Source organism: Xenopus laevis, chromosome 5L (assembly GCF_017654675.1).
Source record: "Xenopus laevis strain J_2021 chromosome 5L, Xenopus_laevis_v10.1, whole genome shotgun sequence".
Taxonomy (NCBI): domain Eukaryota; kingdom Metazoa; phylum Chordata; class Amphibia; order Anura; family Pipidae; genus Xenopus; species Xenopus laevis.
In genome coordinates, this window is record NC_054379.1 from 45476357 (window position 1) to 45605870 (window position 129514).

The following is a 129514-nucleotide window of genomic DNA, read 5'->3' on the forward strand; positions in this document are numbered from 1 at the left end:
AGAGGACATCATTTTAGCAACTGTATATTCCTACTTTGCTGCATTAACTTTGCCCTGGGCATATTTTTTTTAATTCTTTACTTTCCTTTTATTTAGTTTCTAAGTTAATATGTTATCATGCTGGTGCTGCTGCTGTGGGAATAATCTCTGCTGTCAGATGTGTATAAAGAAATCCTGACAAGGGAGAGGGGGAAAGATGTGGGAGGGTGTGGACATTTAAAAGGGGACTGCCTTATTCAGGAGCCAAATCAAAGTGAAGACCTGTGAGTTAGGGCAGTGTGCCTTGCACTGTGTGAAGAGATCAATGGGAATGTTTGACTGAGCAGAGGAACGTTACAGGGCTGGGATTTCCAGGTTATTTGGACATTATCAGGAGTTACACACTCTGGACAACAACGTGATTGTAGTGCAGTGTAACTGAAGCAGGCAAATCCATTCCACAGCGTGACCCTTAAAGGTAAGAGTTTGCATTCTACCCCGTGAATTCTTCCCTAAATCACTCTATGTTGTATATTTGCAAAATCTGTTCTACCTGATGATTGTTTACAGGGTAATAGAGCTGCACTCAATACTCAATAAAAAACAACTTTCTATAAGTGGTTTTGCTTCTAAGCAACAATGTCTGGAGCTGACACTTCTAGCAGTTCTCTGATTCTTTACATTTCAAAATCTGAGTAATCAAACCTGTTACAGGTATGGGACCTATTATTCAGAATGCTCCGGACCTAGGGTTTTCCATATAAGGGATCTTTATGTAATTTGGATCTTTATACCTTAAGTCTACTAGAAAATCATGTAAATATTAAATAAACCCAAAAACCTGGTTTTGCTTCCAATAATTATTGATTATTTATATCTCAGTTGGAATAAAGTACAAGGTACTTTTTTATTATTACAGAGAAAAGTGAGATCATTTTGAAAGATTTGAATTATTTGAATATAATGGAGTCTATAAGAGATAAACCTTCTGTAGTTCAGAGCTTTCTGGATTATGGGTTTCTGGATAATGGATCCCATACCTGTACTAAAAGGGATGCCATTAAAGTTATCAGTAGGATATCCTTTCCTGGAATTTTTTTCTGAGAATATTGAAGTGGTTTTGCTAGATTGCATACAGAAATGCATCAACAAGCACATTGACAACTCCAATTTGTATGTATAAATGAAAATATAACTAGAAGGGATGTAGTCTATACAAAGTTATCAGTGCAATATGAACACTTTATTTCAAGCAATAAAACAGGGGGATTATTTTCTGTGACTTCCCAATTACAGAGGCAGAAAAGTTACATTCTGCAGAACGGTACTTGTTATAGACTGTGCCTGGACTGTTTATCAGCGTATGGAAACTTTGACATATTGTACATATTTGTGAATCCTTCACTAAGTGCAACTTTGTGTTTTAGAATTAGTGTCCATTTTAAATGAAACCATAACATAATAAATAAGACATCAAATATTTATGTTCCATGAGACTGGATGCCTTATTTGTATACATTTATTTATTAAAAGTTCATGCTACCATATGTGTGTGTGTTTGCATGTGTGTATGAATGTGTGTATCTTTATAAGCATGCATATACGTTCTAACTTGTTATTGAACTACAACGTCATACATTCCCTGACAGTCATGAGAAACAAACTGAGTGCCCGATGAGCATAGCATTTTGGAATCTTCTTTGAATTGAAGTTTGAATCATTTTGATTGAAAGCCCAGAAGCCATTTAGTATAACAATGCCACTAAACATAACATATCGAGGCACACTCCAGATGTGGCAGATTATATAAAGACACCCTCCAGAAATTCACATTTCTGACTCAGACGGGAATGCAAGACTAGGAAATAATGAATCTTCCACAGCTGCTCATCTCTGTGCTATCACATTGGATTTATGGAAGATTTTTAAAATGTGAGATCTATGGGACTAGTAAGAACATGACCAAAGTGCCTGGAGCAAGCATTTGGAAGAGCAGATCTGGACTCGGCTGCTAGCACTATGTACGCTGAGAAAAGATTTAAAATGGCAGGGCCTGACTTTTAGCAACACATTGTTAAATGATGCTTAAAAATAGTTATTGGGATTGTCAAAATAATCTGGCCAGTGATTATTCTTGAGACATGTACATTATATTAATAAATGGTTTGAGAGGTTAGGTCTCACCAAATTGGATTGCATTTTTTTCATATGACTTAAGAATTGTTGTGACTATCTGTTGCCTAGATGATCTATTAGCCTTTCATGTAACTCATGCCTATTAGGGTTTGTATACATGTGGTTAAGTCACGGGATGGTTGGTTGGCTTTAAAGGGGTTGTAAACCCAGCCATAACCAGTTATATTTCCATTATATTATGCATATAGAGTCCCTATTTACAGCCCTCTTCTCCATTTTTGAAAACTCCAAACCTGGCCAGTCGTTCTTCATAAGTAAGATATGGCATACCCTTCATTAGCTTCATTGCTCTTCTCTGGATGCTTTATGTCCCACTAAGTCATTGATTCACAACCAGTGGCTTGCGAGCACCAATCCTTTCTATGCTGCTCTCAGTGGCCTTAAAAAAGGTAAGTATTTTTAAATTCCTCTTTTGGTGCACGTTTTGGTTACATTAAAACCAGGTGTACTTCCAAATAGAGCTCTCTGTAGACTGCCAGTCCACATAGTTGCTGCAAAATATCAGAGAGATGAGAGCCCTTATTTACAGTAATGCATGCATTGCTTTCAATGCCTTTGTCATTCTTATACAGATTTGATCAAAATGAATAGCACACTTGACTGCCAACCATCATGTCAGTCTAGCCTAAACAGAACCAGCACAGAGGAACAGCTCACATTAAAGTATTCAAAAGCTTTAGATTCAAAGATGTAGAGATAGGAAGACTGTCATAGCTTGAGAGAATGGGACAAGACAAAAAAAGAGAAAACCTGAAAATTAAATCAAATTCTTCTTTACTTTTACAAAGTGGAGCAGAATGGGCTAGAGAACAGTTTAGTTATAAAGCTGAAAATTATAATGATCCTACAACAAAAATACAGATGGCTTAATGTTTACTTCTCCATGACAATTAATGTTTGTTGTTAGGATTCTTTGTCCATGTAATAAAGTTATTGGCAGGTAATGAGTGAAATACTAATTCCGTCTGTGTTGGCATTTAACATGTTTATTATTTTTAAAAGTGAGTAAGACCTAATACACACTGAGGGATTTTCATCACACGAAAATGGACAAAAAGAGGAAAAAGTGTCGTTCCCTTATGTATATTTTTTGTATGTATATTTTTATTTGTAAAGCGCTCCTTGAGGGCAAAGCACTGTACAAAAAAACAATAAATTAGTAGTAACAAACAAGGGGTCATTGGAATAAAAAGTAACAATAAGTGCATTATTAGAATACAATTCACATAAATATAAAATATAATTACAATCAGTGTCAAGGAAACAAAAGGCTAGAGGACCCTACCCCGTAGGACTTACAGTCTAAATGGGAGGGTAACATACAGACACAATTCAGAGGGGTATTAAAGTGCTGGGGGTTACAGTTTGTTATACTGTTATATAAGTGCCTTATCCAAGAGAATAGGAAATACTGGCACTCAAGGTGAACAAATTGCTGGGTTAACCCTTGCTGTTTATTAGTGCGGACGTGCAATGTTTAGGGGCAAGCCCCTTTATCAAGCATACCAAACTTACTTTATAAACTTTATAAACTTACATACCATACTTTAGTGCAGACAATAAATGTAGTGATCACTTGAAATAATTTGCATAAACAACTGTCAAGAACCTGCCCACCTAGGTGTCCATGGTGTAGTCCAATAAGAAAAAACAATGAAAAAAAGCAAAAAAGTCCCATGATATATAGTCCAAATATAAAAGGTAGTCCTTGAAACAAATCATCAAAAAATTCAGTTAATTGACGGAGTGGTGGCTTGTAATTGCGTATTGTGCCTTTGTGTTCATTCAGTCTAATCTTTATAGGTCGCGTTGTTTGACCAACATATGCGAGGCCGTACGGGCAATTGATGCAATACATCACATCACTGCTGTCGCATGTAAAGGATCCCTTGATGTTGTGTTTGGAGCCCTGTTGTGGGTGTGTTACCTTGTTACCCACTATAATGCCACTACAGTCCCCACAATTCCTGCATGGGAAAGTGCCAATGGAATATACATTAGAGGGTCTAAATTTCCCTTATCTAAGTCCATGTATTCTAACCTAGCATAGCAAACTTGGGCAACTCAAGTTGGTGGACAGTATTTACCTGTCCTACTTATACTGAACTACATTGAAGAATAGGAAGGAAGGGTGTGAGCCACAGTTAATGCATGTTTATATTGTCTTGGGCCACCCCAAACCAAAACAGTTTCACTTGATATTTTGTACAAAGGTTGTGTAGATACAGTTCTATCCATCCCGGAGTTAATACTACCCTGTACAGTGCTCACATGAGGGAAGATTTATAAACATTTTGGTGCTCAATCTTTTCCTTAGTACTCAAAGAATTACTCAGATATCAGGAAGAAACATGGGACAACTCTAGTCCCAGGGGGAAGACCTGAGGGGCTCAAGGTTCCCAAATTCTAAGAAATTTGTCATGAATGCCTAAAAGGATACATGATAGTTTTTCGTTGATCATTACGTTAAATGGGAATTTGTGAGAAAGAGAGTAAGCCAAGGTTTGGCAATACCTTGTTTGACTGCCATGAAAATATTCAGTTTGTGAGAATTTTTATTAATATTAGGCAGCTATAAGTTGATCTTACAAATATAAGGGTCTTACAAAGATCTTTCCTCAAATGTTCTAAGTGATTGATTCAATAAGGCCAAAAACTCTTTACCAAAGCATTAGACTAAGGGACAGTGCCACCATATGTGGTTCATATATGGCTCATTCCGCAATACCTATTAGAAGAGGGGGGGGAAGCTATGCTATGCTAAAACAGGGCCAGCTTCCATTTTTGGCATTAAGCAGTCATTGGGGCTCATTTATCAACACTGGGCAAATTTGCACATGGGCAGTTACCGATGGCAACCAATCAGTGATTAGCTTTTTGAAACCAGCTGCAAGTAGAACAATGAATGCAGAAATCTGATTGGTTGCCATGGGTTACTGCCCATGGGCAAATTTGCCCAGTGTTGACAAATGACCCCAAATGAGAGGATTGGGCAAAAAACATTCTAAGCAAACATGCAGGAACAAGATACCAATGGATTAATAATTTGCACGAGTTTTCTAGTTGGCCCAAGCTGATTAAACATTTATTGGTTCCATCCCAAATGCTTTTCCAGGCTTTTTTTTATCAAGTGTTTGACCCAGTTTCTGTTCACACAATTTTACATAAGACGGAGGTGGATTGTTTCCATTAATGTCCGATACAGCAATAATATCTTGTCCATGAGTTTTCATGTGATAAACTTTTTTCTCACTGAATTAAATCTGGCCCATAGTTTCAAACCAAAGCAAGTAGTTATTGCTTCATGTAGCATTTAATGTAGTGCTGCAGTTGGTAAAAATAAAATCTAATTTTGGAAGAAGGATGGTGTTTTACTCGAAAAATTCCCAAGTAATCTTACCAGTGTAAGTACATAAGTCTCTAACATAGTTAATATGATTGCCAAGCCACCTTTTAAAGAAGACAGCATCTAATTTAGAAGGAATCCCGGGTTGCCCCAAGGTGGAGAAGCCAGTTTGTGAGATGGACATTTGTACAATAGGGGTCAATACCTCAATAAATTGCGAAATGCTAAGCCTTTGTAAAGTGTTGCTGTAGATATTCTAGAATAGCCAAAGTGCCAAATAAGGGATTTCTGAAAGTTCCTTTTCTAGGAACATAAATTTGCACAGAAAACAATAGCTTAGGTAATATAACAATCTTAACATAAATCCATTTAAGCAAAGATATCTTGTGTTTACTTCTATGCGCAAATAATATGTTTTGTCACATTGGAGGGTATTTCCATTTAGAAGAGTAGGGGAGTAATGCATATTGAATATTAAAGGTGGGAGCTTTTCCAGATGAATTAAAAGTTAAATCGGATAATTTAAGCATCATGCACAGGTAAATTAAGGTTCAACACTGCAGATTTAGAGTTGTTAAAACAAAGACCTGAAACATGGGCAAATTGCTCTAACAAGTCCGTTAAGTGTGGCAAAGAGGTAAGAGATTTAGTCAGTATAAGAATAAGGTCGTCATCAATAAAGCAAGCGTTGTATTGTTTGGTTAGGAGAAACTCTCCATGTATTTGTGGGTGTAGATTGATAAATATGGCTAATCTGGCCTATCCTATTCACAAGAGCAAATAGGATAGGAGACAAGGTTGCCTCCTATTGAGAAGTACAACAGGAGAGGAACAGGGGCAGCATTTATAAATGCAGATGAAATTTAGTGACAAGTATGTCCCCAAAAATAGCAATAACAATTTGGGCTACCAGAAATTCAAGTGGTTCCCTTGTAAAATATAGTTAATATGTCAGAAATGTTTTTGTAGTATAGGCTGGAAAATCCACCTGGACCAGAAGATGTGTTAGATTTAAGAGCTTTAATGATTTGACTTACTTTGTTAATCCTAAAAGGACTGTCCATTAGATCTCAATATTTGGCAGTTACGGATGACAAAGGGACTTGTTTAATCAAGTTTTCTGTTGTTTGAAAGGAACAGGGAATAGTCTTTGATAAAGGTCTGCACTGTATAAAATGTATGAAATTCCATGTTCTATTGTGAAAGGACGAGTGCTTTTCAAGATTAAAACAAGTTTGGTTTACAGAATTGCTACTAATAGAAAGAAATAGTTTCTTTGCCATAAAATGGCAAACAGTTGGCATTAGTAGTAATTCCAATAAGCTCATTGAAGACAACATATTGGTATTATCAATAACAAATATCTGCGCTGCATTTGTTAATATAGACATGAATCTGCAAGACTACAGTTTGTGATATCTCTTCCTTTTTGTATCAAGCAGGAATCATATTATGCACTAAGAAAAGGCTTGGCTTACCAGAGTCTAGAACATTTCATTGCATCAAACCAGCCTGCAATAAACACACATAAACTATCTATTTATACGGCAGCAAAAATACATTCAAATAAAACCGAAAGAGTTACCGACAAGTTGGGCAGCTGCCATTTGGGAACCACCTAGACCAATTAAGGAATTTCATTCCACAGCCCTCACCTAATTCACAGGTCCTTCCTTCTAGCAATGAACCAGTCAGCTCAGATTGCTAGCTCTTTCTGTTCTATAGCAAATTCTGCCTTCACTTATTGTCCCTCTACCTGTCCCATTTTCAGTTTGACAGCTACTGGAATATATCAAATTCCAAGCTCCTGACACATTTTACCACCACTTTAAAGGGAGAACTGTACCATAGTGAAACTCCTACCCAGATTGTTATACCAGTGAGGGTCACCTGACCTCCCAGTACCAATTTGACCCCAACTTCTCTTACAAGGGGTCTTCTAAATTAGCTCACATTGATTAAGTTCCACTCATTTGGCAAGGTTGCCCATCTTGATGGGTGGGTGATATTGGAATGACCCAATTTTTTGGCCCTCACCTAATGCTTGGATCTTTAAATGGCAAAAATGCAAGTCATCTGTGAGAGAACTGCGTCAATGTGCTTATGTGGTCCTCACCCCAACCAGAAAATCAAACTTGCTCGATGGATATCAGCACGATTTTCAGGCAGATATTGGTCAGGCAGGCCTGTATGCTGTCCTCATACAAGGGCCAATAAGCAGCCAATATCGGAAGGACCAAATCAGCAACTTTTAACAACCTGACAATAGGGACAGACTTGAACAGTTAGCTGGGCTATGATTTAACTGCTCCTCAAGGAGTTCAAATACACTATTCAAATATTTTTTTCCACCACAAGTTAAGCACAACCTATAAAGAAGCAGATGATAGTCATTAGTCTAAAGCAATTTTTGTCACATCCATTTTTTTTGCTGTCATGGGGCATTATCTTGTAGTACTGAAAAAAACTTTGTTATTCTTGGATAAGCCATCCTAGATGGACAAACACTGAAAAAGGAACTGGCAACCCAATCAAGTATTGCTGGTGACAAACTATACTAATGTTGTTGAAGGAAAGAGGACAAATAACATGCAATTTGTAAAACAAATTGAAATGAGCTCTCATATATTATCGCTGATGTGTAAATAAGTACCAGGTTCAGAGCTCCGCACAATCCAAACTGGCAGGGTCATTTTAATCTAACTGAAGGTTGAGGCAATCAGTGTTCCAATAAACAAAGTCTACTGTATGTCCTCTCAAAGGTTAAAGGAAGCTTATATTGTACCTTCCCAGTCTGCTGAAAAATACTGTTGCTATTTTATAGTCTACTAGAATGCTTGAGTTGCAAGAAATATAGATGTGAAGTTTGTTGGGTTGGAGAATTCAATGATAAATTGCAAACACATTTTTTCCAAATGGACATCTCACGGACAGCATAAATATTTCCTTTATGATATGCAATCAAAGATGGAAGAACTGTGTTCCAAAAGTAACACTTCTGTTCAGAACATGAACCTGTGGTTCCAAAGAGGAAATCTAAATTATACTAAATCAAGGTTAACGTTAATAGAAATATGGACAAACTGAAAAGCCATGTTAAGGGGAGTGTTTCAAGGCTATATATTGTTTTCTTGCTTCTTTATCTTATATGCAGTGTATTGTATGTTGCAAAATGTTAAAGACGGAACATAAAAGTTAAAACTTCCAAGAAAAAAAATCATTGTTTCTTTAAATATGCTGACAATACCAACTCTCTTGCTGAATACTGATGGTCCATGATGGTCACCCAAAAGGTGCACCAGTGCATTTTCTTACTACAATTGCAGAATGAGGCTACTCACAATGCTTTCCATTGATGTCAGCTTGAAACATCTCTTGGTGACCCCTGCTATTTTGATAATGAAAAGGTCTTGTGTGCCATACATCTAAATGTGAAAAAGGAATTCTTTGTTGAAGGTGAAAGTAAGTCTGAAAGCTGGTCTTGTTGTATTTAATAAAAATATGTTTATGTCAACTAGATATGCTAATCAAAGGCAAACATATGTTGGAGAGTTTGAAGATTTTATCTTCATGGACTTAAATGGGCAGAGTTAAGCTTTTAAACTGGTTCTGAGTCCAGGAATAGGTCAATATTAAATAACTCAAGAATGCTCACTGTAGCCAGTATAATGAAGTTAAATCAGAAACACAAGCATTATATAACACATAAATAGAATTTTACCTAACAAACGAAAATATAATTCTAAGCGGCTTTCCAATATGTGTTCATTAAAACGTCTAATTGTTTATTTGTAAATATCATTGTTATTGAAAGAGGTATTTGCCTGTCCTTTGCTGTTCTTTACATCACTGATTCTGACTATTAGAATGCTGCAATGGAAGCAAACTAATTAACGGACCTGAAAATGGCATTTTGAGAAATGTGTTGTTATTTAAAAGCACTTTCATCTGTGGTGTTAACCACTGAAAATCTGAAGTCACAAAAAGAGCTGAACTGCCGAAGACCTGAAGCCATGAAAAGAGCCAAAGTCACGAAAAGAGCCGAAGTCACTAAAAGGGCTGAAGTCACGAAAAGAGCCAAACTAGAAGTCCTTAAGCCACTGAAAGACCTGAAGCCCCGAAAAGAGCCGAACTTAAAGTCCTGAAGCCGTGGAAAGACCCGAAGTCATGAAAAGAGCCAAACTTGAAGTCCTGAAGCCATGGAAAGACTCAAAGTCACAAAAAGAGCCGAACTTAAGGTCCTGAAGCCGCAAAAAGAATGGGAGTCACAAAAAGTGCCAAACTTAGTGTCCTGAAGCCACGAGTGTGTTTTTTTTATTTTTTTTTAAAGCCCTAGCCACCAATGTATTAATTTAATACTTTACAGGCCCCTGCCACCAATGTTCTTTTTTTAAATAATCTCTGGGGCCTCAATAAACCTGTAAGGGGGGCCCAGTCACCAAAATCTTTTTTAACTTATGGGGGGCTCTGACCACCAATGATTTTTAAAAAACTTTTATGGGGGTCCCTGGCGCCAATGTTTTTTTAAAAAAATTGTTTTTAAACTTTTAATGGGGAGCCCTTGTGCCACAGTTTTTTTTAACTTTTATGGGGGCCCCGACCATCAATGGCTTTTTATAACTTGTGTGGGGGGGTTTACTGTTTTTAGCGCTGATGTCTGTGTAGTCTTATAACTGTGGTGTGGAGTGGGCGGGATCTGGTGTGGGGGGGCTAGGGCCCATCAAATTTCGTTGTACAGGGCCCTGTGATTTCTAATGGTGGCCCTGGGTGTGGCTGGATATAGTGCCAAAAGGACTGGACACAGGGCAGCCCTTCCCTTACAATCTACCCTATGGCTTACAATTGCTGCCTCTCCTTAACTTGCATGTCTGAATGAAATAGGGGGTGGGAGGAGGGACACCTACGCGTCTCCCTTCACCAGCCCCTCATTAACTCAGTACTGCCAAACGCAGGCAGTTCCCTACATATGGGGAGGGGGCACATGTTCCTGCATTTTAGAGAAACCTGTTGAAATTCAGTGTAGCAATGGCTTAGTATATAACCCCTATAGAATTTTGGCAGGAGGAGAGCTGTATTCTGATTCAAAAGTCAGGAAAAGTCAAAAAGAAAAGGAACAGATATTAGTAAATTAAATTTACTAATAATTTAAAAATCCGTGGAAATGTGCTCTCATTATGAAAAGTTTTATTTTTAGGTATCAAAAAGGAAAGGTGCTGACATTTGAGTGGTGCAGAAGCAGGTGTAGCCCCTAAAAGCGATGACTTACAATTTGAAATGACCATGACTATGCACAATGAATTTATTATTATCAAAGGTGACTGCCCTAATCTCCAAACATCAAACAAAAAAATTCAGCTAAATTTTTGGCAGATTTTTTAAAGATTTACAGGAACAAAAAAAAGCACGTGTGCCATTTTTCCTGCAGTAAATACTGTTTTGTCATATATTCTTCTTGCTGTCATAGCTTCTGATATACTCCACTATTATCGACACAGGCATGCAGGAAGCAGTATTGTATTGTTTTAATTATGTGAATAAATGGCTTTGTTTGACTTTGTATTTTAACTCTGGTCAATCATCTGAGAAGGCCCACCCACCAAGAAGTTTAAAATAATGCTATTTGCATGTAGACCAATAGAAACCAAAGAGAAAATATAAATACATATAACTTTATAATAAACAATAAGATGAAAAATTATAGAATTATAAGAAGAAGAATCATCAAATGTATGATAAAATAAATCCCGTTCTTTGACCTGCCCTTGTTGGAGATAAGCATAGAATTTCAACTCATGCCGTTCCAAGCATAGATCAGAGAATTGCAATTCATATGGAAGCAGCTGTAAAAGCATGCAGTCTGGTCATCTAATATTTAAGTAGTCTTGATACATCTAGCCCTCTCTTTGGTGTTACATTGGTTGTTATTAATTGTGACATGCAACACATTTGTTTCTCATTGATGTCAAACAAGTTTTCATCACAGAAAATAGGCAAAAGATTTCAGTATACTGCAGGTGGTGGTCCTATAGGAAGCACTGGACTAACATTCCTGCATTCATGCAATAGCACCCTTTCTCGAAGATAAAACAAAAAATGGCCATAACATAGCACTTGATGAGCAAAAAAGAGATTTTAGACCTGTGTGTGGAATTCGTATTCTTCTTCATAAAGCCACTTTGCGTAGGTATTTAATGAATTGAAATCTAGGGGGTTATTTATCAAAGGTCTAGTGTTAGAGTTTTTTATATCTTAAATGAACTTGAATGAACTTTAAACTTGAATGGTATCTTATTTAGGAAAAAACTTGAATGAGAAAAACTGATTCTGCGAGTTCAAGTCCCGAAATACAAATTAAAAAAACTCAGATTGCTTTAATCATTCAAATTTTCGGGCAAAACCCTCTTAAAAAAACTCACACATCATGCAGGCTGTTAAAATGATTCAAGGGACCGCTGCCAGTAACTCCTACATGACCTCAACAGGTTTCATATGTTGTTTTTTCAGATTTAAGTTATTTCCAGGGTCGGAGTATAATAAATCTCGAAAAATTCAAGTTTTATTTTTAAACCCAAAAATGTGAGTTTTGACCAAAAAATAAAACTCAAAAACTCGAATTTTCGAGGCAAACACAACTCGAACCTTAATAAATCTGCCCCTAGTTAATGTTTAGGTCAATGGCTTTTCCACCCCATGTGTACATTGACAGGAGGTTGCCATTAAAATTAACTGCAGTCTGTACTGCAGTTGATAATACCAGCTGCCATGTTTTTGCAATAAAGACTTTCCACCATTCTCTTGTGTGGTGGTGACTTCTTCCTGGGTTATACTGGACTTCCCATATATTAGCAAGCTGAGTGGGACTTAGAAACCCTAAAACAAAGGCCTATAAAAAATGTAACAAGTGATAAATTGACTTATAAATTCTACCATCCCCACATGTGCACACCGATTGCACTTTTTAAATTTGTATGTGTCCTTGGACTACATTTTCCATTTTTATACACTTCTATAAGGATCTATATAATCAGCCTGTAGGCTTGCTACCCATTTGTCATCAACCAGCACTTAAGGTGCCCATAGATGCACCGATAATATAGTACGAAACAAATTTCCATATGCTATTTGTTTTGTGAATAGTAGGAGACAAGCCAACCAATATTGGCAGATGACTTGGATATCGGTCGGCTTGTTGATCGGGATGGCCTGAAGATTTTGATTGGGCATCTTTGAAAGCACCTGAACATCGGGCATTGTTAGTGCTGAATCGTCAGATACAGGTAGAATTCTAGTGTTTCTACCTGTATTTATGACGATTCAACTCTATACATGTGTATTGAAATGAACTTTTCCAGGAAATTTCCAATTGTAACATCTATGGCCACCTTAAGTCCAGTTAATTGGATGGTATAAGACAGGGGTCCCCAACCTTTTTTACTCGTGAGCCACATTTAAATGTAAAAAGAGTTGGAGAGCAACTCAAGCATGAGAAAGTCCATGGGGATGTCAAATAATGGCTGTGATTGGCTGTTTGGTACCCCCTATGTGAACTGGTAGCCTACAGGAGGCTCTGTTTGGCTGTACACCTGGTTTTTATACAACCAAAACTTGCCTCCAAGCCTGGAATTCAAAAATAAGCTCCTGCTTTGAGGCCACTGGGAGCAACATCTAAGGGGTTGGAGAGCAACATGTTGCTCGCGAGCTACAGGTTGGGGACCACTGGTATAAGATATGCTCCAATTCAGATTGTGCCTGGTAAGCATAATAGATAATAATAATAGCTGGGCTTATGCATAAGCAACAAGAGAACAGCACTGTGTTGAGCAAAGTTTCTTTATCAACTTAACACAATGTATTTGTGCTACAATTCTTCATCAGTTGTGACTATCATGCAATTTTAAGATACCGTAATTGTGTGCCATAACCATGATATATAAAGTTTTTTTTTCCCATTATTTTCAAATGTATAGATATATATTTCCAAGTCTTGTGGGATGACATGCCTATATCTATTTTTATTGGTATAGCCAATAGCAACCTACCTGGACTTCTGGTAGGAACTTTGCATTCATTGGTGGAAGTACTTCCACTTTTCTCAATGAAAACAGCACTCCAACTTCCACGTCTACTAAAGAAAGTTGGGATAAGGATTTTGGGAGGATGTATAGCCAAAAAGGAATTTGAAGGGAAAAAGTACCATACACAGAACAGTTGGTCCAGAGCATGACAGGGATACCTGCAGCTTAGATGTGTTAGAGAAAACATTTTAAAAAATTGACAATACACAAATGACTACTCAGTACTCTGATATATTACAAAATGGCTCCTTAGTGTAGGAGTATTTTAGGTTGTATTTATCAGTACAGATAAGGTCCAAGGAACTTGCCAGCCAACCTAAAGTTCAACCTCACTTATGACTGTAATGAGAAGGAATTAGACAGTTTTTCTTGTCAATGATCCATAGAAAAACATTGTGATTCTGTATGGGAACACAAACACATCTGTCAAAACAAGTTTGAAGATACCAAAATTAGATCACAATTTCTGATTTTTCTTTGCAAAGTTAATGTTTGTACAAGTTAGTGGGAAGCTGAAAGAACTTCATAATATGAATGTATTGTCAGTGAACTCCCACTAAGGGTTTTGAAGTGAACTGATGGGCCGTAGAACCTTTTACTACACAGTCTACAAAGCACTAAAATTCTGAAAAGCATCAGTGATAATCTACAACATTGAATTATTCCCTATAAGAAACATAATGGCTGGATTTTATCACTACTTTTTGGGCAGCTCCATAGCAGCTTAATAAAATATTTGTTTGCTGTTAAGTTAATTTGAGTATTATAGGAGAACTTGATGTCAAAGTCAGTTTATTGAATTCATACAGAAATGTTTTTTAGGAACATCTGTTTTTTGTCCTGATCATCATGGTTAGTGGATATTTAATATTGTTGCAGGTATAAAACAATGCAGCTAGCAATAAAGGTTTTCATCCGTTTTGCTCCACTGACACCCTACAATTAACTAGATAGTACTGGGCCCCACAGGGAATTAATTTAAGGGCCCTCAACATATACAAAGGTTGTCATGTTTTATCAATAACTTCCTCTGTAATTACGCCCCTGCTACAAGCAGATAAAAAGGAGTTCCTTGTTGCAGTATAGCTGGGGTCATGAAAATCATGAACAAAATACATCATTTATAGCTACATATTTTTAACATTAGAAGCAGCTCATATGACTGATGAGGAAAAGCATAATATGTTACCATGTCAGGTAGGAATTTGCAGTAAAAAGTCACACTGAAAAAATGCCTTAGACTCCAATGTATTTTGTGCAAAAAAAAAAAAAGTAAAATATTCATATATTTCAATGCATTTTGCACAGAAAACGTTGCTGCGAAAAAAATGCCAAGTGACTGATGTGTTTCTGCGAATATTTGTTTTTTTGATTACCACTAATGAATAGTAATATAGAGGTGTTTGCCTTTATTCTTATATTATTATTCTCAGCTCTATACAGATAGGGAAATGGGTACCTGTATTACTGCAGCGAGTGATTACTATATCAGATGTCTGATCACTAATATCACAGCATTTACAGTACTTGAAACAATTTCTTACACTTAAGCTATGATTAATTCACAGGTAATTACAGCGTTGGACTGAGGGGACTGGAGCCCATCGGGGCTGCTATCTCAGGGGCACACACACACACACACACACCCCAGTTGCCATGATATCAAGCAGGGAGTGTGTCTGGGCCTGCAGGGCCACCAGGATCTGGGTCCACTGGGTTTTTTCCCAGTTTACCCCCCTGTCTGACCCTGGGTAATTATAATAATTTCTGGAGCAAGCAGATTTATACTAATACACTACAAAATGTTCAAATTTCAAAATGTTGCAGGTTTCTACAGTAATATATTCAGCAATATGTGGTTGTGTGTACTTAAACACTAATGTAATCTGTAATATCTATCTATATGTATCAGAGAACCAGTAAGGCTATTGATTTGCTTCTTTCTAAAGGGAAGCCTGGGTTAAACAGGGGACAATTTTCTGCTGTGTGTTCCAACCTGTGTTTGGAGCTAGAAGCCAAAGAATGCCGGAAGAAACACATGGGCTGCAATCCAGTTCATGTATTTGCACTGTTTTTCCTCAGGAAATAGTTTACACCTGGGGAAACACATCAAGGCAAGGTGCTATATCCCTACCAGTCACATAAGCCTAGGGAAAACCATTCCTCTTGGAAGCCAAATACTAGGATAGAAGGAGGGCTGGAGTACAACCATTAATCTTCCTGGAAACAGCCATTTTTTTAGTTACATTAGGGGTTTGGATAACACACTGAGAAATATGCATAGGTGTGTGTTTTAAAAGTTCAGTGGTTTTGCTCTCCTTGTACAATTAAAAACAGCTATCTAATGCCAGATTGATGATGTATTAATTATGTATTTGTGCAATGAAGGAAGTAGAGACAGCCAAATATGTGTCAAGACATGCATCCAACATGACTTATTACCATTATTCCTTTTAATAATTAATGCCAACACTAAATATGTTAGTATTTGATGTACATTTTTTTGGTGTAGTGGTTTCCCTTACATGAAATTCTACATATGAAAGGGTAAAATTATAATAAAACATGGATGCAAAAAAGTCAGTGTAGGCTGGGGAGGAATAAAAGCCATGGGAGGCCTCCAAATGGACAACACATAGGGGCAAATTCACTAAAGGGCGAATTTCCACCTGCGAAGGCTTCGCCACACTTCTCTCCACTTCGTCAGATGTTAAATCACAGTATATATGCTAATTCATCAAAATGCGAAGTGTCTCACCAGCCGAACGATGGCGAAGTTTCGCTAGCATAAATTCGTCAGAGCGAGCATTTCACAACGTACTTTCGCTAATGATCATTCCTGCCAATTAGGTCAATTTGAATAGGGCAGGTTCATATAGGTCGTTTATTAGAGATGTTGGTGCAAATGCTTGAAGTGGCCAATTATTATTGGCCACTTCAATCATTTGCACCAACATCTCTAATAAAGACATTTATACGACCTATATGAACCTGCCCTATTCAAATTGACCTAATTTGTATTATTACAAATGACCAAGGAAGCAAATTAAAGACAAAAGAGATCCTCTAATGCCCTAGACACGAGCCCACCCTAAAACCAAATGTGGCATGCCCCTCGAATGGTTAAAAAAATATTAAAACAAAACAGTTACAACTTTTAAATACAATCCTACTTTAAAATATGGAAAAACGTCAGCGCTTTTTTTTTTTTTAGTTTTTATAACTTTTCAGCACACAGGATATGATGTCGCTAACATAAGATTGAGGAGGATGTAGCTTCATCTTATCAGTTTGCCAGGTATAAAAGGGGTAACGTAATGTAAAATTTTCACTTTATTGACTTTGCGGAGTAACGATCGTTCGCCTGAGCGAAAATTCACCTAGCGAAAGGGCGCAAAACTTTGTTAGTGATGTAGTCTTTCTCTAGCGAATTGTCCTCTACGCCTGTAGATTGGCGATGTCCCTGCGGATTGAATTTCTGGCGAATTTTCAATGTGATGGCCACTTTGTCCTTTAGTGAATTTGCCCCAAGGAGTCTTTTAGTAAACTCATAGAACTCTGCACAAGACACATATACCATCAGTTGATTCTAGATCTGTTTCAGGATCACATGAAGAAGTTTAACTTAGTTATGTTTCTGTAAATAGCATGTGCATAAATCATAAATACGACACTGCATACAGTATGTCAGCTTCCTCAGGCTACAAAGAGAGCATCGCGAACATTTCCGTATGAGTTACAGACCTTCGAAATACAAGACTTTTGACTTTACCATGATTTTTTTATACTTTCTTGTGCACTGATTACCGGTACTCGTGTCCCCACAGCAAGCTCATGCTCCAAAAGAAAACATACACACTGAATATGGGTGCCATGGTGATATGGTGAAAGAAAATTGTGAAACCCTAATAATGATTTAGAAGTAGTTCATTACAACCAGCATTATAGTGATGCGCCAAAGCCAGTGCCAATATAGGGAACCTTCCGCCTTTGTACCTAATCTCTCCAGTACAGGTATGGGACTTGTTACACAGAATGCTCGGGACCTGGGATAAGGGATCTATCCATAATTTGGATCTTTATACTTTAGTGTACTAGAAATCATTATAAATAGACTGGTTTTGCTTCCAATGAGGATAAATTGTACCTTAATTGGGATCAAGTACAAGGTACTGTTTTATTATCACAGAGAAATTGTTTTCAAAAATATGGATTATTCAGATAAAATGGAGTCTATGTGAGACAACCCTTCCATAAGTTATTCTTTATACCAATTTATTTTTCTCTTTAGTGATAAGTGACCCAGTCCCTGTGGATCCTTAAAATGTGATATTAAGGGGCTAACTTCGAGTGAAGGATTCAAAGTAAAAAAACTTCGAATTTCGAAGTGTTTTTTGGGCTACTTTGACCATCGAATGGGCTACTTCGACCTTCGACCTTCGACCACGACTTCGACTTCGAATCGAAGGATTCGAACTAAAAACCGTTCGACTATTCGACCATTCGATAATCGAAGTACTGTCTCTTTAAAAAAAACTTCGACCCCCCTAGTTCGCCAACTAAAACCTACCGAACTCAATGTTAGCCTATGGGGAAGGTCCCCATAGGCTTTCCTACGTTTTTTGATCTAAGGATATTCCTTCGATCGTTGGATTAAAATCCTTCGAATCGAACGATTCGAAGGATTTAATCGTTCGATCGAAGGAATAATCCTTCGATCGTTCGATCGTACTATCTACGCTAAATCCTTCGACTTTGATATTCGAAGTCGAAGGATTTTAATTCCCAGTCGAATATCGAGGATTAATTAACCTCGATATTCGACCCTTGGTGAATCGGCCCCAAATACTGGCATGAAATACAAAACTCGTTTCTTGAACAATGTCATCTGGTACATTTGTGCGGTTCTCTCTCGTGTCTACAGCTGTTTGACTGAAGGTAAACTACTGGAGGCTAGAGTTTGTTTTATTGTTTCATGGGCATTCTTTCTGATCTCTGATGTCTATCTATGTAACAATAAAAGTTTATTATTTCATTTTTATTCAATTGTAATTTTTTAGCACTCCAAGGGGCAAATTTACTAAAGGGCGAAGTGAAAATTCGCCAGCGTGACGTCACTACTTTGCCGATTTACTAGCAGTCGCTGGCGTAACTTCGCTAGGGAAGGAGATAGACTCTAGCTGTGCTTTGCACTCTGTTGAATGGACGTAACTATGCAAATTCACTAAGATGTGGATTTTACCGAACATTACCTCTTGCGCCAGACTTGCCTTCACTACCTCAGACCAGTGCAATAGAGTAGATAGGAGTTCCTCAAAAAATTGTTGAAAATCTACGCTAGCGTCTTTTCCTTTTTTCAGGGTGATAGGCTGCAAAAGAGCGTAAATTTTTTTTGGGGTAACCGGCTTCCCCCTACATTTCCTAACATATGGCACATAAACTATACACTGGGCTCATGTGTAGGGCAATATAACAACTTTTTTCTATTTTATTAAGGTTTCCCGGGCTTGAGTAGTGTAAAGTATTTGCTGCAACATATATATCCATTGAACTTTAACTTCCCGCTATATGCAAATTAGGCAGCGCTAGCGCAACTTCGCTTCACTTGGCGAAGTAACACTAGCGCAACTTCGCCAGCGCCCTGGATGCAACTTCAGATTTTAGTGAATTAGCGTTGTCCTGGCAAATCTACGCCTGGCGAAGTGTTGCGCTGTGAGCGAAGCCGTCGCTGGCGAATTTTGGGAGGTTAGAAAATTTGCCCCCTAGGTTCTTTTGAAATAACTGTAGATAAATCCTCTAATCTGTGCCTTAACTTTGTTGAATGCTCTTTGGTATTCAGGGTTTCAACTTTACCTAACAGAGACCGCCCCCACAATACCTATAGTTATACAGAATACATTCAATATTGTTCATGTTTTTTTGTATTAGATGTATAATAATATTGTGCAATACTAGTTGTGAGACATTAAGTTGGAAAAATGCATTTACAATCCATGTTAACAGACAAAAACAGATGCATCATTTGCAAAAAGGTCTGTAGGAATTACTTGTATATGATAACCCAGCGAGGTGCTTGCTACAAGGGGTGATTAAAATATTTCAGTGTCCCACTGATACTAAGGGCAGATTTATCAAGGATGGAACTGAAAATTAGAATTCGAATTTAAAAAATTAGATTTTTGTCATTCGACTAGGGAATAGTCCAAATTCGATACAAGTTTTTTTTTAAAAAAAATCGAAATTTATCATGTACTGTCCCTTTAAAGGACAAGGAAAGTTAAACTAAAGAAGTAGGCTAGAAATGTTATACATTATGTTTTGGGCTTCTGTACCAGCCCCAGGCAACCAAAGACAGGGAATATGGTGGGCCAGTCTGACACTGGTTCCAAGTATCTTGAAATCTTGGTCTACTGTAGTCTGATGGCATACACTTATATGTTAATGTATAGTGATGGGTGAATTTATTCGCCAGACGCGAATTCGCTGCGAATTTGCGCGATTCACCACCGGCAAAACGGGCGCGAAAATTGGTTGGCGTCAAAAAAAAGATGGCCGCCGGCATCAAAATAACGGACACATTTTTTGCCGTTTTGCAAATTTTCTGGCGAATCGAAATGGCGCAAATTCACCCATCACTATTAATGTGATTATTTCTTTGATAAAATGGTTATGCAGCACTAAAGCCATATCTTATTTGTTTTTTTGTAGAATGTTAAAATTCTATTTGAAGTTATGTGTAGACATGTACTTTGCACCCTGGGGTAATGCTCAGTGTCTGTGCAGAACAGGAGACTCAGACATAAATTTTTTTCCCCCACTCATAACACAAAGTATCTGCAGGCTGTCTGAGTACTAAACTTTCTTACACCTCATTGCCATGCAGGAAAAGCAAACACAAAACCGTGTCTTGACTGGCTCTTTATAACAGTAATTAAAGAGGATGGAAGGGGGGCTTACAGATTTCAGGTGAGGGAATATAGACATTTTCCTCGTAATTTTCTACTGATTTGAACAGAATGTACAATTTTTTGTTACCATAAAAAAAGCATAGCAGCTAAGGCGGAATAAATTACAAGCAGAATATTCTACTATTTGCTGCTAAATCTGCAACAAAATCAACTTGGAATATATTTAGTGGAACAAAGATTTTAACCACAGTATTCTGTCTAGGTGTTAATTACTATTTGTCTTTGTATATCTTTAAACACAGTCTCTTGGCATTTTGACACCTGCAGTTTCATATATGTCTCAATTTTTAAGTTAGTTTTACTTTCAGCTAGTAATTCAAAAGGCCCATAAAAGTGTCAGAATTTCTTGTTTAAATAGCATCAAATCTAAAAAAAAGTTAGACAATCTAGTGATATATTAGCAGTGCCTTATGCAGAGGAGTATTTCTTTCTGCTAAGATGCTTGGCTCGCTGCCTCTGTGGCACACTGGGTGTGTTTTAGTTGGTAGGGAAACTTCCAAAACCCCCACATTCTGTAGAGATGTTCTCTTTAAATTTGACCCTGTTTATAACCAGCTTATGTATTACTTTAGAGCACAACTACATGGTCTGTTTTAGTAAGATTTTCCATTTGTAAATGATGGATAACAAAAGGAAAGGCATTGGCATTCATTTTTTTGTAGGACTGAATAAACAGAAACATTCAAGTCTAAATAAATGGGCCTCTAAGTATCATCAACAAAAAATCAGAGACAGTGTTAACAAAATATAAGTAGAATAAATCTACTGCCACACACATTTCAATGTTTTTGCTCTCTCCTCATTGAAGACACCTATGACTTAGCACCGGAGGGTATGAGACGCATAAGGTGGATTTTCTGAGGGTCGGTGTATACCATCTTTTATTATGCTAACTTAATAAAAAAAATGTTCTTTTAAAATTAGTAGTTTACGGAATATTTTCTCATGTTTTTGAAAGTGCCTTGGGAACTGGGGCAAAATTCCTATTGCCCTGTGTGGACTGGCAAATCAGACTCCCCCTACATCAAGGTACTTTTTCCTGTTTATTTCCCCTCCTCATTAAAGGCATTTAAATTTGTCAAGACCTATTGCATGTAAATCCCATGCTGGCATTAAATCATAAGGGCTCATTTCTGCATGGAAATTGCCCCAGGTCTCTGTGCTTCATTTCAGAGCACAGAGGCCTTCGGCTACAACCATGAATAAAGAACTGTCTGCACTGCACTCATAAGGTGTAGAGGTAGCACGTACTACCTGCCCTATGGAAGAATGCACATCTTGTATGTCTGCCTAGGGGAATAGTAAATGGCCTCTATAGTAACGTGAATTGAAATATATTCCATTATCTTATTCATTATTACATCCTCCAGTACCTTTCTCAACTGATTTCAAACTAACAGGCTTATAGCTTTAGACTGATAAAAGGTTTGCCTTTTTGAAAAATGGCACCACGTTATAATATGGCAGACGACTTGATAGTTTAGACAGAAAATACATAAATAAGCATAAGGATTTATATAAATTACTTACAGTATGGTGTTGAAAATGTGGTATAACTTTATATGCATTTATAATTTCTTTTCCAGTGATAGTGTTTTGTCTTTGCCATTCCTGTAAGTCTACACGTTTGATAGTAACCATTCTATTCATTAGCCTTTGATGAGGCTTTAAACTATTCCTACTATGAAGATTTATATGAAAGAAGGACATTTCAAAGAGATCTACTTTTAAGATAGGCAAAACAGATATCGTAAATTTACAAGCATTAAGGCTTTATCCTTAAAGCCTTAATGCTTAAAATTCCCCTTTACAGGTTAGTACAGGTATATCATCCATTATCCAGAAACCCGTTATCCAGAAAGCTCTGAATTACAGAAAGGCTGTCTCCCATTTTATACAAAATAATCCAAATTTTATAAAATGATTTCCTTTCTCTCTGTAATAATAAAACATTGATTATTAGAAGCAAAACCAGCATATTGGGTTTATGTAATGTTTATATGATTCACTAGTAGACTTAGGGGCAGATTTATTGAGGTTTTTCCATCAAAATTTTGAGTTCAAAATCAATTTTTTTCCTGTAAAAAGTAAAAAAATAATTACCGTGACCCTGGATATAGCTCGAATCTGAAAATATTCAGCAGGGCAAGAGGTGGAGTGGGCGGGGCAAGCAGACTGAGCCGGGCACCAGGCAGAGGTCAGGAGCGAAGGGGGAGGAGGTCACGCTATGTGGACTGGGTCTGGGCCGACGTGGCCCACAGTGTTTTTTCCCTGCGTCCCGTTGGCCCAGTCTGATGCTGGTTATTGAGATGAACATCATAAAGAAAGCAATATTTTTGTTGTCATGTACTCCTGATTTCCCACGGAAAATGCCTCTACTTATGTGTTTGTTTTTTTTTGTTTTTTTAATCCAAGCAATGTGGATCCAATTTTCTTTATAGTAATCACTTCTTGCACAAAGTTGCCAAAATAGATTACAGCCTCCTGCCCAGGAAGGGAGCAGTTCAAAGTAAACTTGCTTCCTCCATACTAAAACCAGCACATAAATTAGAGGTTCCATTAAAATATATATATGGAAATATTACAGTGTGTTCTTTCATAATAGAGTAGCTTGTATCCTAGTTCCTTTAAAACCAAATTATACAGTATTCTTTAAAGTTACAATAAAGGGAGACTTGCTTCTGCATTTTTTAACTTCATTTTCATACTATAAATCACAAAGCCAAATCTTAAAACACATTTAAATACAAATATATAACATCAGTGGGATTCTACTGTTTTTCAAATGAAAATATTGGTAGTTTCCTGCTCAAGTGAAAGTAACATCTGTCTGACCCAAATGAAAGTTATGACTTACCACCTCTCATTAAGAGGGTTCTGTTGGGGTATTTCAGAGGTTTAAATTCATAGTTAATAACTTGCCACAGAAAATATGGGCTCGTGGTGAGCTGAAGCCTTCCTTGTGTTGTTTCAATTAATGATGCTGAAAGTCATGGAAGGAATAAGGAATATGCCCCTTGCCTTCCCATTTAGTCAAAGAAAGGATTATATTAAATGAACACCATCTACTGTATAAGGAGAATTAATTATGTGACCAAAGGAAGTTAGGTGCCCAAGTACCTCACACCTCCAGAGAGAAATCATTCAGTGACTAGTAGACATTGCTAAGTATAAATGCAGAGCAGCAGAAGATCAACATAAAATATGCCCATTTGGGGAGCAAGAGAAGTTTTGAATAAAAAGACCTACAATACAAGGTTGATAAAAAAAAAGACTGGAGCATAAGTTACCAAATTATAGGGTGAAGTGGCCGTTGTTAGTGACAATTTGCCAGAAATATCATCCACAGGGACATTGCTAAGTCACAAACAGGCGTAAAGGACAATTCTCTACCAAAAGAGAGCACCGCCAGCAAAGTTTCATGCCCTTTTCGCCAGACGCATTTTCGCTCAGACAATCGATCGTTAATCCGCAAATTCACTAAAGTGCGAATTTTCCATTATGTTACACCTTTCACAAGAGTTTCCTTCGCTAGATAAGACCTGGTGAACTGATAAGATGAAGCTACATTCTCCTCAATCTTATGTCAGTGACATCATATCCTGTGTGCCGAAAAGTTATAAAAAAAAATGAAAAACAAAAACAGCCATTTTTTTCATATTTTAAAATGGGATTGTCTTTCAAAATTGTAAATTTTGTTTTAACATTTTTTATTAACCATTTGAGGGTCATGCCACATTTGTTTTAGGGTGGGCTCATGTCTAGGACATTAGAGGATCTCTTTTGTCTTTATTTTGCTTCCTTGGACATGTGTAATAACAAGTGGCCACTTCAAGCATTTGCACCAACATCTCTAATAAAGACATTTATATATGAATTATCTACCCACCCTATTCAAATTGACCTAAGCATAAGTGTATTAATTCTGTTTTGCTAGGCAGAAATGAATGTTAGCGAAAGTTCGCTATGAAATCCTTACGTTGACGAATTTACGCTAGCGAAAGTTCGCCAGCATTCGGGCTGCCGAGATACAACTTCGTAATTAGTGTAGTGGTAGTGAATTATTTCCTGATGAAGTTATGCGAAGTGTGGCGAATCCTTCCAAGGATAAATTCGCCCTTCAGTGGATTTTCCCCTGTGTTTCTATAGGTTTGCAGACAACTCTAATACAACAAATATGAGGCATATGTGGCATAATTCACTTTCTTCAGTAATACTTAGACAATAGCTACTACTGAAATCAGAGGGTTTAAGCATGCAAAAGCCTTTCATAATGATGTACCATGTTTGCTCATTTTGATTGGTTGCTCCAAAACTTTTTCTATCTAGCATGTTTTGGCTCATGAAATGGTCTCAGTTCTCATTTGTGTATGGGTAGAATATATCCTTATTATCGTTGATATTTTCCAAGGAAAACTGAATCCTATTACTTTTTAAACTGAATACAAAATGCCTAGACTAACCAAATCCAACCAACTCTGATTTGATTCAAGACAACATTTTTTCTTGATTATTATTTTAGATGATGCCATTTTGTTATTTTTCTTATATCTGAATATGCAAATTAGAGTTGGAAAGTTACCAGTGGGTTGAACTTTAGATTAATTCCAGTAGCAGAATATGTTCAAAGCACAGAAAAAAAAAAGTCTTAGCGTTTACGCTTGTTTTTTAATTACAGGTATAGGATCTGTTATCCAGAAACCCATTATCCAGAAATCTCAGAATTACGGAAAGGCCGTCTCCCATTGGCTCCAAATAAAAACTAATTTTTAAAAATGATTTCCTTTTTCTCTGTAATAATTAAACAGTACCTGGTACTTGATCCCAACTAATATACAATTAATTCTAATTGGAAGCAAAACCAGCCTATTGGGTTTATTTAATGTTTACCTGATTTTCTAGTAGACTTAAGTTATGAAGATCCAAATTACGGAAAGATCCGTTATCCGGTAAACCCCAGGTCCCGAGCAATCTGGGTAACAGGTCCCATACCTGTACAAGCTAAGTACATGCAGCTATTTTGCTTCTTCATCCAATAAACAGAGGCTCAACACACTCACCTATCTAGCCAGCTAGAATACTAATATAATATAATTACTAGTTATCGTTTGAATGACCAGATAACATTTATACAGCCAAATATATTGTCCAAAGTGCCTCATCAAAATCTGCAAAATTCAACTGTATTGGGAAATTGGATGTTTTGGAAGCGAACGCAACAATTGGCACATTTAACAGGAGAGACAAAAAGACAAAAAAGGTGATTTATTTTAATAATTGCTACATACCTATTCATTATCTTGCTATACAGCTAATCTGAGAATGGTCGTCTTCAACTATATTAAATATATTATTTTCTTATAAAAATGAAACCACTTGGATTTGTTGCTTTTAGTTTTGTTATGTTTATGTAAAAAACGATTTTTTTAATTTGTGCAGTTATGCTTGCTATTCTTTTTATTTTACATTACTGAACTTTCTAATTGATACCCTATTCTATATAACGATCCTTTGAAATCGATTTATAGCGTAAAACTCTGTGCAGACTGTAAGGCATCTCCTAACCTTCAGGGTATCCTATGGGGCTGAATGATGTTTGTCAATATATAGAAATATGTAAAGACCTTGTTCAAACAGATGTTGCTTTCCCGTTGCCTTATGACAAGTTGCTATAAACTTTACATTTTTAGTTGCATTCTCTCCAAACCAATTGGAAGTTCAAGAGTGTTTTCACTGATTGCTTTCCAATGCATCACTTGTTCTTCCTAGAGAGGTGGCTCATTAAAAGGACTGACAGTTGAGAATCTATACTTCCTTCAGTCTGCAATCATAAGTGTAGGATGGATCCTTAAGACAACAGCAGTAAATGGTGTTATATTTTCTCTTACAGATAATTACAGTATGTGCATCCTTCTACCTGTATAACCTGAGGGAAATATGGGGGGTTGACAATTATTTCATTCTGCAGGTGTGGTCTTGTCAATACATGTATTTAGGCAAAAAATGAACTACAATGGAAGTACAATGGAAGTGCTACTGATTTATCCCATTAATCAATGCACATTCCTTGGTCCCCTGTCTCATAAGTAATTCAGTATCTATGCAAGTGCATGTGTTTACAAAAAAAGGGTTTTTAGTTACAAAGTTATGATCATAAAGTTGATAAGCCACCATACCAAGTCAAGTTAAACCCTGTACGGTGGTCCCTAACTTGTTTACCTCCAGTCATAGAATAAAAAGGCTTGTACCTCTCTCTCCATAGTAGCATTACTTGGAATTAGTGTCTCCTGAACCTTGGCATTGGTTTCAGTCTGAGGGCTAGATCCTCCCCACCACTAGCTTTTATGGCTTTTAAGAGAAAGAGAGACTGCCCAACCCAACGCCCATTTTTTAAAAGCATAGGACCATTGTTTGTTTAAATGGGCGGTTGTAGGGGTGCTACAAACCACATGAAGCTTAGCCTGTAGCTTCTGGCTACAATTGAAAAATGCAAAAAAGGGGGGTGGTGGGTGCACTCCTAGGCTAAGTTGATGACTTATGATGAGCTGCCAGCTTGGCCTGAAGAGGCTGAATCTGCAGCTAAAGCTTCCCTTTTATGACAAGTTTAAGCATCTCTAAATCTCCATTATTCTCCATGTAGAAAGAAAAGGCACCAGAGCCCATAAAAACAGACAAGCAAAATCTAGCAATTTACCTGCCTTTTGCACAAATTCTGCATGTAGAGAGACAGAATTTCTGGTGATTTTAAAGTGGACCTGTCACCTACACATAAAAAACTGCATAATGAAAGTCCTTTCCAAATTAAATATGGAACCCCAAAATTTTCATTAAAACATCCATACCTGTTATAAAGGTGTTTAAATATCTAAACTGTCAATCAAATTTTACCTGCCCCGCCTCTATGCCCGTGGCATAGAGGAGGGGCAGTCAATTACTTTCACTTTCCATTCAGCACTTTCTAGATGTCACTGCTCTCCTCACATTCCCCCTTCCCTCCTCAGGCTCTATAATTGTGTACAGCACTGCACATGGACATTAGGCCCCTCATTCTGGTTCATACACAAGATTTTGGGGTGATACACAATTTCCCTTAATAACCGTGTCCACAAAATGCCAGCTGCCTGCTTGCTGTGATTGCATAATTCCAAAACAGAAGGAAACAAAATTTAAAAAATAAATACAGTATAAGTAAAGTTTATTTTGCTCAACTAACATGATAGAAAAGAATTTGAAATTATTTCTTAGGGTGACAGGTCCCCTTTAATAGTGAGCTCTAATACATCTAGGCAAAAGGTGCCCCCCTATAAGATATATAGGACCATTCATCTGACACCCAACTGCTGCATGAAGACAGAATGAGGAGAAACAGATTCTGAGAGAGGGTTAGTGAAGATAAACATGATTATTTCAGAAACGATTCTTATTTCAATATGCTGAAGCTAATATTACATTTTCATTTTCGCAATAGTTCCCCTTTAAGTTCACTTTTAGTATGTTATATAATAAAGTTATATAATAAGTTATATATAATAAAATAAAAGTTCTAAGCAACTTTTCAAATGGTATATGCAGGTCCTCTCCTATTCATAATCCAGTCTCTCATTCAATTAAATGCATGGTTGCTAGGGCAAAGCAGCTGCAAATAGTCTCAGAATATCCCTCTCTACATCATACTAAAAGTTAACTGAAAAGCATCAGAATGTATTCATTCCTACATATAGTGAATAAAGTACCCCCTCTTGTAAAATATAAGGATATTATAAGTTACCGAGGAGTTTCATGACCATATAAAAACACGAGGCCGAAGGCCGAGTGTTTTTATACAGGTCATGGAACTCCGAGGTAACTTATAATATCCTCATATTTTACAAGTGGGGGTACTTTATTAATTATAATACACAAATTTTAGTGAGTCATGTGACAGAAATTACATCACTACTCACCATTTATAACTGATGACATCACTACTCACCGTTTATAAGGATATAATTTACAAGATATTCATGGTTTTTGTGTATTATAAAGATTTATACAACAAACAATTTATACGTAGCTCAGAAGTGTATGAAGCTTATTTGAATATAAACAGTTAATAATAGCATAAATACTGAATAGAAGCAGTTAATAATAGTATAAATACTGCCTTTAGCAGGATATTACCATTTGCATTAATCATAACATTAATCATGAAACACTTTAAAGTTTATAGCCCTAAAGCAGAAATATTGTACATTTCATTTTTTTTTTTGCTGCATCAATTTACTATAGTAGCCTGGATTGGATCCCGAAATCGTAACATAATCCCTTAGGTAGTAAACCAGGAAAAGTGCAAAGGTTACATCAATACAGGCAGTCGGAAGTGACTGCCTTGTAACAAAAGTCTTTATGTGGCTGTGAGTGTGAAGCTTGGAGCAGTTGGCATGTCACTCGCAGCGGGAACTTTTAGCCTGTCTAAAGTATTGCAAATATTAGGTATCAGATACAGATAGATTTATCCAAAGTGCAATTCATGTTTTCTATATTATTCTTAATATACCCTTGAACTGCACTTAAAAAAAAGGCTGCATTTTTATATTATCTGAAATTGAAATTATATCTGTATTGTTTACATGTTATATTATATTTTAATATATTATATTTTAATATATTATCCGGAAACCCTTTATCCAGAAAGCTCCAAATTATGGAAAGACCGCCTCCCATAGACTCAATTTAATACACATTTATTAATATTATTTCCCTTTTACCTGTAATAATAAAACAGTACCTTGTACTTGATCCAAACTAAGATTAATTAATCCTTTACTGGAAGCAGAACCAGTCTATTGGGTTTATTTAATGTTTGAATGATTTTCTAGTAGACTTAAGGTATGAAACTACGGAAAGATCCACTATCTGAACATTTTGGATAACAGGTCCCATACCTATATAGGGTTAAGTTATGGATAAACAAAAACAAAACATCCTCCTTGAGGCTTTCTCATGCCTAAAATCCAAAGAAAAGGTAAATATACTGTATTAAACTGAGTGTGCATGCTTCTTGTCAGCAGATAAATGTCTGTAAGTAGCAGTTTATGAAAACAACAGCTATAGCTGCCATAATGTGAGAAAAAGCCATGTGTATAACCCTGGAAACTGAGCAGACAGAATTGACATATTTAAAACATATCTTAAAAATACCTTAAATATCTTAAAAATAATATTACCAAACAACATTAAACAGTTGTGACATGGTGACATTATGGTGCCATGGAAAACTAAAAATACATAATGAGCAAAACTGCCATTTGTTCAAGGCCTGTGTTGATGTTGAGTCAGGCTGTGTTGGTTCTTTTAAATTGCAAATCATTGTATTATTGCGATAAATCATATTCTTTGTACTGGGGAGACACTAAACCACATGCAAACCTCCAAATGGGTTGGCTCATTATTTATTTAGGGTTTGATCTCTTTGCATTCACTAGGTGGCCAGGTGTCTCATTGTTATTTCTAGCAACTGGATTTTCAAATATACTGCCCTATAATTTACATTCCACATAACCATATTAAATTGTTTCAGGCATTATTGACCTCATTTTTTAGGGGGAAAAGATGGGGGTGAGTGGGATGTTTAAAGGGGTTGTTCACCTTCAAACACCTAGTTGGTTTCAGATAGTTCACCAGAAATAACATCATCAATTACATTCTATTTTTTTATGTGTGACCGTTTTTTTCTAATATTGAAATGTAAATGGTTATATTTCACCTTCTAAAGGCTCTGGGAAGGGGGGGTCGTCGACCCTGTAAATTGATACATTTAGTAGATACATTTCTTATCTTTGTCCCTGCTGAGGAGAATCCATTGGGTTTCATTAAAGGTAGCTGTTAGAATTGATACAATAGTTGCTAAGGGTAGGACTCCACGAGCGATTTTGTCGCGATGCAACAAAACGCATGCGAGTTTTCACATGCGACATACATAAGGTAAGAGATAGAATTGTTGCATGGTGTCGCAGCGTTGATCCGATGCAACGCGACTGTCGGAGTCCTACCCTAATACGCCAGAGATGCTGCTGAGAAATTTATCAACCTAGGGGCGGATTTATAAAGGGTTGAATTTCGAAGTTAAAAATACTTCGAAATTCGACCATCGAATTGAAATACTTCAACTTCGAATATCAAAGTCGAAGTTTTTTTCATTGAATTTGGGTATCCTGCAGTCGAAGTAAAATCGTACGATTAAATCCTTCGAATCGAATGATTCGAAGGATTTCAGCAATCGATCAAACGATTTTACTTTGACTTCCGAAAACTTAGCACTTCGGCAGGTTTAATTTGGCGAAGTATTGAAGTCGAAGTTTTTTTAAAGAGACAGTACTTCGATTATCGAATGGTCGAATATTCGAACGATTTTACTTCGAATCGAAGTCGTAGTATCCTATTTGATGGTCAAAGTATGCAAAAAATTACTTTGAATTTTCGAAAATTCCCTCGAATTCACTTCGACCCTTGATAAATCTGCCCCTAAATGTATCAACTATATGTTGCAAAATTGTAACAGTTAAGAGTCTGCACCTAAATTACTGAGCTGCCTGACTGAAACATCAGAGACAGGGGTATTATTTTAAACTTAGATTTTGAAAAAACAGTAAAAAAAAAATGGAAAGTAATTGAAAAAAGTCTTTTTTTCGAGTGAATAATCTGAAAACAATTGTACTGGAAAAAAGTGGAAGGTGAACAACCCCTTTAAAAGGTTGTTTGCCTCAGGATCACAGTGACCTAAATAAGTCCTGCCTATTCTACTTATATATTAACATGGTGCAACGTTTGCCCCATTTAAAACCAATCAGCTAATGTATTATCTTACACAGTGCCCTAGGCCAGCTGCCCTGAGTCCCAATGATCTGTCTGTATACAGTAGGTATCCTGCCCTGGATCACAACTGTAGGCAGACAGAAGTTGTATGTGCCTAGCAACCCGCCTACCATTGTGCCCTAGCAGTGCTAGCCAAGCGACATGGCCCAGGCTGTTGGGTTCCAAAGGATAAGACCAATGAGTAATCACGTTACTGATCTGTATGCAATAGAATGTCTGAATTTGGTTCCAGGCCCGGATTTGCGGCAAGGCCGCATAGGCCCGGGCCTAGGACGGCAAAAAAATAGGGGTGGCATGCCGCCCAGCCACACTATGGGGACGCGTGCGTCCCCATTCAATTACAGCAGCTGCGCCGGCGAAAAAACGCTGGCGCGCTGGGAAGGGGAGGTGAGGTGGGCGCTAGGACCGCGCGGTCCGACCAGGCGGCCTAGGGGCGCCGCACATTGAAATCCGGCGCTGTTTGGTTCTACTATGTAAATGTTTTTACAGTGGTGTAAGTACAGGGGGTGCAAAGGGTGTGTCCGAACCTGGGCCAACACTGCCTTGGGGCCTGCTGGAGCCATGATAAGCATATTGTAGACTGTGCACATCCTGCTCCCTGGCCCGACTGCGGCTAGTTACACCACTGAATTTGTAAATCAGTATATTGCTAATACAATATTCCCTGATCACAAATAATATAAATGTATTGGAGTGTAGGAAACACAAATGAGAAGACTTCCCTGTGCTACCCCAGGCTACATAGGTTGCAATGAGGCTATTCAGACGTCATCTGAAAAAAATCCCAATTTTTCTTCTCCAGTTATCAGTTCCAGCAGTCACAGCCACAGTCATTTTGCGCTTATTAAAAACAGAAATAGTGTGTGTGCGTGTACAACAGTGGGCATCTTATTCTCAGTGCAATGCTTCTGTTCAAGTATTTGCAATTCATGCCCTAAATTATGTTTCCAAATGAGTCCAGGATAAAGGAATTCTATGTAGTGAATTGGTTGAAATCCATTTCCAGACCTGGAAATTAGAAGCAGTGTAGGTTTCCTAGAATATACTTGAAAACGGTTTATAACAAACAGTCCAGCATCTAGATTTCAGGAGGCAGGATGTAATGAATGGTTTGCAGGGCATATAAATAAACTGAAGGTTAGCTGACATTTTTGAGGACAAGACTTTACCAGTTTACAGTGTATAATTATAATTAACACTGAAAAAAAAGATAATTTGTGCATTAAATAAGTATGTATGTTCAATATGATATGTTCCAGTCATAAAAGCCATGTAAAACCAGAAGAGAAACCAGATCAAAATAAGATAATAATTCTTTACATCTGGAATTCCTCTGCCAACCTCTTAATTAGATCTTTCAGTGCCACAGAACCCAGCAAATAGATATTATAAATAGGTATGTTTGAAAAATGCCGAAGCACAAAAAACATGGTTAAATTTAACCAATACAATTATAGTATGTCCTGCAATTTGCAGTTGGTCTTCGTTTTGTATTATTAATGGGATCCCTGACCCCAGCACACAAAAAACACAAATATATTATTATTCCCTTTTATTATTATTACTTTTCTTTCTATTTAGGTCCTCTACATTTCTTCATTCATCTACCTTACTGGTGCCAGTGAAGCCAATAAATATACCATATAGCCAATACAATTCTAAAACATATAAGTGCAGGAATGGGATCCATTATCTGCAAACCTGTTAACCATAAGGCTCCAAATTACAGAAAGGCTGTCTCCAATAGTCTCCATTTTAATCAAATAATTCACATTTTTAAAAATGATTAACTTTTTCTCTGTTGTAATAAAACAGTACTTGATCCCAACTAAGATATAATGAATCCTTATTGGATGCAAAATGGTCCTATTGGGTTTATTTAAATCTAGATTATTTTTTAGACGATTTAAAGGATAGAGATCCAAATTATGACCCCTTATTCTTAAAAGCTTATGTCCCGAGCATTCTGGAAAACCAGTCACATACCTACAATTCAAAAACCACAAAATAATTTTAAAAAATAAACACCAGTCACAAGTTGTTTCACAATACCAATGTGTACATTACAATAAAAATGTATTTTAATATTTGTCGATCTAGAGCAATCTGTGTCTTGTCCTTTCTGAAGTGGTCATTATTGAACAGTCTTTGCACAAAACAGAATTCAATGAAATGATTGCATACCATTCAAGAAAATCAATACAGACAAGTTAATTTATATAAAAATTGCACATATTTAACCAGAATCAATAGATATCTCACCTTCACAATCTCATTTTATCCAAATAATCCAATTTTTTTTAAATTACCCTTTTCTTTGTAATAATAACACAGCACCTTGTACTTGATCCAAACTAAAGCTGGCCATAGATGTTGAGATTTTTAAAAGGTTAGATCCTGATTGTGAGACCACGATTTTCTCGGAACGATCGTACGAATTTACCATCAACTAAAAAGACCAATTTGCCAGGAAAACAAAGGGGAGCTGCCTGCTTGGCCCTGCAAACATAGATAGATTGCACTGGGACCGATAAAGATTTTTTGACCTGGCCGATCAATTTCCTGACAGATGTCGGCCGAAAAATCGTAAGATGTACGATCGTTCGAATCCCACTAACCGCACAATAATTTCGAAGGATTGTCGGACTTCCCTAAAATCGGTCGTTCAGCAAGAAGAATCGTGGCGTCTATGGGGAGCTTAAGATATAATTAATCCTTATTAGAAACAAAACCAGCCTATTCGGATTATTTGGGGGCAGATTCACTAAGCTCGAGTGAAGGATTCGAATGAAAAATACTTCGAATTTCGAAGTATTTTTTGGGTACTTGGACCATCGAATTGGTTAAATTAGTTCGAATTCGATCGAAATCGAACGAAATCGAACGATTCGAAGTAAAAATCGTTCGACTATTCGACCATTCGATAGTCAAAGTACTTGCCCTTTAAAAAAAACTTCGACCCCCTACTTCGGCAGCTAAAAGCTACCAAAGTCAATGTTAGCCTATGGGGAAGGTCCCCATAGGCTTGCTAACCTTTTTTTGATCGAAGGATTTTCGTTCGATCGTTGGATTAAAATCCTTCGATCGCAGGATTAGCGCTAAATCCTTCGACTTCGATATTCGAAGTCGAAGGATTTCAATTCGAGGGTCGAATTTCGAAGTATTTTTTACTTCGAAATTCGACCCTTAGTGAATCTGCCCCTTAATGTTGATATTATTTTCTAGTAGAGTTAAGGAATGAAGATCCAAATTACAGAAAGATCTGAAAAATCCCAGGTCCGAGCATTCTGGTGCAGTGTTTCCGGGTCCAGTATTTAACTCTTATCACAGGCAGTACTGCAAGTATAAGTCACAGATAATGCTCTCAGTTATTCAGTTTTGTTGGACAAACATAAGGGGTTATTTACGTCAGGGAATTCAGTGCAAAAAAAATGGGTTCAAACGCAAATTTTTTGATTTACATGCACTGTCTTCCATGTTGCTTAAATTTCAATTGCACTTGCATTTCCTGTGCATATGTAGCACAATAATCACATCTATAAAATACCTCGAACTATTAAACTTTCTTTTATATAATTTATATAATACTGTATATCTACAATGTGCTGAGAAATGGTGTAATCGCATTGCTCAAATGGGCAGGTGTGTGATTTTGGGGTGAATGGATTGCAGATTTAAGGGTTGATGATGTTTTGTGAGGCAAAGAGGACAGTCCCTGAAAAGCTGTGCTGCATCTCATGTCCAGTTAAATGAAATGTTATAACATGAAAAAAAGCACTGCAGACGGGGGTCCCAGAATGATGCCATTGCATATGACAAAGTCTCCCTGTATATATCAGATTTTATATGTATGCTTTAAACAATGGATTCTAAAGACTGTCCTAGTGACCAGCAATTATCATAAAAGCACAGGTACAGTAGTTAGTGCACTGATACCGAGAAAACTGACTGTATCCATGTACTTTCTGCCTTACCCATAATATACTACTGACAAAAAATCCAGAAAAACACAAGGACAACTCTGACAGCCAGTGCTTTAGACCATGTCCAACTGATGAGACGTGCTAAAATAGTTTCCAGCTTAATATGGCCTTCCCGAAGATGAGGAACTCTATATTACATTATTAATTTGTTCACTCGTACTGTTAAAGGGTGGTTCATCTTAAAGTTAACATTTAGTATGTTATAGATTTGCCAAGTCTAAGCAACTTTTCATTTGGTCTTCATTATTTCTGACTCTTTCCAGATTCCAAATGGGGGTTAATGACCCTATCTAAAAAACAAATGTTCTGTAAGGCTAAAAATGTATCGTTCTATTCAGCCTCCTACTATTCGTATTCCAGTCTCTTATTTAAATCAGTTCATGGTTGAAACCTGCTATGGTAATTTTAGACCCTAATAACCAGGTTACTAGGGTCATTTGGTAGGGAATATCGCTCTCTACATCATACTAAAAGTTAACTCGAAGATAAACAATGCCTTTTAGCCTAGCTATACATATGCTAACATTCCACAAATTGGTTTTTTTTTTTTCAGCGTTTATGAAAATAAACATTTTGTTTGTACTAAGATGAAGGAAAAGTTGTTTGCAGTCCTACTGGGTAAGTGTTATTATTAATATAAGAATGTATATGAAATGGAGACAATTAGAATGAATGCCTATTGAGGAACCAAAACTTGTGTGGCTTGGGGAGTTGCAGCCCGAAGGCCAGTTAGTGTAACATTTGAAGTTGCCTGTTTGCTCTCCTAGTAGCCCAGCTTTAACACTTATTTGGTGTCCAATATATCTGTAACTTTGTTATGAGCTAAGGGGGGGGGGGGCTGACCTCAAAGTTGGACCTCAAAGGGAGGCTTGAATGAAATAAGTCAGTAAACCACTGCTCTGCAGAATAATGGAGGTGTTATTTCAAGTGTTTTTAAAGTAACAGACAGCTCTTCAAGTTAATACAGCCATTATTAAAGAAAATACCCTAAACTACTGCTTGTGTGCATTCGATACATGTCTGGATTTTGATACGTCTGGATGAAACTGAAACTCTACGTGCTGCTAAGAAGGCCTGTCTATTCTGCATAGTTTTGACAAGGAATAGCACTACCAATGATTAAGGAAAAAAAGAAAATCTAATCAATCACTTTAATTACAAGCTAATCGCTGTCACACTAGGCACATAGCTGCATGGTTCATTATTAAAAACGTCGATCGTATATAGTGTGAAAGAAGACTCATGAGCTACAACTGTTAGGTGCAGAGCACAACTGAAAAATGGGGGAAGAATTGTGGACACTAGAACCCCTCTGCATGCCTAGTGTTCAGTGTTGATTTTGTTTCTGTTTTGATGCATACAATATAGCACAAGCTCAAGCACACTCAACCCAAGGTAACACTGTACTTTTCACTAGCCTTGAACAATTGTTAAGTCTAGGAACTCTCAGTTGCACAAGTTGAATTATGCTCTAATAGAATTTGTACATGTCCTGTATGTCCAAAGTGTTCTAAATAATGCTAAATGCTTAGAGACCCTCCCCATTGGGGAGCTGGGAGTTGCAGCCTCAGGTCAGTGATGGTGAGATTTAGAGGAAACACTTATTTGGCGTCCAATATATCTGTAATCATGTTATGTGCTAAGGGGGCCTCTGAGCTGCTGTTGGACCTCAAAGGCAGGTTTGACTGAAATAAGTCAGTAAGTCACTGCTCTATATGGTGTTATGTCTGAAATAGTCACTGACACCAATGCATCTTGCTTCAGAAATCAGATTAATACATAAGGGGCAAGTAGCAATAGACACAAATGATACTGGATTGCATGAAGAGAATGGTGTATTGTGGGTAAAAAGAATGGCAAATTGCACCCATTTATTGCACTTATATGAGAACTTAAGGTTCATTTTTAAATGCAGTGCATAGTGCAAAGTGCATTTTTAGGATGCAAATCTCCATGTTTTTTCCCCATAGTGCACCATTCTTTCCTAGAATTCCAGCATTAGTTTGCAACCAAGATATACGGAGTGGGAATATAGCACGAGGTCAAGCATACTTAGACGCAAGGTAGCACTGTACTTTCCACTAGCCTTTAATACTATACTAACAATTGGTAAGTACAGGTATGGGACCTGTTATCCAGAATGCTTGGGACCTGGGGTTTTCCAGATAACGTATCTTTACGTAATTTGGATCAACGCCACAAAAACATAACTTAAGCTTTTTGAAAAATAAATATAATTTCTAGCAACTTTGCAATATACATCAATTAAAAAATATCCATTAGGGCTCATGGGGCCACTATAGCTCCTTTTTTGTAACATTAAGCTGGCCATAGATGCAAAGATCTGATCATTTGAATGCTCAAACGATCGGACTTCCCCATCTCCCGACCTGCCACTAACCATTCCGATCAAATAAAGTAGAAAAGAACAGATCAGCCGATGTTCTGCCCCTGACAGCAATCGTACGAAAGCTATGTCCGTCAAAAACTAGTGACAGTCTCGTACTGTACGATCGGCAATACATACAGAGATATTATAGGCAGCCAACAGAAATCTTTTTCCTGGCCAATTGACAAACGACCGATCTCAGTGGGACGAAAAATGTCGGGACTCTCAACACACGGTCTGAAAATCGTACGAATCCTCAATTCATACGATTGGATATTTGCGTCTATGGCCAGATTTAGTGTTTTAGTCACTTCTTTCCTGCCAGGATTTCAAATGATGCAGAAAGAGAAGAACTGTTAACCAGCTGGATTTCAACATAGAAAATTGCATTTATTCATACTTTTTGAAGAAACAGCAACTGTGTTATGTGGGCCTCTTTATCAAATTTTGGTTTGGAAGCCGGAGTTCCCCTTTAAATCTACTAGAAAATCTTGTAAATATTATTTAAACCCAATGGTCTGGCTTTGCTTCCTTTAAAGATTAATCATAAAAAGGCATGCCATAATTGTACAGCCACTCCCTGAATTACACTCTAATAGCATTTTAACATCATTTATATAGCACCAACAAGTTACACAGTGCTTTACATTAGCTTGATGTCCTTATATAAGCTCTGTGTACTGTGCATATTTATTGTAGTAATTATGTAACTTGTCTTCTGTGTGTACTTTTATATAATGTACCTTTATGCATTTACGGCACTGCAGCTCCTTGACAGCTCTATACATACATAAATACATGCATGTGTGCGTATTTAATATATGCAAAAAGCTGTAAATGCTAGCTCAGCCAGTTCTTTCATAGCTTGGGGAAATAAAGAAAAATAAAAATGAATATGCATTCAATTTTAAATAAGGATAGGTGTCCTATCCATAAAAGGATACTGTCATGGGGAAAAAAAATTTTTTCAAAATGAATCAGTTAATAGTGCTGCTCCAGCAGAATTCTGCACTGAAATACATTTCTCAAAAGAGCAAACAGATTTTTTTATATTCAATTTTGAAATCTGACATGGGGCTAGACATATTGTCAATTTCCCAGCTGCCCCAAGTCATTTGACTTGTGCTCTGATAAACTTCAATCACTCTTTACTGCTGTACTGCAAGTTGGACTGATATCACCCCCCTCCCTTTTCCCCCCCAGCAGCCAAACAAAAGAACAATGGGAAGGTAACCAGATAGCAGCTCCCTAACACAAGATAACTGCTGCCTGGTAGATCTAAGAACAACACTCAATAGTAAAAACCCATGTCTCACTGAGACACATTCAGTTACATTGAGAAGGAAAAACAGCAGCCTGCCAGAAAGCATTTCTCTCCTAAAGTGCAGGCACAAGTCACATGACCAGGGGCAGCTGGGAAATTGACAAAATGTCTAGCCCCATGTCAGATTTCAAAATTGAATATAAAAAAATCTGTTTGCTCTTTTGAGAAATGGATTTCAGTGCAGAATTCTGCTGGAGTAGCACTATTAACTGATGCGTTTTGAAAAAAAACATGTTTTCCGATGACAGGATCCCTTTAATTAAAGGTATTTTGCTCAAAGTAGGGTTCATTATGTACAGATAACTGGCACATCTGCTAGGTGCAAATGATAAAAGCAAGCCAAATGCGCTGGCCTCTAGTCCAGGGTGAAGGGAACTAATTGGTATTGCCACATTTTTATGCAACAAAGCCCACACTACACCATTAGCAAGATATATATACTGAACATTTAACATCAAACTGGAAGTAATCATGTCTCAGGTGTTTAAGAAAATTAGTTCATTAGCAAAGATCTTTGTTAAACAGTTTTTTTTATTCTTTCACTGCAGTTTTGCTTTTGGTTTGTACGTTTGCATCATCAAAAAAGAACAGAAAGAACAAACAGCGTAAGTAACAAGAGAGAAATAACTCTGCTTCTGTTTGCTGCACTTGCTATTGCAGGTTGAGTAAAATTGATTCCAGCATCCATAGTGCCATCTAGTGGAGATCATGGTTCATTTCTCAACTCTGTGACATATTGAGGTTTTAAAAATAAGGAACATCTAGTTACATTGATGAATGGTTAGGGAATCATGCTGAAAAGGCATAGGCATTAATCCCATAGCAAATAAATATTGTTGCAAAGTTTTCACTTTGCTAATTTGCAGGAATTAAAATTTGTGCTGATGAAGCAGAACAAACCAATAAATTATTATTATCATTATATCATTATTATCAAAAAATTATTATCATCAATAAAATGAATAATACACATTTGTGGGTATAATGGTTCTCTTCAATACTGATCTATTAATAATGTCACTGTGGCTACACTGTCTTTAAATATGAGAAGGGGTGTAGCAGAAATCAGTGCTGGTTCCCATTGTGCGATATTAATGCTTTGCAACTGCCCCTAGTGGGTCAGGATACTGTGTGTGTGAGGCTCCATTAATCCATTAATGACATAAATATATATATATTTTGTTTGCCTACACAGATGTGCCTCACATTGACTGTGATATCAAAGCAGGGAAAATAGTTAACCCAGAATTCCTTGCAAAGTGCCCAGCTGGATGCCAGGAGGGGAAGCATCGTGTATATGGCACTGATATTTATGCATCGTTCTCCAGCATATGCACAGCTGCTATACACAGGTTAGAAGACATAAAAGGGTGTATGACTCTCCTTGCCAGAAGGTCAACCCATGAACCTGTTGCACATTCCCAGAATCCTCTCTAAGGTCTAAACAGATATTGCATAGTCTGCTTTGTTGTATTTGGTAAGACAAGAAGAGTCACCTCGCACATCCTGCCCGTCCGAATTTTGCGAAACCTGGTGCTCGATGAAGGAGGTATTGGCAGCCTCCACGACAGACAGAGAAGTAGAAAATCACCGGCACAACAGGATATTTCTAGCAGGGAAACCCTTGCTCGTTTATTTGCGGATGCAATGTCTGTCATGCTTGACAAAGGGGTACACCCCAAAACGTTGCATCTGCAAAAAAACGAGCAAGGGTTTCCCTGCTAGAAATATCCTGTTGTGCCGGTGATTTTCTACTTCTTTGTTGTATTTGGTGACATGCTGCTAATACTTATTGTCTCTTTTTTCATCCATAGTATAATCCATAGTATAAGTACACTCAGTGTATCTCTGTACAGTTATTTTTTTGTGTGTGGTTAAATACACTACAATGGTAACTTCTCAGCCATTTCCTTGGTCCATGAACTTGAGTCTTAGGGTGGTAGAACGTCTGCCCTGATTGGAAACACTGGGGATGCGCAGGAGATACGATTGTTTTTATATTTCCCATGTGCCAATCCCCATTGCTCCTGTCTTGATGAAAATTTGAGCAAAAAAAAGGGAAGGGGATTGGGTTTATGATGACAGTGGGCCTAGGGGCGCCCATTATGTAAATCCGGCCCTGTTCATGATGTTCATTTCAATAAAAGTCTTTTTCTGGCGCTTAGATGCTGCAGTTCTTTGACATGCCTAAAATACTCATTACTCATTAATAGTTTATCATCTTCCTAGCTATTTAGCAGTTAATGAGCTCAAGTTCAACCTTTTGCTAGTTGATCCAGAGGAATGCAAATGAAACCATCTGAAACAGTCTTTAGAAGAGCAATAAAATCCTGACTTCCAGCAATGAGACCAGCACTTGGATCAACTTTTAACTGAGTTGTATTATCAGTTCACTTATATTTCTGTACTTGCAAAGAGGCATTGAGCTAGATTAACCATTTCAAGCCAAGAATCTCACAACCTACCTGTAGTTCTCACTATAACAACACTTAGAATGGAAACTATTTTCTTCTATCCTCAAGGAATAGTCTCAGTCCTCTGGAAAGATCCACTGGTGAGTCAGGCACCAGAGTGTTTATCCTAGATGAACTTGCCAGTGTTCTAAATAAAAAAAAGGTTAAAATGTTAGTTATACCTTATTCTAGCTCAGAGCTAGTAACCATAAACACAAAGTATTATGGGAGGTAAAGAAGTTTGCAAAACTAGGGTGGTATTGTTCCTGGGACAAATCATGATATTCTTCAGTTTTTCTATATTTTCCTAATATAATAAATATTTCCTTTTCCATGGACAGTGGTTTAATTGACAATAATGGAGGCAAAATCTTTATTCGGAAGGTTGCTGGCCAGTCTGGTTACAAGGGAAGCTACTCAAATGGGATACGATCCTTGTCATTGCCCCGATGGAAAGAGTCTTTTGTTATTGCAGGTAATACCAGTCTGTAGATTGGTGAGCTGAAATAAAATATAGAAATGTCACGATTACTTCTAAAAAAACAAAACACCTTTTTTTTACAGAATAACTGTATTATTTTTCTTTTGCTAAAGGTAAAGGAAAAAAAGGAGTGACTTACCCTTCAGTCCTTGAATATGTTGAGGTCAGAGTAGGTAAGTTTTGTTTCTCAGAAAAGCAAAATATGAATCATGTATTTATATACTGGGGTGGGAATATAAATACACTGGAACAGGAGTATTAATAAACATAAAACCTGCTTATAAAGAGGGTATATCTTCCCTTTAGTCTCTCTTTGTCTCAGGCACTAAATGTAAATATTAGCTCTGTGGACAGGAACATTTTTCTTTACTTAATAATTAAATGTACAGTATCTGGTATAAATGTATAAAACAGCTAAGTAATAATGATAAATATAATATAAATATATTATTTTTCAGAAACAGTGCACAGAGTTATCCCAGCTCCCTCTGTAACCACAACTACCACCACAACTCCAGAGCCTACAACTACCAGCACCACACCAGAGCCTACCACTACCACTCCAAAACCAACAACTACCCCTTTCATAACAACCAGCTTAACAACTACCACAGACGCAAAAGTGAGACCTCCACTGGTTCGCACAAGGGATACAGGTAAGTGCAGTATATGGCATGAATGACACTGATATAATAAAATAATCTTTATCTCAAAGCAAGTATACTTTGCATGTCTCTGATAACTGTTAGGGGCAGATTTACTAAGGGTTGATGTGAATTTTCCAAGTTAAAAAGATCGAATTTCAAACAATTTTTGGGGTACTTAGACCATTGAATAGGCCTAAATTCGACTTCGTTTCGAAGTGAAAATGCTTCGACTATTTGACCATTCGAAGTACTGTCTCTTTAAAAAACTTCGACTTCGACACTTCACCACCTTAAACCTGCCGAATTGCTATGTTAGCCTATGGGGACCTCCTAGAACATATAGCCAACATTTGGCTAAGTTTTTAGAAGTCGAAGTATAATCATACGATTAAAGGGGTGGTTCACCTTCAAACAACTAGTTGTTTTCAGATAGATCACCAGAAATAATGACTTTTTCCAATGACTTTCTATTTTCTATATGTGACCGTTTTTCTAATATTGAAGTGTAAAGTTTCATTTTTCACCTTCTAAAGCAGCTCTGGGAGGCGGGGTCGCCGATCCTGTAAACTGTTCTAAATTGATACATTTAGGGGCACATTTACTTAGTTCGAGTGAATGAATAGAGGAAAAAATACTTTGAATTTCGAACGTTTTTTTTGGCTACTTCGACCTTCGACTACAACTTCGACTTCGAATCAAACGATTCAAACTAAAAATCGTTCGACTATTCGACCATTCGATAGTCGAAGTACTGTCTCTTTAAAACAAACTTCAACCCCCTACTTCGCCAACTAAAACCTACCGAACATCAAAGTTAGCCTATGGGGAAGGTCCCCATAGGCTTTCTAACAATTTTCTGATCGAAGGATAATCGTTCGATCGATGGATTAAAATCCTTCAAATCTTTCGATTCGAAGGATTTAATCATTCGATCGAACGATTTTTCCTTCGATCATTCGATCGTAGGACATGCGGTAAATCCTTCGACGGTCGAATATCGAGGGTTAATTAACCCTCAATATTCGACCATTAGTAAATGTGCCCCTTAGTTGATACATTTCTTATCTTTGTCCCTGCTCAGCAGAATCTTTGGGTTTCATTACAGGCAGCTGTTAGAATTGATACAATAGTTGCTAATACTCTAGAGATGCTGCTGAAAAATTTATCAACTGAATGTTGCAAAATAGTTACCTGAATTACTGAGCTGCCAGACTCAAACACCAGAGAGACAGGAACATTCAAATTTAAACATAGATTTTGGAAAAACAGTAAAAAATAAATAATGGAAAGTAATTGGAAGAAGTCTTTATTTCTGGCGAACAATCTGAAAACAACTGAATTGAAAAAAAGTGTTTGGAGGGTGAACAACCCCTTTAAATCATTCAAATTGTTCGATTCGAAGTACGATCATACGATGTTAAAAATCCTTCGAATTCTACTTCGAAAGTATGCAATTCGATGGTCGAATTTCGAAGTTATTTCCACTTCGAAACTCGACCCTTGATAAATCTGCCCCTATATTTAAACTGTATATAATTATTTCAAGTGAATGTCTGGACACCTACATGTAATGAATACATCTTATATAAAGCACAACTACTGGGGGATTTATGCAATTTCTCTCTCTCTCAATCAGTCTATATGTACTGGTATATATATACAGTAGATTATAATGTACAATAAGGCATCAGGAAAAAAAGTACTATATTTCTGTACTGCAATTTTAAACAATGGGAGGATTAAATATTTCCTGTATATTCAGGTTCAAGTCACATCCATCCTGCATACAGATCCATAGTTGCTGCAGCATCCAGTAAGTGCATTTTATATCTTATATTAAAAAAAAGTAGCAGCTGCATTTGACTTTTTTTATTTCCAGCACTTTCTAGCTCCCCTGGCATTTCTGAAGCCCAATCAGCATAATTGTTATAGGTAAATAAAGAAACATAATTGGGCATTTATAATAAAAGGGGAAACAATTGCTCAGGTATATTATCCCACAGCAACCAATCACATGGTAGCTTTCATCATTTAGGGGCAGATATATTAGGGGCAGAATTATTAAGGGTCGAATAGTAAATTCCAATTAGTATTTCTGAATTTGTTTTGTGGGTCAAAACTCACAAATTCGAATGTTAAAGCACCAACTCAAATGTAAATTTGAATGTGAGATTTATCACACCTCAACCATGGAAACAGTTCTAATTTGAATATTTGGCACCTATAACTTAACGAATTCAGTTAAAAGTGAACACTTTTGTATATTTTCTGGTACTGCAATCTACTCGGCCCCTACTGGGAATTGATCCTGGATGCTTGCTTGCAGATACTAGGTCGGGAGGTGGTACGCACTCCAGCCCATTTCTTACTGAACTTGGCAATAGACCATTCTTATATGCCACCTGATTCTACCTTAGAAAGATTTCTGCTTAACGCAGCTAAAATTCCTATACCAAGTAAATGGAAGACGACCATCTCACCTTCTTTCTCGGAATGGCTGGGTACGGTAAATGAACTGGCAAAGTTTGAGGAATTCTCAGCGAGAACTGAAAGGCAAAACCAATCTTTCAGAGACACGTGGCTACGGTGGTTCCTATGTAGAGATTCAGACACATACAAACAACATAGCTAGGGCTTAAGCTGAAGTACTTAACACCCACTGACCATGCATCGTACCCAAATACTTAGCCCAGAGATCAATGCACCATATATTGAGATGCCGATTCAGTTAGATGTACAAAAGCAATATTTTGGAGTAGCTGCTGTAAGGGAATTTAGGCAATAAGGTAGTCTGTATATTCTATGACTTACTGATAAAAAGGCTTACTGCGGTGAGAAATTTTATAGTAACATTGTGAGGAACTGAAATGTGATAGCTCGATAAGTGAATGCAGATATTCATACGTAACTAATGTGTGGCAACCCCCCCCATTTTTTTTTTTTTACTCTATATCCTATCCCCTTCTCTTCTTTCTGTACCCCCTCCCCATTTGTTGGAAATAATAACAATAAAGAGAGATCCTTTTACCCATTTGAAGATGTTAATAGCCTTCCTGACATTTGAGTTTTTTTCAGAGAAAAAAAACGAATCGAGTTTCATTAAAATTAGATTTGAATTCGATTCAAATTTTCGGGTCAGTAAAATTTGTTCGAATTTAAGACTTTTCAGTTTTTTCTTAAATAAGATAACATTCGAGTTTTGAATAAATTCGAATTTATTAGAGTACTTTTTACTCTAATAAATTCGAAATTCGACCTTTGATAAATCTGCCCCTAAAACTGCACTACTTGCTGGCTGGTTGCTATGTGTTCAAACGTAGGCAAACACTGATACTGTATTTCCCCATAGTTCACGAAAAATCTAATTTCTTGGTTTAGTGAACTATTGTATTTGTGATGTAAGCCATATAGGTCTGAATGCTTAACTTTGCCTTCTTGTTGCCCATTTCCATTATTGTCTTTGTGTAACTTGAGAATATAATAATAACAGATATCTAATTAAGCTGAAAATGGTGCACAGTTCAGCACTGCCAATTGCTTAGGTTTTTTCTTTTATTTCAATTTATTTCTCTTATTTTCTCAGCAGTAGTTGGAGTGGGCCAGGTAGTACTGTTGTTCATTGAGTGAGAGGGTATGGATGCCAATCAGCTGCGATCCTTGCCTTTTCGCCGCCGCCGCTATTGCTTTGGTGGAGCGCCCCTGATGCCAATGTATTTCAGGCTGAATGAGATTAAGTAGTACAGTGCACTAACTGCTACTTGTAGCCCCATTACCTTGCATGTAGGAAATAAAAAAATGTATCTGCCAATAGCAAATAAAAGGACAGACCTCCAAATCTCCATAAAAGAACATATATCTACAAACTATTAAATCCGTTTACTCACTTTGAACTATTTAAGCTGATGTATAGATGGTACTGGACCTCACGGTGTATCCTAATTCTCCAAGTGGCAACTACTATTGCATGGAGTTTAAGAATATTGTCAATATTAGTACTGCAAGTGTGTGTATGTGTGTGTGTGTTAGGAGATTGCCCGTTGAATAAAGATGTTTTTCCGTTGAGTGCACGCTGCAAGGAAATTGTGTTCACTATAATAAAACAGTACCTTGTACATGACCCAAACTAAGATATAATTAATCCTTATTGGAAGCAAAACCAGCCTATTGGGTTTATTTAATGGTTACATGATTTTCTAGTAGACTTAAGGTATAAAGAGAAACCCCAGGTCCCAGGCATTCTGGATAACAGGTCCCATACCTGTACTCTGTATATATAGCTTGCTCATTCATTTCTACTGTAAATCATTTTTGTTTACCTTTTGTTTTACCTTTAATTAGGATAATTTGTTTAAATAGAGATAATGAGCTCAGTACAAACAAGCCTCTACCTTCTCCCAGCTGCAGCTGGTGGGTGAAAATGTAGCTTGGTTAACTACATTCTCCTCATCCCACAGTTGCTCACCCAGCTGGAAAGTGGAAGAGTTTTTAGTTTAAATAACCTGATATATATAGATATACTGTATGTTAAATAAATTATATCCAAAAAGTAAGTTCAGCACAAATGCTGCCCCATCTATGGTTATGAGCATGCAGTTATCAACATGACAACAAAGGTGCAGAATGGTAATACCTCTTCCAAAATATATCAAACAATATATCCTCAGACTCAGTCTGGAGTCATCCACAAAATTAATGCAAACTATGTTTAATTTCAGGGCAAATGCAAGCAGCTCAAGGATCAGGACAGAATCAAGGTTTGTTATATTGGCTGCCACCCTGAACTGCATGTGTTTACTAAACCAAATTCTGATAATTCTTGCTTCTGAAAAAAAAAATGTGCAAGCCTAAATAACTGGTCTATGCCATTTTTGCATTTGGAAAATCCAGTTTTCATATCACTAATACTAAAAACAAATTATTTTCTTTTTTTACAAGTTGTAAGGTCTCCTTCAACTTACTCAAGCAACCAAAACGCTCCACGCGTCAATGCAGGCAAGTAATGGTCCTCAGATGCTGGGATTTTGTGGTCAGTGAACTGAAATATGAACAGAATTTCTCTTAATGTTTATAGAACAAATTTATTTTGATGTTTTGCTGAATACAATTAATCTCATAAATATTAGCCATTTATTTCCAAAGTCTCAGCAGATATCCAACTGTAATGACAAAGAAAGGGGCATCTCTGAATTGGTAATCAATGTGTCGTCACTCACCATAAACCAAGATATTGCAGTCATTACAATAGCAAATATGGGCAGATAATGTCCCTATAGGCAGCTAATTTCTCATTTGCTTTTGCTATTTGAGAATTTCAACAGCCTTTTTGGACGAGACGCAACCTTATCAGAAACTACTCCAGAGAGTTGTTTTCTTGTCTATGACAAAGGGTGTAATTTATCATTGCGAAGACCCACCCAATGCACAGATGGCCCCTGAATTTTCTCTATTGTTGTAATTCACTGACAAATGACATCACATGTTGACACACCAAGTCTACCATTGTACAAACTGTCCCTTGTGTACCAAGCTCAGTTTGAACTGAAAGAACTAGGCACACAAACTATCAATATCCTTGATTTGTTCATTCATGACTGCTAATTGTTTCTGGGTTCTGTGTATATATTCGAACAGATACTATACAAATACATCTGGAATCATTGATAAATGGCTCTTCATCTTTGTCACTGGCTTGAAATGTGACGTTGCCCCTTTATAAGAACAGGGATATGAAAACCAAAAACAATACAAGGACAGAGGCAAAACTCTAAATGCACTTAATTTCTGCAAACTCATAATATGAAGATGATTCACATTTTATGATTCTTTAGTACAAAAAACATGAAATAAAACCGCAACCAATCGATTTGTTTTGTAATTGTGAACCATTCCAGCCTGCACTGCAGTTTCCAGATCCTACCTAAATTGACCTTACAGTCATTTCTCTACAGCAAATGTAGACACAACAGAGAGAAAAATGTCAGAGCCAGAAAAATATAATATAATATAAGATAATTGCAGCATTTGCAACATAGTAATTATATAGTGAATAAAGTCCCCCCTATTGTAAAATATAAGGATATTATAAGTTACTGAGGAGTTCCATGACCATATAAGTCATGGAACTGCAAGGTCACTTCTAATATCTTCATATTTTGCAACATGAATATAATACATAGTAAATAATATATATATATATATATATATATATATATATATATATATATATATATATATATATATATATATATATATATATATATATATATATATTGTAGAAAGGATCAGCACACACTGTATGTCAGGTGAAAAATCTTTTCATTTATTGTGAAAATATCAACATAATCCGACGTTTCGGTCCCACCTGGGGACCTTTTTCAAGGATATGGTGTGTTTTTAGTGAGTTCCTTAAATACCCACCCCCCAACAAAGTGTTTAGGCGCCAAATGACGTCATCAGTCCAATCAGAAGTGTTGATTTAAAAGTTTTTTTCTTTGTTTTCTTTTGCCTTTGAAATCGTGATGTGCATTTCCTTGGTTTCTCCACCAGGTGTCAGTGTTAGCACTATATGACGTTCCGTGTGTATAAAAAGAAAACAGTGTATCAAGTCAGAGTCATTGTATCCAAAAACTGTCTAAAATTACTTCCTTTTGCATACAGAACAGAAAAAAGGTTACATTTACTTACAGAGCTGAATAAAGGTATTCATAAGGCTGCGATTCTGCAAAATGGAAAGATATGGTTAGAACCTTGAGTTTGTACTCCAGAGGTAGACATTACTTATGGAATCCTGTTAAGCTATGTCAAAAAACAATTGAGTTGTAAGAGCCCATTAAGTCCTTTGGGGGTCACACAATCCAGCTCGTAAATCCAAAAGGCTTCGCGTTTCAGCAATATTTTCTCTACATCACCACCCCTGGGTGGGTTAGGTATGTGGTCAATGGGCATGCACCTGAACTGTGAGGGGTTATGTTTAGCCTCACGCCAATGTTTAGCTACCGGTTGCTGGGCGATGTCCTGTTTGTTGGATTCAACTTTCCTATCAGGATTTAATGCCGCTCTGATGGTGGCCCTATGCATGTTAATCCTATCTTTAAGTGGTCTCACTGTTTTGCCACAGTAGATGAGACCGCAAGGACATTTAATTACATATATTACCATTGGGGTGGTGCACGACATCCTATGTTTAATACTGTACTTCTTGCCTGTTCTGGGGTGTCTGAACTCTGAACCCAGGACAAGAGTGTTACACATCACACATCCAGTGCATTTGTATACCCCAGGTCGTGGTGTTAAAAAGTGTGCTGTAGGTGACTGCGTGTACTTGGCTACTGGGTCAGAGGGGCTGAGATGTTCCTTTAAGTTGGTGTTTCTTGAATAGCTGAATTTGGGCCTGGCTGGGATAATGTTTCCAAGGGTATCATCATTGACCATTATCTCCCAATGTTTGAGCACTGATTTCTTAATATTGTCACTGTGTGGATTAAACTTGCTCACATAATACATGTCTCTTACATTATCATTCTGAGTTGCTTTGTCCTTCTGTTTTAGTAATTGTTCACGATCCAAGGACCTAGTGAAGTCAATACTTTCTTGGATCAATGTGTGTGGGTAGCCTCTATCTAGGAATTTTTAACCCATTTTTAATAGATCCTCCTCTTTTTGTGTTGGATCGCTGTCAATGCGGGCCACCCTTATCATCTGGGATTTGGGGAGCGAGTTCAAAAGGTGTCTAGGATGATTGCTTGTGTAGTGAAGCAAGGTGTTCCTATCCGTTGCTTTGGTGTATATCCGTGTGTGTAAGTCACCATTTACTTTATACACTTGTACATCCAGAAAGCTTATCTGCTGGGGACTATAGTTCAGGGTAAGCTTGATGGGTGAATCAAGCTTGTTGAGGCTTTCAACATACATTTCCAATTGCTGGGGCGTCCCTGCCCAGAAAAAGAAGATATCGTCTATGTAGCGCCTGTAGAAACTGCCATACTTCTTGAATTGATCATGGGCATAAATATGCCGCAATTCGAAATCATACATAAAGGCATTGGCGTATACAGGCGCTACCCTAGATCCCATCGCGGTCCCAGTTCGCTGTAGATAAAAGTGCTTCTCAAATTTAAAGTAACTTTTCTGTAATATAAAATCTAGCAGTTGCAAGATATATTGAGTGGGAGGACCAGCATAGTTGGAATTGTCTGTAACGAGATGCCTCACTGCCTCTATGCCCTCCCTATGGGGTATGCAGGTGTAAAGACTCTGAACATCAAGTGTAACCAGCAATAATGGATCAACATTACAATCAACACTTTGAATGACATTTAGAAAATCAGTGGTATCTTTGAGATAGCTACTGATGGAAGTGATACAGGGTTGCAGCAGGATGTCCAAATATTGAGATATTTTTTCATTTAGTGACCCTGTACAGGCTATAATTGGCCTTCCTGGGGGTCTATGCAAATCCTTGTGGATTTTTGGTAGCGTATAGATAACAGGGAGAACAGGGTGTTCTGGGACTAAGTATTCCCCCATCTCGCTTGATAGCCAACCTTGCGCTATGCCATATTTGACTAAGGTTTTTATTTCCCCTTTAAATTTATCCGTGGGGTGAAAGGTGAGCCTTCTATAATTGGCCGTGTTGGACAGTTGGGAAAGTAGCTCCGTTGTATGTTGAAAGCCTCAACAAGCTTGATTCACCCATCAAGCTTACCCTGAACTATAGTCCCCAGCAGATAAGCTTTCTGGATGTACAAGTGTATAAAGTAAATGGTGACTTACACACACGGATATACACCAAAGCAACGGATAGGAACACCTTGCTTCACTACACAAGCAATCATCCTAGACACCTTTTGAACTCTCTCCCCAAATCCCAGATGATAAGGGTGGCCCGCATTGACAGCGATCCAACACAAAAAGAGGAGGATCTATTAAAAATGGGTAAAAAATTCCTAGATAGAGGCTACCCACACACATTGATCCAAGAAAGTATTGACTTCACTAGGTCCTTGGATCGTGAACAATTACTAAAACAGAAGGACAAAGCAACTCAGAATGATAATGTAAGAGACATGTATTATGTGAGCAAGTTTAATCCACACAGTGACAATATTAAGAAATCAGTGCTCAAACATTGGGAGATAATGGTCAATGATGATACCCTTGGAAACATTATCCCAGCCAGGCCCAAATTCAGCTATTCAAGAAACACCAACTTAAAGAAACATCTCAGCCCCTCTGACCCAGTAGCCAAGTACACGCAGTCACCTACAGCACACTTTTTAACACCACGACCTGGGGTATACAAATGCACTGGATGTGTGATGTGTAACACTCTTGTCCTGGGTTCAGAGTTCAGACACCCCAGAACAGGCAAGAAGTACAGTATTAAACATAGGATGTCGTGCACCACCCCAATGGTAATATATGTAATTAAATGTCCTTGCGGTCTCATCTACTGTGGCAAAACAGTGAGACCACTTAAAGATAGGATTAACATGCATAGGGCCACCATCAGAGCGGCATTAAATCCTGATAGGAAAGTTGAATCCAACAAACAGGACATCGCCCAGCAACCGGTAGCTAAACATTGGCGTGAGGCTAAACATAACCCCTCACAGTTCAGGTGCATGCCCATTGACCACATACCTAACCCACCCAGGGGTGGTGATGTAGAGAAAATATTGCTGAAACGCGAAGCCTTTTGGATTTACGAGCTGGATTGTGTGACCCCCAAAGGACTTAATGGGCTCTTACAACTCAATTGTTTTTTGACATAGCTTAACAGGATTCCATAAGTAATGTCTACCTCTGGAGTACAAACTCAAGGTTCTAACCATATCTTTCCATTTTGCAGAATCGCAGCCTTATGAATACCTTTATTCAGCTCTGTAAGTAAATGTAACCTTTTTTCTGTTCTGTATGCAAAAGGAAGTAATTTTAGACAGTTTTTGGATACAATGACTCTGACTTGATACACTGTTTTCTTTTTATACACACGGAACGTCATATAGTGCTAACACTGACACCTGGTGGAGAAACCAAGGAAATGCACATCACGATTTCAAAGGCAAAAGAAAACAAAGAAAAAAACTTTTAAATCAACACTTCTGATTGGACTGATGACGTCATTTGGCGCCTAAACACTTTGTTGGGGGGTGGGTATTTAAGGAACTCACTAAAAACACACCATATCCTTGAAAAAGGTCCCCAGGTGGGACCGAAACGTCGGATTATGTTGATATTTTCACAATAAATGAAAAGATTTTTCACCTGACATACAGTGTGTGCTGATCCTTTCTACAATATATATACTACAATTGATCTTGCACCACTGGAATTACCTTCGTCGGGAGTGCTGGTACTGTGGGGAAAAAAAAAAAAATATATATATATATATATATATATATATATTATTTACTATGTATTATATTTATGGCTCTTGTGACATTTCAGTATAGTCTTGCAATTGTGTCATTATTAGCAATTTGGTGTTTGAAGAATCAAGCTAATCTTAGAATATCTGCATTTTTGACATTTTTGTACCTTTTGTACTTACATAAGTCATGTGTGTATGTCATAGGTGCACCACGACAACAACCGTCAGTGTCCATACGGAAGCCCATTGGAAACGCTCAGCCATCATCTGGTTTTGGTAAGTTTAATATCTTGGGTAGTCATCATACATCTATCTGGTATAGGGGCCATAGAGATTCTCTTTGCATAATCATATGCTACCTCATTAAAGGAGAACTAAGCATAAAATGAATATGATTAAAATTGCCATATTTTATATTGAACTTATTGCACCAGCCCAAAGTTTCAGCTTCTTAATAGAAGCAATGATCCAAAACTTCAAGCTTGTCAAAGGGGGTCACCATCTTGGAAAGTGCCTGTGACACTCACATGCTCAGTGGGCTCTGAGCAGCTGTTGAGAAGTTAAGCTTAGGGTCGTTGCAAATTTTCAAGTAGAAAATAAGGTTTGTCTGTAATATAATATAATATGCTTCTGAGAAAGTGGCAGGTTGAGCGTGCAGCCCACGGGACGATAGGGGCATGTAATATTTTTAATGATGATGAATTAAACTTCACTTTTTAAATGACTTTTGTTCTCTTTGGTGCTCAATCTTTTGACTATTGTCTGTAATATAAGCTGATGTTACAGGGCTGATTATTAAATTCTGAAGCTAGTTGCACTGGTTTCTATGCTGCCATGTATTAATTATCTGTATTAATTACTAATCAGCCTTATATTGTGACATTTATATTCTATGTGTACTTTATATTGTGAGTGGGTCCCTAAGCACAGTAAGTGACAGCAGCACAGAGCAAGTGCAGTGAATCAGCAGAAAAGAAGATGGAGAGCTACTGGGGCATCTTTAAAGGCACAGATCTTCCCTTCTAAATAGCTGTGGTTGCCTTGGGCTGGTACAGAAGCCCAAAACAAAATTTACAACATTTCTGGCTATTCTTTAGTTTAGCTTTACTTCTCCTTTAAGTAGTATTAAACCTATTTGGATAGACAAATAAAGTACAGCGAGTATATAATAATGTATTATTTCCTAATCAAACTTGTAGAGGGTTATTTATCAAAATCCGAATGTTCCTGATTAATTAATTTAAAAAAGTACGCCCAAACTAGAATCCACAATTTAACCTTATTTATTATTAAAAAAGCTTGATTTAAGCGGATCAGAGAAAAACTCAATAAAATCGAGCGAAAACCCAAATCATATGATTTTTCTGATATTTTCCCTGAATTGCTCAACTTTTTCAAGCTTTTTTGTAAAAGCCAGAATTTTTTGGATTTTTGCCTGAAAAGCCCAAAATAGTTGGATTTTTTGCTAATTCCAGCACAGACCACAGAAGCTTTCAAATGGTATAGGGCCCTCTCCTATTGACACATATACGGCGCGGCCAGTGTCGGACTGGACCACCAGGATACCAGGAAAACTCCCGGTGGGCCAAGGTGTCAGTGGGCCCTCCTGCTTCTAAACATTTGGCCTATTTCATGGCTATTCCCTATTTCTATGAGAACAAAGAGGCTAAATAGATGAAATAATAGGTAATAGTATGTAAAGAAAAGAGACTAGGAAAATAGAGGCTGAGCAAGGAAAGGAAGAAAATAATACTTTGAGTGGGCCCCTGGTCTAAGGGTTTTTGGTGGGCCCCTGGTGTCCCAGTCCGACAATGATAGCGTCGGCAGGTGGATTTTCACATTTTTTGTGCAGCCTTGGGGTTTAATAAATCTCGAAAAATGACAGTTTTTTTGCACTAAAAATTCTGATTTTAGCATTCAGACTTTAATAAGTAACCACCTTGGTGTTTGCTACTTCACAATGTTTCTCAGGGCAACTAGGATTCTGCTACGACTATAATACTGCCATGTTACCAGTAAGAGGATATGTTCTATACATATTGCATCTATAGTTTTAGTTGGGTGTTCAAAACACCAATTTTGTTGTCAGTCTAAGTGACACATTGGTCATAATATTATAAAAGATCATATCATAAAACATCAATATTTTGTATTGTGTTTGCAACAGGTTACAGTAGAATACAGCAAATTTTAGCAGAAAAGAACAATGCCCCTCAACAAAGCCCATGTAAGTAACAACTGAGTAACTAAAGCTGTTTATGAATACAGTTGGCTTGTATCGATGTTACTTGTTTTGATTGTTTTGAAATTGTAGGGCGCATTCTGTGTATATTAATAAGATCTGCGATCATTCCTGCATGGAGCCTATCATTCACAGAACAGATATACAATTATCATCCTTTCGTATTGAAGTGATCTATTAAATGGGTGTTTCACCTTCTGGTTAAGTTTAAGTATATTATAGAATGGCCTATTCTTTGATTCTTTTCGACTGGTCTTCATTTTTTCATAGTTTTTGGATTATTTGCCTTCATCTTCTGACTCTTTTTTTTCATATGGGGGACACTGACCCCAGCGGTCAAAAACATTTGCTCTGTGAGGCTACAGTTTTATTGTTATTGTTACTTTTTATTATATATCTTTCTATTTAGGGCCTCTTCTATTCATATTCCTGGATCTCTTTTAAACCACTGCCTGGTTAATTTGGACCATAGCAACCAGATAGCTGCTGAAATTCCAAACTGGAGAGCTGCTGCACACAAAGCTAAATAATTTAAAATCCCTAAATAATAAAAAATGAAGACCAATTGCGCTGACACAACCACTTATAAACGCAATGTATTCTACTTCAAGTGTGACAAAAATGCCCAAAGCCGATTTGATGTATTTTGTCATGTTACTATTCTTAGGGGCAGATGTATTAAGGGTCGAATATCGAGGGTTAATTAACCCTCGATATTCGACTGGCGAATTAAAATCGATATTGCGCAATTCGTTAGATCGAACGATCAAAGGAATAATCGTTTGATCGAATGATTAAATCCTTCGAATCGAATGATTCGAAGGATTTTAATCCATCGATCGAAGGATTATCCTTCGACCAAAAAAAGATAGCCAAGTCTATGGGGACCTTCCCCATAGGCTAACATTGACTTCGGTAGCTTTTAGGTGGCGAACTAGGGGTCGAAGTTTTTTCTTAAAGAGACAGTACTTCGACTATCGAATGGTCGAACGATATTTAGTTCGAATCGTTCGGTTCGAAGTCATAGTCGAAGGTCGAAGTAGCCCATTCGATGGTCGAAGTAGCCAAAAAAACACTTCGAAATTCAAAGTATTTTTTCTTCTATTCCTTCACTCGAATTTAATGAATGGGCCCCCTAATCTTAAATCTTACTGAGCTCCCCAGTTTTTTCAGTGTTTAAAAGTCATTGGAACTCCAATTATTATTTTGGGAATGTAGATTTCACTCTATTTTTCTAACTAGGGTAAAATAAGAGTAAAAGGAATGTCAATGTGTGCATGTGTGTATGCATTTGCATGTGTATTGATATTGTAGAATGATGCTTCACAGACATTGGTATTATTCATTTAAGCATTACAAAGACGGGACTGGCAAAATCCAAGCCAAAGGGTAAATGTCCATACAATTCAGCGCAAGCCGACAGGTATGATAACTGCTATCACACCAAATACATTTATATTCTGATGAGTATTTGTACGTTGTGACTGTGCAATTCTCTATTTTTAATCTCTCTAGTACCTGAAAGCAGTAATAGTGCACCTAATGTTGGAGCTGTCTGGCCTGTGGAAACTCGGGACACACAAGGTACGTTCTTCATATGCCCCATCTCTGCTTCAATTCTTCTAACCCCACAATAATTCCTTAAGGATATATATACAGTATACTATCAAATAGTGAATCTTGTATCTGTGAATGCTATGTAACAGTTAAGTATAGCAGTTTTGGGAAAAAAAGATAAAGTTGAATTGGGTAGATATCTGTCAAGCAGGTTTAAGAATTCTGTAGCACAAGGACCGCATTGGCTTGTTGATGGGGTCCTTGCTCTGATGGCCTGCATTTACCATCATCGTGATCTGATTTTTTTAGTCTAAAAGACGAATTTTTAGTGGATAAAAAAACCACAAATTTCAGTATTTATTATACCTCGTGGATGGAAAAATCAGGCATCTCAGACCTGCCGAGGTTGCATATAAGTCAATGGGAGAAGTCCCAATGATTTTTTGATCTGCGTTGGGTTTCGTGCAATAATCCGAAGATTTTGTGGTTTTCCGGCAAAAAACAGAAAAGATTTCGGTTGAAAAATACAAAAAATTAGTACGATTCATATTTTTCAAGATTTTTTGGGTTTTTCCTTGCAAACACAATTCTCGGAAAGGTGCATTAATAAATAAGGCGAAAAAACCTGTGCGGATTTGTTCAGAGTTTTTTTCAGAAAATACTGAGATAAATTCGGACTTTGGTAAATATGGTCACCTTTAGGCAATTGTCACTTGGAAATTCAGATTGTTGCATTCTTTGAGTGACACTCGCCTGATCCATGAGAGCACCGATGGCTCTGGTTGACTGGCATTGAAATAAATGATGGGTCAAACATTTGGGTGGCAAAGCTCCCTGAATGTACCACTGCTCACAGAACATGCATACTACAGTGATACTGCCTGAAACCCAGACAGGGCAGACCTATCACCATCTAGAAGGAAGTAGCACCTCTAGATATGCCGGTAAAAACACAACACAATTATAGAAAGAGGTGTATTGTATCGGAAAATGTTTGCCCAGGAGCAGTAACTCATGGCAACCAATAAGATGCTTGTATTTAAACAGGTGACTAGTAACTTCCACCTGCTGATTGGATGCTATGGGTTAGTGCCCCTGGGCAAACGTAGTGCCTTTTATTACATAACCCCATTTGTGTTTTATATATTTTGCATTGAGAATAGATTGCTAAAATGGCAAACTAGAGAGGAACGGATTAAAAAGTTAAATAAGTCAAAAATCAAAAATAATAATTTCAATTGCAAATTGTCTCAGAATATCACTCTCTACATACTAAAAGTTCATTGAACAACCCCCTTAAAGTACGGCCTCCAGGCAGGATCCCTGAAATGGTGAAATGGTCTTTCTTTTCTCTTACTGTATGTTTTTTTTCACTTATAGTGCAAAATTCCAGGACTAGCGTATCAGAAACTGACAGGTGGAAATCAGGAATTTCACAATCCAGTAAGTAGCCTTATTTTGGTAAAATGGTTTAGAATTTATAAGGGGGGGTGTTTTGCATACATAAATGTGCCATCAACTTTTATTTAATGATGAACTGCAGGGGCTTGCCTGTTTTAAAAGTTACAACTGGCTTTAGTTTAGTGTTTCCAATCCAGTCATCTAGACCACATGCTAGTGGCTTCACCAGGAAGTCTTTGTCTAATTATGAAATGTATGTCATCTAAACACTTTATATCATGTTTACTAAAAACTGCCATAGAAGGTACTTTGCCCACGCAAGGGCTTGTTATCACTAAGCACAAAATTTGAGTCCAGGCCAAAATTTACTTTCAGTAAATAGAAAAACCATACAATATTTATGTCCCAATAGAAAACAGTGGAAAGCAACAGTAATTTAGTGGTTATATTATGACTATTAAGTTAAAATATTTAGTAGTCAAATATATGGAAAGCTTCCTCATAAGAATGTTATAGTTTCCTTTATCATGGAGTATTCCAACAAGCTCATTATTTGATAGACAGTTTTTGTCTGCTTTTAAGGTTCCAGGAACAGTGAATCAGACACAGTATGGAAGGCTGTCCAAGAAACATCCGTACCGAAAAGTAAGCATCCATTTAAGTGAACAAATGTTTATTTTTTTACCTGTGAAATATTAACATGGTATTGTGTATGAACTAAAATTCATAGTTTGCTTACCCCAGCTTCTGCTCAGCAGTCTCATAACACTTGTGTCAGGGAGTCCTATTATCATGTAGATACATTCTCACTAGTGATGAGCGAATGTATTCCCCAGCCATGGATTTGCAGCGAAATTCTGAATTTCACCATGTCCGAATTTATCCGCGGAACTGTGGTAAAAATTTGCTGTGAAAAAAACCCCTATTGACTTTAATGTATTAGGACATAAAGTTGCCATAATAAAAAATACCCATTGACTTTAATGCATTAGGACAAAAAGTCGCCATAAGAAAAAACACCTATTGGTCTTTAATGCATTAGGACAAAAAGTCGCCATAAAAAAAACACCTATTGGTCTTTAATGCATTAGGACAAAAAGTAGCCATAAGAAAAAATGCCAATTGACTTTAATGCATTAGGACAAAAAAGTCGCCATAAGAAAAAACACCTATTGACTTTGGAGAGAGAAAAATTGTTGTGCGTAAATATGCACATTAACTTCAATGCGTTCCACAACATTTTGCCATTTCGCTAATTTTTTCATGGTTTTGCAAATTTTTCAGCGAAGCAAAACGGGACACATTCGCTCATCGCTAATTATCCCTTCTTTCTTCCCCCTCTATGCATGTCTTATGTTGAGTGTCAGCCTTCTAACAAGCTTGATGGGGATCAACTATTAAAATGTAAATGCACATTGCTTTCTACTGATAGGGGCAAATTCACCAAGGGTCGAATATCGAGGGTTAATTAACCCTCAATATTCGACTGGGAATTAAAATCCTTCTACTTCGAATATCGAAGTCGAAGGATTTTAGCGCAAATAGTTTGAGCGAACGATCAAAGGATTTTAATCCAACGATCGAAGGATTATCCTTCGACCAAAAAAACTTAGGCAAGCCTATGTGGACCTTCCCCATAGGCTAACATTGGGTTTGGTAGGTTTTAGGTGGCGAACTAGGGGGTCGAAGTTTTTTCTTAAAGAGACAGTACTTCAACTATCGAATAGTCGAACGATTTTTAGTTCCAATCCTTCGATTCGAAGTCGTAGTCGAAGGTCGAAGTAGCCCATTCGATGGTCGAAGTAGCCCAAAAAAACTTCGAAATTCAAAGTTTTTTTACTTCGAATCCTTCACTCCAGCTTGGTGAATTGGCCCCATAAAGTGTGAAGAAAAGATGTTCAGCAAAATTCTTCATCCTTAGGGCTGGTTAGGCAAGTGGCAAACACTTGCAAACAGCATTATGAAAACAAATATATTATTTGTTCCGAAAAAATTACATTTTTAAATAACTCATGCCAAGGTTTATGCCCACATAAAGAAATAAACATGCCAATGTACATTTGAAGTTAATTACAAACCATTGTGTACAAAATAACACATTTATTGTTATTTTGCATTTTATAGACAATGAAGAGGATTTATGGAGACACGGATTTTCTGAAATAGGTATATTGCACATTGCACTGCACTGTTTATGTAAATAGATACCTGACACAAAATAAAATACGCCCTGATATGTATCATGAGTTTATTTGCTCTATACAGAGCCTGAGCTTTGTATAGGGTCTAAGATAGAGCCATATTCATAGGAAACTATAAACTATTAACAAAGGCATGATTCCAACATGGATATGTTCAGGAGCAGACATTTAATCAAAGTCAATAAATTAGATTTGATTGTAAATCCTGTTGTTTAAATGATACACCAAGGGGCAGATTTATCAAGGATCGAATTACGAGTTCATGGGAGTTTGTAAAAACTTCAATAAACTCCCATAAACCCCCATGAACTCGCAATTCGGAAAAAACGACCAATTGATATTTTTCAAAAATCGAATTTGATTCAAGTTTTTTTTTCAGGAAGTCTGCAAAATTCGAAAATTCCAATTTTTACTTGATAAAATCTGCCCCCAAATGTAGGGTAGTGATATTATGGGGCAGATTTATCAAGGGTCGAAGTGAATTCGAGGGAACTTTCTAAGTAAAAAAATTTGAAATTCAAAGTAATTTTTTGAATACTTCGACCATCGAATAGGTTACTATGACTTCGATTCGAAGTAAAATAGTTTGAATATTCGACGATTCGACGATTCGATAATCGAAGTATTGTCTCTTTAAAAAAACTTCAACTTCAATACTTCGCCAAATTAAACCTGCCGAAGTGCTATGTTAGCCTATGGAGCCTAAGAAGAAAAATCATTTGTTCGATCGAACGCTGAAATCCTTTTTTACTTCGACCGCAAATGGCCAAATTTGATGGAAAAAAAACTTTGACTTCGGTATTCGAAGTCGAAGTAATTCAATTCGATAAATCTGCCCCTATATGTTTCTTCTAAATGAAGGATATTCTGTTGTGGTCATTTAACTAGTTTTTAAAAGTTGTTGTTTTATGTTGTGGTAAAGAATTACAATTTTCCTTTCTAGCAATCAATGCAAGGGAAGAAGTTGTCACAAAGCCACCAGAAACAGTAACCCTAGGAGGAGCAAGTATGCACTTTTATATCATAATATTATGTACATAATACGTTTGGTCAGGCTGTTCTCAGTTGAGACAGAAAATACAGGCCATTCCCTAGTTTGCACATCTGAATGAGTAGGGGACTGATAGGAGGCAAGAGGGTTTATGCCTCCAAAACTTATTTCTTTGAGACCTGCAGCAGTTCAAAGAGGCTTGAAGGCAGGGCGCAAAGTGTAAAAAAATGTCTAGTACCCATAGCAGCCAATCAGATATTTGTCTGATTGGTTGCTATGGACACTTTTATTACATTACCCTCTTTGTATGGGCTCCATCAGAATACATTTGTGCAGACTCTGTGATGAATTAGCTGACCAAATCTCCTAGATTTGTATCACTGGACCCTCTAGTTCACCAAGTATAAGACCTCTATATCCCTAGTTAGATCTCACCTTTTGGGGGTTTCAAAGCTGCATAACCAAACAAGCTGGCATTGTCTGAGAGAAGCTATACAGTTATACAGTGATAGAAGAAAACATTGGGGGAGTGCTTAGGTTAGAGCGGTAGCGATTAGTGATTATAAAAAGAGGGACAAGGAGAGAATAAATACAAGAATGAGTAAACGCGAGAGCTGGATAGCAAAAAATTGAGGCAGAAAAAAAGAGGAGATGTAGGAAGAGTAGGGATGCACCGAATCGAGGATTCGGTTCGGGATTTGGCCAGGATTTGGCCTTTTTCAGCAGGATTTGGATTTGGACGAATCCTTCTGCCTGGCCGAACCAAATCCGAATACTAATTTGCAAATGTAAATTAGGGGTGAGGAGGGAAATCACGTGACTTTTTGTCGATGTAAAAAATGTTTTCTCCTTCCCACCCCTAATTTGCATATGCAAATTAGGGTTCAGATTCGGTTCAATATTCAGCTGAATCTTTCGCAAAGGGTTCGGCTGAATCCTGAATGAAGTGGTTTCGGTGCATCCCTAAGGAAGAGTGATCAAGGAAACAAAGAAAGAATGTAAAGACAATAGTGATATTCCATAAAAGAAATAAAGAAACCAGAAAAAGCAAAGGTGTGTCAAAAGTCAAAATAAAAACTGCCTATGGGTCCCTGGTCACAAGTTTCATTATCTTCTATTCCCTATGTCTTATGATGTATTTTACTGTATAAAATAATTAATTTCTGCAAATATTATTTTGTTATAGCTAAAATGAATTCATTTATCAAAACGTAGTATGTTTTTGACTTTTGTGTTCTTGCCCTATAAGACTGCAAAATCGATCTTGTGTTCCTTATTGATGGGAGCTGGAGTATTGGAAAGAGGCGTTTCAAGATACAAAAGCTTTTCTTGAACCAGATGGCGGAAGCTCTTGATGTTGGCCTCTCTGGGCCTCTTTTGGGTGTTGTTCAGTATGGGTAAGATCTTCAATAATCAAATAAACACAAGAGTGTACAGTATTACAATACCCACTGCTTCAGGTGATTTACAATATATGATATTCCAAGATCTTTTTAGTTGGCCTATAATAAAAAAAGGAAAGTTCTGAATTGAAGAGCATCATGTTCAACTGCATACACAACACTTTTTGTTCTCTCCATAGAGATGTCTAATCCAGCCAGCACAGAATGAATTTTTATATCCTTCTGCTTCCAGTAATGCTGGTGCACTAGCTAAATATCAACAACAATTAGCTTTGATCACATTGATATAAGTAATTGTTTTAGGAAACCAGGCCCACTGTGTCCTGAATGGTAAAGGGACTATTTAGCTTTTCAATAGATATTAAATTAACATTTTTAAAGTATGTCGTGTTTGCAAATTAAAGCAATTTATTTCTCTATGTTTGTGCTTTGCACTCACTACTGGTTCTGACTCTTGAAACAATGTAGCAGAAGTCAGTTCTTCTCAAGGTCTGTTAAACTGATGCTGTTTGTTCTGTTGATCAGGTGTCAGAATTTGAGAGAATATAAACAGTAGAAATAGATACAGCTTTCAATAGGAATAATTAAGCCATGACTGAGAACTGGTGAGGCTTATGTAAGGAATTATGGCCATGTTCTCCCTGTGTCACTATAAAGTTCTACTAGATGCTTCTCAGCATCATTGCAACGGGACTGTGATAACACAATATGTTGGTATGCTGTTTGTCATTTGAGTAGAAGATGTATCTCTTTATAACAGAAAAAATATCATGGCCTACAATATGTATGTAATAAATAGATTCATATAATTAAAATGAAGGTCCTCTTTGACACCAAAATAAGCCTGGTAGACCTGAATATGTCCTATATCAATGCCAGTCTAAATCAAGCGTTGTTTATACATTATACTGATATTTTCATTTCATGCGGTGAACTTTAATGTGTATTTAATGTACATATTTACATGTGGTTATAGCTTCCTTTGCTGTACTGACTTACTGCATGTGTGAATTTGTTAATCAGTATCATTGCCCCCATACGAATTTGGGGCGTTTTGCCGAAAAATTCGCAAATTTCCCACTAAATTAGCGAAACGGCAAAAAATTTGTGAAACGGCAGCAGCGTCCATTTTATGTGGGTGAATTTTCGCAGTGGTTTTGCAAATTTATTCACCGGCAAATCGCGGGAATTCGCCGCATAATTCGCCAATCACTATTTATCAGTATCAGTCAAATTCCTTGTTATGTTAAAGAATTACCCTTTTTTTGTTTATCTTTAAGAGATGAACCTACAACAGAATTTGGTCTTCGGGAACATTTCAGTGTTGGAGATCTTAAAAATGCCATTGAAAAAGTTCCTCAAAAAGGGGGGCATTCCAATGTTGGTAGGTTATCATTTAAATGATGTTATGTATGCCTTGGTCTTATTATACAGTATGTTATAAATATTGTGAATTTTTTTTTTAAATTCCTATCACTCCTTGGGTTAAAAATGTGGAGAGCAACTTAGGTTAGCAACTTGCTGCATGTTATTACAGGTATGGGACCTGTTATCAGGATGCTTTGGACCAGGAGTTTTCCGGATAAGGGATCTTCCCATAACATGGATAGATCACCATATCTTAAGTCTGCTAAAAAATAAAAAAACATTAAATAAGCCCAATAGGATTGTTTTCCCACCCATTATAGGATTAATTCTATCAAGGTACTCTTTTGCTATAATATAGAAAAAGGAAATGTGTTTTAAAATTTTGAATTATTTGACTAAAATGGAGTCTACGGGAGACCACCTTCCTGTAATTCTGTATAATGGGTCTGCGGATACAGGGGCGCTCCGCCAATGAGGCGAGTTGAGTAACTCGCCTCAGGCGGCAGCGCCAGGGGGCGGCAAAAAGCCGCTCCTATGCCTTTAAGAGCCGAATTTCCATTTTTTAAACCGGAAATTCGTCTTTACTAGTGCGAGAAAACGCTATTGCGCTCTCCGCACTAGTGTTGCTGCCTCCACCCCGGAAAGGTAAGCGGATGGGGGGGCGGCATTACAGGAGCCGCCTCAGGCGGCTCTTTCCTGCGAAACAGCGCTGTGCGGATAACAGATCTTATGCCTATATTTAAAATGAATAATTTTTTAATACATTAGGAAAGGAAGTGCATATATAATTAAACTAATTATTTAAGGGATTGTTCACCTTTGAGATAAATTTTAATATGATGTAGAGAGTGATATTCTGAGCGAATTTGTAATTGGTTTTCATGTTTTATTACTTAAAGTTTTTGAGTTATTTATTCAGCAGCTCTTTAAGCAATGTGGTAGCTAGGGTCCAAATTATCATAGCAACCATGCATTGATTTGAATAAGAGACTGAATGAATAGGAGAGGCCTGAATAGAAAGATCGAGTAAGAAAAGGTAATAATAACAATACATTTGTAGCCTTACAGAGAGTTTGCGTTATAGAAGGGGTCAGCGACGCCCATTTGAAAGCTGCAAAGATTCAGAAGAAAAGTACCAATTGAAAAGTTGCTTAGAATTGGTCATTCTATAACATACTAAAAGTTACCTTAAAGGATAAGCAAACCTTTAAATTGTAAGTGAATGTAAAATTGAGGAGAGTACTATTCTAAGCACTTTTGTAATTTACATTATTTATTTTGTTTTTATTCCAAGATATTAAGGGATATATGTGCTGTTAATATGAATGAATTTTGTTCCAACAGCGCCCCCTGCTGGTCAGTTTCTGACCAGTTTGACCACCAAGTAGTCAAGGAAGTTGTCAGGAAAAAGAAAGAGGCTACTCTGATGTTCTTCTGCTTAGGAAAACAATTAAAAACATTTCTCAAATCTATCTATTTCGCAGAAGCGCTCTCATCAATTTTACATTCACTTATTTTAAAGGTTTACTTATAATTTAAAGGTGAAGCACCCCTTTAAAGGAAATATTAATGACAGTGCTGGAGATGGAAGATTTATTAGAGAATCATCAACACTGCAGTAATGATTAATTTAATATAATTAAATTATTGTATGTAATAGATCGCTGCTGTATTTTTATATTAATTAAATTATTTAGCTACAAATACATTTTTATCCAATTTTCCCATCAGGAAAAGCTCTCTCCTACGTGAACAGGAATTACTTTTCAGATGCCAGTGGGAATAGAGGAAGTGCTCCAAATGTGGCCGTTGTGATGGTGGATGGATGGCCGACAGATAAGGTTGAAGAAGCTTCTCGTCTTGCTCGCGAGTCTGGAATCAATATTTTCTTTGTCACCATAGAGGGTGCTGATGAAAATGAGAGGTCAAGTGTTGTCGAATCAAACTTTGTGGATAAGGTAAACAACAGTGGACAGACCGTTCTTTGGGTAGAGATACTGTTATCCCATCTTATAAAGGCAGGAGTATGTGTTAAAACAAATATGAAAAATATAATAGAACAATAATAATAATGACAAGCAATCTGTCAAGGTACCCTAAGAAGGTAGCAAAACTACATAAGGCATCATCAGGAAGCACAAAAAATATAAATTTTTTAAAACAGGTAACTCTCAGCCATGTCTAGGCCACAACGTGTACTGTTCTCACTTTCTCTGTTGTCAAGGATTGTTTACAATTTACAGAGATTAAGCTTTGTTTTACCAGTAACAACTGGAAAATGAATTGGCATGATTACCCAATATCAGTGCCCTACCTTTTAAGTATGAATGGAAGCAAATCACACATTCCAAAATTTACTGGAAAGCCTTCTCAGAAGAGAAGAGGGTAAGGCTAACACCTCAACAGGCTAATTTTTAGCCTGCCTACTGCATCAGCATAACTGTGTCAGACCGGATGCAGCACATGGAGTGGATTTCGGCATAAAAATATATACTCACCCATTTTGGTGCAGAAATCCGTTCCATATGCCTGCCATTGGGCCAACACAGTGAATCAGGGAGGGTGCAGTCACAGGCCTAGGCTGATTTTAATTTTGTATTTATCCACAGGCCGGGAATCAAGATGGTGTGGCAGTAGGCTGTTTTAGTAGCAAATTTAGCAGCAACGCCATTGTTTGACAAGCAGGTGTCCACAAATATATGTTTTGGCAACATAGTGTGTCATTTACTATATAAACAACAACAGTCAGTAACCCTTAGACAAACATTTTGTGAAAAACAATTGAGATTCGTCATCTGATTTAAACCAACATACCAATTCCATGCTGACAAAAGATATAGTTTAGTGGAAATATAAAACTCAGCTTCTTGAGTTCAAGCCTCCTTTTGATGTTAAACATTTAGTTAACACCCTTCAAACTTCATACACTAGTTACAGTGTAAACCTTGTTGTATCAGTCACCCTGCTATAGAAATAACTAGGTCAGCAGATAAGCATTCCCTCTGAAATCTCTGCTTCAGGCTGGGTCCTCCCTACACTGCTTTGGGCCATCTTTCTTATACTGGGCATATAGAGATTTATATTGATGTGACCGATTTATGATTGCTTGAGCCTTTTAGCCCAATGTGAGTTAAAGAAATCACACAAGGTTTTGGGGGAAAAAACCTTGTTAGTTGAGGTATTTTTCCCTGAGCAGGCTTTCTTCAATAAGAAGCTTGCTGTAAAGATATAAACACAATCAACCAATTTGTTTTTTCCACTGTATAGTAGTTATAGTGGAATAAGGTTGACAATAAATGCAAAAGATTAGGTCTTAAGGTATTAAACTCACCAAGTGTTGGAAGAGGTCCAGGTGCACCACCCGGTCCCTGAACCTTCAGCTGAGAGAGTGGATCAAAACCATATTGTAGTGAAGCAGGCACTCATTGAACAATCTTCCAAACAGACGGGTAAAAAGAATGTAGTTACACAAAAGTACAGCCTTATGCATTTCATATCTCACAGACACTTAGAGGGTAAGTGACCAAACTCCCATAACTGATTTTACCTAATTTATTATTTAAAAAAAAAAAAAGTTTCAATTGAATAGGGTAAACCCTCAATATAACCTTGCCAAAACCCGAATCGTATGATTATTTCGAAGATTTTTTCCCCGAATCCAATGGTTGGATTCTAGCACAGACCACAGAAACTTCAAAATAGGAGAGGGACCTATGCCATTGACTTATACAGAACCTCGCAGGTCTGAGATTTTTGCTTTTTGCTGCATCGGGCTTTAATAAATCTTAAAACATTTGATTTAAAAACAAAACAGCCAAACCAGATTTTAGTAACCCCCTTAATCATAGGGTTATAGGCCTATGATTTAGGGGATTATTTATCAAAATCCTAATTTTTCTGATTATTTCATTTAAAAAAGTCCAAACGAGAATCCTCAATTTGACCTTATTTATTATTAAAAAAACTCGATTCAATCAGATCGGGGAAAAACGCAATAAAATCTAGTGAAAATCCCAGTCATACAACTTTTTCAGATTTTTTTCCCGAATCGCTCAATATTTTTGGTCTTTCTCCCGAAAAGCCCACATTTTTCAGATTTTTTCCTGAAATAGTTGGATTTTTGGGCTAATTATAGAGCAGACAACAGAAAGTTCCAAATAGGATAGGGACCTCTCCCATTGACTTATATACAACCTCAGCAGGTCTGACATGGCAGATTTTCAGGATCTCGGGGTACAATATATCTCGAAAAATGTTAGGTTTTTTTTATATTAAAATTCGGACTTTACAGTAAGAAAAAAACAAACATTTTTCGAGTTTTTAGCATTCAGACTAAAAAACCCCCTAAGTGTCAGAGAGATGAAACGCGTAAGGCTGTGACTTTGTGTCCCAAAGAAAGAACCTTCTTTTTACATGTCTGTTTAGAAGATTTTTCTGTTATCTATATTCATCCAGATAATACAAAAAATAGCTGTGCTGGTAAAAATCTAACTGTTTTATACCATGTAATTTCAGGCGGTGTGTAGAACCAACGGACATTTTTCCATCAATGTGCCAAGCTGGTTCGGACTCCACAAAGTTGTCAACCCTCTGGTAAATCGTATGTGTGATATTGACAAACTAGTCTGCAGCAAGACGTGTCTCAATGCCGCTGACATTGGTTTTGTCATTGATGGCTCCAGCAGTGTTGGAACAGGCAATTTCCGCACTGTGCTCCAGTTTATTGCCAATATTACCAATGAGTTTGAGATTTCTGATACGGACACCAGGATAGGAGCAGTGCAATACACCTATGAACAAAGGCTGGAATTTGGATTCGATAAATATAGCACAAAGCAAGACGTGATTAATGCCATCATGAGAATAGGCTATTGGAGTGGAGGAACAAGCACAGGCGCTGCCATCACCTACGCCTCCGAGCAACTCTTCAGTAAATCAAAGCCAAACAAGAGGAAGATATTAATTGTCATTACAGATGGACGATCCTACGATGATGTTCGAGTTCCAGCTGCAGCTGCACATCGGAATGGTAAGCATTTTTCTAATATTCCGTGGTATATATGCTACTGTACACATAAGCAATTTCTACTTTTTATAGTTAATCATTATAGATAGCACAAAGTTAAAAGTGAAAAGGAAAATCTCTTTCCCAACAGCCTATTAAGATTATGAAATATAACATCTTTTGCAGTAGAGGTTCATGTCCTCAGCATAGTGCATCTCATACATGTCCTAGAAAAAACACAAAATGTATAGCGTTTTAAAAAGTGATGGTCTAACTTAACATATACTAAAAAAATTGTGTTTTCAAATGCGAACAATGCTTTTATTCAACTGACCTAACATTTAGGGCACACATTTAGATAGACACACTGGAACATGTTTGTATATAAATGTAGAAAAAAATGTATTTAAAATGTGTATGAAAAAAATGTCCATAAGTGTTTTGTGCCTAGATATGGGCCTGGGCCTATGAGTATTTGCCCATGTCTAGGCATATAAAGCGTAAGGTCAATTTTATGTACGAGATATAATTTCTACTATTTGAGCCTAGCCTTGATATTTATCAATAAGTTTAAAAATCTGATTTAAAATCAGCTATCTTTCATTTTAAAATTGTGACTTTCCACAGGGGTAATTGCCTATGCTATTGGGATTGCCTGGGCAGCCCAGGACGAGCTGGAATCCATTGCCACTGACCCTGACAAGGACCATTCATTTTTCGTGGAAGACTTTGACAGTCTCTACAAGTTTGTTGGGAAGATCATCCAGAACATTTGTACAGAATATAATTCTCAGCCAAGAAACTAAAATCAACGCAATTATGGACATGTAACTAATTCCTGGATACCAGGTTTTTCTACCATTAAATCCATAAACGCCAATTTACACAGTATTAAATGCAAAGTAAGACTCATGTCCAGATTTAAGTACAGGTACAATTGTGACCTGCAGACTGGCATTTGCTTTTTAACCTGTGTGGTGCACACTTCCATGCACCAAAGAAAGCTAATGTGATGTGCCTGTAATATACCTACAGCCTACAGATGGGTAAAGACAGGATTTAGGTATTTTGTGGATAACGCATGTTCTCAATAAAATGTTCAGCAGGTCATAGTGTGCCACAGAGAACCATATTATGCTACCGTTATTTATTCAACAAGTACCATTCATACAACCACACATTGGTACTTTAATATATATAATTTTTCTATTTTTAAGCCTTTCCCATTATTGAGCTGGGAATTTGTAAATGCAGATCTCAAACCAAATGCTTTTGCATTTTGAATGCAACAATTTCGATGCAGCATTAACGAACCAGAGATGCTGCCTTAAAGGGGTTGTTCACCTTCAAACAACTAGTTGGATTCAGATAGATCACCAGAAATAACGACTTATTCCAATGACTTTCTATTTTCTATGTGTGACGGTTTTGCTAATATTGAAGTGTAAAGTGTCATTTCTCTCCTTCTGAAGCAGCTCTGGGAGGGGGGGTCGCAGATCCTGTAAACTGTTCTAAATGGATACAGTACATTTAGTTGATACATTTCTTATATTTGTCCCTGCTGAGCAGAATCTCTGGGTATCATTAAAGGCAGCTGTTGGAATTGATACAATAGTTGCTGATACTTCAGAGATGCTGCTGAGAAATGTATCAACTCAATGTTGCAAAATTGTAACAGTTTAGAGTCTGCACCTGAATTACTGAGCTGCCCGACTCAAACACCAGAGACAGGAACATTCAACTTTAAACTTAGATTTTGGAAAAAAACTAAAAAATAAATAATGGAAAGTAATTGAAAAAAGTCTTTATTTCTGGGAAACAATCTAAAAACAACTGAATTGTTTGGAAGATGAACAACCCCTTTAATAGAATTTAGGCTATTTTTCAGCACTGTTCTCATATACTATATAGATTTGCATTTCTGTTAATGATTGCAGCAACAACTTTAAGGATAGCCAATTGAAAACAACATGCGCTACAAATCTAGATGCTAAAGAAAGATCCATTGGGTCCTGTGTTACTATATTATAAGAAACCTTAAACAGGTATTGTTCTACTTAATAAGATCTATAAAGGGTATGGATGTAAAGTTTTCCTAAGATTTATATATTCCTCCAGTGACATTTATCTTTTGCACATTTTCCCTTTACAAATGTATAAAAACTGCAAACCAGTGGATAATCCTACCCATCTATCAACAAAGCCACATAATCCTACCACACCTAAGTATAATAGCATATACAGTGAAACCTCAGTTTTACATCGTCAATTTACATTTTTTTGTAGTTCCACCTAAATATGACGCATAATACATTTTCCTGATTTTACATTCTCCTGTATTTTCCACCATTTCTTTTGTGCTCCCATTAAAAACGTAAAAAGGTTGGTTCTACTGCAAACTACAAGAATTTATTGGGAAATTATACTGAACATTGATTGTAGTACCAGAGAAAAGTATTTATCGTCATCATTTGCTTCTAATGAAATGCAACTATCATCATACAAATAATTTTTTTTGTTGTTTGTTAAATATTTTTTTCTGTAAAAGAAACATAAGGTGAATAAATTGTGCAGAGCACAGTGTATTTTCATTTTGCTTGATAGACAGGTATGTTTATGTATTTATACATAGATACACATACATATATACTAAGTATTTATTACATTATATAAACACTGCTTGTTTATCGTATCAATACACGTGTTTGCTGTATTCAGTGGTGTATCTGGGCCCCAGCAATCGGGAGCTTTACCAATGTTTTCATAAATAACAATGGATTGGGTTTGGTCTTACAAGGTTGTAAATATTTTCAGTAAAGTGTATGATTTAAAGGAGAAGGAAAGTCTTCTTCCACTTGCAGGTGCCAAATGTTAGGCACCCCCAAGTGATTGTATTGACTTACCTGAAACCCCGAGAGAGCACCACAGATCGATCCCCTTCCGGTGATTCACACTCTATCTCCGAATTGACGTTACTCTGCAAATTCACTAAGATGCTGATTTTACTGAATGTTACCTCTTTCGTCCAGACTTGCCTTAAGACCAGGCGAAGTGCACTGGAGTACATAGATCTTCCTCAATCTTCTGTTACTTACATCATATTTTTTAGTGGAAAAAGTCCAAAAAACGCTGGTGTCTTTTCTTTTTTTCAGAGTGATAGCCTGCAAAAGTCCTTAAAATTTTTTTTAGGTAACCAGGTTCCCCCATACATTTTCTAACATATGGAACATATTCGCCTTTTAATGAATTTGCGGAGTAACGTCCATTCGCCAGAGCGAATTGTCGCCTGGTGATAGAGTGTGAATATGTAGAATATATAGAGTAGCGCCTATCTCTTTCGATAGCAAATTGGCACCTGCACCCGTTAGTAAATTGGCGATGTTCCTGCAAGCGGTAACTCTGGCAAATTGGCACCAGCGTTTGCCACTTCGCTCTTTAGTAAATCTGCCCCTAAGGATCTTCTAGGAGTTATCCTAATGAGGCCCAGGCTTAGGAATTACTGCCCTCTAGTGACTGGAGACCATAATTAGTTTACCCCCAATACATGCCAACATCCTTGTATGTATGAAACTACACAGTTACATACATACATACATGTGCTGAGGAATAATCTAGCAAAGTCAATTATATTATGCTTCACTTAAATATGAGTTTTTGTAGTACATTTAGCTTGGCTTTTGCATACAGTATAAGTAGGGGCTCTTAGTCTAGGTAGCAGAAGCAGACACAAAAAAACTTGGCACATATACTGCCACAGGTGTACAGTCTAGTTTGGTTTAAAACAAGTTATTTATACTTCTGTAGCCTTCCCTTTGACTATTTCCTCTCAAATGGCAGAAGTGATTTGTTTATATTAGTGAGAGCAGTGTATAAAGTCTTTACTTGTGTAAAGTAATATAGTTTTGGAAGCAAATGTTTTACAAATACCCATCAGCTGAATGGCTCATAGCTGAATGGCTTTTGCACCACCTATTACAAAAGGCTCCAGCTGCGCATCTTATTCTTGTACTAATTTTGAAATCATTGTCACACCCATGTTATTCAATCTACATAAAGACAAAATAATGAAACAGTAGCCAGCAGGTGAAATCATAACTACCAGTCATATCATTCATACAAGTCCTCTGTTCTTTATTCAATTTGTCTACACTGGCACAACATTCAGAAGGATACATTTCAGAATTATTTACATCAATTGTAAAGATCACAAGCAATCTAGTGAGAAAACAAACCAGCAGGTTTTAAAGCCATCAAAGCAAGCAAGTTTTACCCTTTCAGGACTGAAGATGTATATATATATGTTTGTTTTTGCTCCTGACGAATATCCCTGTAGGGGATCGAAACGTTGAGGCTTAATAATAAAACATTTTTTTTTTTCACTAAAACCCTGTGAGTGCCTTGTTCACTGCTTATTTCCCATGCTGGCACCCAGGAATTAATTTTGTCTACGGAGTGCACCATTGCTTTGGTTTTATATATATATATATATATATATATATATATATATATATATATATAGCCGGGTTCGTCTTATAGACCCGCGCCCACCCGGCCCACGGATGACATCACAAAAGGGGTGAGGTGAGCAGGCGTGCGTCTATAAAAGTTGAACCTGGAAGTCGGAAACCGGCATTGTAAGGTCGTGGGAGGGGAGAGCAGGCAGAAGAGCTCAACCCGGACCCGCCCGCGACCCGGAACCGGAAAGGGGGGTACGAGGTCGGCCCAAACCCACCCAACCCACGGGTATCGGCCCGGCCATCACTAATATATAAATATATATATATATATATATATATATATATATATATATATATATATATATATATGTAGGGGCCCCTATGAGTTAATCTGCCCTGCAGCTTTAAGGCCCCCACCTTTTTCTTAAAGGTGATCTGCCAGGAGAGAATGACACTCCCCTGCTACACTGCTATATAGTGTGTGTAGGGAGTGGCCACTTCCTCTTTGGCCTGTGGATGGTGATCCAGCTGGGTGTGCTCAGGGGAGCCTGGTTACAGCTAGGCCCAGAAAGGCCCATGTGCTTTGGAAGAAGAAGTCGGGGACCAGGAAACCCCGTGAATGAGGAATAGTTACACTAGGGCAGACTTGTCATAGTCTCTCTAGGAGAGAAAGGCAGAGAGGTGAGAGAGAAAGAGCAGCTGAAGCTCCAACAAGGATTTGCAGTAAGGGAGTAGCTTCCCAGAGGCTCTGTGTGTTGCCTCCAGTCAGGGACCTCAGCGAAGAGGGACTGTAGGGTAGAAGCTGCTTTCCTGACAACTTCCAGGAGGGAATGAGTGTGTAATACTGCAAATGCCTAATGGAGACCTTTCCTCTGTGAGAAATGCCTAATGCCTGCAGCTCTGTGTGAGAAATGTGCTATTGCCTCAGCTCCTGCGTGAGTACTAAACCTGTTGTCACTTGCCTTGTGCATAGTTAAATAAACCGTTTCTGTTTTACTGCAAGAACCTCCTGGCGCCCATCTTTTGTTGTATGCACAGTAGCCTGGGGGGATGTAGTTGTACTACACCATAGAGGGAACACTTCCATATGGCAAAGGCCCTGACCCTGTTGTGTGAGTCGCAGTGTAACCCATGCTTCTACTGCTAGCTGGACAGTTTAACTATTTGTGTGCTATGCAGCACAAATAGGTGTTAGATTTGCAAATCTAACACCTATTTGGGCTGCATAGCAATAGTGTAACTATTCCTCATTCACGGGGTTTCCTGGTCCCCGACTTCTTCTTCCAAAGCACATGGGCCTTTCTGGGCCTAGCTGTAACCAGGCTCCCCTGAGCACACCCAGCTGGATCACCATCCACAGGCCAAAGAGGAAGTGGCCACTCCCTACACACACTATATAGCAGTGTAGCAGGGGAGTGTCATTCTCTCCTGGCAGATCACCTTTAAGAAAAAGGTGGGGGCCTTAAAGCTGCAGGGCAGATTAACCCATAGGGGCCCCTACATATATATATATATATATATATATATATATATATATATATATATATATATATATATATATATATATATATATATATATATATATATATATATATAATATATATAGACCTTTGAGAACATCAGACTCAAAATGTCTCATTGTTTTATTGGTTTAAAGCTAAATATTATTCCAGACAAATGTATTTGAAATCCACCCTTTGGTATAATGTGGTTTTATTAGCTCGAAAAAAGGGAAACACACTATATTGGCAGTTAATCAAAGAGGAAACCATATTCTTTTCTGGGATGAAAAAGTTGGTAATAAGATGTTATCTGGACATGCTGTTTTCCTGTAATTATACTGTTGCTTGCAACTAGAAAGATGTTGGATTCTTTTTTAAAGTTATTGACTGCCTTCACTACCTCCCTCACTAGTGATTCATCTCTTGTTCATTTCCTTTAGCAAAAATTTACCATAACCAGTGATGAAGACTAAAGCTATTTTCCTCCAATATCAATGAATATCCATGTGTCTCAAATGTGATGAAAAGTAGAAAAGTAGATCATACCTGCTGCTGTTAGCGGGCTGAATGGTCGATAACATTATCACTTCACAATCTATACACAGCTTTGGTCTATTGAATGTGTTTGTATAGAAACATAAAACATCAGGCTTGAATAACATGTACAGGTATGGGAGCTATTCTTTGGACATGTGTTTTTTTTTAGATATGGGGTTTTCCTTAATTTGCATCACCATATTTTAATATTACTAACAGATATTGTAAATAATAAACAATCAATATTAGTATCACTAATTCATCAATATGAATTTATGTTTACCATCAATCTACTCTATTATTATAACAGAGAAAGATGTGGTGTTTATACAAATAGCCTGCAGGTGTCACTGTGCACATGAGTTATACTGTGTATACATAGTACTATCAATAATGCTTAAGAGTGATAGAGTTGCAAGTTACTGGTGTGTAATGGCTGCATGAGTCTGCTAATAAAGTTATACTCTACTAATCCTCAGCTACCAAAACATAACAAAAGAGGTAATCAAATGAAAATAAGAACTGTTTGCTTAAAAAGGGAAAGTAGCATTTTCATATTTTGAAAATCTTGGATTTTAGATGTTTCCAGTTACGTAATAGATTCCATATCTGTACAGTCAAGCACTTAATATACTTGTGTAACAGGTGGATGGGTCAGGGTCTTCCTAAACCTTCCTTTGGGTTACTATCCACTGGTTTCAGTACCCGAGCAAGGGGTCCAATTCCCCAGCAAATCCTGGTAGGCACAATTAGATTAAACTCTTTATCTTCAGATGGGGCCCCGCTTATGGTATGGAGGAAGGGATTACCACTTAATTAATTGAACTGATGATACACTTCTCAATAGACAGTCACATATTCAATATGTGTGCTCAGATGATACACTCCATGAAACAAGTAGTGGCAGCAGGACATTTACATACAATATGTTACTCATGGATACTGTCTGATCCTTTGTTAGTCAGCTTTGTGAATTGAGTCGCCTTTCCTGCCTTTGGTGCACATTCCCCATTGAAGGAGACCTCACAGCTGGTTTTACACTCCAAGGATCTCTCTATCCCTGAGCTTAACCACTTGAGTCCTTAAACTGGCGGCAATGCCACTGCATGGTGCTAACCCTTCACTAAACTCCTCGTTGGAGCCTTAGCTGCTCACTAACCTCCTGAACTGTCTGTCACTTCGATAATGGCCTATTACATTTTCTGACCTGACGCTTGCTCCTATACTGCGGCCTACCTCCACCTCAGGCCCTCTCAGTCACACACCACCTCCTCCAGCGAGTCGGTGCACTAGAAAGAGAGGGAACACATGGCAACATCCCTTTTTATAACCTCTGGGGAACTACTCTCCCACCCCTATGGAAAAAAGGACCCAGCCTAGCTGGCTAATACATTTCCTGGGGTATAGGAAAACCTTACAATCCTACATTTCAATTAAATGTAATCCTCACTCCTAAGAAACAATATTTTAACCAAGACATCACATCCAGAAACAATATTGGATAATAGAATATAAATGTATGGGAACCGGAAAGCTGACCTAAGAAGATCCAAATTACATCTCCCTTAGTCCAAATAATTTTTTTTTTTAAATGATTTCCTTTTTTTCTGTAATAATAAAAACGACCCTGTACTTTACAGTAACTAAGCTACATGAACCCATCCTATTATGTTTATTTATTGTTTAAACTTTTTTAAGATTAAGGTATGGTAAAGTTTATTTTTTAAAGAGGTATGGAGATCCAAATTACATAAAAAACCTTACCTGGAAAACCCCAGGTCCCAAGCATTCTGGATAATAGATCACATAACTTTACTATAATTCTACCCAGAAAACACTAAGCAGGCTATGCTGGAGTAAAAAGAAATTATATTACAGTGCATGAATTTACTGAGCATATATCTGAGGTACATCAATAAATGGAAAATTGAATGAATCATTAAAGATACGGCCAGCCTTACACCTATTCTATTCCACTATTATATTCTATTCTATACTCTATTCTACTGCTATACTTTTAAATGAAAAGTACATATTGCACATAAATAAAAAAGTTATATGTGGCTGATTTCTTAAAAACAAAGTAGAGTCCATACCCATCCCACCTCGATTGAACTCCAACTATCTGCTCCTTCCTAATCCACCTTCTGCCTGCTTGCCTTATTTCATTTGATCATGTAACTGCCTGTAAAGTCTCCCAACTTCTCTTGTCCCCACTCACAACTTGTTCTTATGACTCTATGGGGCAAATCCACTACAGAGTGAAACACGTTTTTTAATGAAAAATTACCAAAATGGCAATTTGCAGGGACATCTCCAATATACTAAAAGGCTAAGAAGACAATTCGCTAGCAAAAAATCTCAGTGCTAGAGAAGTTTCCCACCATTTTGCCAGGCAAATTTTTGGTCAGGCGAACAATGGTTAATCCACAAATTTATCAAAGTGTGAATCTTCAATACATTACCCGTTTTTCCAAATTCTATTTCACCAGGTTCTACCTGGTGAATTGATAAGATGAAGCTACATCCTCAACATTATTATGTCAGTGGCATCATATCCTTATTCATATATATCCATATTCCAAAAAAAGCCATACAAAAAGACAATTTTCATATTTTAATGAAGTTTCGCCCGGGCCAGGGTTCTTCTCAGTGGACACCACAGGGTGATCCTCTTCCTACTTCTTCTTTGTTAGTGCAGCAATGCGTGCGCAGTAGAGAGAAAGGCTGAAGTTGAACAAAAAAGTCAAATATTTCACTCTACCGCACGTGTCTGACCCGGGAAATTTGAAGAAAGAAGAAGCTGAAAAGAGGATCGATTGAGGTGCTCACTGGAAGAGCCCCGGGCTGGTGTAGATTTCTGCTGATAGAAGCACAGGCCCAGGGTATCAGGTAAGTAAATACAATCACTTTGGAGTGCCTAACTTTTGGCATCCCAAGTAAAAAAACTTTTCTTCTCCTTTAAGATGGCCACATTATTAATTATCTACTCATTTGGCGAGGTCCCCAAAAGCAGAATATTTCCTGATTTGGTTATCCAGGCCAAGTTGAAAGCCAGGTGACATATTATACTGATGCCCACAGGTAAGCATTGGGTGAGGAATGCAAAATCATGTTACTGTGGTCCTTACCTAATGGAATTTTCAAACCTGTCTGATAGATAATTGGACAATATTCATGCAGATATGGTTAAAGCAAGCCTACCAAGGGCCCCCTAAATGTGGCAGTGCAGTGGGGAGCAGCTGGAATTTACAGAATATTTCGGGGGTTATTTATTAAGGATCGAGTTGTGTTTTCCACATTAATATGAGTTTTCAAATGTATTTTTTTTTTTGTCAAAAATAACATTAATAAACCATTTATTATACCCCAACCCTGGAAATAGCTTGAATCTGAAAATACACCATCTAAAACCTGTCGAGTTCACGTAGGAGTGAATGGCAGAGGTCCCTTGAACCATTTGAAGATGTTAATAGTCTTCATGATGTTAGTTTTTTTCAGAGGATTTTGCCTGAAACCTCAATCAATTCGAGTGATTTGAGTTTTTCCCACTGAAAACTCGATTCATTTGAGTTTTCTGGTTGTTAACCCCAAACTTGCTGATTCAAGTTTTTTCATAAATTAGAAACCATTCGAGTTGTAAGTTCATTTGAGGTGTAAAAAAAACTCTATAATTTGACCATTGATAAATAACCCCCTAAGTGTCAGGCAAAACATTCTAAATAGTTACATATTTACATTGAAAAAAAGTCACAAGTCCATCAAGTTCAACCCCCCAAATGAACCCCAGTGAACAGGCATTCATACAACCTACAGTACCATCACAACATAACCCAGACATTCCACAACCTCAATGCTTCAAATGAAAGTTCAGTTAAGTCTTAAAGGAGAATTCAACCCTAAACTTAAAAAAACCCTACCCTACATTGACCCCCCTCCCTCCTCCCACCCCAGTCTAAGTGTTACCAAAGGCAAATGTCCTAAGTCTTTACTTACCCCTCCATGCAGATTCTACCCAGCAAAGTTCACGGGCGCCATCTACTTCTGTTTGGTAATCTTCGGGAAGTAAGTGCCGTACCGGCGCATGTGCAGTTGGAGCAATTTTCTGTTTCAAGACAACTGCGCATGCACCGAAACTCCTGAAAAATTCATATGGAATCGGCTGAAGATGGCGCCCGTGAACTCCGCTGGACACAATCTGCACCCAGGTGTAAGTAAAGACTTAAGGCATTTGCCTGGGGTAACACTTAGGCTGGGGGGAGGAGGGAGGGGGGATCAAGTAGGGTAGGGGGTAGGGTGTTTTTAGGGTTTAGTTCTCCTTTAAAGGTGGCCTCTGGTTCTTTGATCTTTTTTTATAGGAAAAAAGATCCCTTATTGTCTATAATTGTCTCTAATGTACTTGTAAAGAGTATAGTACCCCCCCCATGTCAGCATAAACTATCTCTTACAGCTTATCTGTTTATCATGTAACAAGACAAAAGCAATAGACCCATTCAGAGAAACATCAAGACTGTGGACCGTGATACTTTTCATTGGAGCTTTGCACCATCATCTTCTTTCATTCTCCTAGTGGTCACTTGCTGCCACATACTGCACACTTGCCCATCTAGGATAATGTAAGGGATCCATGGGAGAATAAAAAAAAAAGGTGGCTGAACAGCACATGATTGTGAAGTATCAGTATGGCAGGCTATGTACTATCTTACCCACTAACCCACTTTGTATACACCACTGCCCCCCTCAAACAATACCTCAGCCAGAAGACAGTAAAGATATCCAGGTCACAATTTTATTAACAGTCAATCAAGACTGTTTTTTTTTCCAGAAAAAACGTGTTATTGTATGTATAAACAACCTGACATTTCAGGCCCCACTGGTACTTTTTTCAAGGCCTTGTCGGTTATGCATGCAATAACAGTGTTTCTGGTCTTTTTTTGATTTATTTACTTTGCACCTGGGTGATCATTGGAGACAGGGGTGCTGTCCAAACCAACAAACTATATATATATATATATATATATATATATATATATATATATATATATATATATATATATATATATATATATATATATATATAGATTCAAAGTCCTAGTGCACACCATCCATTAGTAACTCCAAAAAATAAATCACATACCTGGGTGCTACCCTAAAAAAGCTCCATTATCCATATTCCACTGAGAAAGGTGCACACCAAGATTTTTCAATTAAAACTTCATGTTTATTAAATAGATTTAAAAAAGGAACCGGCCAATGTTTCGGTCTTTCTCTAAGACCTTTATCATGACGTCTTGAAAACTTGCAAACATAAACCTCCCTCTTGGAACTACTGCCCAAGGAGATTATATACCACCATTCCACATAAAGCTGAGGCATAGGTCCCCGACCCATGGCAAACATTTTTCCAGAAGCTGTGACAAATAAAGCAAATAAAGCCATACTGCACTTCTCATCATGCCAACTTAAGATGTGGGGTGGTCGAAATGCTGCTTTCTTTCAAACATAAAAAAGGTTAATGGTGATATTATCCATAGCCCCTTAGAAATTGTTGATGCTTTCAAAAACTTCTATGATAAATTATATTCTCAAATTGAAACAAATTCGGATAATAGAAGGTCCATACTAGAGAATATTAACTTCCCTCAGATATCTCATGATGATTTAATTGAGCTTAATTCTCCAATTACAGAACAAGAGATAAGATCAGTCATCTCTTCATTGAAACCAAATAAAGCGAGTGGCCCAGATGGTCTCTCAGGCCCTTTTTACAAAACTTTGATAAACGAAATTTCTCCATTTTTGACTAATTTATACAATAATATAATCTCAAAAAAAGTCCCTTTACCTTCCAGTCTGCATTCTTTAACAAAGGTAATTCCTAAACAAGATAAGGATCCTACTAAAATTAAGTCCTATAGGCCAATTGCTTTGTTAAATCAGGACCTGAAAATACTTACCAAGATAATTGCCAATCGCCTTTCATCAATTCTTCCAAAAATTATCTCTCCAGAGCAAGGAGGATTTATTAAAGGTAGATCATGCACTAGAAATATTAGGACTGTTATTAATACTATCCAGTCTGTAAAATTTGGTAAAATTCCCACCGCTCTGGTCGGAATTGATGCAGAAAAGGCCTTTGACAGTATTTGTTGGAAACATTTAATGGATTCTTTAACAGCTTTTGGTTTTCATGGACAATTTGTTGATTTAGTTAGGCTATTATATTCTTCACCAAAGACTCGTATAATTGCAGAAGGAGAAATGTCTGACTCCATTCATTTGAAAAGGGGGACTAGGCAGGGTTGCCCTCTTTCGCCATTATTATTCAATATATCATTAGAACCTCTTATTAGATATCTCAAAAATTCAACCTTTTTACCAGGAGTAAATGTCAATAAGGGTTTAGTTAGACTAACTGCATTCGCTGATGATCTTCTCCTTATAGTTAAAGACCCAAATGAAAATTTAAAAAACATTTTCTCTATTTTGAACATGTTCGAATCTATTTCAGGATTTAAAATTAACGTCAAAAAGACTGAACTTGTGGATATCTTTGGACACACTTCTATGACATCCTTAAAAGATTTGGGTATTGAAAAGAGACAGTCTCAAATAAAGCATTTAGGTATCTTTATCCCTGCTGATCTAACCAGATTATACTCTCTTAATTTCACTCCTTTGGTTAAGAATGTTATACATTTATGTAATAAATGGATAAATCTTCCTCTGAATTTAAAAGATAGCTTTTTATAAAATGTTGATTTTTCCAAAATTTATTTACCGTTTAATTAATTTACCTCTGCTTTTGAGACAAAAGGATATTGTAGCTTTAGAAAGTTCTATCTCAAGATTTCTTTGGAGAGGAAAAGTAGCTAAAATATCTTTATATAAGTTAAAACAATCAAAAATATATGGTGGTTTGGGAGTTCCTGATTATAGGTCTTTTAACCTATCTTCGATTACCCGTTACATTATTGAACGGATATGTGAAAAGGATAAATATACTAATGTTCCCCTAGAAATAACTACTGAGAAAGGAGAAAATATTTTAATGCTACTACACAAACCTTTTAAAAATCAACTTACTGAAGTAAAGACAAATCCATTATTTAGAGATACTTTTTCAGTTTGGAGAATGTTACACAAGTTATTTAAATCTGATTTTAAGAATACTCCTTATTTGCCTTTTACAAGAAACAAAGACATTCCTTGTTCATTGTTCTCTCCAATGTTAACTTCCTGGAAAAGGAAAGGTATTCGTCTTCTGACAGACATTATTTCGCCTTCAACAGGTAAAGTCTTCGATTGGGATGAATTCAGACTCAAATTTCACATTTCAGGAAAAGAGAAACTGTTCTATCTTCAATTGGTTCATTGGTTTAACAAATTAGACAAGAAAGATGCTTTTTTGTCTTATAACTCTTTATTATCTACCTTTTTCAACAAATATTTATATTCTACTACAGATATTAATATCAGATACATTCAATCCACTTTATGGAACAATATGGAATTTAAACCTCACCCGATGGAATCAACTGCACAAAAGTGGTCCATTTATTTACAAAAGGAAATTAAAGCTGATGATCTAACTAGTTCTATAAATAGTTTTGATAAGATAATTGTATCTGAAGTTTGGAGGGAACAACATTTCAGATTAATTCATCTAGGTTACAAGGGATTTAATTTCAAAGCTAAAAATTCTAGTTTCCTTAATAGCTGTCCAAAATGTAAGTTTCCTTCTCCTAATTCTTTCCATATGCTTTGGGATTGTAGAGAGATAAAAAACTTTTGGATTAATGTTGAGAATTACCTTAGTGACACTTTAAATTTCAAGATATTATTATCATCTCAAGATGCTCTTTTTGGGTGGACTAACTCTATAGATATTGGATCATTAGTTCGACAATCCAAAGATTTTAATTCTACACATATTTCAAAATTTATGAAACTGGTTTTGGCTTCAGCTCGTAGAGTTATTTTTAAAAAATGGATTGAGAGCTCTTTGCCTTCTTTAAATGAGGTTTTGTTGGCGTTAAAAACTCTTTATACTAATGAGGCAATTGGTTATAGAGTAGAAAATATACAGAACTGTTTTCAGTTTATAACCAAATGGAAAATCTTCTTCCATACTTTAAAAAGTGCAGAAAGAGTTAAATTCAACAAGATTCTTGATTGTTCCATTGATACTTGATTGTTCCATTGCTACTTGTTAACTTGTAATTTGTTATTGTATTCTAGCCTTATGGTTATGGTTATGAATATTTGAATGCCTATTCTTTGTGATATTGATCCATGTTTATGTTACTTATATTATTATGATTTTTTAGTTCATTTGTTTATCTTATATTTAAATGTCATCTTATAAAATGATTGTTTTTCTTTAATGAAATAAGAATAAAAAAAAAAAAAAAGAAATGCTGCTTTCTGTTTCCCTGGAAAGGAATGAGGCCCCTTCTACTCCTTAACCTGCAACCCGCAAGTACCTACTGCCTGACTCTGCTCAACAATCTACTCTCACTGGGCTTAGGGTTGCCACCTTTCTGCACTACAACCTGCTGCATTATCATGAATTTCATTACAACTTTACTTGCCTGCTTCTAACTTATCAACCTATTTTGCCTCTATTTGCCTGCCACACTTAAAGCAATCAAAACTCCTTCACCCACACAACACACCCAGTCAGAGAACCACTAATAGAAAGTGACCAGGGGAGGTAACACGTTGAAGAAGGTTTGCTAAGAAGTGAATTTACTTGTGTTTTAACAGGTGCTTCAAGCTTGACATTGTACTATTAACAGAAAAATAAGAGACACACTGTCAGTCCTAATTTTGGAGTGACAAACAACCCCAGTCCTTGCAACTGCGAACTAATCCTTGGTTTTCACTGAACATTTGCTTCTTCTTATGAACAAATGTTTTCTTGGAACACACTGGAGAGGATTCTGGAATGCCACCACTGAAAGTCATTCCAAGCATTTATATCTTGTATGCATTTTCAGGCAGCTTTTGTTTGAAAGTATGGATTTGGATCCTTCTGGATAAATATAAAGATGCAGGTGTTAGAAGCTCAAACATAAGAGGTGTCTCATTATAAAGGTTTCTGAAAAAGCAGTCTCAAGTTAACAATTTGCATATGGCAAATATACATGACATAGTCTGAATCCTTTACAGAAAGCAGCCTTTTTGAGGGTAATTCATGAGCATGTGTTGCCTAAAGCTAAGGCCCAATAGATAAGGCAGGACTTAGTTGAGACATCAGAAATTGCTGAGCACATTCCCAGCTACAATGACAGTCTCTGATGTGATTAAAGGAAAAGTAACACCAAAAAATGAAAGTGTTTTAAGGTAATGAAAATATTATGTACTGTTGCCCTGCACTGGTAAAACTGATGTGTTTGCTTCAGGCACAGGTTAAATAGTGGATAACAGATAACACCATTATGTTCTACAGAGCTTATCTGATATCTGCTGTGTAACTTGAGCCTTTTCTCCTTTGAATGGCTGCCCCCATGGCTAAACAACAGCTTATTTATATAAAGAAAAGTAGTGTTTCTGAAACAAACACAGCAGTTTTACTAGTGCAGCACTAGTGCAACACTGCTTTATATTTTTATTAATTTAAAACAATTTCATTTTTTGATGTTACTGGTCCTTTAAAGGGACAGCACACCCACTTTCAGCATGAGTTCAAAGAATAGGACATGGTCTGAACATACTTTTAGCCTATTGTTTTAATCACAAAAAAAATCTATGGTTTTTGTTATTTCTTGGGCTGAGCAGGGCAAACATGGAAATAGGTAATTAGATTACTTATGCATAGATAATCTTCCTGCCTAATGGACTCTGTCTTGCAAAACAGTCACAACAAAGGGTGAACAGTGGGGGTTGTGATCTAATTGTCTGCGTAAAGAACAAACATGGAGTAGCTTCAATTTCCCTGTTTATGTTGTTTAGATCAAGAAGTAAAAAACTGATTTTTTAGGACACAACTGAAAATAAAAAATTATGCTAAAAGTTCTACTGGTTTTCTTTATCATGTGGCTAAGCATTTCTGATTACAAATGTGTATTTGCGTTGCTTTGTGGCAATTATTATTCTTTATTACAACATATTCTGCCGCACGTTATATTGATTATACATAATTCACATCAGTCTCTGCCCCAGCGAAGCTTACAATCGTGACATAATTAGCATACAGTAGACTTCACAGGGTCTGTTGTATTTTCCAGCTCCCCTGCTGCAAGTATTAAAAGTCCAGAATTACTGTGTGTTCCCCTAAAACAGATTCAGTAATGCTGACATTTTCTCTGTGTTGGTATTCAAAAACTGTTGTCAGTTTATCTTTGGGAGATTAAAAGGCAAATGTAGATTCAATACTGTAGTTTTGCCTGGGGAAATGACACTGCATTTTCACATAATAACGTGATTCTGCTGCCCTATACTGCCTGAAAATTTGATGCATATCAGGTGCTGAAGCCTATAAAGGAATTATAAGCAAGTAGGTTAAAAAAAGGCAACAATAAACTGTTTTTAAGGATTTTATCTGGCCTCCTGCTTTTTCTCTTTCAGAAAAACAATACATTTCTTCTCAAGTTGCTGCTCTGAACTGGAGACCTAATTTAATGAAACATCTTGAACAAAGAGAAGAAGGAAAGTCTGTCATGATTGAGATATCAAACATGGCACAAAGCCAAATGCCTTTTCCAGATGGTGTCTGAAGTTTCTCAGTAGAACATGCATCTGCCATCTGTGTTCTTTAAAGTATAAGTTTCATTAAATTCATGAACAGTTCAAATGCTTTCGGTTGGATGATGCGGTGTTCTTAGGGTGGTCACCTTTTCTCGAAAAAAATACTGGCCTTTGTATATTTTTACTTTTCCCCCCTGTTAATAACATTGGGGGCCAGGCCAGCCAGGTGGAAACTGTAGGTTCTACATCATGCACACAAACCATGATTCATGTTAGTGAGTAGCACTGATCAAATGCTAGGGATTGCTTCTAGTGATAAAAATCACAGTGAATAGCCCCAAGCAAGCCAGAATCTGACACCTAAAGATTCAGATACCTATTTTAGATACAGGGCACATGAATGTTACAGCTGAAATTATACGTTTGGCCTGTGAAATACTACAGCAAATGTATGGATATATATATACAGTCATATGAAAAAGTTTGGGAACCCCTCTTAATTCTTTGGAGTTGTCTTTATCGTTGGCTGAGCTTAAAAAGTAGCAACTTCCTTTTAATATATAACATCCCTTATGGAAATAGTAGTGTTTCAGCAGTGACATAAAGTTTATTGGATTAACAGAAAATGTGCAATATGACTCTTAACAAAATTAGAGGGATGCATAAATTTGGGCACCCGACAGAGATTTTACATCAATACTTAGTGGAGCCTCATTTTGCAAATGTAACAGCCTATAGAAGCCTCCTATACAGCGCGATTCTAATTAATGCGCCGCCTGAGGCGGTTCCTTCAATGCCGCACCCCCCTTGCCAGCAGGAACACTATTGCGAAGAGCGCAATTGCACTCTCTCGCAATAGTAAAGCCGAATTTCCAGTTTAAAAACCGGAAATTCAGCTCTTAAAGGTACCAGGAGCGGCTTTTTGCCGCCCCTGGATACCTCTCCGGCGTTGTGCCTGAGGCGAGTTTCTCAGTTCGCCTCATTGGCGGCGCGCCCCTGTTCCTATAGCCTTTGATGAGTGTCTGGATTCTAGAGGTCGGTATTTTTAACCATTCGTCCATACAAAATCTCTCCAGTTCAGTTAAATTTGATGGCTGCCGAGCATGGACAGTCTGCTTCAAATCATCCCATAGATTTTTGATGATATTCAAGTCGGGGGACTGTGACAGCCATTCCAGAATATTGTACTACTCCCTCTGCATAAATGCCTTTGTAGATTTCCAAGTGTGTTTAGGGTCATTGTCTTGTTGGAATATCCAACCCCTGCGTAACTTCAGCTTTGTGACTGATGTTTGAACATTATCCTGAAGAATTTGTTGATATCGGTTTGAATTCATCTGACCCTCGACTTTAAAGGACATGTAAACCCCCTCCACAAAAATGTCAGTGAACAGCCTCTTTGAAATATTTAGATACCTGCCACTCTGGTTGTTCAAAGTTTAACAGTAAGGCTGCAGCATCCCCTTACTCATTTAGAATTCCTTCTCCTCCTCTAACCCCTCACCCCCCTCCCTCAGGAATTTGCTTTGGCTGTTGACTTATGAGCATGTTCAGTTTTTATCAGCTCAGATTATTAAACACACCCTCCAGCCTAACAGTCTAACAGCCAATGAAGAGATAGTATTTTTGCTGGTTCCCATAGAAACTCTAGCTGTCCTAGATCCTATTTTGTCTTCTAACCACCTCTCCTGAGCTCAGCTTAACCATTACAGTGCTCAACTCCAGCAGAACTTTGTAGGCGCCGAACGCAGGAAAAATGCAGCATGTTGCGTCTCAACCTGCGTTTGGCGCCTACACGCGCCTGTGTGAGTACAGCCCCATTGGAAAAAATGTAATGTGTCTATTCCTGTGCTCCCCTGCGGCTGAACGCAGAAAAACGGAACGCAGGGGAGCGCAGCTACAACCGCTCGTGAGTAAGAACCCTAAATCAGGAGCTCTCCAACTAATCAACAAGTAGTTAAGGGAGACGGCGCTTTTGATTACAAACAAAAACATTGTAGAACAATTACTTTGCTAAACAAAGGTTGGGCAAGTATGTTGCGCAGTTCAGGTGATGTAATGAAAGTTAATATCAGCTTCATTATGAATGTGCCGGAATAAGTGATTTGTCTTTCTTAAACAGAATGACTCATGCCCCTTGCAGCTGGAACACTGGAATAAGACCAAAAAGGACAGCTCTAATGTAAATAAAAAGTCACTGATTATTACTGCTAGGGTTGCCATCTTTACTGGAAAAAAATACTTGCCTTCCTATATATTTAGCTTTTTTCCCTATTATCATTGGGATCAACCATCATTTTTACCGGCCAATACCGGGTGGCAGGTGGCAGCCCTAGTTACTGCCTGGTAACCAATCAGTGGAAAACAAGAGAGCTGAAAAACAGGAAGTAGTGTTCTGGCTATTACGTTAGACATCCAGTCACTCCAGCCTTTATACATTACATTTTTGGCTAACTAACTATAGAGACATTTTTTATTTTGCACAGCCTACCTATTTACCCATTTTTTTTTATGCACTGAACAATTCCTTTAAATTTTTTTAGAAGAAAAAATAAACTTTTTTTAAAGATTTATTATTATACCCCAAAGCTGCTAAAAATCGAAATCTGAAAATACCCAATCGCAAACCTGTCAAGGTCATGTAGAAGTCAATGGCAGATGTCCCTGAAGATGTTTCTTGACTTTGTGATCTGCGTTGGTTTTATCCAATAAATTGGAGTTGTCGCAGTGACAAGTCAAGCTTTCGAAGTGTCAACTTGAAAAAGCCATATGATCCAAATTGATTGTGTGGCAACGTTTTTATGCTACGACTTTTTCGCGAAAAATTATAGATAAATGAATTTAAATTTGTGGATGCGAGTTAGGTTGACTTTGTTTTTATACATTTTAATTGTTTTAGTAAATACCCCCTTGATGTCTGCATTTTACCCTGTGTTATAACATTGTCAATCAATGCCATTGCATAGTATCACTCTCAGATAGACCTGCCAGCATTGTGAAAATAATGCACCGCATTCTGTACAATGAGATCACGTCTGCTTGGCATGACTGTTCCCCATGAAGTGTTACACGCCCTCTGTGGGAACTGAATTACACTGTATACAAAAGTGATTTGGTCTGTAGCTTGTACATAATTTATAAGCACTTAATACTGCCTTTAGTTCTCTCTCAAAGCCTATAGATACAATGAGAAATTGGCATCACTCTGGTCATACTATTCAGCAGAGAAAATCAGGAGCAATTGCTGACGTTGTTGCTTTAACAGTGTCTCAGTTCTAAGCACCATTGGCTAGAAAGCTTTGATTTTTAATCAGAACAGACTTCATAATCTGGCAATATAGAAGCAATATACTGGCAATATTCAGGCAAAATAGAAGTAATGTACTGTATAATTTCACATTACAGACACATCACACAGTTATACTAAGACCATTATACAGTAGGTTACTTCAAGGTTCTGATCTATTGAGCATCTTACAGACTGACTCTGATCTAGTCCTTTCAAGAGCAGTCCAACTGTAATTGTTCAGATAACATTTGTTTTCTGGATAATAGCCAGTAACATGGGCCCCTAGGAGGAAAGGGAACATCCTACAGAACTTCCTTTGACTCGGATAGAATATAATTAATATTTTCCCTAGAAACCCCTACTATTACATTTTGTTATTTTATCTGCTTTTTTTGCTCAAAGGAAATGTGATTGGAGCTTTCAAACTTGGATGTTCTTATCCCTTCAAAAACAGTGCTGCTCTACTTCAGTATGAAGCACAGATGTTTCCCACACACTATCAACTGATTGTACAGACTATACCAAGAATGGAGAAGGAAATTGGAACCAGTACATTACAAAGTAATTTTCCCTTGATAAGACCTCCTCTAAAAAAATCCTTATAGATGTATGTATACAGGACCGCCATCAGAAATCACAGGGCCCCGTACAACAAAATTTCCTGGGTCCCCTGGGCTGCGCCCATCCCAAGCCCCACCTACAGGTCCGCCCTCCCCACCACACAGTAAAAAAACAAAAAAAATATTGGTGGCTAGGGTTCCCACATGTTAATAAAAAGATATTGGTGGTCAGGGCCCCCCATAAAAAAAACATTTGTGGCTAGGGCCCCCCCATTAAAAAATATTGGTGGCTAGGACCCCACATGAGAAAAAAAATTGGTGGCCGAGGCCCCCCCCACATTATAAGAAAATTGGTGGCCAGGGCCCCTTAAACGTCCATGACTTCCCGAAGTCAGCAGCTCTCAGAAAGATGGGGGGCACTGCTAATCAAGTAAGTGTGGCGTGGCTGGGGCCCCCCTTACCCTCGGGCCCCCTACAACTCTCCCCCCCTGTCCCCCCATGATGGCTGCCCTGTATGTATATATGGGTAACTTTATTTTTAAAGGACTGTAAACACACACAGCACTGTATAATACATAAAGTGCACGCAGGGACATGTAACATAATATATACAATAAATACAAGTGCACAGAGCTTGTATAAGTACACAGAGCTTAAGTGCTGAAGTACAGTAGGAAGGCGGTCCCTGCCCCGTAGATTTTTCAGTCTAAGATGCACATTTATCAAGGCTCAAATTTGAATGCATGTGAGTTTTTTAAAACTACCATAAACTCGAAATTCGACCAATCGAAATTTATTATAAAAATCCAATTTTTTAAACTTGGGTGAATAGGATCGACCCGAAAACTCAAATCAAATTCGATTTGAATTTTAAGAGCTCAATTCGAGTTCTCCGAAAAAAACTCGAATGTCAGGAAGGCTGCAAAAACTTCCAAAATGATCCCTGGATGTCTCCAACTGACTTAAACAGCAATTTGGCAGGTTTTATGTGGCAAATAGTCAAATTTGGGTTCTTAAAGGGCCAGAGTATTTTAATCTCGAAAATCTAATATTTTGAAAAACTCTAAAAAAACTCTAAGGCAGTGCCAGGACTAGGCCAATGTTGAGAGAGAGAGTGCTCCTTACGGAGGAATTCAGGGATGGAATTCCAGAGGTAAGGAGCAGCAAGATACAAAGGTTTAGGATAAGAGATGGCAGTAGATGTGGATGGTGTTAAAAGATGGTGGGTATGATACGTTGGCTCTGAAAGGAGGTGAGCAGACAGGCAGGAATGTACAGTAAGACAAGTGAAGAAATGTAGTGAGGAGCAAAGGAGCAAAGGAGCAAAGGCCTTTGAATATCAGCAGAAGGCTTTTATATGCTATCAGTTGCTTAAAGGAAAATTAAACCCTAAAAATTAATATGGCTAAAAATGCCATATTTTATGTACTGCTCTTTTTGCACCAGCCTAAAGTTTCAGTTTCTCAATAGCAGCAATGATCCAGAACTTCAAACTTGTCACAGGGGTCACCATCTTGGAAAGTGTCTGTGACAATCACATGCTCAGTGGGCTCTGAGCAGCTGTTGAGAAGCTAAGCTTAGAGGTCGTCGCAAATTATGAAGTAGAAAATGAGGTTGGCCTGTAATAAAAGCTGGTGCTACAAAGCTGATTATTAAAGTCTGATGTTAATTGCACTTGTTTCTTTGCTTTTGTGTAATAAATTATCTGTATTAATTACAGGATTGTGACATATACTGTATATTCTATGTGTACTGTATATTGTGAGTGGGTCCCTAAGCTCAGTAGGTGACAGCAACACAGAGCATGTGCAGTTATTCAGCAGAAAAGAAGATGGGGAGCTACTGGGGCATCTTTCGAGACAGAGATCTTTACTGCTAAAGGGCCGTGGTTGCCTTGGGCTGGTACAGAAGCCCAGAACATAATGTAAAACATTTCTAGCCTACTTCTTTAGCTAACCTTTAGTTCTCCTTTAACAGGCAGTCGTGCTAACGATTTTACCTGGGGTTGAACAGGTTCCCTCTTAGGAGATCGTAGGAGGATTCTAGTAGCAGGGTTTAAGAATGATTGCAGGGGAGAGAGGTGAGAGTCAGGTAGACTGGTTTGTAGGAGATTGCAATAGTCTAAAAGGGATAGGATAAAGGCATGGATTTGTGTTTTGGTTGTTATTTGTGAAAGAAAGGGGTGTATCTTAACAATATTGTGGAGGAAAAAGCAGCAGTTTTTGACAGTAGAATTAATATGATTAGAGGAGAGAAACTGGTGAAAGATGATCCCAGGCAGTGTGTTGAATCAACAGGGTTAATTGTCATGCCATCAATAGTAATGGTGAAAAGAAAGAGAAGTGTTTAGCTAGCCAAAGACGCAAAGTTAAAGTTGTCGTCCGTGTGTGAATCATTCCAACATTTCTCGTGCCATGGCAATTGGCAATATATGTCAGACATAACTTCATCAGATTGCTTTCTATAAATTAATGGCCAGAACATTGCCTGATCTGTTATTTTTACTAGTTTAATTAGTGGTAGGTCAGGAGATTGCAAAGAACGAGCATTCGTCAGACATAAGGATACATCTGCAAGTCTATGGCCAGCTTAAAGTTTATGCAGGAAGAACATGAGCTCAGTTTTACGTTGAGCTTGAAGTGGCGGTTGTTCATCCAGGAGGAGATAGCTAGGAGGCAGTTAGTGATCTGGGTCTGAATGGCAGACCATGTCTGCCATGTCTGCAGTAATGTGGACATAGTCTCCGCAGATCAATATATTCAATTAGCGTTATAGTCATCGCCATATAGGTGATATTTAAAGCCAAATGATGATATTAGGTCTCCTAAAGAGAGTGTGTACAAGGAGAACAGCAGAGAGCCAAAACAGAACAGTGAGATACCCCCACACTAAGTTTAACCGGTGCACCATTCATACAATATTTTGGCTAGTAAGCAGTAATGTGGACATAGTCTCAGCAGATCAATATATTCAATTAGCGTTATAGTGAAAATACTGCTAGTGCACTTGTACAACAAATAAATATGCACAAATAAGTATCTACCACAGAGATATCCACCTGAAGGTGCAGGGATCTGAAGTGGACCCCTGCTTTTGATAAAGAGCATCTACTATATGGAAGGGCCTATTGCCAGCTGTTGTTTCTTTATTATATAATCTTCCTTTCATTTCTTATTTTAGAAGAATGTTTTATATACTGTAATGCACTGATTGGGGTGGAAGTTGAGTGATACATATGCTGATTAAGGGCAGGCTGACTAGTCCGTTTCTCACTAGGGTGGCTCCCTGATGTAATCCGATTGCTTTGAGTATACAAAATACACATTGGCAATGTGTCAGAAGAGGCCATTCCTCCTCCCTGCTGGGTGACCTGCAAGCTGAATTAGCCCTGCAGAAAAAAACGGCCTGAGGCTGGTTTGAAAACAACATAAAACAGTGGAAAAAGTAAGGCTTTATAAAAGTGTTAATATAAAGCAAAAGATTTGCCAACCTCATGCTTTTGTATTTTAGCCATGCTGTTTTAAGCTCCCCATACACAGGCCGATATAAACTGCTGACAGACTGTCAGCAGCTTATTGGACAGTGTATGGGGCCTTCCGACAGGCTTCTCCAGAGCAATATCTGTCCGCAAATCGCCCAGGTTTAAAAATCGCTTTGGATTCAGGCCTACATCAGTTCTCTTGGTCCGACAGCATGTATGCTTGTCTTTATGATCTGATCACTGAACCCTAGGGTCCACAATCAGATCAGCCCTATATCATGGGCAGATTGGGGAGAGATCTGCTCATTTGGCAACCTCACCCAACGATTGGATCTCTACATGTATGGCCTCTGGCCACTGTTCCAATTGCAATCCAAGCTCTACTAAATGTTGCCTCTATTTAAGGTAAGTTACTTGCATGCACGCGGTACCAGATCTGGCAGCATAGATGCAGGAGATCTTTTGGCCAGTTGGGCGCTACCCCAGATAATATAGTGAAGGCAGCTCTGGCTCAGTTGAGTTTCCTGAAGGGAATTGAGATAAAGAGGTCATCATCAAATCAGAACCTATGGCGAGGGGTGAACCTTACTCTTTCATCTTCATGAACATGCCCTCATCTCAAGGTATGTACTTATTGCATGTATATGGCTCCCTGGGCACTGATACTGCTCCTCTCTCTTTCTGTAGGCTGGAGGTGCAGCTTTCTGTAGCCTGGATTCAGAATATGAATATGAAAGCATTATGTTTTTGTTGGGTGATGGAAACTGGAGGAGGTTGGTCCAGGAAAGACATTTCTGGAATGCTCATTTGGGTTGGTGGTGGGGGAAGGAAGGCCGTATGGACAATCAAAGACTTTGCAAACTGGCCTTTGATTTTGTGTGTTTGATGGAAAAGTTGCCAATGGACAGAGGGATGGACTCTGGGCTGGAGGGTGTATGGGTGGGTTTATGGGATTTTTGGTTATTTTTGTTTTGTTGTATGATTTGTGAACTGTTTATGAATTGATGATGATTTAATGTAAAGTGATCTTTTAAATAAAAAAAATTCTATTTAAGGTAAGTTGGGGGGAGTTTTAGACATTTTCAATGGTTATGGGTTAACTGTAATTCAAGTGCAAATTACAGGGAGTAGGTGAGAATGTTACTGCCGAAGACTAGATGTCAGAGAAAATCACAGTGACTCCTGAAGAATCAATGACAGTTGATATGTCTGAAGTTACCTTACACTGCATGCATGACAAAGAAAGCTTTAGTCACTATGGGGCAGTGCCAGAATCCGGTGCATCCCTAATTCTAAGTAACTTGCCAATATATAGTTAATAAACCATTTCAATTGTCTTAAAGTTATCAGTAAATAAAATACCACTAAAAGCAGTATTTCCGTAACCCTTTCTCTCCTCTGATTCTGACTCTTAAAATGACGCAGCAGAATCCAGTTCTCCTCTAGGTCTGCTAATCAGCTGGCTTCTGATACATTGTTACAGGAACCAGAACCAGCAGTGCAGGGAACAGAAACAGCCAGAGTGATATAGTTTTAATAGCAATTCGATTTACAAACAATTTTAAATCTATTGAGGAATTTTAACAAATCTAAATGGAAAGATTAGAATGACAGTCCCCAACCACACTTCTGTAAAAAGCAGAGAAAATTGAATTTATCTTCCCTTACCCTGCCGAGGCTACAAAGATAGTTTAAATATTATGAAATACTTTTTGCATACCAGTCACATTTAAAACATTAACTAGCTGCTTGAATACGTATCCCTGTCCATTCAAGCGCCAACGTTTAGTTGGAGGAATTTGAGTCATGCAAGAGTTACGTGTGTATAACAAGAGAGATACTTTACTATTCCGCACATTCGGTATGCATATGTACTTGAGGATGAATGATACAGTAAAACCTCAATTTTAAGTGCCCTAATTTTAAGTTTTCCCGCATTTTACATTTTTTATTTATGGTCCCACCAATTTATAATGCATTTCAATGGGTGCATTTCTCTGATTTTAAGTAGTGTTTTCCCAGATTTTACATCAAAATTTTGTCAATTCCAATTAGTCTGCCCCTTATACAGTCACCAATCACATATTGCTATAGGTTGTGTATGTGACTGACAGAGAAGCCTCGCACATGCTCCCATAGTGTAACATTAACGCTGCAATGCTTAACCCTTGTTATTAACACAGTAAGTATTGTATTTCAAAGTAAAATGGACTTCTGTGCTTATATCCTTTCAGTACTTGAAGAAAAAGTTACTTTCCCTGATTTTACATAATTTTTCCTGGTCCCCTGAAAATCGTAACATGGGGGTTCTACTCAAAAAGCACAGAGTCGGGCAGAGAGGGGACCGGACTGGGGGTAGGCGACAGAGGAGGTACGTGCCTGGCGCCCCCCCCCAGATTTGTGCCCTAGGCACGTGCCTACTCTGTCTACCCCTTGGCCCGGCCCTGGTTCTACTGTATATGAATATGCCCTTGTGTGTGAGAATGAAACCGGCCATGTCGCCTCTCCACATGGACATGCACGCAAGTCCGTACAGAGGAGCGCCAGCGTCTTTTGAATTAAGAGAGGGGAACTCGCTCTGCATTTTTCTGTTTGGTAACACTTGCTGGACATGGGGTAGGTGACAGGGAAGGTGTCTGGCCCCCCACAAGCTTTGTGGCCTAGGCACCTGCCTCTTCTGCCAACTCCTGGTGCCGCCCTGCCTGGCTTGGTGGCAAGTTTTGGATGCATAAAAATAGATGCACTGCCAACAAAAAACTCCAGCCCACACAGGGGATACCAAAGTCAATCCTAGGCCTTATTTGGCACCCCAGGAACTTTTTGCATACTTGTGTTGCTCCCCAACTCTTTTTACAATTGAATGTGAGTCATGGGTAAAAAAGTTTGGAGACCATTCAATAGTAAGTTAACCCATTGTTTAAAGGAGACATATAGGATAAATTAAAAAACCCTAATTGTGTACGCAATTATGAGTAATATGTGATGTTGCTTTTACAGAGTGCTAAAAATTAACATTATCTTTAAATATAGTGCCTTTATTGGAGCTCCCGATAGATGTTCACTGGTCCCTGTCTGTGTTTCAAATGAGGGGTGGGTGTGTCCTATTGATCCCTGCCAGAAGCACAGTAGGAGGGGGACAGCCAATCACGGCCCTTCAGTCACACAAGCACAGACAGGCTTCAGTTCCCTATCAGGTCCTGCTAACTGCTGATTGGTTCCTGTCCCACAGTGCAGTGAGCTGAGAGCTTGGGAATTCAGGCAGTAGGAAGAGAAGGGAGTGATTAGGGTTTTTGCAGAAATATTCAATAAATCATCCTAAAACACTACTTTTTTAAGCACACTTCTATATCTAAAATGCACTGGTACATTCTCATTTTTTACACAAAATGTCTCCTTTAATGCAGAGCCTCAGGCAGTGCAAGAAGTACAGGGCCACAGTTTCCGGCAGTTGTACAGTCTAAATTAATTTTGGGGGGCACCTTAAGTTTCTCAGAAGTTACTTGAATGGGAAAAGGCGTGCTCACAACTGTAAGACCGCCTCTAGCGACATGAAGGCAGGATTTTTAGCAGTTCCCTCCGGCCATAATGACTGACCACATAATGACTATTCACTTGGTGCTGCGGCTGACTTTAGTACACGGTACTACACAGATATAACACGCCATCCTCCTCCCTGCTCCAGCAGCCTGCTGCTCTCGACTCTTCTCCTCCCACAGCAATACTGACAGACCACTCCCGCCCTCCCCCAAATCACACATCAGCTGCTCTCCGTCTCCACTCGCAGGACTTGCGCTGGCACTAACCACTCCAGAGGGCGGGGGAGAGAAAGGTTTAGAGAAAGGAGATCTGGGAGGGACTGGAGGGCTGAACAGGAGTTGTGAAGGGAAGGCGACAAAATCAAAGGCAGAGCGGAGGCAGTGAAGGTTGGGGGAGGCGGAGAACAGGCTGGGAATAAAGGGAAGGAGGAGACGGAAAGATCAGAAGGGATACACTTCATATTGGATACGGATCTGCTCGCTCACAGAAAAGAATAAGAACAAAGCTAATCTGCTGGCTGCTGCAGCTGGGACCGAAGGCTGCTGGGAGTCTGTGTCAGTGTCTGAGCGTTTCGGGTAGTGACACGTTTGTTCCCCGGATCTGGGAGGTGGGTATTGGGGTACTGTGCCTTTGCTGGGTCTGGCCATGTGATTGGCTCTCGGCAAATCAGATGTTTATGTGCTGCTCGCTTTACAAAGGTACTGGAAGGGAATTGGCATAACATGCTGCCTTTTGATGGCTTAGAGCTGTGTTTAGGGAGTGGGGTACGGAACGCATTTTAGGACATCTTGCAGCGAAATACATGTCCTTCATGCGATATCCTATGGCCAGTGGGACCAGTCAGTATCGTGCTGGGGATTTTTATTGTACATGAAATTGGCACTGTCATATGGGTATTTACGGTACCATAGTGATTGTGATATACGGTACCAACAAGTTTCTGATAGGAGGAAAGTGGTGCGTGTTGGGCTTTTGATTTGCTGCCTGGAACCTGGGTGTGAGAGCTCTGGGACTGAGGACTTGGCCAATGGGTATTGGGATACTGCCAACTAACTGGGCACTGGCAGTGATGAGTATTGATGAAGCTTAGAGCAATTTTAAAGGGCCAGTGGATTATATATTATGGGTGGTACTGCCATAAGAGATCAGGAAGATGGGTATTTTTGGGGTACAGTCACTTTGCTGCCTGCACTGGGTGCTCAGTAATAAGGCACTGGAGTACTGACTGTCAGTTGACTGTTGGAAAACGGGTTGCCAACCTTTGAGTTAACAATATGTTTGCAGCCTCACCGATCATTCATTTTTTTTTAGATGGGGTCAGTGACCCTCATTTGAAAGCTGGAAAGAGTCAGTAGAAAAAGACAAATAATTACAAAAACTATAAAAAAAAAAATAATGAAGACCAGTAGGAAAGTTGCTTAGAATTGACCATTCTATAATGTTCTAAAAGTCAACTTAAGGTGAACCACATTAGAACTGAGAGTTTTTAAAAGGTGGTTGTCGCTGTGATTCTATTGACCCGTTTATTGAGAGCTGCTGGCTTTTGGAGGGTCTTTGTTTAGGGATCTAAGCTACGGGGGCACTGCCCTTTGCCAGGCATGTAAATAAAGGCCCAACAGCTGTGTGTTGTGATACTGACAAATTGCAGTGTAGTTCAGCGCATGTAGCAGTAATGTCAGATGAGTTTGCCCTGATGTATTTTAAGGAGCCAGTGTTACATTTTGTTACTGTGCCAGTGTTCCTCTGAACATCAGTGATATTGAACTTGTGCCCCTATTAGTGATTGTTCCCGTGCCAATGGCAGCATCCCCTAACTGTCCCTCCTTTAGAGGCAAATAGTTTAATCCCATACAGTAGAAACATAGGATGAGATATGACATGCATTAAAGAGATATTGCTTTAACAGTCCTTTCTGATTGCCTAGGTGACTATAACTGTTATTTTACCAATAACTTTTGTCTTATTCATTAAATCCCACTGCTTTCAAATCACTCGCAGCTTCTCCATTCTCTGTGCTTACACGTTACCCTTGCATGACTCAAATTCCTCCAACCAAATGTTGGCGCTTGAGTGGACAGGAACACATGCGTTCAAGCAGCTAGTTAATGTTTTAAATGTAACTGGTATGCAAAAGGTATTTCATAATATTTAAATTATTATCTTTATATCCCCAGTAGGGAAGATAAATCCAACTTTATTTTTTTTTTGCTTTTTACCGATGTGCGGTGGGTGACTGTCATCCTAATCTTTGTAATAATTGCTATTTAAGGTGATATCACTGACTATTTCCCGCACTGCTGGTTCTTACTCCTGTAACAATGTAGCAGCTGATCAACAGACCTAGAGGAGAACTGGATTCTGCTACGTCGTTTCAAGAGTCAGAACCAGAAAAGAGAAAGGGTTACAGAAATACTGTTTTCAGTGGCATTACATTTACAAATAACCTAAAACCATTGAAATGGTTTAATGAATGTATATTGGGAAGTTGCTTATAATTAGGGATGCACCGAATTTGGGATTCGGCTAGATCTGAGCAGGGTTCAGATTTGGCCTTATCAAAATTGAACCCTTAAAACCACATGAATTAAGGTTGCTTGATTAAAAGGATCAAAAAATTTACCGCAAGTGAACTATCTTCCCCCCCCTTCCATTCCCTAATTTACATATGCAAATTAGGGTAGAGAAGCAGAGGGTCATGTTGTCTCTAGTGTAGCCTAGTACAATTCATGCAGCGCTCCATTTCTTTGCATTGAACTGACAGTTGTAAATGGCACCCTGTAACTCCAAAGGAGGCTGATTACACATGGATACCAACAAATCACGATACCCTGGTGGATTTATAGGTTTCATACACATAAAAAAGGAATATGACCCTTCTGTTGTTTTCACCCTATCTGGCCAAACACATTGTGTTTCCCTCGTATTCTGCTGAGTTGGTGGAATTTCATTGCTTGTTTACTGTGCCTTTCTTTGATGTCTGCAGGGTTACAGAGTAGGGTCTTGTTCTTGGCTTTTGGGACAGTTATATGATAGTAGATGTGGGGATATGATTTATTACTGTTTATTCCAAAGTTTGCAGGGTATGCAAACTAGTCAAATTTTAAAGGCAAATAAAAACAGCCAAATGTATTCAATGACACAGGACCCAATCCTAAGTGATATTTGCTCTTTAAGTCCCCTATTAAAATTTGCCAATTATATGCAAAAAATTTTTGGCTACATTTTTGTTTTTATGCATGTGAATGGGAGCTGCCATATTAAAGGGTCAGTATACACCCCTTTTCAACATCAGCTGACTGAATAGGGCTTTTACTGAACATACTTTTTGCCTATTAAATAAATAATAATGAAATAAATAAATATCTATGGTTTCTGTTATTTCTAGCATTAAACAAGAATATGAAAGCAATTTATTTTTTTTAAGTCCTGTCCCTTCTGGTCTCAGAGAACTTCAAAGAGCTGATAAAACATATTCCCAGCCCCCTTAGGGTAAGGGCACACGCAAAGATTCAGGGAGATTTAGTCGCCCATCGACAAATCGCCTTTTCTTTGGGCGACTAATCTCTCCTAAAAGCCTTTGTAACGGCCCATCCCTAATAAGCAGCTGAAAGGCTGTTTGTTTGTTTAAAGGTAGATTGGGAGCCCTGAACAAATTGCCCTGTTTAAAAAGTATGGAGAGGTGTGTTCAGTGAATATAACCCAACTTTTAAATGAGTGCTTTATAATGGCAAAAACGTAGGAAAATATGGACTATTTTATGTTAAAATAATAGGCAGAATGTAATTTCAAGTCGTCGTATTTGATGTGCTCATTTTTAGCAAAGGTGTTTTTAGGTGAATATTGTCCCTTTAATTATATTAACAAATGTTTTATGTAGAGGCTGAGTACTTTTTTTTTTTTTGCACTATTTATAAATATTTTAGTATTTTCTACTGCATACTTGGTAAGTACATTGTTACCAGAGACCTTGGTATCTATTAGAGTTTTTCCCACTGAGACGCTGCTCTGCATATGGAACTCTGTGGTCCCTACACACCAACCACCTGGTATTGGTTTTGTTACTGATTTCATCATGAAAAGCACGGGCCTGTACTATGGTCGAGTCTTAAAGGAGAAGGAAACCTACCAAATCAGTTTATTGCCAATAGATTAGTCACAATAGTGCAAGCTATAACACTATATTCATTCTGCAGAATGTAAACAGCTCTAGAAGCTCTCTCTGTTAGTTTAGGATAGCAGCTGCCATATTAGCTTGGTGTGACATCATCTCCTGCCTGAGTCTCTCCCTGCTCGCTCATAGCTTTGGGCTCAGATTACAGCAGGGAGGGGAAGAGAGGAGCAAACCGATCATGCTCAAGCCCTGCCCATGAGGTTTATACTGAAAACAGGAAGTCTGATACAGAAACTCATGTGTACACAATAGAAGGAAAGAAAAGCTGTGTTTATTTAGACAGAGAGAGCATCATTACTTTGAGAGTTTATTGGTGTATTTATATAGACCTTTCTAATAAAGCTTACTTAGTTTTAGCCTCTCCTCCTTCAAGTCCTTTGGAGATCATGGTCAATGATTGAATCACCCCGGGTGACCCAATCAGAAAGAGATATGCTCGAGATTTTTATGTTTATAGCCAGCTTTACTGTCTGACTAAACACATTGTGATACAGTACTTCCCCGCTGGTGAGCTGGGCATCACAGGGGAATCATATATAGCTTGTGATTCCCTTTCACTAAAATGAGGAGTACCATCTTTTTGCAGTAGTGATGTCAAGGCCGACCCGATACCCACAGGTTTTTTCCGCATACAATCGTGGGGTCGCGGTCCGGTTTGGACTGAGCTCTTCCTTCCGCTCTCCACAACCTTATTGTGCCGGCTTCCACCTCCTGTCAGTGGTTTTCATAGATGGCCCCGCCCTTCCATGACATCATTGTGGGACAGGGGCTGGTCTATAAACGTGGAGGCGTGCCGGGTTAGGGTCGGGTGTGGGTGGTTGAGGGGCAGGTTAGGGTCTGATGCAGGTGGTTGAGGGTCGGGTGCAGGTTGAATTTTTCTCGACCCACACATCACTATTTTACATCTATTTCTCATAGGAAGAAAAGTCAAGCCACCCTAACAGGCATTTGGCCTGGAGTACTATCTTGTTCTTGATACTTGGTACCCTGAATCTGGTTTGGAAAGTTCTACAGTATCTTCTGTCTGTCAATGTAACTACATTTTTATTGATTTTTGCAGATATTTGAGGATTTTCTTTGTGTGACCATTAGTAGTTGAAAGTGCCGTGTTCAAACAGCAAGAGATGAGTGGATCACACACTGCTATAGCCCCGTTAGCACCTTGTATGGAGGGTCTTCCACCACTGCCAAAAAGCCTCAGTGGACTTCTTAATTCTAGTGGAGGATCTGGCTGGAGGGACCTGGAAAGAGTCTATGCTCAGAAGTCTCGTATCCAGGATGACTTAAGCCGTGGTGGCACAAGTGGTAGTGTCCAAGCTCATCCTAAACCTCCAAATCTGGATGCAGCTCTGGCACTCCTCAGGAAAGAGATGGTGAGTCTTATCCAACCTAGCATATGTGCTGTCAAGATTTCCTCGTAGTAGGACATATACACCCGGAAAAGTAATATGTGCCACAAACATTGAATTATACTACATGTACACAAACTATTTTTTTGTCAAACATGAAATTGCTTCAGAATATTTATTTTGTTTTATGTGATTCATTCCGTTAAGTATCCAAGGTTTAGTTGTTCCTTAGCAGATTTACATTACTGGTAGGCAGGGTAAGGTGATTATGGGACAAGATATACTGTACTATTTTAGACATGAAGTGATTGGGATTACAGTAAGGTTATGTGTGCAGAATAAATACATTGCCTCCTAAATTCCATGTCACATACTGTAATTAGTGAGTAGTTTGTTCTGGAACGCTGGTGACACATAAAAATGTAGGCCATTAGACTCCTAGTGCTGTTTTACAGCCTAATTAAATACAAAGCTCTTCCTAATGTACTTTATTTTTACATTTTTTTTTAAATATTATGATATTTGCTATTATCCTGGGGCAAATTGTCGTTCTCTTTGCACAGCTCCCTAACTGCCAAATTAGTTTATACAATAAAAGGTTTGTGATAAACATATAAAATATAATTTTTTCTAAGGGGATACTATCATAGGGAGACCTAAAGGGAAAATATACCTCTCCTTGGCATGAGCTCATTCATTTGGGCTCTGATTTTTCAAATATAAATAAATATTTTTTTTTCTGCACATACATATCTGATATCTGATGCCATAGATTGAAAGGAAACCATGCTAGTTTGCCTGTGCTGCGCTGACCAGTTCCCAGCGCCCCCTTAGGCTCACAGAGTGATCCGACCTCTCCCTCAATTTGTTCTTATGAGTAACGTGGCTTTCTTTCAATTTGCGGAATACAGCCTAACTGAATAATCACATGTGAATAATGGGTTTTTTTCCCTTTTAATCAGATTTTTCTCCTCTCATACAATGACCCTTTTTTAAAAAATAAATAGTGTAATTGTTATTTTTACCTTTATAACTTATGCTAATGAAACATTTGGTGCTTTTTCTGCCAGCAGAGAAAAAACAAATCCGCTCTGAACCCATGAGGGAGTATTACTGGTTGCAATGGCATATTCCAGTGAGAACATGGGGTGGATTTTGACCAGAAAATGCACACTTCAGCGTTTTCTGTACAAAATCCACCTGCTGTACATTCTGGTCAGTCCACGTGCACTTCAGAGTGCATTGGCATTTATTCCACTCCCATGTGTGCCATTAGACTTGTAGTGCCAGGGCTCATGTGTAGAAGCAGATATAAAATAGGTGAAAAAATCTAGATTGAAATAAAGATGCTTTGTTTATTTCCATTACACTTAAACATGGTAACTTTAAGGGGGAGTAGTTCACCTTTTAGTATGTTATAGAATGGCAAATTCTTAGCAACTTTTCAATTGGTCTTCATTTGTTATAGTTTTTTTGCCCTTTTCTGACTCATTCCAGCTTTTTAAACAGGGGGGGTTTAATTGAACCTTTCTACTTTTCAGCGAGGCTAAAATATTATTGTTACTTTGTATTACTTATCTTTCTTTCAGGCCTCTCCTATTCATTTTCCATTCTCTCTTGCACACTAGTGATGTGCGGGTCAGGTTTTTCCCGACCCTAACCCGCCCTCCCTCAGCCCGCACCCGACTTCCGGCGTCCTTTTATAGATTCATGCTGACACGCCCTGCCGATGACATCACAAAAGGGGTGGGACGAGAAGGTGCGCGGCTATGGAGTTGGAAGCTTGCATTTGAATGTGGCGGGCTGGAAGAGCTCAATCCGCACCACCACTATGCCAAGAATGTCGGGCCGAACCCGCGAGTATGGTGCTAGCCCGCACATCACTAATGCACACCCACTCCCTGGTTGCTAGGGTAATTTGGACTCTAGCAAGCAGATAGCTGCTGAAATTTTAAACTAAAAAGCTGCTGAACAAAAAAACTGAATGTCAAAAACCAAACATAATAATAAAAAAAAAATGAAGGCCAATTTCAAATTGGCCCAAAATATCACTCTCTGCTCATACTAAAAGTTAATTTTAAGGTGAACAACCTCTTTAAGGCTAAAGGATATTCCTGCAATTTTCATAATACTACATTGTCCCAGTAGTCAGACTTTCTATCTGAAATTCATTATTTAAACCTTTTCGGGATTTAGAAACTTAATGAATAACTTGCTTAGCAAGGCAGAGTAAATCTATAATACATTTAAAATATATAATTTTATCATTTTATATCATCACCAATTAAGAATGAAATGGAAATATTTTGAATTGAGAAACTCTAAGTTGCCAGCTATTGCTGATACTGTATGTAAGTGTTTCCATTATAGGTCAGCTGGATCTGGAGCGGCAAATTTGATTTAACCCTTGAAAATAAACTCTTTAGAGCTATGGCCATTTATTTGCTTCTGTGCTTAACCTCCATACTTCCCATGCAGTATGGTGTTAAAATGATTATCTCTCTTTATACATTTATTACAGTGTTTGACTTTAAAAGTGATAATCTAGAACAAATCATTGCTCTGTACCAATGTGCTACTCAGCGGGAAGAGGCATACAGAACATTAATTGTTGTCAGTATAATACTCCCTTAAATAGGGTATTTCTGTTTCTTCCCTGGAGACTGTTTATGAGGCCGGTATCATAGCACCCAGAGTTCCCACCATAATTCTGAATTTAGGTGTGTCTCCCTCTGAGCACTGAGCACAGTATGTTGAATACTTTGACCTACAAACCTAGGATATCCTTAAATACATGCCCTAATTGTTTCCCTGCATCCTTCTTGCTTAGATAAATACAAGGATATGGCCAACTATTGTCAGTCTTCAAGAGCATTTCTTTATAAGCCATTCAAAGGATAATCGTATGAGAACAAGCCAGCCCTTTTCTTGTCTTTCTTTTTTCTTGAAATTGCCTGCAAATTTCATTTTACTTTGCAGGAAGCCAGTTTTTGAGAGACCGCGGGTAAATGGGCAATTTACCTTGAAATTAAATCTAGAATACTATAGACTGCAGCATTCTAAGACAATCTGCAATTAGACTTCATTTTTATTTTTGTAGTTATTTAAATATTTCAATGTTTAATTCTGGATCTCTCTGGCTTGCAATATAAATTGCTGCCTGGTTGCTAATGCTTTATTACCATACCAACCGAATTAATAAGAAAAAACATTAAGATTAAAAAAAAAAAATAAGCTGTTTAAATTAAAGGCAACAATAACACCTGACCCTCAAGGTCTATCTATTTCAAATATGGATTGCAGTAATATACAGTAGAACCCCCATACATTTTTCAAGGGACTAGAAATAAATGGTGTAAAATCCAGGAAAATGTAAAATCAGGGAAATGTATTATGCAAATATATAGGTGGGACCACAAAACAACAATGTAAAATGAGGGAAAACTTAAAATCAGGGGATGTAAAATTGAGGTTTCACTATATACAGATTACAATACAGGTATGGGACCTGTTATCCAAAATTCTCGGGACCTGGGGTATTCCAGATAATGGATCTCGCCGTAATTTGGATCTTAATACCTAAAATCTACTAGAAAATCATTTAAACATTAAATAAACCCAACAGGCTGGTTTTGCTTCTAATAAGGATTGAATTTATCTTAATTTGGATCAAGTACAAGGTACTGTTTTATTATTAAAGAGAAAAAGGAAATCATTTTTAAAAATTTGGATTATGTGGATGAAATGGGGTCTATAGGAGACGGTCTTTCCATACTTCTGGGCTTTCTGGATAACGGAACGGGTTTCTAGAAAACAGATCCCATACCTGTAATAATCTTGCTAACTATCCTGCTACAATCACAGATCAGGCAAGTATCATTCTGCCTTCTGTGCAGAGTAAAGTTGGCCAGTATGTTTTGTTCAAAAATCAACTCAATAGGAAAGTGAAGTAAACATACTGATGTTGATGTATTTGTTTGTATTCTGTTTTGAAGGTTGGACTTCGGCAGCTGGATATGTCTCTCCTGTGTCAGTTGTATTCCCTGTATGAGTCCATTCAGGAATATAAAGGTGCTTGCCAGGCTGCATCCAGTGCTGACTGTACCTATGCAATGGAGAATGGGTTTTTTGATGAGGAAGAGGAGTATTACCAAGAAGCTGGATCCCTTCATAAGATCGGGAGGGAAAACTCCGAAGGAACCGTATCGCCCATTTCCAACGAGGACTGGATACTAGAAAATATTTAACTCCTCAAATACACTGATGGATGGAGCCAAGAAATTCTATTATCGGTGCTGAAACAATTTACTCTCCTTGCTTTCCAGGCAACTTTATAGGAACGGGACATCTGCAGGCATGTTTATGGAGAGGTCTCTCATGGCCGCCCGGCCTGTTAGCATTGCTACAATCTAGTTAAAAGAAACTTTCAAATCAAGTGCCTTTTAACATCCAGATAGCACTTACTTGTTTTAATTGTAGGGGAAAGTATTTTCCAGAACACCACATTTCATGTTTCTAGAAATGTTGCTCCTTGTTGGGGGGGGAAAAGATCTACTTTGTCTTTCACCAGAACATTTGAAGTCGCAGCCATAAATCACCTCTAAGAGCTTACAAGGTTACAGTACAGGTAGTTTGACTACAATTCCTACGCGCAAAACGTATTTATGTGCACAGAAATTTTAGAGCTCAGACTGTGGCAAGATCTTTTTTTTTTCACTGTTTGATAAATATGCCACTTTGTCTCCTCCTTCCTGATTTTCAATACACACTTTCTAAGCAGCTCTATCATTATGGTACAAATGTTTATTATATGTATGCGTGCTGTTATAATTTACAGATATGATTTTTCCTTATATGATGTTTCCTTTTATTGCTAGGAAATATATGGGGTTTTTTTATGTCTTGCCCTAAAGAGGGCAAAATCTGAAAGTAAATTCACATTCCTGTTTGTAGGACTACCGTTAAAACAAATCACCAGTTTAATGAGAAGCCTCTATATCAGTGATCCCCAACCAGTAGCTCGTGAGCAACATTTTGCTCCCCAACCCCTTTGATGTTGTACTCAGTAGCCTCAAACAGATGCTTATTTTTGAATTCCAGGCTTGTTTAGGTTGTATAAAAACCAGATGTACTGTGCCAGTTTACACAGGACTACCAAAAAGCCAACCAATCACATCCCTTATTTGGCACCACCCAGGAACATTTTTCATGCTTGTGTTGCTCCCCAACTCTTTTTACATCTGATTGTTGCTCACGGGTGAAAAAGGTTGGGGACCCCTGCTCTATATAATGAGCTTGTCCTTCTCACAAAGCCTAATGAGAGCTCCAGCTGGGGGAAGGAATGGAACTGTTTATACAAAGGACTTCTGATCTGTTTTGATTGCGCTCCTATGAACCAGAAGACAAATGCAACTTTACTTACAGTTTCAACTTTTAGGGTTTACTGCCCTTTAAACACCTGCAAATATTATACATTTTGTATGGTAGATAGGGATGGGCGAATTTGACCCGTTTCGTTTCACCAAAAATTCGCCGCCGGCGAAATGTCGCCGACGCCCATTAAAGTCTATGGGCGTCAAAACAGTTTTGTCGCGCTGCAAATTTTGTTTGACGCGCGTCTTTTTATTTTGACGCACACCGCCCTATAAGTCTATGGGCGTCATTTTTTCAGCGAAACAAGGCGAAAAAATATGCCCATCCCTAATGGTAGACACTTTATGTAGGTTTATAGTAGAAAGTTATAAATGATTTTACAGATTAGTATGTACTTGATCATGTTATATTTAATTGCCTATATCAAGCAGTTAATGGTCTCGGACAATATGTTAAGAAGGAACAGGGCTATGAACCAAGCACAAGCCTGCTGAAAATCACCCCACGTACCTGCAACATTCCCTTTGCCAAGGGAATAGACCGTTTACTGGAGTATTCTGCCCCACCCCCATCTTTATAGTGACAGCTCTTTCCTATAAAGAAGTACTCTCTGATGCTATATACCATATAAATCATTGATGCATTCAGGCTGCAGAACTTGGGTTTTACAGAAATTATTGATTTGCCCTGCCATACCCCTTAAATGGCAATGGGCTGAAATATTGCACATACCATATTTCACATGGTACGCAACTGGGGCCCTTCAATGACATGATAAAATGGAATTAGCCCCCCAGAGGACTAGCTCCTGCCATGTACAAATACTTAATAAAAAGTTATGCAAACAAGAACCATTCTAAGCAACTTTTCAACTGGTCTATGAAAAAATAAAAAAAGACCAAGACCAATTGCAAATTCTTACAATACTGCTGCATCCAATTAAAGTTATTTTTAGGATGAACTACACCTGGAACTTTTATTTGACTTGCAAATACATTCAGTATGAAGTATTTATATTCCCCTAGAAAGGCATGTCATGCTAATGGCTCAGGGCTAGTCTAATCTTTAGAATAGGGTCATTTAAACCTTATTAAAGGCAACCAAACCTGTTCTTTGGCCTAGAAATTGCTGTTATGTAATGACATTACAGATTATTTTAGATACTGTACATTACAAGAGATCTCTTTCTGAGATAGGGAAGGATCCTCAGTTGATAAACAACTTTTGGATATTGGCAGCCAGTTTTGCCCCTAAACTTATATGAAATGTTTATGCTACAGACATCTAGTAGGATAAGGAAGGGTTCATATCCCCTTGCTGAGCAGTGTGGATTGATTTCAATTCCTTGGAGCCGCATCTGTAGAGCATATGTGTATGCTCACCACAGTTCATTTATTCAGTGTGATATGTGTAACCTTGCTTATATTTGGAAATATGTTTTACCTCTGCCAGTATTTTATTTTATAATGTTTGACACTTTAAAGGAAATCCATATGCTGCTTGTTTTTTTGTTTTTTTAATGCACTTTTCTTGGAACATTCTCCTGTGCCAGCGCAGAGCACTCCGACTCCACAATTATCACTTTTTTTTTACCTAGAACTGTAAGTTACAATTGTACATTCTCTGCTGCATTGCAGTGACATTGCCAGGCAGAATTATAAAGGGGGAATAAACATACACCCAAACTGTCGGGAAGACGTCATTCATTTCACAAATAGTTTTCATGACCTTTTTGATTTTAGTTCAAGATATAAATGGTTTATGAGTGTGTCCCCTCAACCCATACTTTTTCGTGCTGCAAACAACTCAAACATGCTGTGTGTGTATTACTGCAATTTGCTGGAATCTCACAGTGTGTGTGTTTAGAAAGAGAAGAGAGATAAGAGAAAAAATTTAGGATGAGGGACTCAACTATTTGTCGGTAGCAGATTCATAAAACATCCAATAGAGTTTAGTAGATCTGGTTCACCCTTGAAGACGTCAGAGTCAAAATTTACCAATAAACTTTTTTTGTATTTTATGCATTATGTTTATATTTATTAAGAAGCCATCGTTGTCACCAATAAAATAGAGAAAAAGCAAGTAAAATGTTTGGACTTTATTTCATATATAAGCTCTTTGTATTGTAATGGTTTTAACCTTTTTTTGTATTCTGAAATCTCTGATGAGCTGATTGGCTACAGTTTGATTATAAAAGCTGGTCATACATGGTCTGATAATCACCTACCTATTTATCGCACCCCTGAGCAAGTGGGCAGTTCGTTGACCCATGTGGTGCCAAAACCACATGCGACTGCTGCAGCTTGGAAACCAATGTAGTTCTGCATGGGATGGATTCTTTGAGCTGGTTCTCAAAAAATTATGCTAAGAGGCCACCTTGGGATCTTCTACAAAGGTTAGGACTCCTCGGGGCAGATTTACATATGGTCGAATATCGAGGGTTAATTAACCCTCGATATTTGACTGCCAATTTTAATCCATCGATCGAACGATTTTTCTACGACCAAAAAAACATAGCAAAGCCTATAGGTTAGCCTTCCCCATAGGCTAACATTGCAACTCTGTAAGTTTTTAGGTGGCGAAGTAGGGGTTCGAAGTTTTTTTTAAAGAAACAGTACTTCGACTATCGAATGGTCGAATATTGAACGATTTTTAGTTCAAAACGTTCGATTCGAAGGTCGAAGTAGCCAATTCGATGGTTGAAGTAGCCAAAAAAACATTCGAAATTCAAAGTTTTTTTTATTCTATTCCTTCACTCGAGCAAAGTAAGTGTGCCCCCATGTCTCTTTAATTCATATACAGTATAACTTATAAAGTTCAGCCTCAAGTCTATGACCTGGTAGGGTAGCAAGAAATTAGCAGTGACGCTAGGCTGGAGTAGAACTAGAATAGAACATTCTGTCAATATATAATAAACCAGGTCCTATTTTTCTAAGAAGTTGCACATATTCCCTTTAATGTCTTTCCTGGTTGTATAACTGGTCTGCTCATGTTGCCCTTGGGTAAGTGTTAAGGGCAGGGACATCTTGTAATGAAAGAAATGGTAAATTATATTCTGGGGCAGGGACAAATGTGAATGATTAATTGTTCTCTGTAGTGATGTGTAATAGGTCAGAGCTATATAAGTACACAGTAATAATTTGGGATACACTAGACTTCTATGGTCTTGTTTTCAAGTTATGAGTAACAACATATGGAGGGAGGGAGTAGGTTATATAGATCCTGTTCTGCTGGTGCTTTCTGTCTCATTGTCATTTCACAGTGGAATGTACAGTACAAGCTATAGACATTAACGTGGCAGATTGTCAATCATACCTTCAGAGGAGTGCTTGAACCAGGGCCTACACTTTAAATCCCAGTGTGAAGTCCATGATACTGAACTCAACTCACTAAATACTCGGTACATGCGAGGCATAATATAAACGGTTTAAACACAAAAAATCGTGCCAAAATAGATTGAAAATAACCAACCTACATTTTTAGGCTGTAAAAGTGATGCGTTTTAAAAGGTTACATAATTCAGTAAGAACTAAATTATGAGCCTGTGCAACTGGTTTGAGGTGTGACATAATGGATACAATGGCTTCTAAGTATATATATATATATATATATATATATATATATATATATATATATATATATATATATATATATATATGATAACTAAAGCAGATCCATATAGGTTTGCAACCACTGTTTTTATATAATTTCTCCTTCCGTAGTAGGGTTGCCATCTGGCTGGTATTTTACCGGCCTGGCCGGTAAAAATGATGGTTGATCCCAATGTTATTAATAGGGAAAAAAGATAAATATATAGGAAGGCCGGTATTTTTTCCAGAAAAGGTGGCAACCCTATTCCTTAGTCTCACAGATTACCACTACAGGTATGGATCTATTAACCAGAATGCTCATGACCTGGGTTTGGATTGGAGATACAATTTTACCATAATTTTACTAAAAATTTTCAAATTAACCCAATGTGATTGTTTTGACACCGATATGGATTTATGCAGGTTAGCTGAGAGCAAATACAAGACACTGGGGCTCATTTATCAACACTGGGCAAATTTGCCCATGGGCAGTAACCTATAGCAACCAATCAGTGAGTGGATTTCTTCAGTCAGCGGCAGGTAGAACAATGAATACAACAATTTGATTGGTTGTCATGGGTTACTGCCCACGGGCAAATTTGCCCAGTGTTGATAAATGACCCCCACTGTTTTATAACTACAGAGAAAAAAGGAAATCATTCTTAAATAAAATTATTAAAGTGGACTATATGGGAGATGGCCTTCCTGTAATTTGGAGCTTACTGTATATTGGACTTCCAGAAAAGATATCCCATATCTGTACTACAAATGAGGCTGAAGGCAACTGAAGGGTTTTTTATGTATAGTTTTTCTTGCTTTACTAGGTTATGTATCTTTTTCAGCAGTACCCTGATTCCCAGATTGTATAAGTAAGGAATGTAGAAGTGATATCCCTTGTGTATGGTGTGCTTAAGCTTGGTTCCTTGTATGGTGAAGAATTCTGCTAATGCAGGATAGCATAATCAGCAGCAAGATGGGACCTGTGAGATGAAAGAAATTGTGTCATCAGAGGTCTTTATAGCCTCAGGCAAGTAAAAGGGAACACTGTATCACAACTTCCTTTGGAATAGGAACCACATTTTCAAAGGGAGAATTTCCATGAGACCTTTAGAAAAATCTGTCTTTACTTGAATACACTCAAAAATAAATAACGTGCCCATAGTTGTCCTGTCATATTTTACAATATTTTTAGGAATGAACACATGCCTACTGAAATGCATACTGAATGCATCAAAGCTCACAAATTGCATTTAAATTCATTTTGTAGAACAAGTACATGAGATTTGTGCATTCAACATACTTGTATCTAGTTACCTTTATTTATATATTTTTTAAATATGCAACATGCTGGGGGTGTGGCTACCTGCCTGATGTGAGCTGACATCTCTCTGAGGGGCTCCGCTGCTCTGGACCCTTTTACAAATATAGGGAACAATTAAATAAGCCAACACAGAACACCCTACCACTTCTCAAACCCCTTTGCCTCAGTGGCACAAAATGGGGCCAAGTAAGACGTAGAATAAAGCTGTGGAGGCCGCCACTCGGCTGGAACGGCATGCCAGAGAAGAAAGGCCTGCACATGATGGCGCTGATACTCACAACGCTTCTCCCTCTGAACTTCCACCTCCCGCCAGCCCTGCAAAAGATCTAGAACCAACCTGCAGCGGAGATTAAAACCAACAGGGACATTTGCACTACCCTTATTACAGCCAAAACAGAGGAGCTGAAAGTGGAATTCTACATCCTGAAGCAAGATATTCAAAACCTGCTTGTCTATTAAATGCAAAAGACAGAGATACTTTACTGGCAGTGGCCAGAATAAAAAAAATATATATATACTGTATATATATATATATATATATATATACCAAAATTGCTCTCTATCCTGATTTTTCACTAGACATAGAAAGCAAAGGTCCCGATTCCAGAACATCAAACGGAAGTTCAGGGAAAAAAAGATTGTATATTCCATGCTTTATCCAGCCTGGCTTAGAGTCCAAGCAAATGGCAATACACATTGAATGTTCAGGTACCTTATATGCTGCACACCCACTATTTGACTGCACCATCGGCTATGGGACCTATAATTATGACTCAAGACATATGCTGCACCACTTGGTTCCAGGTCTAGTATGGTGGTTGAAATGTTGAACTTAATTTCATGTGGTTAATTGCAGGTGTCTATATGGAGGTGTCTGCAGTGGTTCCAGAGCAGCCTCTAAGGTGTCACGGTTAAGGTCTGTCCACCCCATTGCTTGATTAGCAGTATTTGTTAATTGTTTGGTAACAGTTTATGTTTAGGGTCAAATTCTGCTCAAGTTTGGATAGAGCAGAAAGGGTGGGAATGCTTTCCACTGAACGGGTGTCTGCAAGGGATGGGTTTTAAGCTGTTACATTGTTATGCATTTTTTTCCAGGTAGATTAAGTAAGACACTCGCAAAAGCTACAAGACTTCTGATAAACTGTTTATTCCATGGACACAATATTGATAATGGCTAAACCACGTTCAATCTTAGGGTTAGTTCTCACGAGGAGATTCGGGAAGATTATGTCGCCTGGTGACTAATCGCCTCTTCATCTGGGCGACACTCTCCCCTGTGCTAAAGAACATGTGGTGCTTCGGTTTCCGAAGTCGCCCTAAGTTTCCTCGTGAGGCAACTTCAGAAAACGAAGCGCTGCGTGTGCTTTGGCGCAGGCGACTTTTCATTATAGCGGATGGGAAGACACGCGGAGGCAGTTCGAGGAGATTGTCGCCCAGAAAAAGAGGCAATTAGTCGCCAGGCGACAAAATCTCCCTGAATCTCCTCGTGTGAACTAACATGGAACGTCCGTGGTCTCAATGATAGAGTAAAACATAAGCTGGTGTTAGACTATGTCAAAAAAAGATAATCAGAGGTGATAAAGTTGCGGATTTCAATAAAGATTTGCTTCCAAACATACACACAGCCACATATCTCCCACAGGGGATTTCAGACCACCAGCTGGTTTGGGCCAACGACTCTCCTCCACAGTGTAAACCATGGTCATTTAAACTCATGTGGTTAAATATCATAAACAATGATGAAGGTATAGAAAATAGGATAGCAGAATACTTCCAATGTAACCTAACTGCAGACAACATTGAGACAGCGTGGGAAGCCTTTAAGGCTTATCTCCGTGGTCTACTTCACTCAGAAATTAAAGCTATTAAAAAAGCCTCAGCCCAAGAGGAAATAAACCTAGAACAACAAATTCAAAATGTAACCATACAAAGTCAGAGAGAACCAAAACTACAAAATCTACAGTCTTTAAGACAGGCAGAAGCAACTTATAACACCTTGCTACAACAAAAAGCCAAAAGAGGACTTTATTTAACACAACAAACTTATTTGAGCATAGTGAAAGAGCAGGTAAACTATTGCCTTATCTTGCCAAAACTCACGAAACCCCACCCATAATATCTGAATTATATGACACCCAGTGGCAATTAACCACACAGACTGGTCATATGAAAGCTATTCTCCACAACTTTTATAAAACTCTCTATACATCCCATCTACAAAATAACACACAAGAAATCTCACAATTTCTAAATGAAATCCAACTTCCCTAGCTTTCACAAGAACAAAGCTCTACATTAGCACAGTATATATCGGAAATAGAGGTGTATGAGGCCCTTAAGATGTCCCCCCCCCATAAGGCACTTGGCCCAGACGTCCCCCCAATGGAAATTTACCAACAATTTCATAAAATATTAGTTCCCCAGTTAACTAAACTTTTTCACAAAGCTCTGGTAACGGGTTCACTACCACCCTCTCAGTATAACCCCACTATAGTATTACGAGCTAAACCGATATGGACCCAAAACAATGTGATGTCTATAGACCCATTTCTCTGCTGACGGTGGATATTAAAATCTTGGCTAAGGTGTTAGCGACAAGATAAGGCAAGTTATACTAAATCTAGCCCATGAAGACCAAATGGGATTCATGCCAGGTAAATCCACAGCATTCAACATTAGGCATGTATATGATAACTTGGCACATGCGCAAGACAGCCCGGTCAAAGAACGGTCATAGCAGTGGATATTGCCAAGGCATTTGGTACCATAGAGTGGCCATATCTTTGGCTAGCACTTGGAAAAGTTTGGACTAGATAGTAAATTCATTAACATGGTACAATTACTATTCAAAGCCCCAAACGCCTCTATACGGGTTAATGGAGAACTTACTGACTTTTTTTCACTAGGGAGGGGTACCAGGCAAGGCTGTTCCCTCTCCCCACTATTGTTTGCTCTCTGCATGGAGCCATTGGCGCAACATGTCTGATAGCATCTAGACATAGTGGGCTTCAAAATAGGTCCCCTGGAAGAGCGTATTCAGCGTATGCAGGTGACACACAACTATATCAAGGAGACAGAGGGGAAACCATCACTAAGGTACAAGAGCTACTACAACAATTTGGTCAGAATTCAGGGTTAATTACAAACAATTCAAAATCTTTGGCCTTGCTGTTGGATCCTCGAGCCGCATCTGAAAACTTGTCATTATTCCCCTACAAAATTGTAACGAGAATGACATATTTGGGTTATGCCATAGCGCTACCCTTAACTGACTATATAACTCTAAATATAAACCCACTATTAGAATGGCTACAGGAGAAAGTGGGCTCCTGGACCAAACTTCCATTGGGCCCGATGGGGCGGGTACATCTGGCCAAAATGCTAATACTTCCAAAGTTTCTCTATACGCTACAACAGGCCCCTGTTTGGATACCAAAAGCTATTTTCGCACAAATTAAAACCAAACAAACAACTGGTCTGGGCCAACTCTAGATGCAGACTAAAATTAGACACTCTTATGTGATCTAAGGCAAATGCTGGGGTGTCCTTCCCTGATATGTACTGTATCTATACTACTTGGCAGCACAATTATTCTTGGCTGGAAAATACACACCACCAAACTCTGAGAGACATATGAGACCACGTAACTGGCGTAGAGCAAAACCCGATATGGTGGGTGCTGCAAAAGCCTACCAAGCCTACTCAATCCTGTGCAATGTATCCCAAATGTGGAAAGCTGTACTACAAATAACTAGAGAACAACACATGGACCCCCAGTAGCCCCCTTTGGAAAAATATTAATTTTCACATTGTGGCACAGATGGGAAATATGAAAAACTGGTCTGACAGGGGTATTACAGCAATTGGGGACCTCTGGTCTGATCAGGGTATAGGTATATCCTTATTTAGAGATCTGAGACAATTAAAGGGGCTACCAGCGAGCCAGTGGCTCCAGTATATATAAGGGTTATGTGATTTATGTGATAACACATAAATCAAAAGCTCTAAAGGTACAAGAGAATAAGCTGCTTATCCTTCTTAATAGGTCATCCACCAAAGGTCTAATTTCCAGTCTATATGCTATATTGCTGCAAGCAAGTAGAGCTGATCCATTGGAAGACCTACAGAATAAATGGGAATCAGCTGTAGATATTATGCTAGATATGGAATGGCGGAAAGCTATGGAATCCCCCAGATAGTTTCAGTATGCTGTATGTATTGCATAGGGAGTATCTCTCCCCAACCAGACTTCATCTGATGAACCCTGCTACAAAACCCATGGAACATGACTGCACTAAAATGTAGCTTTAAATGCTTCTATATTTCACCAGGCACAAAGGGAATGCCATATATATATATGCAATAATTTTATTCATGTAGGTGCCTACAAATGCTAAACACATGAAAAATATTGCTTTTCCATGTGGGATGCAGCTGCATTGTAATTATCAGAGAAGCATGTACAAACTGCACAGATTTGTGTGTGCTTTTACTGACTGCGTGCGTCTTGTTGTGATGGAGCCGGGCATACCTTTCCCCTAAAAGCATTAGCAAAAAGCTAAATAGGTGGTTTATAGCCTGAGTGTTTTGAGTTCTATCCAGTTCTATCCAGCAGTTAACTAGAAGCTACTGGGCAAAGTCCCTCCCTTTGTGGCAGATAGGCTTATATATATATATATATATATATATATATATATATATATATATAATATATATATATATATATATATATATATATATATATATATATATATTGGCCAAAGAGTGTTACTAACGCCTCATTTTTTTTTGGTAACAATTATTTTTAACGGCAAACTGTGCACAGGAAACGTTCATCTTTTTGTGTAAAATAATTGCTTTTTATTGTTCCTAGTAGCTGGTTGACTGCAGAATGTGGGTTAGACCGAGAACTGAGAAATTACCCAACCACGTGTTGAGATCTACTGGGTCCTGTACATTTTTAACCAGCACCACTAAGCATAGCATCTGCTTCCACTATTGATTTGCCACTGCCAGCTGCTGCCAGGGGGCATAAATCAGTCTTTACCATTGGTTGACCCAAGTTCTATATGAATAGCAGTCAGCACAAGAGATAAGATGCAATCATATTTTGCACCCCAAATGTCAAGCTGCTGTATCCATATCCATTGCAAAGAGTGCCTATTTAGCTTAGTAAGGCTCATGGCAAACAAATGTTCTATGTGGTCTTCCACTGCACTCACAATACCAGATTTAGGGCAAAACTTTACAGGAGCTTTTGAGGGTCAGATTCTATCTGATCTTGCCATGCAACACCACAGGATTTTGTAGGAAGCTACAAACTCTGATCCCCACATTTGTAATGTAATGTTAGAGCAGATAAAGTCGGACAAAGTCTTTTGTTTATGCGTTTACATCCAACGGGGCAGATTTGAAGGGCGAATTGGCCGTCGCTAGCAAAAATTCACCAGAACTCCCATCCGCAGGGACATCGTCAATTAACTAACAGGCGTAGAGGACAATTCACTAGCAAAAGGGACCATCGCTAACATAGTTTCGCTCCCTATCATCCAGGCAAATTTTTGCTACGGCGAACAAATGCTATGAGTATTCACTAAAGCGCGAATTTTACAGAACTTTACCTCTTTCTCCATTGTTTCCTTCGCCACCTTAGACCTGGCTAACTGATAAGATGAAGCTACAAAGTCATAAAAGTTCTAAAAACCGCAGGCGTTTTTCCATATTTTAAAGCGGGATTGCCTTCAAAAGTTCTAACTATAAAAGATTTTTGTGTTAACATTTTTTTTCCAACCATTGGGGTGGGCACATTTAGGGTGGGCTCATGTCTAGGGCATTAGAGGATCTCTTTTGTCTTTATTTTGCTTCCTTGGACATGTGTAATAATAAGTGGCCACTTCAAGCATTTGCACCAACATCTCTAATAAAGACATATATACGACATATATGTACCCACCCTATTCAAATTGACCTAAGGGTAAGAGTTCTAATGAAGTTTCACTAGGCACAAATGAATGCTAGCGAAAGTTCGCGATGACAAACTAATGCTAGCGAAACTTTGCCAGCATACGGCTACAGAGACACAACTATACGCCTGGCAAAGTGTGCCGGAGCCTTCGCTGCCGAAAATTTGCCATTTAGTGAATTTGCCCCAATGTATTTCAATGTAAAAAAAGTCTTTCTGAGCATCCAATTTTATCTTGTTGGATGAAGATGCAGCATGCTGTGTTCCCTTCTGACAGGTGTGTCATGTTAAATGGCAAAAGTTTCATGTAGTTTACCCATCAGATTTTTCTATCAGTCCCATTATAGTGTAAACCATGCGACTACATCCAATTTATAGGATGTGTTTTGTCAATCCAACACTATCCTACAAAATCTCCTGGTGAGTTTTTACCTTTGGCCAGCAACTGCTTTCCATGCTCTTGAATGAAAAACACACTGCCTCTAACACAAGCACTATCAGTTAGTTATACATTCTCACAAAGCTTGTGTTTGTTGTATTATTTGTCAGCATGAGCACAGACGTTTAAGTATTATTATAAATCTACTATACACATAATTAGGGATCCTTCTCCTGTTCCTTACATCTTTAGAAGTTTTTTAATCCAACTTTACAAAACAGATTTGAATTCTAAATTTTCCAAAACACCCATGCAACCCAACTATGCTTGTTTAAGGGACACTGTCATGGGGAAAATATTAATAGTGCTGCTCCAGCAGAATTCTGCACTGAAATTAATTTCTCAAAAGATCAAACAGATTTTTTTATATTTAATTTTGAAATCTGACATGGGGCTAGACATATATTTTCAGTTTCCCAGCTGCCCCCAGGCATGTGGCTTGTGCTCTTATAAACTTCAGGCACTTATTATTGCTGTACTGCAAGTTGGAGTGATATCACAGCCTCCCCTCCCCCCAGAAGCCTAACAACAGAAAAATGGGAAGGCAACCAGATAGCAGCTCCCTAACAGTTTAACAGCTGCCTGGTAGATATAAGAACAGCACTCAAAAGTAACATCCAGGTCCCACTGAGACACAATTAGTTACATTGAGTAGGAGAAACAACAGCCTGCCAGACAGCAGTTCCATCCTAAAGTGCTGGCTCTTTCTGAAAGCACATGACCAGGCAAAATGACTTGAAATAGCGCCTACACACCAATATTACAACTAAAAAAAATACACTTGCTGGTTCAGGAATTACATTTTACATCAAATAATTGCAGTGTAATTTAGAAATAAAAACTACATTATTAAAATCATGACCAAATACCTTTAAGATTTATAAACATAGCAGGGGTGTCAGGCAGTATCAATAAACCGTGGCGTGGTGATGATAGAGCTTACCAGGCAGCACGTCTCCTCACAATCGCTGCTCTTGCAAGAACCCGGCCACTTCCCTCCAGCTTTGACTACATAATCTACTGTACTATTACTAATATGTGCTTTAATGAAATCAATTCAATGATATTAAAGCGACTCCTCCGTTTAGCGCTCAGAAGCAAGTGAGAGATTGTGGTGTCAGACAGTATGACTGAGAGAAATCTTCAAAAATTTATTTCAATGCGGAGTGCGATGCAACGTTTCGGGGAGTAGAACCCCTTTGTCAAGCATGCTTGACAAAGGGGTTCTACTCCCCGAAACGTTGCATCGCACTCCGCATTGAAATACATTTTTGAAGATTTCTCACAGTCCTGTGTGCCGTTGGAATTCCTTTGCTGTACTCTGTTGTGGGGCTGCCGAACCTCTGCCAGTGAGCACCAGGCATATTGCTGTTATCTGTTGGGTGTGCAGGATCCTGCTTTGTTCCTAGACAGTATGACTGCCCATTGGCTTTTCCATGTGATGCCCGTAATATTGTAAGTGTCTGGGTAACACCCAGCTCCTAGCACAACAGACCTGTATTACTGCGCATTCTTGGCATTCGCTCAAACTAGTAATCCACTGAAAATATTTGAACTATTTAACTTTACATTGCCGTCCATAATACACAGCACTAGACATGCATCCCAGGCTTTTTTTTGGTTTAGGGGTATGAAATGAATCTGACAACAGCTGCTTTCTGACCTCATATGGGAAATGCCCCAGATCCTTTGAGGCAGAAATTAGTGTTATTAATATTAATGTGTATTTACAGTATAAAGTACCAACATATTCTGCAGCTCTGAACACTAGAAGGTTGTACACTTACACAAATACTGACTGAAAATAAGAAGTACAGAGATATTTTCAAATGGATTGTAGTGCGGAAAACCTGACCATAATCAGAAGAATCTTTAGCGCATGCTGAACGGAGTATAGGTAGGCTCATTTGATTACACCCAATCTTAACCTACCAACACTGGATTGAAAATACCCTTATTTTGTATATAGAAATGAATTATATCCCACCCATCACTGCATTCAATCATGACTATGGTAGGTCTGTACTAAATGTATCCTCCATATCCTTGAATTTTCAGATAATGATTTTCCCCTGGCCACAATTGGTGTTATCTTTATCACTGTGAACCCCATAACTAAAAGCATATCATGTGTTGAACTTGACATGAATGTGTCTGTTTTCAGGCTTAAAGGGGATGTAAAGGCAAAAAAATAAAATCCCATTTTTACATTCTTTAATGAAAAAGAATCCTATCTCCAATATACACAAAATGTGTACCGTTTTAATAAGAAACCCAGGGCTGCTATCAGGGGGGTGACAAGTGGCCCGGGCATGAAGGGGGGCCCGGCGGTGCTGCAGTTTTGAAAGAGCCGGGCCCCCCTTACGAGCGCCCGAGCGGTGCGGTCATTTCGCAAGTTCCGGGAAGTGCCGAAAAGCTGAACACCTGAAGCCACGAAAACAGCCGAAGCTCTGAAGCGCCGAAAATACCCGAAGTCCCGAAAACAGCCGAAGTCCCGAAGAGGCAAAAAGACCCGAAGTCATGAAAACAGCCGAAATTGATGAAGTGCGAAAAGACCCGAAGTCACGAAAGGAGGTGAAGTCCTGAAGCCTTGAGTTCAATTCTACTGAACACCAATTTGTGTTTTTTTCTTTTTTTTTTTTTAATCCCCTGGCCACCAATTTATTATTTTAATATTCTATAGGCCCCTGCCTGCCTGTGTTTTTTTTTTTTAAAAAAAAATTTTTGGGGCCCCAATTTTTTTAACTTGTAAGGGGGCCCCTGCCACCAATGTTTTTTTTAAAAAAAACTTTTTGGCCCCCAATTTTTTTAAACTTGTAAGAGGGCCCTGGCGCCAATGTTTTTTTAAAAAATATTATTTGGGGCCCCAATTTTTTTTAACTTGTAAGGGGGGCCCTGGTGCCTATGTTTTTTTTTTTCAACTTATAAGGGGGCCCTGACCATCAATAGCTTTTTATAACTTGTGTGGGGTGGGGGTTACTTTTTTAGCACTGATGTCTGTGTGGTCTTTTAACTGTGATGTGGAGTGGGCGGGATATGGGGTGGGGCTTGGGCGCCAATGTGGGCGGGCCCCCAAAAATATTGTTGTGCGGGGCCCCGTGATTTCTAATGGCGGCCCTGAAGAAACCTGACTGTATGCAGTGAAATTTACCCTTTGTTTTACTTGCTCTGACAGCTACAGATAGGAAACTTCAGACGGTCCCTAACTGCTGTGCATGACAGGGGGGAGCCCTCCCAACGACAGGGGGGAACCGCCCCACCTTACTTCCCAGAACTCGAGCAGCTTTGTTTGCTTCCCTGTAGAGATTTGTATTCGCAGACCCAGTGCAGTCTGTATATTCTGATTATTAAAGGAATTGTTCAGTGTAAAATAAAAATGTGTAAATACTGTAGATAGGCTGTGCAAAATAAAAAAAAAATTTGAATATAGTTAGTTAGCCAAAAATATAATGTATAAAGGCTGGAGTGATTTGATGTATAACATGTCAGTCAGGACTACTTCCTGCTTTTCAGCTCTCTTGGTTTACGCTGACTGGTTGCCCTGGTTACCAGGCAGTTACCAATCAGAGACTTGAGGGGGGGCCACATGGGTCATATCTGTTGCTTTTGAATCTGAGCTGAATGCTGAGGGTCAATTACAAACTTACTGAACAGAAATGTACCATGTGTCTCCCCTTCAAGTCGCTGACTATCTCAGAGTTTTAGAGCTGAAAAGCAGGAAGTTGGATTCTGGCTGTTTTATAAGACATCTGTTTACTCCAGCCTTTATATATTACATTTTTGGCTAACTAACTATATTAGAAACATTTTTTATTTTGCACAGCCTATCTATTTACCCAGTTTTTATTTTCACACTGAACTATTCCTTTAATCAGTCTTGCTGTATTGGCTTCTGGCAAATATTGACTTGTGCTGTTTTGATCATTTATGATGATCCCTAAACTTAATCTCCCAACTGAAGCCCAGACCACACTGAGCATGTGCGTAGTCCTGGTATTGTTTAACAGAGTTACAAGATGCCAGCGCCCTGCGACAACTTTAAAAGCATAAATCATTTGTTTAATTGGGCTTCTGGTGCAGTAAGTTCATGTTTATATTTAGTATACAAAATACAGCATTTCTAACATTATTCTATTTCAGACTTTAGTTGCCATTTAAGTGAAATATCCAAACCAAAGTCAGCTGACTGTGGGATTCCATTAAGGAATACGAACCACAGGTGCCACACATGTGATACTCCCATTAGAACTGCACATACAGTATACTGTATAAGCTGATATGTACTTACGTGGTAATTTTTGTAAAGACAAACTTCTGTTATTATTTAAGAAACCTATATTTAACCCTTTAAGTGCCACAGAACGTAGAATCTACGTTCTGTGGAAAAGTAACTTGAAATGCCACAGAACGTAGATTCTACGTTCTGCAGCACTTCCGGGTTCTGGAGCGGAGGAGCGGCTGTTAGAGCCGCTCGCTCCATTCTGCTTCGATCCCCTGCCCCTAGGCAACGAGCAGAGCAGGGGATCGAGTGGCCCCTGGGGCGCGATCGCCCAGGGGCCCAAAAACAGCAGCAGGCACGTGTTCCTTACGTGTCCTGCTGCTGCAGCCTGCACTGCGCCATCCAGCTCCGCCCCCACAGCACAGAGACACGCAGATCGTCGCAGATGTCTTCCTGGGACCCCTCCACATCGTGTGCAACAGTCTTCAGCGACTTTTTCAGGTTAGTGCAACAATTACACACACAAACACACCAACACACACTTATTACAGTAATACACACTTAGATTCACACTTACACACACTTACACATACATTTTTGGGGATTGGGGGGGTCACTTACACTCACTGCACTTACACACATGTGCACACGCACACACGCGCACATAACATGTAATTTACCATTTGTACACACGCACACGCACATACATGGCATTGTGGCTTTTTTTTTTTTTTTTCTTATCGCATCGTCTCTTTTTTTTGCTGAAAAAAATGTTTTATTGCCATTACGAATAGCGTATTCGCTAACCGTACTGTGCAATATCTTTTGTATGTTATTTCGGTGATTATATTGCAATTTTGGGTATTTTGGTGCATTTTTAGCCATTTTATTGAATTTTTAGCCATTTTATTGCATTTTCAGCTCTGCATAAGTTGTGTTCACTTGTTTCTAGCCGTATAACCTGTTTGGCTAAAATATTCAAACTGTGATTCTGATGGCCGATAACACTATTCTGGAAAAAAAACATTGATTTTTGTGGTTTTATTGGATTTTTTTTCATTTCACTCTTTACTGCCTTATTTTGTTTTGCCTTGTAAATTTTATCTACTATATATCCATTTGGGGGTCTCTGTGCGCCACATAGTTTGGGTATATCTATGCATATTGGGCATCAAAGTGTTCAGTAGACCCCTGGCGTTCATATTTAGGATGTTTTATGCTGATACGTTACGAAATGTGGGGCATATAATGGGGTAAAATTCAAGCTTTGTGACGATTTTCAGAAATTTGATAAAAACCGTTATGTTCAGCATTGCTTTGCAGTTTGGCAGTTTGTAGTAGAAACACTTATTTACCCATATTGGATTCGTCAGAATGTGTACTTTCTGAAAATATATGGTTTTCTGGGGTCTCTGTACTGTTAGGGGGGTCTAATGTCGCATAATACACACACCAGGTGCTCATATTGCAGCAGCCAGCGCGTCAGCTGTGAAAATGTATATACACTATTGTCATTTGGTGGTCTCTGTGCGCCACATAGTTTGGTATATCTATGCATATTGAGCATCAAAGTGTTCAGTAGACCCCTGGCGTTCATATTTAGGATGTTTTATGCTGATACGTTACGAAATGTGGGGCATATAATGGGGTAAAATTCAAGCTTTCTGACGATTTTCAGAAAATTTGATAAAAAACCGTTATGTTCAGCATTGCTTTGCAGTTTGGCAGTTTGTAGTAGAAACACTTATTTACCCATATTGGATTCGTCAGAATGTGTACTTTCTGAAAATATATGGTTTTCTGGGGTCTCTGTACTGTTAGGGGGGTCTAATGTCGCATAATACACACACCAGGCGCTTATATTGCAGCAGCCAGCGCGTCAGCTGTGAAAATGTATATACACTATTGTCATTTGGTGGTCTCTGTGCGCCACATAGTTTGGTATATCTATGCATATTGAGCATCAAAGTGTTCAGTAGACCCCTGGCGTTCATATTTAGGATGTTTTATGCTGATACGTTACGAAATGTGGGGCATATAATGGGGTAAAATTCAAGCTTTCTGACGATTTTCAGAAATTTGATAAAAAAACCGTTATGTTCAGCATTGCTTTGCAGTTTGGCAGTTTGTAGTAGAAACACTTATTTACCCATATTGGATTCGTCAGAATGTGTACTTTCTGAAAATATATGGTTTTCTGGGGTCTCTGTACTGTTAGGGGGGTCTAATATCGCATAATACACACACCAGGTGCTTATATTGCAGCAGCCAGCGCGTCAGCCGTGAAAATGTATATACACTATTGTCATTTGGGGGTCTCTGTGCGCCACATAGTTTGGTATATCTATGCATATTGGGCATCAAAGTGTTCAGTAGACCCCTGGCGTTCATATTTAGGATGTTTTATGCTGATACGTTACGAAACGTGGAGCATATAATGGGGTAAAATTCAAGCTTTGTGACGATTTTCAGAAATTTGATAAAAACCGTTATGTTCAGCATTGCTTTGCAGTTTGGCAGTTTGTAGTAGAAACACTTATTTACCCATATTGGATTCGTCAGAATGTGTACTTTCTGAAAATATCTGGTTTTCTGGGGTCTCTGTACTGTTAGGGGGGTCTAATGTCGCATAATACACACACCAGGTGCTTATATTGCAGCAGCCAGCGCGTCAGCCGTGAAAATGTATATACACTATTGTCATTTGGGGGTCTCTATGCGCCACATAGTTTGGTATATCTATGCATATTGGGCATCAAAGTGTTCAGTAGACCCCTGGCGTTCATATTTAGGATGTTTTATGCTGATACGTTACGAAACGTGGAGCATATAATGGGGTAAAATTCAAGCTTTGTGACGATTTTCAGAAATTTGATAAAAACCGTTATGTTCAGCATTGCTTTGCAGTTTGGCAGTTTGTAGTAGAAACACTTATTTACCCATATTGGATTCGTCAGAATGTGTACTTTCTGAAAATATCTGGTTTTCTGGGGTCTCTGTACTGTTAGGGGGGTCTAATGTCGCATAATACACACAGCAGGTGCTTATATTGCAGCAGCCAGCGCGTCAGCCGTGAAAATGTATATACACTATTGTCATTTGGGGGTCTCTGTGCGCCACATAGTTTGGTATATCTATGCATATTGGGCATCAAAGTGTTCAGTAGACCCCTGGCGTTCATATTTAGGATGTTTTATGCTGATAAGTTACGAAATGTGGGGCATATAATGGGGTAAAATTCAAGCTTTTTGACGATTTTCAGAAATTTGATAAAAACCGTTATGTTCAGCATTGCTTTGCAGTTTGGCAGTTTGTAGTAGAAACACTTATTTACCCATATTGGATTCGTCAGAATGTGTACTTTCTGAAAATATATGGTTTTCTGGGGTCTCTGTACTGTTAGGTGGTCTAATGTTGCATAATACACACACCGGGTGGTTATGTTGCAGCAGCCAGCGCGTCAGCCGTGAAAATGTCTATACATATTGTCATTTGGGGGTCTCTGTGCGCCACATAGTTTGGTATATCTATGCACATTGGGCATCAAACTATTTAGTAGACCCGTATGTTTATATTTAGGATGCTTTATGCTGGTAATGATACATGGACAATACGATGCTGGAAAGTTGAAGCTTTGAGGCAATTTTCAGATATTTCACCAAAACCGCCAAATTTGGCAAAGCCTTGCGACTCAGTAGTTTGGAGCAGAAAAGCATGGGTACCCATTTTAGATTCTGTAGAATGTGTACTTTCCAAAAATGTATGGGTTTGGGGGGTAAACATATATTTCTGTGTTTTTACCCCACAAAAATGCAGACAATGTGCTGATTTTTCATTAGCTGAAGTTACCCACAGGACAATTTGTATGTGCTAACTTCATTTTGGGGCCTCTAAATGCCATATACTTTGGTAAACCTATGCACAGTGGGCACCAAACTGTTTGGAGGACCCCTGGCAATCACAATTTGGGTGCTTTTTTGTGATACGTAATGATACATGGGCGATATGATGCTGGAAAGTTGAAGCATTGAGGCAATTTTCAGATATTTCACCAAAACCGACAACTTTGGGAAAGCCTTGCGACTCAGTAGTTTGGAGCAATAAGGCATGGGTACCCATTTTAGATTCTTTAGAATGTGTACTTTCCAAAAATGTATGGGTTTGGGGGGTAAACATATATTTCTGTGTTTTTACCCCACAAAAATGCAGTTAATGTGTTGATCTTTCATTAGCTGAAGTTACCCACAGGACTATTTGTATGCACTAACTTCATTTTGAGGCCTCTAAATGCCAGATACTTTGATAAACCTATGAACAATGGCCACCAAACTGTTCGGAGGAACCCTGGCAATCATATTTAGGGTGCTTTTTCTTGGTGCATAACGATACATGGGTGATATGGTGCTGAGAAGTTGAAGCTTTGAGGCAATTTTCAGATATTTCACCAAAACCGACAATTGTGGGAAAGCCTTGCGACTCAGTAGTTTGGAGCAGAAAGGCATGGGTACCCATTTTAGATTCGGTAGAATGTGTACTTTCCAAAACTATATGGGTTTTGGGGGGCAAACATATATTTCTGTGTTTTTACCCCACAAAAATGCAGTCAATGTGTTGATTTCTCATTAGATGAAGTTACCTACAGGACTATTTGTCTGCGCTAACTTCATTTTGAGGCCTCTAAATGCCAGATACTTTGGTAAACCTAGGAACAATGGCCACCAAACTGTTTGGAGAAACCCTGGCAATCATATTTAGGGTGCTTTATCTTGGTGCGTAACGATACATGGGCGATATGGTGCTGAGAAGTTGAAGCTTTGAGGCAATTTTCAGATATTTAACCAAAACCGACAATTGTGGGAAAGCCTTGCGACTCAGTAGTTTGGAGCAGAAAGGCATGGGTACCCATTTTAGATTCGGTAGAATGTGTACTTTCCAAAAATATATGGGTTTTGGGGGTAAACATATATTTCTGTGTTTTTACCCCACAAAAATGCAGTCAATGTGTTGATTTTTCATTAGCTGAAGTTACCCACGGGACTGTTTGTATGCGCTAACTTCATTTTGGGGCCTCTTAATGCCAGATACTTTGGTAAACCTATGAACAATGGCCACCAAAATGTTCAGCCTTAGTGCTTTCAAAATTCGGCAATATACTGCCGGGACTTTTTGAGGTACAGAAGTCCTAAATCTCCCTAAAACTATACATATCTGGTATTGGCACGTTCGAGAGACATAAGGCTTTCCAAATCAGTTGGATTTTCATCCGTATAATGAAATATTTTTCTGGTATAAATTGATATACGATGAAAAATGGTAATTTTTCATTTTTTTTTGGTATTTAGCACTATAAATTTTTTTGCACAGGTGGAAATACATGAAAACTCAGGCAGATTTAGAAAGCTCAGTTTCTACCGAAAAAAACAATGTATAGTTTTCCTAGGTAAACTATAGGTTTCCCCTCAGAAAATGCCCCTAAAGTGAGAGAGCACAAAATGTTTCAAAAACGGCTGGCATTTCGCGTAACCAAAATGTGAAATTCTGCTGGCACTTAAAGGGTTAAGGATGTACCAAAATGTAAGCCCATGATTAAGTGTTTGTTAAAACGTAACGAGTAAGGCTGTGGATACAATAAAACTACTTTTTCACTTTGAAAAATTTTGCCTGGTGGAAGTTTGCCTGAGTGTCGGCTTCAAAGAATTTTCAGTTGTCCGCTCCCTATGCTGAGGGCTCAGGGTGGTGGACCTGGGCCACTACCTAAATGTAGGGAGTTATTATTTACAAACTTGAAGACCCCTATCTT

The 129514-nt window shown here is 38.1% G+C and overlaps 2 protein-coding genes across 5 annotated transcripts; both read left to right on the forward strand.

The window, feature by feature from the left end:
- The first annotated feature begins 231 nt into the window (after nucleotides 1-231).
- On the forward strand, nucleotides 232-70633 carry vit.L (vitrin L homeolog). Of its 4 annotated transcripts, XM_018262984.2 has the most exons (23): nucleotides 233-457; nucleotides 35955-36019; nucleotides 39663-39719; nucleotides 40310-40466; nucleotides 41909-42042; nucleotides 42162-42221; nucleotides 42507-42704; nucleotides 44458-44508; nucleotides 47411-47449; nucleotides 47631-47687; nucleotides 53272-53343; nucleotides 55235-55294; nucleotides 56661-56732; nucleotides 56825-56893; nucleotides 58247-58309; nucleotides 58850-58912; nucleotides 60392-60433; nucleotides 61412-61474; nucleotides 62709-62856; nucleotides 64143-64246; nucleotides 65962-66188; nucleotides 68746-69259; nucleotides 69863-70633. In XM_018262984.2, exons 2-23 carry the CDS (start codon nucleotides 35989-35991, stop codon nucleotides 70039-70041), a joined length of 2460 nt encoding a protein of 819 aa, XP_018118473.1. In that variant the 5' UTR covers nucleotides 233-457; nucleotides 35955-35988; the 3' UTR covers nucleotides 70042-70633. The 4 variants fall into 4 exon arrangements, with proteins under 4 accessions (XP_018118474.1, XP_018118477.1, XP_018118475.1 ...); XM_018262985.2 differs by lacking the exon at nucleotides 60392-60433 and having other exon boundaries at nucleotides 232-457; XM_018262988.2 differs by lacking the exon at nucleotides 56661-56732 and having other exon boundaries at nucleotides 232-457.
- A 26917-nt stretch (nucleotides 70634-97550) lies between these two features.
- On the forward strand, nucleotides 97551-108455 carry fam89a.L (family with sequence similarity 89 member A L homeolog). Its single transcript, NM_001127825.1, is given in 3 exon segments — nucleotides 97551-97897; nucleotides 102522-102834; nucleotides 106806-108455. Coding segments are annotated over 2 exon segments (501 nt in total). The 5' UTR covers nucleotides 97551-97897; nucleotides 102522-102585; the 3' UTR covers nucleotides 107058-108455.
- Nucleotides 108456-129514: the final 21059 nt, after the last annotated feature.

What these genes read in the sequence shown, in the direction of transcription:
- vit.L (XM_018262984.2), top strand. Translation starts at nt 35,989, where the DNA reads ATGAAGGAAAAGTTGTTTGCAGTCCTACTGG. An exon ending in AGGATCAGGACAGAATCAAG is followed by an intron (nt 47,450 to 47,630) that starts GTTTGTTATATT and finishes TTTTTTTACAAG; the next exon opens with TTGTAAGGTCTCCTTCAACT. An exon ending in TTGGGTGTTGTTCAGTATGG is followed by an intron (nt 62,857 to 64,142) that starts GTAAGATCTTCA and finishes TTTATCTTTAAG; the next exon opens with AGATGAACCTACAACAGAAT.